Source organism: Lynx canadensis, chromosome A3 (genome assembly GCF_007474595.2).
Source record: "Lynx canadensis isolate LIC74 chromosome A3, mLynCan4.pri.v2, whole genome shotgun sequence".
NCBI lineage: Eukaryota > Metazoa > Chordata > Mammalia > Carnivora > Felidae > Lynx > Lynx canadensis.
Window position 1 is genome coordinate 15,406,362 of NC_044305.1, and position 117,495 is coordinate 15,523,856.

The 117,495-nt window shown below is 46.4% G+C and overlaps 3 protein-coding genes and 1 long non-coding RNA gene across 9 annotated transcripts; 2 read left to right on the plus strand and 2 right to left on the minus strand.

Moving 5' to 3' along the window:
* The first annotated feature begins 7,057 nt into the window (after positions 1-7,057).
* On the plus strand, positions 7,058-30,284 carry TOMM34 (translocase of outer mitochondrial membrane 34). Of its 3 annotated transcripts, none has more exons than XR_004343354.1 (8): positions 7,058-7,282; positions 11,074-11,173; positions 12,330-12,482; positions 15,504-15,673; positions 18,552-18,699; positions 23,651-23,777; positions 23,963-24,168; positions 29,897-30,284. XR_004343354.1 is itself a non-coding variant. In XM_030309527.1 (7 exons), exons 1-7 carry the CDS (start codon positions 7,156-7,158, stop codon positions 24,065-24,067), a joined length of 930 nt encoding a protein of 309 aa, XP_030165387.1. In that variant the 5' UTR covers positions 7,058-7,155; the 3' UTR covers positions 24,068-24,988. The 3 variants fall into 3 exon arrangements, 1 of the variants encoding a protein (XP_030165387.1); XR_003967589.1 differs by having other exon boundaries at positions 29,946-30,284; XM_030309527.1 differs by lacking the exon at positions 29,897-30,284 and having other exon boundaries at positions 23,963-24,988.
* Positions 28,118-49,242, minus strand: PABPC1L (poly(A) binding protein cytoplasmic 1 like). The gene is made up of 14 exons (XM_030309523.1): positions 49,050-49,242; positions 46,832-47,025; positions 45,212-45,327; positions 42,684-42,823; positions 42,427-42,521; positions 39,248-39,385; positions 38,855-38,950; positions 33,745-34,011; positions 32,628-32,712; positions 31,866-31,994; positions 31,213-31,316; positions 30,255-30,348; positions 28,684-28,814; positions 28,118-28,232 (listed from the first exon to the last, which is right to left on the minus strand). The coding sequence occupies exons 1-14, from the start codon at positions 49,240-49,242 to the stop codon at positions 28,164-28,166; spliced, it is 1,851 nt and encodes a 616-aa protein (XP_030165383.1). The 3' UTR covers positions 28,118-28,163.
* Positions 49,243-50,625: 1,383 nt separating this feature from the next.
* On the minus strand, positions 50,626-72,047 carry YWHAB (tyrosine 3-monooxygenase/tryptophan 5-monooxygenase activation protein beta). 2 transcript variants are annotated; one of them, XM_030309528.2, is made up of 6 exons: positions 71,909-72,047; positions 57,177-57,479; positions 54,879-55,002; positions 53,833-53,996; positions 52,932-53,027; positions 50,626-52,633 (listed from the first exon to the last, which is right to left on the minus strand). In XM_030309528.2, the coding sequence occupies exons 2-6, from the start codon at positions 57,468-57,470 to the stop codon at positions 52,577-52,579; spliced, it is 735 nt and encodes a 244-aa protein (XP_030165388.1). In that variant the 5' UTR covers positions 57,471-57,479; positions 71,909-72,047; the 3' UTR covers positions 50,626-52,576. The 2 variants fall into 2 exon arrangements, with proteins under 2 accessions (XP_030165388.1, XP_030165389.1); XM_030309529.1 differs by lacking the exon at positions 71,909-72,047 and adding an exon at positions 68,553-68,582.
* Positions 72,048-72,361: 314 nt separating this feature from the next.
* LOC115510057 lies at positions 72,362-108,264 on the plus strand. 3 transcript variants are annotated; one of them, XR_003967591.1, is made up of 7 exons: positions 72,362-72,538; positions 92,103-92,211; positions 94,793-95,001; positions 99,656-99,732; positions 100,775-101,567; positions 105,507-105,579; positions 107,243-108,264. It is a non-coding gene; the product is annotated as an uncharacterized LOC115510057 (long non-coding RNA). The 3 variants fall into 3 exon arrangements; XR_003967590.1 differs by having other exon boundaries at positions 99,656-101,567; XR_003967593.1 differs by lacking the exon at positions 105,507-105,579 and having other exon boundaries at positions 99,656-101,567.
* The last annotated feature ends 9,231 nt before the right edge of the window (positions 108,265-117,495 follow it).

Sequence of the window (117,495 nt, forward strand, 5' to 3'; positions counted from 1 at the left end):
TTTAAAAAGAGTAGTTAAGGCAGAGGGAACAGTAAGGACAAAGATTTGTGTTAGAAGTTGCCATGTTTGCAGCAGAATGAATAAGGAAAAGTAGGAGATGACGTAGGAGCTGTGGCCAGAATCAGATTGAAAATGGGCCACGTACAGATACAAAAAATTACTAGAAGTTAGTTAGGTGTACCATTAGCTATCACTATGTAACAGACCACCCCAAAGCCCAATGGTTTAAACAGTTTCCGGCTTTTGGTTATTACAAATAAAAGTTATGATCATTTGTATACAAGTGTTTGTATAGGCATACAGATAGGCATACATACATTTCATTTCTCTTGGGTAAATATACAGGTGAGAAATCGCTGTGCCATAGAAGATACATGTTTAATGTGCTAAGAAACTTTTTCAAGGTGATTATACTATTTTTCATTTCTACCATGTATATGAGTTTCAATTGCTCTATATCATGTACACTTGGTATGATCAGTCTTTGCAATTTTGGCCAATCGGATAGGCGTGTAATAGTGTCTCATTTTTAATTTGCACTTCTGTAAGGACTAATGATGTTGAGCATCTTTTCAAGTGCTTGTCATCTGTATATTTACTGAAGTATCTGTTCAAGCCTTTTGTCCTTAAAACTAGATTGTTTTTCTTATTATTGATTTTTTTTGAGTTTTTAATATTCTGGATGCATGTCCTTTATCATATACATGATTTGCAAATATTTTCTGAGGTTTGTATTTTCATTTTCTTAACAGTCTCATTTGAAGAACAGAAATTTTAATTTTTATTAAGTCCAATTAATCAATTTTTTTTTTCATTTGTGAGTCATACTTTTGATGTCACACCTAAGAAATCTTGAGGAGGAGACCAACCCTGCAAGCTCACTTCCCAGGTTCCCATGTCAGCTGACTTCTGGCTGGTTTCAGTGGAGGGCAGAACTGAGAGAGAAGCCAGACTCTTTCTCTGCCTTCTTTGCTTCTGATTAAGTATCCAACAGTAACCTTCTCTTCAGCTCCTCCTAGAGTGGCCTGACATGGCTCCAGCTTCCATTCTGCTGCGGCTTCTGAACTCTGTAAATAACACCATTTCCTTCTTATATCCAAGTCCTAGGCAGAGTAGTTCCTTCCTGCTACTGCTGTCCTTTGGGCTCCCTCACTAATCTCTGTTGGCATCTTGGCTCCTCTGTCATCTATCAAAACAATTCCCTCAATTAAATTCTTTTTTTTATATACAAATCAAAGCCACACTGAGATACCACCTCACACCGGTCAGAGTGGCTACAATGAACAACTCAGGAAACTATAGATGCTGACGAGGATATGGAGAAAAAGGAACCCTCTTGCGCTGTTGGTGGGAATGCAAACTGGTGCAGTCGCTCTGGAAAATGGTGTGGAGTTTCCTCAAAAAATTAGAAACAGACTTACCCTATGGCCCAGCAATAGCACTACTAGGAATTTACCCAAGGGATACAGGAGTGCTGATGCATAGGGTGACATTCACCCCAACGTTTATAGCAGCACTTTCAACAATAGCCAAATTATGGAAAGAGCCTAAATGTCCATAAACTGATGAATGGATAAAGAAGATGTGGTTAATATATACAATGGAATACTACTTGGCAATGAGAAAGAATGAAATCATGCCATTTGCATCAATGTGGATGGAACTGGAGTGTATTATGCTAAGGGAAATAAGTCAGTCAGAGAAAGCCAGATATCATGTGTTTTCACTCATATGTGGATCCTGAGAAACTTAACAGAAGACCATGAGGGAAGAGAAGGGGGAAAAAATAGTTACAAACAGAGGGGCAGGGAAGTGAACCATAAGAGACTCTTAAATACAGAGAACAAACTTAGGGTTGATGGGGGGTGGGGGGGGAGGGGAAAATGGGTGATGGGCATTGAGGAGGGCACTCGTTGGGATGAGCACTGGGTGTTGTATGTAAGCCAATTTGACAATAAATTATATTTAAAAAATAAATTTTTTAAAAAATATTTATTTATTTATTTTGAGAGAGTCAGGAGGGAGGGGCAGAGAGGAAGAGGGAGAGAGAGAATTCCAAGCAGGCTCTGAACTGTCAGCACGGAGCCCAATGTGGGGCTCGATCCCACAAACTGAGAGATCATGATCCAAGCCAAAATCAAGAGTCAGATACTTAACTGACTGAGCCACCCAGGCGCCCCTTAAATTCTTATTTCAAATCCCTTCTGTAACCCATCTTACTCAGAGTGTGTTTTCAGGTTAGATCATGTTGATACACCTGAGTTGAAAAGCATTCAGAACTGTAAACTGACAAATTACGATGCTGTCTGTACTTCTTTCCCCAAGACTAAGTGGTTTATGATTTGAAATCAGCATATAAAAGTATTGGCTGTGCCTGGCTCTGTTAAATGAAATGTAACATTTTCCTGATTATAACACATCTTTACTCGCCAGTGTATCTCAACCAAGGAAGGCAAAGATATTATTTAAAGAAACTATCAATTAACCCTGAAAAGAAGTGTTTAAACAACAATACAAAAACTATGTCCAATAATAATGTCTGTGCATATTATTATCTCATTAGGGAGACCATGGCTTTAATATCTATTCCTTCCCCCATTAAAGCTGAATACGTATTAAATATGGCTTTGATGAGATGGTTAACTCAGAGAGATGAAATCTTAATGTCAAAAAGTTACTTCCAGCCAAAAAATAGATAGAACCCAAATGTCCATCAGCTGATGAATGTATAAACAAAATGGACACCCAAAATGCATACAGCAAAATATTATTCAGCCATAAAAAGGAATGAAGTTCTGAGGCACGCTACACCATAGATGAACCTTGAAAACATTGTGGTATGCAAAAGAAGCCAATCACAAAGGATTCATATGGTTCCATTTACATGAAAAGTCCAAAACAGGCAAATCTATCAGAAAGTAGGTTACTGGTTGCCTTAGACTTGGGGGTGAAGGGGTAGATGAATTGGACATGACGACTAAAGGAAGTGGGGTTTCATTTGGGGGTAATAATATTCTAAAATTGATCATGGTGATGATTGCACAACTCTGAATACAATAAAAGCCACTGAACTGCACTCAACTTTAAATGGGTGAGTTATATGCTAGTGAATTATTTCTCAGTAAAGTTGTTTTTATTTTTATTTTTTTCTCATTAAAATTGTTTTAATAATATTTGAGCCTTCAGAAACACTGAGAATGAAAGTTTTTTTCAGGCTTTCTGATAATGCTAAAATCTACTATGATCTATTTAATACCTGAGAAATACATGTGTTAGAGAGGAGTCAAAGTGTTTTTTAAGAAGTAAAACCTCAGAGGGGCGCCTGGGTGGCGCAGTCGGTTGGGCATCCGACTTCAGCCAGGTCAGATCTTGCGCTCCGTGAGTTCGAGCCCTGCGTCAGGCTCTGGGCTGATGGCTCGGAGCCTGGAGCCTGTTTCCCATTCTGTGTCTCCCTCTCTCTCTGCCCCTCCCCCGTTCATGCTCTGTCTCTCTCTGTCCCAAAAATAAATAAAAAACGTTGAAAAAAAAATTAAAAAAAAAAAAAGAAGTAAAACCTCAGAATAGTACTTTATTTTCACAGGCTGTTGTTACGTACTGTAACTAAATAGTAAAAAACAGTATCACATCTAATTCTCTTTTTAGCCTATCTATATAGAAGCAGTTTTGATAGTGCTTCTCATGCATTTCCACCAAAGTAATCTTAACAGCTAAAAGTTGAAATCTTGGGGCGCCTGGGTGGCTCAGTCGGTTAAGCGTCCGACTTCGGCTCAGGTCATGATCTCGCGGTCTGTGGGTTCGGGCCCTGCGTCGGGCTCTGTGCTGACAGCTCAGAGCCTAGAGCCTGTTTCAGATTCTGTGTCTCCCTCTTTCTCTGACCCTCCCCTGTTCATGCTCTCTCTCTGTCTCAAAAATAAATAAATGTCAAAAAAAATTTTTTTTTTAAAAAGTTGAAATCTTAATTTTGATGGCCCCCTCTTTTCACTATTTGGCAATATTCAAACAGGAATTTGGAGGTAACATATCAGAATCAGAATTCAAGTGACAGAGGATAGCTCAGATTGGAAATGATGGGAATTTGACCCACAGACCCACAGGTGTGTAGAATTTGGGAGTAAAACTAGAGTTGATTTTATGAGGCACAGGTCTGAAACAAACCGGTCTGTGGAGAGAAAAAAACAGATAAACATCAAGTACAAACAAACTCCATGTCGATTTCAAAATATAAAGTCATATCTTGCTTTTGGGTAGAGGGAGTCACCAATACAAAGCTATCCAAGTCCTTAAATTAGTCAGTAGGCTTAATACAATCCAATTTAAACGTCCAAGAGTGTGTGTGTGGTAGTTAAGTTGATTCTAAGGTTTATGCGGGACTAAACATATAGGAGTGTCTGGGAAATTAGTAAAGTTGTTTTTAGAGTCACCTCTGGGGCCCCTCGGTGGCTCGGTAGGTTGAGTGTGTGACTTGATCTCAGCTCAGGTCTTGATCTCAGGGTCATGAGTTCAAGCCACGTGTCAGGCTCTGCACTGGGTGTGAAGCCTACTTTAAAAAAAAAAAAAAGTCACTTTCTCCTAGAAGACTTCCCCTCTGACGCCCCCTCCCCTAAATTTCTTCAACGCTGCTTTTATCAGCCCTGCATTTATAGGCAACATTGTGGGAAGGGATTGCCAGTTATCAATTACAGTGTAAGAAACCACTCCCAGGGGTGCCTGAGTGGCTCAGTAGGTTGAGCATCCACCGCGGTCGTGATCTCACGTTTCCTGAGACAGAGCCCCACATTGGGCTGTGCACTGATGGTGTGAGCCTGCTTGAGATTCTCTCTCTCCCCCCTTCTACCTGTCCCCCACTTGTGTTCGTGCTCTCCCTCTCTCGAAATAAATAAATTAAAAACAAAAAACATTAAAAAAGAAAAAAGAAACCACTCCCAAAACCTAGTGACATAAAACACTATTTGTTCTCTCTCATAAATCTACAATTTGAGCATGGGTTAGCAGGGAAGGCTCATCTCTTTCCCATGGTGTCAGCCAAGATCAGTCACCATTTGGATGGATTACAACCCAAAATGCCTCACCCACATGGCTGACAAGCTGGTGCTGGGGGTAGAGGGGCCTTCTCTGTTTTTGTTTTTGTATCTCCTCATAGATTAAAGGCTGGGTTCTGAACGATATTTGTAAGCATAGCTTTGGAAGGTAGATAGAAATGTTTCTACTGTTGAGGGGGCCCCAATATTTCTACTTCCCCAAAGTCCTGAGCAGTTTCAAAAGAGCCGACATAGACTCCATCTCTTGATGGGGAGTGGTAAAGTTCTGGAAGTGGGTGGGACTGGAAAGTGTTGTTTTCCTCATTTTTGGAAAATATAATTTGCCACAGGCATACTTGTCTGGTGTACCATTTAGAATATACCCACCTCCAAGCAACTAAAAAAAAAAAAAAAAAACAAAACCAACAACACCTAAATAGTGGCTTAAGGCACCACGCATTTGTCGTTTATTAAGGAGTCCAGAAGTCAGTAGTCCCAGGGTTGACTCAGTGGCTCGACAATGTCAATTTCATCTTTCCCCTCCCACCCTACTCAGTACGTTGGCTTTTCATACCTGTGCTGATTGCCTCACAACTGCAAAAATCAGTATATATCCAGGTGTATATCCTTAACCCAACAGTGCCCAAAGCAGAAAGAGAGCAAAAAAGGTTATTTTGAAGTCCTGTACCTCTTACGTGGGAGGAAAAACTTTCTCACTAAACACTCAGCAAACATCCCATATCACTGACCGGATCAGGGTCATGTCCACCCCTGACCAATCACTGGTAAAAGGGAGAGAGAGTATTGATTCCCTTAAAGAAATATGATGCATCCCCTGGGCCAGGAGAATCTCAGGCGAAATTCAAACTTCTAGAAGCAAAGATGGAAGCTGTGGAGTAGATAAGCAGCTGTGTGTGTGCCGCCTCGAGTTTTCCCACCACACTAAGTGTTCGTTCTTTCTTCTTGTGTGGAGTCTGTGCTGGACTGAGGGGATTCATAGGCAACAGTCACTCCGCCCTCAAAGTTTACAGTCTGGTTGAGTTTACATAAATAATTGTAACTAAATTCCTGAGAGACCAGGTGTCTGTCAACAAGCCTTTATAACTGCAGGCTTGGTGCCAGATCCTATTGGGTCTTGTGGAGACAAAAATAAAGACCTAGCTCTTGCCTTTAACGACCTCAGTCTTTGAGAAAAACTGTAAACTTACAATCACAGAGTGTTAAGTGCTAAATAGGGGTAAACCCTGGTTGCAATAGGAGCAGAGGAGAAACAAGGTAAAAGAGGAGAGGAGGCAAGAAAGGCTTTCAGAGACGATGGTTGAGTCGATTATAGGTGGAGTCAGGACTGGGCAAGAGGAAGTGTTTGGAAAAGACTGGGGGGGGGGGCGGCGCATAAGCAAACGTTAGGAAGCAAGAGAAAAAGCTTAATGTCCGCAGGTCGCAACAAGCAATAAAAAACACTGGAGTATGAAGTGGGACATACAGTGAAGTCAGATGAGGCTGAAGATAAATGAGTTTAGGGAAAGATCCTCATCAACCTATCAGTCCATTCATTTATTAAATGATTATCTACACAGCACTAGGTACCAGCCACCCTCCAGCCTCGGTGCCTTGGCAATCTCTGCCTGGAACAGCACTCCCTAAATCTTCTCAGGCTTCAGCTCAATTAGTCCCTCAGAGACGTTTTCCCCACTTCCCTTACCTAAAGCAGCCCCCACGTGGACACTTGGCTTTACATCACTGTTTTGCTTTCCTTCTAGCACTAATCACATTATGAGATTATCATCTTCGTTTGCTCAAGAGTTAACAGCCTGCCAGTTGCCACTGGAATGTAAGCTCCTCGCGAGCAGGGCCCTGGCCCCTTTTCATCTTCTTCATCCACAGACCTTCAGCATCCCCAGGGACCCGGCGCAGCTACGGCGACCCAAGCGCGCTTCACCAGGGGCGTCCGCAGCTGAGCATGCGCAGAGGGCTTCTGGCGCGCGGCGCCCCGGCCCCGCCCCGTCCGTCCCGCCCCCTCACGGGCTGGTTGGCCGGGATCTGAGTCCTCGCCAGCGGGTGCTCCCGCTCGCTCGCAGTTGCGCACGCCTCAGCGCGGTAACTGACGCGCCCCCTGGTTCGCCGGCCCGGCCCCGGGATGGCCCCCAAGCTCTCAGACTCCGTGGAGGGGCTCCGCGCCGCCGGCAACCAAAGCTTCCGCAACGGCCAGTTCGCCGAGGCCGCGGCGCTGTACAGCCGCGCGCTGCGGGCGCTGGAGGCGCAAGGTACGACCCTGGCCCCCGTTTCTCCGCCAGGCCTGCCTCCCCCCCTCCGGTGTTTCCTCCCCCACGGCCCCGCGGCCGCCCAGACCTCGCTCGGCCCCCGACCCCCCCGGGGCCTGCGTTCTCAGCGGTCGTCTGGCTCACCAGGGCCACCCGGCACCCTTCCCGCCCGCTCCCTGCTTTGGCATCCTGCGAGAGACTTCCTTAGCTCTTTCTTCGCCCGCCCCCCACCCCCTTTTTTCCTAATGGTAATATGGTTTTGTTACTGGTTCTTTTTCACTTGCTGACATATCACAAACATATCTCCGTATTAATGGATGTTTGATCTCATGTTTTCTTGCTGTAAAAAAAAAAAAAAAAAACTCACAACCTTAAATTTATTTTCGTAACCATTTTTAAGCGCAGGTAAATTCACATTGTTGTGCAACAGATCGCTAGAACTTTTTCATCTGCGACACTGAAACTCTACGCATTGAACACTGTCATCTTCCTTTCCTCCCCCTCAGCCCTTGGTTTCCACCTTTCTATTTCGTGTATCCTTGGTTTTGATTAGATACTTCAAATGAGTGAAGTCCTGTGGTATTTGTCTTTTGGGACTGGCTTATTTTGCTTAGCAGAATGGCCTCGAGGACGTTGCAATCGGTGTTGTAGCATGTGACAGAATTTCTTACCAACTTTTTAAGGCCATATAATTTCCATTGTGTGGATATTTCACATTTTCTTTATCCAGATGTAAACAAGGCCTGTCTGATCGCGATTAGGACTGCAAAGAAGACAAATAGTGATGTGGTAAGGCAGGAGACTGGGGAGCTCCTTTAGAGTGGAAGGTCAAGGACAGCTTTGAAGCAGTGACATTTGAAGTGACGTCTGAATGATGAGAAGAAGCCAGGTGCACAAACTTTTGGGTGCTGCGTGTTCCAGGTGGAGGAACTATTCATTCCAGGGGCCCCAGATGAATAAGCACGGTGTGTTCCAGGCGCCACAGCGTATAGTGAGCTGTGGAAGAACAGGAAGTGTTGAGGGCAGTTTGAGCAGCAGAGACTTACTGGCCTTATTTTACACAATAGGCTGTGGTAAGGAGTTTGGATTGTATTCCCTGATGGGAGGCTACTGGGAAGTTTTGCTTTAAATAGAGGTGTAGCATGGGCGCCTGGGTGGCTCAGTCGGTTAAGCGTCTGACTTCGGCTCAGGTCATGATCTCGCGGTTCGTGAGTTCGAGCCCCGCATCGGGCCCTGTGCTGACAGCTCAGAGCCTGGAGCCTGCTTTGGAGTCTGTGTCTCCCTCTCTCTCTGCCCCTTCCCTGCTTGTTCTCTCTTTTTCTCTCTCAAAAATAAACATTTAAAAATAACTTTTAATAGAGGTATATAGCATGTCCTTGTCCATTCTCCCGACCTCCAGCTCATGGGTGAGACACTTTGGAGAAGTGATGAACCTCATTCTACCAACCACAGCCCATTGCCCCAAACCTCTTCTCCAAAAGTGTCTTACCCGTGAGCCCTCATTTTCCGTAGGACCAATTTCCCTATGTTTTCCTCCTCTCCCTTTCTTGGCTGGTATTGGTTGAGTGCTTTACTGTGTGCCTGACATTACAGACGTCAATTCTTTGATCTTCATACAAACCTGTGGATAAGATACTTTCTAGATGAGGAGTCCAGAAGAATTACACAATAAAGACATGTCAGAGGCAGGATTTGAATATGGGTCTGATTCGCAAGTCCAAGTTTTGAGTCACTTTGCTAGACTTCTCCCCAAATCTTCTCCAAATTCCAGTCTTTCTTGTTTGAACTTTTGCAGTTGGAAGCCACTCGTTTGCCCACCTCTTATTCTTCTAGAACACTCCTTTTTAGGCCCACCTTCTCATCTCAGTGTCACTTGATGAAGTCACGGATGAATCTGTGAGACTGCTATTTCTGCCTTTTTCTTTCATCCTACTCCAGCCGGCCTGGAAAAAAGCTGGTGCTTTTGTGTGGATTTATTCTGGATCCTTAGAAGGGCCTAGTGTCTGGATTTAGGAGGGGACCAGCGTTCGGTTCTGATCTTGCTGTTGATTGTCCAGATAATTTCTGGGCAAATCCCTGGATTTCTGTGATCAGTTTTTCGTCTCTTGAAAGGACAGCAGGGAGTAACCTAACAAAATGAACCCTTCCAGCAGGTCTGTGAAGTGGTATCTTCACGTGATAGTCACGTGGGCACATTCGATCAGCGGGATTGAGTGGCGGGATTCTAGGTCCCAGTCCCCTTGCCACTGCCCCACTGCTGTTTCTGTGCGCTCCAGTGACTTGACGTGCACTACAAGTTGTGAGCAATTGTACTCTTCCCTTAAAGGCCAGGGTATAGTTTACTTTTTTCTATACTCTGCTGTCTCCCTCAGGGCCTGGCAAAATAAGGGTGGAAAAGTTATTATTTTATCAAGTTTGTCACCGTTGATGTTGAATGAAAGCTGTCATGCCTCAACGTGGAAACATACTTAATGGAAAAAAAGCAAATTGCTGAAGGATAGACAATAGCGTGCCACTTGGGAAAAGCTTAGGAATGCAGCTGTAATGGCAGCAGGCACACAGGCATGCAGGAGGATGTCACATCCCAACCTCAGGACTGTGCTGAGCGCTGGGCGTCTGAGGAGGGAGCAAGAGAGAAGGATGAGGTTGAGTGGAGCTTTGGCCGTATCAAAAATTCAAAAGGCTGGAAACAAATATAACATGTGCTAAGTCCAGTGGTGGATGTCAAGTACCTGTTACACTGTTTTCTTCTAGCTATTTCATAATTTTCAAAAGAGAGTTTGTTTCTAATTCTTTTGTGTATATACCCAGGATGGAATTACTGGGTCAGCACTTGGTAGTTTTCAGGGTTTTTCGTGTGTTTTCCTAGTGGGTATAAAGTAGTTGAAAAATTATTTTAAAAATGGGAGTTGGGGCGCCTGGATGGCTCAGTCGGTTAAGCGTCCGACTTTGGCACAGGGCATGATCTCACGGATTGTGAGTTCGAGCCTCGAGTCAGGCTTTGTGCTGACAGCACGGAGCCTGGAGCCTGCTTTGGATTCTGTGTCTGTCTCTCTCCTTCTCTCTCTCTGTCTTTCTCTCTCTCTCCCCCTCCCCTGCTCCTGTTCTGTGTGTGTGTGTGTGTGTCTCAAAAATAAACATTTAAAAAAATGAAAGTCATTGTGGCCACACAATAAAAGACATAGGCTTCTGAGATTCCTGAGGATAAGGACTGCCTTTAGAGAAGTGCCTGATAATTCTCCCTCTGGGCTTCTTGATCAGGCTTGTTGGTAGCTCGAATCCTTTCTTTGATTAAGTTCTGCTTAATCCTGCCACACCCAGAGGACTTTTCCCTGGCAAAGTCCTGTCTGATTTGATCAGGTGGAATTACTCTTGTCTTTTATGTCCCCACAACCCTTGTTCAGTCTATGTATCACCTTTTTCTTTTCTTTTTTTAGGAACGCTTTTATTGGGTTTACATGATTTTTGTAATAAAATTCTCACACACACACGTGTAGTTACAGCATAGACTTCTCTGAGCAGAAGCCAGCTATTTCGTGTCTTGTCTCTTGGCTGGTCCCAAGTTCAGTGCTGGAGAAGAGGTTTGGGGCAACGAGCTGTGGTTGGTAGAATGAGGCTCACCCTCCCTGTGAGTGGCAGGAAGCCTCCCGTTCTGGCTCCACGTGAGAATGACAAACCCGGCAGCCCATCAGACCAACAAGCCTGATCAGGACTCATATGAAATACATCCCAGAGCCCCAGGGCATCCATTTCCCACCCTGTTAATCTCCTGTTGTCTGCTTTCCCCTGGGCAGGTTCTTCGAACCCTGGAGAAGAAAGTATTCTCTACTCTAACCGTGCAGTGTGCCACTTAAAGGATGGCAACTGCAAGGACTGCATCAAGGATTGCACTTTGTAAGTGGGCAGGGGTGACCTTGGGAGCCTGGGGGTCTCAGGAGAGGAGGCTGGGTTTATCTGGCCTGTGTTACTGTTTGGACCGATCCCACCAGTTACAGCCATGCCAGATAATTCAGAAGCAACCGCTGGGTCACTGAGGATAGGAGGCTCTACTTGGGTCCTCGTGGCCCCTCGTGGCCCCTGACTTGTGTCTTTGGAGTCTGCCAAAAAAGGAGTAGGGTGGGAAGTTAGAGGTGGGCCTTAAAGGCCTTTGAGGTTTGGGACCTGAGGGTGAGATTGAGCTGCAGACTGGTGACTGGCTTGCCCAGGATTTTTCTGCGGTGGATGTGTGTGGGAGCAAGGGAGGGAAAGAAAGAGGGATAGAGGTTAGTGAATGGTCTCAAAAGAAACTAAGAGGTATTCATCGGTGACCAGGGGTAAAGGATGTTAAACATTAAACAGTTTTTCATACTTCTTTCTTCTCTGAGCTAGTCTGACCCTGCCTTCTTTCCTCCTCACTGAACTAGCACATGGGACTTCATGTTCTCAGATCCTGTGTCCTGTGGTATTGCCTTAGATTCATGCCCTGGTGATAGGTGGGAGAGGAGGAGAAGTGAGCAGGCTCATGGAGCCTGTGCTAAGGTCATTTGTACCAGGCCCGTGCTAGGTTTCCTTCTGGGAGTGCTCATGACCACTCTGTGGGGTAAGTTTACCACCCTGCCCAGGCTAGCACTGGGTTGCAGGGGACCGAGATGGTAAAGTGACCTGCCTGGGGTCACGTGGCTGGTGGCAGAGGTAGAATTCCAACACCGCTCCCCATCTGACTCCAGAGCCTGTTTTCCCACCAGGTCAGCCTCTGTAGAAACACATCGAGGAATGAGAACTACAAGGCACTTGTGCTTGACTTGGGGTGGGGTTGCAGGGTGGATTGCAACCATGAAAACTGATGGACGGGCACACAGATTTCACAGTACGAGTGGCCTTCTGTCCATCAGCCCTTCTCCACCTCAGTCCAAGTTCAAAAGTCCCTCCTCTAAGGTTTGACATTTTAGCAGTGTCTCTACCAGATGTGACCTCCTGTATACTGAATGCTGCACATGACCCTGCCTGGAAGGAGCTGCAGGGGAGCCCTGGTGACTCAGCAGCCAGGTGACATTTGTGCCTCCTGCCCTAGAGCACTGGCCCTGGTTCCCTTCAGCCTGAAGCCCCTGCTGCGGCGAGCGTCCGCCTACGAGGCTCTGGAGAAGTACCCCCTGGCTTATGTCGACTACAAGACCGCACTGCAGATTGATGACCGCGTGACATCGGCCTTGGAAGGCATCAACAGGTGAGCCTAAGCCACCGCCCGCAGTCTCTCTGGGACTCCCTGTCCTCCGGATGCACTTGAGGCCACTGCTTTGGGCATCTCCTGGGGGTCCCTTTGGGCTAGGCTTAGAAACTCCTAATGAGCACGTGGGGAAAACGCAGAAGGAGAGTCAGCTGTTGTGTTTAGCAGGTGTGTTCGGGGTCAGACTTAGAGGACTGGTGGATTGATTCCCTAGCTGCTCCGAGTCATTCACGCTGTAACCACTTACTGAGCTCTGTTGGAAGGATTGTGCCAGGTTCGGTGGGGAAGACCGCAGTAACAACCAGGTACAGATCCTACTTGCTCCGCAGACCTACCTAGAGCAGGGAAAGTAAGGCAGGGGCACAGGCAGCCGCAGCACAAGGCGACGGGTGGTGTTCGTGGGGATGGTTCTGTATGTTGTACTGTGACCCCTTCAGGTGGTCCGTCGGGCAGCACTGCTTTCTGGGCTTCTGAGTGGTTGTACCGCACGGATACCCTCATTTGTGTGCCTGAGCATGTTTCCCCTCTTTGCACGGGCTGCTAGAAAGCCGAACATGACACCGTAGCAAACCCTTCACAGGACTTCATGGTATGTATTTAGTGCGTCATTTTTAGCTTCACTCGTTTTCTCTCTGCCTCCTTTTAGTTTCTGTCCTTCAACAGAATCTGCCACTCGTGTGCCCGTCTTTGCCCTAGGGCCTGGGCTGATGCCTGACACATAGCTCTTGCTGCCGTAATGGAGCCCCCAGTCTCATGGGGAACCCCAGTAGTAGCCAAGTGCACCCGTGTATGTCGAGTGCTGTGGTAGGCGGCAGCCCAGGGGGCTGTAGGGGCAGAAAGGGGCACCTGACCAGCCAGGGGGAGGGAGGAGACTGGTCAGGACTTTCCAGAGGAGGCGAGCCGTGGCCGAGAAATGAATAGAAATCCGGGATCGGGGCAGCCACAAGGCCGCCTGCGCAGGGTGAGCGAGGATGATGGATTCCAGGAATTGCGAGAAGTCCCATTTTGCTTGGCGCTGCTGGTGAGGAGCTCAGCTCGGGCGGGTGAGGTGAGACCAGATCACATGGGGCCTGGCACTCAGGGGCCTGGACCTAATCCAGGCATGGTGAGGCTTTGTGAAAGGGGCTTTAGCAGGGGGACAGCGGGAGCAGATTTGAGAGAAAAGCTGACTAGCTTCCATGCCAAGGGATGACACGAAGGAGAGCAGTGTAGGAAGGGCCCAGCAGTAACTCAGAAGAGACGGTAGGGATAGTGGAAGGAGGACAGTGGGACCAGTTCTGGGGACATTTGGGTAGTAGTTCAGTGAGATTTGGTGTTAGGAGGGTGGTGAGAGGGAAGAATAGAAGAGACATCCCGGGGGCGCCTGGGTGGCGCAGTCGGTTAAGCGTCCGACTTCAGCCAGGTCACGATCTCGCAGTCCGTGAGTTCGAGCCCCGCGTCAGGCTCTGGGCTGATGGCTCGGAGCCTGGAGCCTGTTTCCGATTCTGTGTCTCCCTCTCTCTCTGCCCCTCCCCCGTTCATGCTCTGTCTCTCTCTGTCCCAAAAATAAAATAAATGTTAAAAAAAAAAAAAAAAAAAAAAAAAAAAAATTTAAAAGAAGAGACATCCCGGAGGCTGACAGGTTGCATTGGAGGGGACCCGAGACGGGAGATGTAAGGACAGTGGTTGGGGGCAAAGGAGAAGAATACAGGGCAGACATTTGGATTCAGAGGTCATCGGCGTCGAGGTGGATTGAGGTTGTGGGAGAGAAGACCCCCATGGCAAGTGAGCTGGGGGGAGAGGATGGAGCTTTGAAAATCGCAACATTTGAGGGACTTCAGGAGAACAGCAGCTGGAGGGTAGGAGGGAACTTGGAGCATTTCGGGAGAAAGTGTTTCCAGAAGGACGAAGACATCCTTCCTGTCGGGTGTTGCAGGGAGCTTACGCGGACTTCTGGGTTTAAGAATGAAGTCACTGGTGGATGTGACAGCAGCAGTTCAAGAGGTCTGGCTGAGGAGAGGCAGAGGAGTCCAGCTGTGCAGTCAGAGTGGGGCCTCCAGGCGGCCCTCCGGGCACGGAGAAAGGTTGAAGCTGTAGAAGAGGTGCTGGCCATGGTTGCTCCTAGAGGCAGGGAGAGGGGAGACCCGGAGCTTCGGTGGAGAGGTTGGCCTCGTCACTTCTTCATTTGTGATGGGAGAGAAATGGTAAGGGTCAGGTGACCTTGCACATTTTCAGGATGGGGACGTTTGCCCCGAAGAAGGAGGAGGGTGAGGGAGCCGGGCCGAGGAGGGTGGAGGTTTGAAACAGCCGTGCCAATCAGAGTCCAAGGACATGAGTTTGCAGTGATGCCGGCCTGTGACGCTTTCATTCTAGTCACACTGCCTCTAGGAGGCAGTCGTTGGAGCCGAAAAAGCACACAGTTGGCTCTGTTCGCTGGTTGAGCACATACAAGATGGATGAGGTCCCCGAGCAGCATTTGAAGCAAGTTAGCTGGGCCAGAAGGGGGAGATGGGGAACGGGAGGTGGAAGAGATTGTTCCGGGTAGAGGGAAGAGCATGTGCAAAGCCTGGAACATAGGGATCAAGAGGGAACGTGGCACACGGTAAAAGCGGAGAGGCGGGAAGGGACCAGGTGTCAGGCCCCGCCAGCCCAGGGAAACGGGAACCACTGAAGGGTTTTAAAATGAGAGAATGACAGAAGATTTGCACTTTTTAAAAATCCAACGTCAGGTGCTTGCGTGGCCTTGTCATAGATCCATTAGGAAGATATAAAACATTTCCTTTCTTGGGGCATGTGTCGTCCTCTGGGGATAAGGTGGAGTATGCTTCACGAGCAGCAGTCACCACTTTGAAGTTAATGTAGATGAGTAATGTCATGGCAGCAGGGGGTACTGTCGTGTGCAGACTTCTGTCCCTTTCCCGCTGTGTGTTAGAAGGCCAGGAAGAGATGGTGGCTCTCGTACACCCGCTTTGGATTTATGAGAGGAGGAATATCTTCCGGACCCAGCCGGAAACCTCCCTGTAATTCTGTCTGCCTTTCCAGGATGAGCAGAGCTCTCATGGACTCACTTGGGCCCGAGTGGCGCCTGAAGCTGCCCTTGACCCCCTTGGTGCCTGTTTCGGCTCAGAAGAGGTGGGAGTCCTTGCCCTCCGAATGCCGCAGAGAAAGAGCTAAGAGCAAATTCAGAGAAACCACAGCGGCAAAGAGCAGAGGTAAGTTGTGACTTGCTGCCCGGAGTGGCATAGTCTCCCCATAGCCACTTTCTCTAGAGTAATCCTATAAAAATTGGCCTTGGTTAAGCTGCTCTATAAAAAATATCTGAAAGAAAAAATACAAAGTCCTAACCTCTTAGAGACTGAGGTGATGAGAAAGCCCACCCACCGCTGTACAGGTGAAGCGATAGAAGACGCCTGGAACTCCTAGCCTCGTGCGTCAGTGTACGTACGGCATTGGTTCCTCTGGCGGCGCTGGGGATGGATCATCCAGGGTGTTTTGGTAGCAAGAGCAGAAGACTCAACGTGGTGAAAACAACAAAGAGAATGTACTGGCTCATGAAACTGAGAAGTTCAGAGTTCAGGTTCAGGCAGGGTTTGCTCCAGCCGCTCACAACATTCTCAGACTCTGAGTCCATTCCTCCGTGCTCTCTCAGCTCTCTCCTCTAGTGTGTTGGCTTTGTCTTGGGGCAGTCATCCCTCCTAGTAGTGAAGCGGCTGTAGCAGTTCCTGGCCTCATGTGCATATGCCGTGCCTCATGGCTCAGAGGAGGAGAAGAAGGTTGGTTTCTTCTTCCAATAGCCCTCTAAGAAGGAGAGAGTGTCTTTCCTTTAAATCCCTAGGTCACATGTTTTCTCAATGATTCCGGCCCATTTGGTCACAGGCTATTGTCTGAATTAGTCACTGTGACCAGGGGCTGAGATTTTGTGATGAGCTCCACCGTAAGCCATCTGTCCCACCTTCTTAACTAGAGGGTGATGCTTCCCCAAGAACGAACACACACCCACACGCGTGCAAGGAGTCCCTGGAGGATGAATAAGAGAAGGGAGATGAAAATCAGGTAACCCAAAGACAGGAGACTGAGTAAGAGGCCATTTTTGAGGCACAGACAGGCTCACCAGTGCTCCAGGGGCCTCAGGTGGGCCCAGCAAGCTAGGTGGTGAGGGGAGGAGGTGCAGCAGGTGTGCAGGCTGGAGCCCAGCCATGGGTGTCAGGGGAGGGCAGAGTTAACTCCCCTTCCCAGGAGGGAACCTATCTGGCCATGGGTAGCACTCACTCTGGTTTGTGGAAACCTGCTAAGTGTCCCCCGTTCTTCTCCGGAATGAAAATGTGGGGTGCTGATGAACCAGATGGCTTCAGAGCACCTACCATTAATTTCCTTCTTTCAGAGCCACTGAGCCATATGTTTTGCAGGTGCTGTGCTAGGCAGTGTGACATAGAGAAGGCAGGCAGTCTCGGCCCTCAGGCAGCTCTCAGTCTGATGAGACTGGGACACATAAACAGCATTTTAAAATACAGGAGGAAAGGGGTGCCTGGCTGGCTCAGTCTGTGGAGCACATGACTCTTGATCTCAGGGTTGTAGGTTCAAGCCCCACATTGGCGGTAGAGCCTACTTAAAAAAAAGAAAATACAGGAGGAAGAATAAGTGCTTTAGAGTCTTTAGTATCTGGGGAGTTCAAAACGTGAACTAACGTGTGCACTGAGGGGTTTGGGGAATGGCTTCTGGGGGAGGTGCCAGAGAACGTGAGAGAATGCAGCCTGTGGGCATCGCAGGTGAACAGTGGGAATCCGCGTGCCTGCAGCGTGCTGTGTCGCAGAGCCGAGGTCAGGCTGAAGACGTGTGTACGCGGCAGCCCGTTGGCTCTGCTTCTAGAGAACCTCATGCATGTGCGCAGAGGAGACATGTTCAAGAATGTTTGCAGCAGCAAAAAACACAACTGGAAAACAACCCAAATCTGTAAATAGAACAGATAAATCAGTTGTACCACAGCAGTGAGAGTGAATGAACTCCAGGCATCGACATCAACACAGGTGAATCTCAGGATCACGTTGGTGAGGGGAGAAGACAAAACCAGATCAAAGAAGCATAGTTAGAATCGTTTATTCTTTTATACGAAGTTTAAAAACAAAATAAACAGCAAATGGTTTATAGAAACTGTTGTATATAGTTAACCTACCAAGAAAAAAGAGGGGGAAAGGAGCACAGGATTGGCGATAATGGTTTCCTCCAGGAGTGGATTGATTTGGGGAGGGGGCCCCACAGGGCTTTAAAGGTCCTAGTGAATGTTCTGTTTCTTAAGGTGAGGGATAAGTTCAAGGGTGTTAGTTCAGTTCCTAAAACCTTACCTGTGCCATACATATCCAGTATTTTATAAAGGTAGTTTTTAAAAATTACAAAAACAGGTGAAATGGGAGTGAGGTCTGGAACGACGATGTGGGGCTGCTCAGTGAAGGGCCGGAAAGCCAAGTGAGCAGCTTGCATTTCACCTTGTCTCCCTGTCAGGGCGGGGGTGGGGAAGCTGCACGCACTTCGTGAGGGAGGATGCAGGCCTGGGCCAAAGCCATCGTGAAGACTGGCGGGCTCTTCTGCCCTTTTCTGAAGCCTGGGAGCTATACCCTTTTTTTCTCAGATGCTTGCTTATTTAAATCTCATTTACTTACTCTCCTGCTTTAAGTTTGTAGGATGTTCTGCATGCTCAGATTTCGTCCTAAACTAGCCACGTGTGGGGCAGGTAGTGCCCCGGTGGATGGAGAGACTAAGGTCCAGAAGACTTGGGCCCCACGAGATCCCCAGCTCCTAAGTGGCAGCACCCGGACTAGAACCCGAGTTCTGTCTATTCTTATGTGCATGTCTAAGTATGTATGGGAGTCCCCAACCTCCTATGACTGAAAAATTGTTTAATTTCCCAGAAGCCACATGGGGGACTCCTTCATCAGGGAGGCTGCTTTAGGGCAGCGTAGGGATCTTGGCGGCAGGGGGGGGGGGACAGTGGGGGAGGGTGGCAGATGACTTGGAAGAGACGGGGCCGGCGAGGCCTCGTGGGTCTCGCTTGGGCACCCGCTCCATGGCTTTTTCCCCTTCTGAATTTGTATCTAGTGCCTTCTGCTGGGGATGTGGAGAGAGCCAGAGTTCTGAAGGAAGAAGGCAATGAGCTTGTAAAGAAGGGAAACCATAAGAAAGCTATTGAGAAGTACAGTGAAAGCCTCTCATTTAGTGACGTGGAGTCCGCCACATACAGCAACAGGTATCTTCCATGTAGCTGCTGGCCCAGGGGATTTTAGGACGTTGGATACTGTTCCAGAGTCTTCTCTCGGACTAGGGTGGGCTCTTCATTCCTAGCGTTTTGGTCAGCATGTTGTAGCTCCAAACCTACCTTCACACGGGTTTTGGTCACCGTGAGGCAGGTGTTGCCCGTGGCATCTGCTACCTTAGAGGAATAGAAAGAGCGGTGCCAGTGTGGAGCCTGGGCTTTGTCGGGCCTTCTCCCCCTCAGATATTCCTGAACCACCCAAATAAGCATACTCCGAAAGTAAAAGCCTCAATACATGTCTCTCCGCCTTCCCCCTTCCCCCTAGCCCCACGGCTTCTCTAAGCCCCTCCGGTTAGAAGTGTTGGCACTGTCCCAGCCCTAGGGCACGACCCAGGCCGTGGACTAATGGTCACCTGGCCCAGGAGCAAGGTCTTGCCTGAAGGGTTTGACCTGTGGGTGGCGCTGTTGAGCGCTCTGCACCATGAACTGCTGTCTGTGGCTGGTGCTTCTTTCCACACACAGTGAGGACACCATCCCTTTTATTGTGTGGGAGTCACTGCTTTGCAGCACACTTCCGACGTATTGGTAGGTGGTCTTCCCCTGTAAAGTCAAGAAATCGGAGGCTCAGAGCAGAAAGGGCTTTACCTCAGCTCACCCAGCCATTAAATGGTGGAGACAGAATTGGAACCTGGCTCCGGTGAGATCTTTCTATTAGTTTTACTGTCAGAAGTTGAAATATTCAGCAAGGGACCATGTCTGATCCAATCATTTGTCATAAAAGATTTACGATAAAATGTTGTGAATCTGTTTCTCCTCTCCTGCTTACATACGCATGTTACTCTGGTTCAAAAACCTTGGATGGGGGTACCTGGGTGGCTCAACCGGTTGAGCATCTGACTCTTGGTTTTGGCTCAGGTCATGATCTCACGGTTTGTAAGTTTGACCCCCAAATTGGGCTCTGTGCTGACAGTGCAGAGCCTGCTTGAGAATCTTTCTCTCTCCATCTCTCTGCCCCTCCCCTGCTCACCTCTCTCCCTCTCTCAAAAATCAACATTTAAAAAAATAAAAAAAACCTTGGCTCTACTGTAGTGTCTCCATTCCCTATGCAAAATTCTTGGGATAAAAGGCATTCCAGGTTTGAGTCAGGTGACATGGTCCGTATACCGAATCACATAATGCTCGCACAGAGTCTGGGGCAGCTTGCTGAAACTTGCTGTTAACATTTCTGCCGTGAAACATAGCAGAATTCCACTTGTCACAGGGCGGTGTTAAAGAATGACCAAGTAGCCTCACGTCCGTGCAGGTCAGGTTTCGGTGTCAAATGAGGTGAAAAGAGAACTTACAAAGAGTGGATTTGGGGCTTTGGCCCTGTGGTTTTACTGGCTGATTGGACCAAGGGTGCCTGGTGCCTCAGCCTGCCCGGCTCACCTGGAATAAAGGGCTGCTGCCTGCTGTTCTGTGTTGACGCAGTGGCAGCTTGATTCCTGTATCTCTGGGCCTGCCTGACTCGCTGACCTCATCCTGCTAGAGACTCCTGCCAGCCTGTTTTCCTGGAGTTTTACCACTTTTGGGACAATGTTTGTTTGTTAAATACAGTTTTCATGCAAATGTGTCCATTCCACACTGTTTCAATTATTACTGCTTTATAATATCTTGTAGGGCTAGTCTTTTCCTTATTCTTCTTACTCAGAGCATCACTGTTTTCCCAGGTTCGTTCTGGCTAAACCTTAGGATTGTCTTGACAGACTCCAGAAAGTATCTTGGTGCGCTTTTGGTTATGGTTACATTGAATTTATAAATTTATAAATTTATTTATGTTTTTAAATGTTTATTTTTGAAGGAGAGAGAGACAGAGTGTGAGTGGGGGACGGGTAGAGAGTGAGGGAGACACAGAATCCAAAGCAGGCTCCAGGCCCTGAGCTGTCAGCACAGAGCCTGATGTGGGGCTCGAACTCACAAACCGCGAGATCATGACCTGAGCCGAAGTCGGATGCTCAACCGACCAAGCCACCCAGGCGCCCATGAATTTATAAATTTAATTTAGAGGTGCCTGGGTGGCTCAGTTGGTTAAGCGTCTGACTCTTGATTTTGCCTCAGGCCATGATCTCCTGGTTCGTGGGTTCAAGCGCTGCCTTTGGCTCTGCACTGTTAGTGCAGAGCCTGCTTGGGATTCTCTCTCTCTCTCTCTCTCTCTCTCTCTCTCTCTCAAAAATAAACAAACTTAAAGAATTTTTAACTTAGAGGACTGTGGGACACCTGAGTGGCTCAGTTGGTTAAGCGTCCAACTCTTGATTTCAGCTCAGTCATGATCCAATGGTTGTGGGATCGAGCCTCGCGTTGGGCTCCATGCTGACATCGTGAAGCCTGCATGGGATTCTCTCTCTCCCTGTCGGCCCCTCTCCCGCTCACGCTTTCTCTCTCAAATAAAAATTTAGAGGACTGATAACTTTATATTTTATATTGACGAATTTTCCATCCACTGAGACTGAAATTATACCTCATCGCAGATGCCTTTTTTTTTTTTTTTTGAGAGAGAGCACATAAGTGAACAAGAAACAGAAGTGGGGCTCCCCCAAGGCAGGGCTTGAACTCATGAACCGTGAGATCATGACCTGAGCCAAAGTCAGACACTTAACTGACTGAGCCACCCAGCCACCCCCCAGATGCCATTTTAATGCTCTACCATGCCCTTTCCTCTCTACTGGTCAGTCCCCAAACCTACCTGAATTAGAGGGGAGAGAACATAGGACTCCTTCAGTGGGAAGAATGACAAAGAATTTGTGCCTGCTTTTATTAACAACAAAAAAAATTTTTTTAATGTTTATTTTTGAAGAGAGACAGCATGCGAGCTGGGAAGGGGCAGAGAGAGAGAGAGGGAGACACAGAATCTGAAGCAGGCTCCAGGCTCTGAGCTGTCAGCACAGAGACCGACGTGGGGCTCGAACACGCAAACCATGAGATCATGACCTGAACTGAAGTCAGATGCTTAACTGACTGAGCCACCCAAGCACCCCTGTTGTGCCGGCTTTTAAATTGGTATGCTGGGGGGGCAGGGGGGTCTGGCTGTCTCTGCCAGCGGAGCATGGAGCTCTGGCTCTCTATTTCATATGTTCAGGTTCCATTGCTGGGCACAGAGGTTACTTTAAAAAAATTGATACAAGGGGGAGCTTTTTCTAATTTATAAATCCATGCAGTCTCAGTAAAAACATTAGAGTTTTTTAATTCACGATAATGATTCTGAAGTTTGTCAGGAAAAAATGAGAATAGCAGCCTACGAGAATTTAGCAGATGATAAAGTGTAGGGAAAAGACGGATTTTCCAATGAGTAGTGTTGGGTTGCCTGGATAGGAGTTAAAAATAAGCCTGAATCCCTACCTCACTCCTTATTAAAATAAATCCTAAGTGGACCACGGTTTCAAATGTAGAAAGTAAAAATTATGTTCTAGAAGAATGCGTGGGTTAATTATTTTGCAGTGTGGAATGTATTATAGAGCTAGGGAATGGGGAGGTGGGGACCACAGAGGTCATTAAAGGTAAATTTTATTTATTTATTTATTTTTTAATATGGCCACTGTGTCAACTGCTTTTTTTTTTTTTAATTTTTTTTTTCAACGTTTTTATTTATTTTTGGGACAGAGAGAGACAGAGCATGAACAGGGGAGGGGCAGAGAGAGAGAGGGAGACACAGAATCGGAAACAGGCTCCAGGCTCGGAGCCATCAGCCCAGAGCCCGACGCGGGGCTCGAACTCACGGACCGCGAGATCGTGACCTGGCTGAAGTCGGACGCTTAACCGACTGCGCCACCCAGGCGCCCCGTAAATTTTAATAAGGTTAAAAAGTCTTATGTAAAGACACAGAGCTTTGCCCATATTTAAAGCAACTACGTTAAAATAGTGAGACACTGTTTTCTTCCAATATTAATAAGTTAAAGGTTGAGACCCAGGATTAGTTCACTTACAGGAAAATAGGCTCTATCAATAACTGGTTGTACGAGAGCAGCTCTTTTGGAGAACATTTTGGCAGTAAGAGTCAAGATTTTAAATGCGTGTATCTGTTGACCCATCTGTCCCTCGTGATAGGCGCTAAGCTTTATGCACAAGGATGCTCATGGCAGCACCTTGTGTTTACAAACTGGAAGAAATGAAAAAGATCTGTAGTTAAGGAATTGGTAAAATAAGTGATGGTTCATCCAACTAAGCAAATACTCTATTCTCACTGAAAATAGCAAATGAGTTCCAAGACACCTGTTTTTCATGACCGTCCTTGGGGAAAATAATTGAAAATGGATGAAGATATACATACTTCTTTCCCCGTAGGTGTAGAGCGTCTTGTTGTATGATGTATGCAACTGTTTTTTCCCATGATTGTGAAAATTTTCACAATATCAGTTGAAAGAACTGGACACTGGACACCCGCATACCTACCGTCGATTCCTTATTAACGTTTTGTCACATTTGCTTTATCGCTGTTTAGCTATCGATTGTTCTTAGTTTAGGCGCATTTCAGGGTGAGCTGGAGGCATCTTTACTTCTCACTGCTAACACGTCCGCATGCATATCCTTGGAGTCCAGTATTTGTTTAAGGTAGATGACTTTTTAATCCATTGAGGGGGAGGTTTCAGGATCCTTTTCTTGATGTGAAAAGAGCACAGGACGGGAGCGTGAAGTAGACCAAGTGATGACTGGATGTGGTTAGGGGGTGGAGACCTGCACACCGGGCTCCCGTCTGGGCTCTGCCTTACGCTGGCACTGGTGCGTGCACGGGGCCCCTGGCCCCTCTGGGCCGAGCTGGTGGTTTGCTTCGAGGGTGAGGAAGCTAAAAAGTATGCAGCACAGAGCAGGTGTTTGGCGAGTCCGAGTCCGAGGTCAGCCCTCAAACCTCCTTGTGGCTGGTGGGCGGCCTCCAAGCAGTGATTGAAACCTTCAAACGGTCTTTCCCCATCAGAGCGCTCTGCCATTTGGTTCTGAAGCAGTACAAGGAAGCAGTGAAGGATTGCACAGAAGCCCTCAGGCTGGATGGAAGGAACGTGAAGGCATTCTACAGACGAGCTCAAGCCTACAAGGCACTCAAGGTAAGAAGACCCTGACTGAAAGGGACCGTCCGAGACGTCCGTGCTGGTGGCGGTCCTCCCAGAGCAGGGTGAGGTGGTGCCACGTCCCTTCTGGGGCCCCCACGTGGCTCAGGGCAGGCCTGCCGTCTCCACTTCACCTTGCCTCCATCAGGGCCTCATCCTCACCCCCTGCTCTCTTCTCTCAGGACTATAAATCCAGCTTTGAAGACATCAGTTGTCTCCTGCAACTTGAGCCCAGGAACGGCCCTGCCCAGAAGTTGCAGCAGGAAGTTAACCAGAGCTTAAACTAAACACCCAGAAGGGCAGCGGGAAACCTCTGCCTGAGCTCCCTCCTCCGTGCCTGCTCCTGGGACCTCGCCTGCCCCAGAGTGAGCTCTGAAGCAACTCAGAGGTGATGGCTTCCCACCTTGTAAGAGGCTTGGCTCATTCAAATTAAGCCCAGTGTAGTAAAAAACCAAAAACGATGTTTTGCCGGAATGGTCCCCACTAGAGCCCTATTGTCCCCCACCCCACCCCCCCAGACAGCTAGCAGGACGGCAGAAACGGGTCCTCCTCGGCAGAGCACTTGGCTCTGTCCCCGCCCCAAGCATACTACCAACTGCTGCCCTTGTAGCTTCTTCACCAGACCCATCTCACTGTGGTTCATCTGAGCAAACCGAGCTCCGGGGTGGGGGCGGGTGAGGGATAAACCAGAAGACCCCGGCCCACCTACACCCAAAGCAGCCTGTTGAGCTGGTTCTCCAGGGCTGCCGTGCCCACCCCGTCCTTGGCAGAGTCCCCTGTGTTCTGAGCCCCAGTGCCTTTTGGCGGGGCCCTCCTCTGGTGGGGATGCGGAATCCTGACCCGGGGGTGGCTTTGCCCGTGGCTCTGTGCTGCTGCACCTTCACGGAGGTGCCTTAGGTGTTTGAAGAGTCCAGGGGTGAGGGCACTTCCAGAGGTGGGCCTTTCCAAGAGAGAAAGCCCTTCTCGAAGGCAGTGTTCTTCCAGTTTGGGCAGAGACTTCCTTTTGACCTCAACAGTGGCCCCCTCCAAGCTTCTTGGTTCTTTGTAATACGAACTTAATTTGAACTAAACTGACTGATGTCCAACTGTGTATTTGAGCTTTTGCATTAAACATCTTTCTTGTACAAGAAAGGTGTGCTGTGCTTATGTTTGTGCTTTTTCTGCTCTGTGCTTTGAACTTTGCAATAATAAAAGCCACTGCCTGTTCAGCACTCATCCACTCACTGGACACACTTCCTGGAGTATCCGCATGGGCCAGGCTCTGTGTATAGTGCTGGTGAAATCATAGTCAATAGACATGGTCCCTGCTCTCAGAGGGCTGAGGCTCTAGTGGAACAGCAAGAAGGTAATCAGATAATCCCAGGAACAAACGGCAGCCAGATTGAGCGTTTTAGAGAAGCCGCCACACGATGCTTTCCCTGCCTCACTGGGGGGATTGGACCCTGTGGAGGGAAAGGGGTCCCTGAGGAAGTAGAGCTCGAATTGAGTTTTTTTTTTTTTTTTTTTTTAATTTTTTTTTTTTTTAATGTTTATTTATTTTTGAGACAGAGAGAGACACAGCATGAGCAGGGAAGGGGCAGAGAGAGAGGGAGACACGGAATGTGAAGCAGGCTCCAGGCTCTGAGCTGTCAGCACAGAGCCCGACGCGGGGCTCGAACTCACGAACTGTGAGATCGTGACCTGAGCCGAAGTCAGATGCTTAACCGACTGAGCCACCCAGGCGCCCCTCGAATTGAGTTCTAATGTGGGAGTTTAACTGGTAAAGAAGGCGGAAAAACAATCCAAGCAGACAAAACAGACATTTGTCAAGGCCCTAGGTAGGAGGACAGGGTGAGGACCAGGACCAGAAAGTACCCCTCGAGTTCACAAAACGGTGTGGATGAGGCTGGAGGGCGCTTTAGGATTTGTCCAGAACTAAGGGCTGCTACCCTTTCCTGGGCTGTGTCCCAATTAAATTGTTTTCCCCTTAAGCAGAAATTTGAGGACTCTAAAGACAGGGTTTTCATTGTCCCTTTGCTCCCTGTCACATAGCGTGTTGAGCACCACTCAGCACACCGATTCTGACCTTTTGGAAGGATGAGTCTCTCTGCTGTGTGAGCAGCCACAGACCTCTGAGCTAAGCAGATTTCAGGGTCTGGACAGACTCCGTGGGCGTGGCCAAAGGACTAAAGTGGGGAGCTGGACCCCTGTTATTGCTCCCCGCCTTTTTTTTGAGAGAATACGCTTTATTATATTTATCACACTTAACTGTTTTTTAATCATTTATCTGTTGCTGGACATTTTGGTTGTTCCTAATTTTTCACTATTATAAATAACTGCAGGGAACACCTTACATATAAATGTTCCTTCTTTTTTAGTATTTCCTAGGAAAATTTTTTTTTTTTAACATTTATTTTTGAGAGAGCACGAGCAGGGGAGAAGCAGAGAGGGAGACACAGAATCCCAAGCAGGCTCCAGGCTCCGAGCTGTCAGCACAGAGCCCGATGTGGGGCTTGAACTCAGCAAACTGAGATCATGACTTGAACTGAAGTTGGACACTTAACCAACTGAGCCACCCAGGCTCCCCTCCTAGAAGTTTTCAGAAGTATTTGAATAGTTTCATGTGTATTTGTCATATTGTGACGCTGGTCTATTGTCCTCGGTCATACCACTTTATATCCCACGAAGATAATAGCAGCTGTCAGGACCCTTGGTTTCTTCCCTTTGTGGTCATTTCTCCTTTTTATTTCCACATTTCCTATGTTTTAGATCTCTGTGCTACTTTCTGGGTGTTTTCTCTACATTTATCATCTATCATTCTTTTTTTACCCATATGTAATCAACTGTTTGACCCAGACATTGAGTTTATTTCTGTGACTACTTTTTTTGCTTCCTAGAAGTTTTAGTTATTTTTAAATCTGGTTTTTCTTCTTGTGATATCTAGTCTTAACAAATGTTTTTCCTTTATGTGTTTGAATATTATAAATGTCGTTAAGGTATTTTTTAGATCAATTATCTTGAGCTCCTTGGGTATGATTTTTTTTTTTTAATGTTTATTTTTGAGAGAGAGTGTGCGTGCACAAGCAGGGGAGGGGCAGAGAGAGAGGGAGACACAGAATCTGAAGCAGGCTCTAGGCTCCGAGCTGTCAGCACAGAGCCCGACGTGGGGCTCAAACTCACAGACCGCGAGATCGTGACCTGAGCTGAAGTCGGACGCTCAACCGACTGAGCCACCTCTTAGGCAGGCACGTCTCTTACCTGATTTGAGGCAGGTTGAGTGGTGCCATCCATTCACAACTGACTTTTTCTTCTTGAAGTCTAAAAGGCAAGCATCTTGATTTACTAAGGAAAACATAGAAGGTAAAACCAGGACCCGGGAAGGGATCCTAAAACAATTCTACATGGGTTCTTCTCTGATGGTGTTACAGAGCCCTCAGCCAGCCAGCCCAGAGCCTACAAGTAGTTGCTGCTTCTGGGGTGTATACCTGCACTGCAGGGTACTCAAGCCCGGGGTCCAGAAACCTCCGTGTACGTCACATGTGGGCACCTGTAGCTTTAGCTCCTTGTCTCGGTGCCGTGTGAAGACAACCATTCAATCCCACACTGAGCCACTGCCTGGTGGGCTTCTGCTCCTCTGGGGCCATTCCAGACGGTCCTGCTCAGTTCCTGGCGACCTTGGTCTGGCGCACACACGGCTTCTCCCATAACTCTTTGGGCTTCTGTTCCTTCGAGCCACATCCCCAACCCAGTCAAGTCCACCCTTGGCTCTGGCCCACCTCCCTCAGACACAAGAAGGCCTCCTGGGAGACAAGACAGTTTGCAGCACTTTTAATGCACAAAAGGAAAGGGTGACAGGCTGGCGGGGGTGGGGGACCGGCCTTCATTCCACATACAGAGCTCAAGTACAGATACAGCCTGAGTGGGAAATAAGTTACAGCTCCCGGGGACAGAGAGCCAAGAGCAGGAAGCGCTGTTCAGCCGAGGGAGTGAGGATCCCGCCGTCTGGGGATGAAAGGAGAGGAATGAATCCTTCTAACATACAGCAGACACCTGGTCTCAACGGAGAAGGCAGAGCAGACGAAGCAGGCCACATACACAAGATAAATTCACCCAGTGCCCAGGGACAGCCCAGCCTATCCCCAGTGACGCCAGGCAGGGCAGCTGGCGAGAAAACACCCGCACTTCGCACAGTGGTCAACACTCATTCTCATCCCACGGTCTGTCCGCTCCTTTGCGCCTCGCAGCTTCCCCCAGACTCCTCGGTGCTTCAGAGAGCGAGCCGGCGCCAACATGGTTTCTCCGCGGGTTTCTCAAAGTCAGCCCCTGCCCGGCTCTTCCCAGCTTCTCTTGGGCCCACCGCTGCTTCCATCTCCGTCTCTCCCACCCCCAGCCACCCACCTGGTTTCACAGCACATTCACTTTTGTCAGCTCGGCGGCCTGGTGTGCCTGCAGCACCGCCAAAGCCTCTTCCACCTGTGGGTCGTGAGCGGGGGTCAGTGCAGCTGCCCAGCGGGGTCCCCGGTAGAGCCCTGGCCGCCCACTGCCTCCGCGTGCTAGATGCCACAAGTCGCCTCCCTCCACGGCACTGCCGTTTGCGAGCGCCCGTGATGAGCGGGTCGTCGGTTGCCTTCTCCAGACAGACGGACGCCGCCGGACAGCTGGGAGAACCTGAGCCCGGTCCTCAGTCAGAACACCGCTGCCCGTACCGACACCTTGCACGTGGAGCTGCAGAGAATTAACCTGGAGGGGCTGGAGGGGCCAACCCCGAGGCCTCCCGCTCGCAGATGCAGCCCATACAAGCTGGCATCAGCGGGAAGGTAAACTTCGTCCAGGCAGCAGCCTGCTAAGTCCTCTAGGAGAGGTGTTCGTCATGAGCTCTCCTCCTATCCTCGCGAGGCACCCTGCCACCCAGGCCCCAGCCCACCTTGGCATTGAGGGACTCGGGGGACTCCAGCATGAGCAGCAACTCCGAGTTGTCGATCTCCAGCAGCATGCCCGTGATCTTGCCAGCCAGCTGGGTGTGGGCATCGTAGATAAGGGGGTACAGACGCTCACCTGTACAGAACACCTGGCTGATACCCCAGCAGCCCCAGGGAGGCAGGAGGTACTGTGGAAGGGAGCAGTAAGGCATGTGGTGGGGGGTCGTCCCAGAACTGCTCCTTCTGGGCTGTGTCACTTAGCCTCACTGGGAGGCTCTCTCCCAACTGTAAAGTGCGCAGAGCAAACCCTGCTTCGGAGGCTAGCTTGAAGAATCAAATTTGACATTCTACATGAACGAATCTACACAGAGCCTGACACAAACTTGGTTGGTGTTTAAAGACTACTCTTGTTTGGGGCAGCTGGGTGGCTCAGTCGGTTAAGCATCCGACTTCGGCTCAGGTTATGATCTCACAGCTCGTGAGTTCGAGCCCCGCATCGGGCTCTGTGCTGACGGCTTGGAGCCTGGAGCTTGCTTTGGATTCTGTGTCTCCCTCACTCTCTCTGCCCCTCCCCTGCTCACACTCGTGCTCTCTCCCTCCCTCAAAAATAAGTAAACATTAAAAAAAAAAAATTAAAGACTACTCTTGTTCATTTTGCAAGAAATAGTTCCAATACACACGTTGAGATTCTAGACAAGACAGGCTAAGGCTGAACTGGGCTTTTTTAGGGGTAGGAGGAGCCACACACACGAGACAAATTCACCTTCCGCCATCAGGCACTTCTGGTGGCAGAGCCTAGCGTTGGTGGTCAGCCCATCTTGGCCGTGTGTGGAGGGTCTGGCCAGGATTGTGTGCTGGGTGGGAGAGTTTCCCCGTGAGGAAAGTGAAGAGGTTTGCAGAGAACTGCTAACAGAGCCTTCTGCTTCCATTAAGCCCATTTAGAATTTTCCTTTGAAGAGTGGGTAGTAAAGTGGCAAAACCCCAAGTGAGCCGAGAAAACAAGTGGAGGGAATCGGGACGGACTTCAGAGAGGTTCTGGAAATCTTGGTGGCCGTGAAGGCAAGAACCTGGCAAGTTATTCACTCAGCAGTTAGCGGCATCCTTTAGCAGGGCCTGCCATAGACACTGGGCTGGAGGAGAATTGCACAAGGAACTCGCAGTCCAGTGGGGAATGTGTAAATACGAATTTCTGCACATTTATTTCCCACCTCCCTGCAGCGGGCACTGGGAGACAGAGGACATGTGGTGATGGCTTCTTCCCATTCAGGAGATGTAAGAAACAGCAACACCCACCAACAGAAACCCTTAGTCCTGGCCGCAGATCTGCCCACAGCTGGGATCTCTCCAAGCCTGTCACGGCCCTTGAACAGCAGAACTGAAGAAACCTCAGGACCATCTGGTCTGACCAGTGCTTTAAGACGAGAGGGAAGCCGAGGAGAGCAGAGGCCACCCGGACCAAGCCACCCGGCAGGTTGGTCAGCGGCAAAGCTGGACCTTGTCCACGTGTCTGACCTCCACTCAACATGTTTCCTGCCAGGCTGGCCAACTCCCCCTGCTTCCTGCTCCAGCCACTCACCGATCATCTGCTTTTGTTCGTGCAGTGGCGCTGCGGCCAGCATGGACGCCGTCAGGGGCTCCTGTCCCGGGATGCGCACAGCAGGCTCCTGGACCTGCAATGGTGCCGGGGACACATCCCTTAACCACCACAGATGGGCAAGGCCTCAAAACCCTCACCCTGTCAGGTGAGCACAGGCCTCCAGGAAGGCTCTGGAAGAGGGGAGCAGGGGGCAAGGTATGGACAATCGGGTGGGACAGAGTCCCTAACAAGGGCACAGTGGGATAGACAAAGTCACCCTCTAATTCAGACGCCTTCCACGGTGCCAGGAACCTGTCAAGGCCCCACTGGATGTTGCCAAGTGAAAGTCACACATTACTAACCACTTCATGCCAAATAAGGCACTTTTTATCAAGTAGCTTTATGGCCACATCCCCAGCATACTTCTGACCTTTCCCTATTCTGGTAACTTTAAAAGCATGTTGCTGTTTAAAGACTACTCCCTTGTTTCTTTTGCAAGGAAGAGTCTGAAGTATACACATTAAAATTCTAGACAGGATACGATAATGCCGAGTTTGAGACTTGGGCAGGAAGATAAATACATAGCCTTTTAATTTAATCACAGTAGGTATTTTTAGTTCTGTTTTGTAGATTAATCCCATCCCTTCAATATTCAGCATATCGCTAGGATATTTTTCCTTGCTGCTCAACACTGAATACGAAGGAAATACAGATTACTTTTGTTAATAATCCAGGCAGAGCAAATCATAATTAATAAACCAAACATGATCTTGGCTCTTTCCCTCCTTCTGTTAGTAAGGTGGATTGTTTCCCAATTGTACACGTTACTAAACGAAACTTTGCTCATTTATAATTCAAGAAGAGAAACAAACAAACAAACGAGGGCCATTGCCTTAGCCAAGGTTTTGAGCCAAGGCCCCAGGAGCCCAGACTAAGAGGGCAGTCAGGGCAGCCTTACCCCGTGGTTGTATGTTGCTGAGGAATATTTGTGTGTCAGCAGAGGCCCACTTGGTGCAGGATATCCCGCCCCGCTGGCTCCTGTGGTCTGGGTACCAATATTGGCTGTAAGGAGTAAGCAGGGGAGTTAGGGCCTGACAGTGATCTAAAGCCAGGAAGCCTAAAGACAAGCATTCACGTAGAATCCCCAGCACCGACTGTGAGGCCGGCACACAGATGTACAAACATTTGCCAAGTGAAGGAACAGATGTGCTGGCCTTACAGCTCAAACCTACGCCCTTGTTCACAGCTGCCACAGTACTTGCTAAGGTTCTGATGTGATGCTAAGCCCCGCTATGTGTGATCTCATTCACCCACACGACAAAACAGGAGGGCTATTTTCATCCCTATTTTAAAAAGATGAGGTAGGTGATCAGATACAGTAGTTAGCGAGGCCACAGAGCGAGTTGGCCCCAGGAACCGGGTCTGTGGGACTCTGGAGCCCACACGAACTACTGTGCCTCACGGCCTCCAAAGTCACCTCTACCCTCCAAGAGGCAAATGGCAAGGTCACCACAGAGGCCAGTCCTGACTCCCCGCCTGTGCCAACCCAGCACCAAGCCCCTATCCCACCCTCCGCGCACACCCGTTCCTCTTGACCCAGCCCACACTCACCCACTCTCTGGGTGTGGGGCACCGTGGGTGGCACCTGGGTGGAGGCCTGCCTGACACCGCTGACCTGCGCCGGGGGGCGCCGCAACATGGCTGGTGGTCGGATCATTGAGGCAGCTGGAGGGTAGGTGGCTTGTGGCACAAAGAACACGGAGAGAAAGGTCGGTGGGGCAGGGGCAGGACAATCAGAGCGGCGCACTGCGCCCTGAAGGTTCTGGGGTGAGAAAGGCAATGGGTGGGAAAGGGAAGTAGAACATTCGCAGCAAAAAAGATGGGTGAATTCACCTAGTCAGGCAGACCCAGAACTCCAGGGAAGGGGAGTGTGTGGAAGTCTTCAATTACAAAGCCGACTTGTTTTTACACAGAGCCCCAGGACGCACAGACCGCATGATCACACCCGCTGGGTCCCCAAGCAGCTGCAAGGGAGGGCGAGCTCTGCTCCCAGAGAGGGGCCGGAGGGGCAAGACTGCCATGGGAGTGCGTTCTCATGGTCACAGATCAGACAAGTCTTGGGAGCTAACTGAAGAGAATGGCTGCACCGCTAGTCTTTCACAAGGTCGGCACTGCTTGGGGCTTTATGCACACCTCATTCAGAAGGGGAAACTGAGGTTCAGAGAGGTGAAGTTACCCACCCAAATGAACACCCTGGGAAGTAGAGCCAGGCTTGCCCCCAAAGCCTGTGTTCATAGCCCCAGGTTCCACGCTGCCCTGAGGGGTCCACTGTCCGTGGGCCAGGCTGAGGGTACAAGGGGCGGAGTCACTCACACGAGGGTCTCGGAGGCTGGGCCGTCCACCTGGGGGCAGGCTGCATGGGAGAGCTGGACGCATAGTACGCAGTCTGGGCAGGAGGCTGTGCAGGAGAAGACTGGGGGTGAGGGGGTCGCGGGTGAGAAACCGCATCCCCTCATGGACACCTGTGGAAACTCCACCACCCCCCTCCAGGGTTACTGATTAGTAAAGACCCACAAGCTGGGATGAAATCTCCACTACCCCAGTTCAGGCTATTCGTTAGCCCTGAACCTTCCAGGGCAAGGTCTCAGGTTCAATCCTTGCCCCTTATCATTAGAGCCACTGGCCCAAACAGCAGCATAAAATCGTGACAGACCTACTCAAACTTGTGCCAGCTTAAGCTACTGCTAAGAGGAGTGGGGGGTGGGGCGCCTGGGTGGCGTAGTTGGTTAAGCGTTCGCCTCCTGATTTCAGCTCAGGTCATGATCTCACAGTTTGGGAGTTTGAGCCCCACACTGGACTCTGTGCTGACAGCATGGAGCCTGCTTGGGATTCTCTCTCTCCCTCTCTTTGTCCCTCCCCTGTTCATGCTCTCTCTCAAAATAAATAAAACTTCAAAAAATTAAAAATAAAAGGAGCAGGGGAGCAGATACGTCCATCCCCGCAGCTGCAAATGGCCAACGCCTTTCCACTCCCTCTAAGTCCTGGGAGCTCCCTTCCCAAGCGGGGCTGCTCAGAACACTGGCCTCCAGGAGAGAGGTCGGCAGGCAGCCCACAAAACAGGACTATCTAAGTTGGGGAAATGCTACATGCTCTCTGCTGGTTTGGGAAAGTCCTGACGCACACCAGCACGTTAGGGTAGAATAATGTGTGCGGTAAAGCATAGTATAATAAGGAAAGCTAGTTCCCTTTCCTTAATGCATGGTTTCTCAAACTTATTTGACTAGGGAGCATCTTTTTTTAGCACAACACGAACCTCTCCCTGGTTGGGGACACACACTCTTACCCCCCGTTACCAGGTGGGGTTAAAGTGGCCTGCCTGCCAAGTTTCCAGCAGAAACAAGTTGAGAAGCTACATCTACCTGTGAGGCTGTCTTCCTGCTCTACCTGGCTGTCAGGGAAGGGATGCAGCAGGGTTTGGGCAGGCCATCACCTGGGGCACAGCGGGCAGGAAGTAGCTGGCGGGCTGCTGGAAGGAGCCCAAGAGGGGGCCACCCAGGGCCCGCACAGTAGACAGGCGCTGCATGTACTGGTTGGTCAAGATGGCCTTCCGTTCCTCTTTGCGCTGGGCCAGGGCCACATACAGCGGCTTGGTGCCCACGATGCGCCCGTTCATCTCTGTCACGGCCTTTGTCGCCTCTTCTGGAGAGGAAAAACACACAAAGCCAAACCCCTTGCTGTGGCCACCCTCTGTCATCACCTAAAAGCAAGACAAGACAAGGGCTGCTGGGGGTGGGGAAGGAAGACTCCTGGGGCTGTGTCCCCCTCCTCCCCCGGGGCCCAGCCGGGCAGTGAGCAGGCCCAGGAGAAACTGTCACCCTGACATTGACTGAGGCCCACCGCATGCCAGATGCCGGACTGCCTTCTTGCTCCACAGGTGCCACCACCTGATCATGGGGGCACCACGACTCCCGCTTCACAGGTGACGGAAGCGGGGGCTCAGGAGTGACTTGGCTGAGACCAGTCAACTTGCTGAGGGCTGCTCACTGTTTTTTTTAAATTTTTTTTTTTTAATGTTTATTTATTTTTGAGACAGAGAGAGACAGAGCATGAATGGGGGAGGGTCAGAGAGAGAGGGAGACACAGAATCTGAAGCAGGCTCCAGGCTCTGAGCTGTCAGCACAGAGCCCGACGTGGGACTCGAACTCATGGACCGTGAGATCATGACCTGAGCTGAAGTCGGACGCTTAACCGACTGAGCCACCCAGGCGCCTCAGCTGCTCACTGTTTAACAGGACATTCCCTAGAGTCCGTGAGAACAGCAGCATTTCAGAATTTTTTTTTTATATTTAAATTTTCTTTCTGAAATGATTTTCCTAGGCTGTGATGGAAGGCCGGTTTAAATGGTATCTACCCTCATCAGAGGGGCTAGGATGAAGAGGACAGTTTAGGATTGGTTAAAACCAAGAACAGGGCAGGGGTCCTTAGCCAGAGCCACGATCTTAAACACTTCATTTGAGGTCACTGTGATGAAAATCTGCATTTCGACTACCGTCTGGTTATTTTAATTCTTAGGATTCTTTAGTTCATTTGTGAAATTATGGACATAATAAAAATGTTCTTAAGAGTTAGGTATCCTAGACTCCAATAAAAACTTAGATTTGAATGGGGGCACCTGGATGGCTCAGTCGGTTAAGCATCTGACTCTTGATTTCAGCTCCGGTCATGATCTCAGCATCGGGAGGTGGAGCCTTGTGTTGGGTTTTGCACTGGGTGTGGAGCCTGCTTAAGATTCTCTTTCCTTCTACCACTCACACACGCTTGCTCTCTAAAATAAACTTATAAATAAATAAATAATATTTATTTATTTATTCAAAAAATTAATTAAAAAATTAAAGTTAAAAAAAGGTATGGAATATAAAAATTAAAAGGTTTAAATTTATACTTTTTGTGCCTATTCTGTTAATTTTCTTTGTGGTGGAAATAAAAATCCTTATTACAACTGGGGGGGAAAAAAAAGGTGGGTGGGAACTTGTCCAAGGTCACCCAGCCTGTGGACACCCATCAGCCAGAATTTGAACCCAATGCAGCATTCCGGTGACTTCCATTGCCTCTGCAAGGCACTGAGCCAGATTCTTTAGGAGAAATCTGGGGATTTCTCCTTCTGGGGAAGGCATTCTTAGTGTTGCTATTAAAATAACCTTTTTAGGGGCGCCTGGGTGGCGCAGTCGGTTAAGCGTCCGACTTCAGCCAGGTCACGATCTCGCAGTCCGTGAGTTCGAGCCCCGCGTCGGGCTCTGGGCTGATGGCTCGGAGCCTGGAGCCTGTTTCCGATTCTGTGTCTCCCTCTCTCTCTGCCCCTCCCCCGTTCATGCTCTGTCTCTCTCTGTCCCAAAAATAAATAAACGTTGAAAAAAAAATTAAAATAACCTTTTTATTTTGCAATACCTCTAGGTGTACAGAAAAGTTGCAAAAATAGTACAGGGCAGCCGTCTTTCACCCAGGCTTGCCCCAATGTAAATGAGTCAGAGGGACTTGGCCGAGACAAGTCCACATGTGTCAAAACCAGGATGTTAACATCGATACGGTTGTTATTAGCTACAATGCTATTGACTGAACTGCAGATTTCATTGGGATTCCACTAGTTTTTCTAATATTTTTTTTTCTCTTCCAGGATCCAATCCACATTGCATTTATGGTTCTTAATTTTGGGGGTAGGGGGAGGTCTAGACACGGGCCTGGCCCATGCATTTAGATTTGAACTGACATACTTTTTAAATCTGCTCTATTAAAGCCCATTCTCTACACATCATCAATTTTCAAACTGCACCTTGCAACCTATTCATACGGGGGCCTGACCCTGAGGGTTCACAGATCCCCCCCCCCCCCCGAGGGAGGCCAGTGGATAGAATTCAGGGGGTCTGTGAACTTGGATGGGGGGACAAATGGCATCTTAATTTTCACATTAGTGTTTCCTTCTATTTTGAACACAGGCAACAAAAATAGGGGAGTCTTGGCTGTGCTTGTGATTTTGTCAGGAAGAGAAAGAAGATATTTTCATATGTCAACCACTGCGGATCTCAAAATATCATTTGTGCTAATTGGTACCTCTCTAGACCTTCTCGTTTGATGTAATTATGAACCACATACTGCTGTTACCTTAGCATTTTGGTAATTTTCTTTTAGGCATTTAAGAATATTCTCAGAAGGGATCTGTAGGCTATCATCAGCCAAATTTTCTTGACACCAAAGTATTGTCTTAGCAAGGTAATAAAAACTTCTGTTAGGTAGTAAATAATGATAAAATGCACTTATATAGCTTCTATGAATGTGACAGTGTTATCACTTTATATACTTTAACTCGTTTTCATAATCACTGTATTTTATATATAATAGAAATCATATAAATATGTAAGCCTACATAAAATCCCCATTTTATAACCTAATTGGTCAACTAACAAGATAGTGCCACAACTCTAAGTAACCCAGATTTTTAGAATTCCCTCCACTCGAGGAGTCCTCAAGGAGGTGGGTGAATCCCCAGAAATTATACACAATGTGTGAATAATCAGATCACTATTTTACCACTTGTTGTGGGCAGGCGCTCTACATGCTGACTCTTTAGTGCCCTCGAGAGGTAGGGAAGGTTGTTCCCACTTTACAGATGGGTAAACGGGCTCCAAATGGCAAAGTCACTTCCTGCGGATCCTACAGCTAGTTAATGGTAGGACTGGGATTTAGACCACAATACTACCCAAATTTATACCCAAAGTATAAATTTGCTGGGCAAGAGGGCCCACAGCATTTTTATAATGTTTAAGCAAATTTATTGATGCTTAATTTACATGTCCCACAGCTCGGTCACATTTGAGTCCTTAACTCAAAAAACTGTTAGAACCTCTTCCCCAAACACCAGGCATTTAAAATTGGATTCAACAGGGCTGCCTAGGTAGCTCAGTTGGTTAAGCATCAGACTTCGGCTCAGATCATGATCTCACAGTTCAAGCCCCACATCAGCCTCTGTGCTGACAGCCCAGAACCTGGAGCCCACTTCGAGTTCTGTGTCTCTCTCTCTCTGCCTCTCCCCTGCCCCTGCTCACACTGTCACTGTCTCTCTCTCTCTCTCTCTCTCTCAGGAACAAGTAAACATTAAAAAAAAATTTTTTTTAATGTTTATTTTTGAGAGACAGAGCATGAGCAGGGGAAGGGCAGAGAGAGAGAGAGAGGGAGACACAGAATCTGAAGCAGGCTCCAGGCTCTGGGCTGTCAGCACAGAGCCTGACGCAGGGCTCAAACTCACAAACCATGGGATCATGACCTGAGCTGAAGTCAGATGCTTAACTTACTGAGCCACCCAGGCTCCCCAAGCATCTGACTCTTGATTTTGGCTCAGGTCATGATCTCGCGTTTCGCAGGATCAAGCCTCACAGCAGGTTCTGTACTGACAGCATGGAGCCTACTTGGTATTCTCTCTCTCTGCCCCTTCCCTGCTCTCACTCTCAAAATAAATAAAAATAAACTTAAAAAAATTGGATTTAACAGAGAAAGAACTTCCTAAGAACCCAACCATTGCATCACATGTGCTGGTCTCCAGCCCCATTACTCACACTGATCTCTTTGGAAAGTTCCTCATTCCCACCTGCAGCTCCCTACCTCCTCACAGCCAAGCCAAATGTGTCTCACACTTCTTACAGGAAGCCCTCCTTCCTGTTTCCCTGGGCTACCATACCTCTGCCTCCAGTACTCCCACCCTCACTACAAAAACACCTTATAATAGATTTGAGTTAGTGATGTGTGTGACTTCCCCACTTGACTATAAGCTATTCGAGGGCAAGAACCACATCTAACTTGTTACTGTATACTTCCCAGAGGGCCCGGTAAGACAGGAGGTGCTTAAGGATGGAATGAATGAATGCTGGGTCATCTTAAAAATCACCTGGGGAGCTTTTAAAATAAAATGCCCAGGCCCTACTCAGAGAGCTTGAGTCGTCTGACTCAGGTGTCTGTCTTTAAGAGCTCCCCAGGGGAGTTTTAATAAGCCAGGGTTGAGAACCATCCAATGAGCCCAACACTCTCCTTGTGGGGATGAAGGTCAGAAGACATCTGCTAAAAGTCACAGAGCTACTGAGAACAGCCAATCATCACTTATCAGGTGCTAAGGGGGCTGGGCACGTGGTAGGTGCTCAGTAAATGGGGAATGAATGAATGAATGAAGAATATAGCAGCCCAACCTTCTCATTTTCCAGATGGGGGGACGGGGGTCCGAAAGACAACAAAACAAGCAGTGGAAATTCTGAAACATGAATTTCTAGAATCTGGCATACAGTAGGCACTCAATAAATGCTTATTAAATGAACCAAGGTTACAGTGAGCCCCGATAAGTCCAGCTGTGTGATTGGGACTGGACTTCAACCCTCTTCCCTTCCAGAGCAGACAAGGCTGCAGATGGACGTCAAGTTCCAATGGGGGGTCAGACATAATCCCCCCCAAACTCTTAAAAGGAGTAGCTCAGCACCAACTCCCTGGAAGAAGGGGTGTATAGGCAGCAGGAAGATGGAGGAGCAGGCTCTCTATCCCCTGTAGGTGCCCCCCCCAGCCCTCACCTTGGCACTGGTAATCACTCCATAGGGAGAGAACTCTCTTCTCAGCTTCTCATCATCGATGGAGTCATCCAGGTTCTTAACATACAGGTTCACACCCTAGAAAGAGAGGTTACTGTGGATGTGTCCCTTCCCCTCCATGCCCCAGGTTACCTCATGTCGGGGACCAACGTAGGCCATGGGGGCCCTGGAAGCCTTGGCCACCAAGCCTCCTGCTTCCAGTCTGGCATGGCACCCATGCCCCCAGCCGGCGTGCCCATCACTGGAGGCTGCAGCCCCCAAGGCCCCTAAAGCCAGCTTCCTGGGGGTGGGATTGCTGGAGAAAGGCTTCATATTCAGGACCCTCCACACACACACTCACATGGCTGCAGCTGTCACCAGGGGTCTGACCCTCACCTGGTAACGGGTCAGCCGGTCCTGCTTCATCTGCTCGAACCTACGCTTCAGCTCATTCTGCCTTTCCACCCGCTTCTGGGCCCGGCCCACGTACAGTAGCCGCCCTCTCACCTCCTTCCCATTCATGTCCGTCACGGCCTGGGCAGAGAGGGAGCAAGCGTTCTTGGTAACCACCCCCATGAGGCCCTGGCCTCCAGTCCCTGCAAACCAGGCCAGCCTTGTTAGCTGAGAATAATTAGTATCAGGATAAAAGCCACTTAAAGAATCCACTTTTTTAAAAAAATGGGACAAAATTTCAGAGTAAACCATAAATTAAAAAAAAAAAAACTTGATTTGCGCTCTACTTTAAGAAGTGAAATTGAAATTTGCAAAGTTTCCCACAGTTAACCTTTAGGTTCTTAACTTTAGGTACACACTGATGATCTGAACAGAGCAGGGAGAATTCTTTCAAAACGGCATGAGCATAATCAACATCCTTCACTTCATGCTGGATTTCACAGCACAAAGAATCCTTTTTTAACTACGAAGGCTTTCGTTTTTGTTAAGAACACGTCTTAACCCTTTTTTCTTCTTCTTTTCTTCAGATAGCTGGCCTAAGCATGCCACATCCTAAATGGTCAGTGGCTTTGATTGCACGGAATCCTACATCTTCTACAAGATGTGCAACTTCTCTTAATGCATTTATACTGAACTGAATTTACATGGACTTATCTGCAAAAAAAAAAAAAAAAAAAAAAAAAAAAATCAGCAAAAAGGTAGACTCGTGTACTAGCTCGATGGTTAGGATTAGACACTAGTGTTAGTGAGGAGATGTTTGAAAAGGGCCTTTTTTAAACGTAAGCTCTAACACCCAAAGTGGGGCTTGAACAAAAGGGAATTTTTTAAGTGGCCAACTAGTTAGTAAATATTTTTACATCATGAGGATATTTCCTTACCTAAATATGCAAATCTATGTAAACATAGTCGAAGGCCACAGAAACTGCTAGTTGTACATCAGTCTTTAAGGTCATTACCTGGGTTTTCTATTCTGTTCCACTGGTCTACATGTCTATTTTTCTGCCAGTACCACACTGTTTTGATTACTACAGTTTTGTAATATAACAATGGAATATCACTCAGCGATTAGCAAGAAGGAAATATTGCTATTTCAAGGTCATAGATGGAGCTAGAGAGTATAATGCTAAGCAAAATAGAGTAAGGCAAATACCGTATGATTTCACTCATTTGTGGAATTTAAGGAAAAAAATGAGCAAAGGGAAGAGAGAGAGAGAGAGAGAGAGAGAGAGAGAGAGAGAGAGAGAGGCAAACCAAGAAACAGACTCTCCACTATAGAGAGTAAACGGATGGTTACCAGAGGGGAGGGGCGGGTGGGTTAAATAGGTTAGTTAACATATAGCGTAATATTAGTTTCAGGTGTACAATATAGTGATTCAACACTTCATCACCCGGTGCTCATCACAAGTACACTCCTTAATTCCCCACCTATTTAACAAGATTTCATTGTTTTATGGGTAATATTCCATTGTGTGTGTGTATGTGTGTGTGACCCCACATCTTCTTTATCTACTTGTCAACTGATGGACACTTGGGCTGATTCCATAACTTGGCTATTGTAGATAATGCTGCTACAAACATCAGGGTGCATATAGAATTGTTGAATCACTATTGTACACCTGAAGCTAATATAACACTGTACAAAAGAAAGTCATGCTTACAGAAATCATTAACATAAAAGTCATTACCAAGGTCTCTAAGACTGTGGAGTCTATAGACCCCTGAGGCTTCACCCACCTATTCCAACTTGTCGTTTTACAGGTGAGCAAACCAAAGCCTAGAGAGAGAGTGGCATTTGTCCAAGGACACACAAGAAGTCACCTTTCGAAAGGAGCCATTCACTTAAGAACAAGACTTCTGAGTCAGAAAGAGCTGGTTCTAATCCCCACGTTGCCTCTTGCTAGCTACCACCCTGTGGAGCCTGAAAACAGTTTAGCCCACACTGGTGAAGCAGCGAGGAGAGCGTATGCAGCCCTCAGCACAGTGCCCGGCCCATGGCAAGTGCCCAGCAAGAAGTGGCTGCCGTCAAGATGGCACCAGGTAGGGTCTCTAGCCAGAACCCACAATGAGCTGAGATCCCCCTTGTCCAACGGTCTTCATGGGGCAGCATCCAAGGAAAGAGCTTTAGGGTAGGAAGGCAAATGGGACAACATCACTCCAGCTCGGTCACTGTGTGACCTTGTACCATTCACCTGTTCAGCCAATAGGTAGCTAGTACGTACTGGCAGGTGCAATGCTGGAGATTTAAGGGTGAGATGAGATCCGGCCCCCACCCTCAGTCCTATTACATGGAAATCTGTGTTAATGATGGAGAGAGACAGAAAGGGCACCTCACCAGAAGCACGGGATGGAAGAAGAGGCTCCTCGGTGGAGGGAAAGCATAAGCGGAGACCCACAGGATAAGCACTAAGTAGTCTGAAGCCACGCCGTCTGATACGGTGGTCACTAGCCGCATGCAGCTACCTGAGCACTTGAAATATGGCTAGTCTGAGTTGACATGTACTGGAAGTACCAGGTTTCAAAGAATCAGTACCAAAAAAGGGGGAATGTAAATATCTGTTTTTATATTGAATACTCACTGGAGTGATAATTTCAATATGTTAAATTGAATGGTAGACATTATTAAAATCAATTTCTGGTGGTTTTTTTTTTTTTTTTACCCCTTTTAATATGGCTACTGGAAAATTTTAAATCTCGTATGTGGCTCCCATTATATTTCTACTGGATAGCACTAATCCAAAGAGTAAGAGAAGGGAAAGGTTTGAGAAACAGCATGTATCTGCAAAGGCCTGCGAGCAAGAAATAACCTAAGCGCTTCCCCTCCCTGGCCTCAATCCCACCATCAATTCAAGAAGAGGGTGGTGGCTGTCTCAGAGACCCCTCTACTTCCCCTGGGTGACAAGAATCTATGAAAAGCAGTCAGCCTTAGGGTTTAGAAGCACCAGGTGAGGCTGCAACCTTCTGCCTTCGCCACAGGCAGGCAGGGCCCTGACTGTTGTGGGCCCAGGCTGGGGAGGAACTTTCTTCTCCTCTGTGGGCAGCTGGAGCCCCCTCCTCCTGATCTCCTTTCTTCCTAGTACTGGTGTGGTACCTCCTCCAGGAAACGGCCATGGGGAGGCTCCTACCTTCTGGGCTTCCTCATGCTTCTCAAAGTTGACAAAGCCGAAGCCCCGGGAGTGGCCGCTGTCATCCCTCATCACCTTCACACTCAGCATCTTCCCTGGGAAGGGCCAACCTGGCTCAAAGGGGAGTTGGGGAAGCCCCAAGATGCTCCCCTTCCTTCCCCCAGTTCCTCAAGAAGCTCCAGAAAGGCCCCTCCGCCCAACCCAACCTGGGGACAGAAGACAAAGTGATGCCCGATTCCCTTGGGGAACACGCCCACCAAACTGGGAGAAGAGGTCCTGTAGGCCCTGCTCGTCCACGTCCACGTGGAGGTTCTTCACATAAATGTTGGTGAACTCCATGGCCCGAGCTCCCAGCTCTGCTTCCCTCTCCCGTCGAGACTTGAAGTGGCCAACAAAGCTGTGGACACACTGACAGGGTAGGTAGCTGCCAGCCATTAGTCACCCCCATTCCACCCAGCAACCCTGGGTCACTTGGGTCAATTGCCATCAGCCTCCAGGCACCTATATCCCTCATCTAAAGGCTGGGAAGGGCAATACTCTTTAGATGGATTACATCCAAGGCCAGACCACTTCTGACAGCCAAGATTCTATGTTCTAGCATCGGGTTAAGAAGATTTAACTCTATGGGGCACCTGGGTGGCTCATTCCATTAAGTGTCGAACTTCACCTCCGGTCATGAGCTCGCAGTCCGTGAGTTCAAGCCCCACATTGGGCTCTGTGCCGACAGCTCTGAGCCTGGGGCCTGCTTCGGATTCTATGTCTCCCTCTCTCCCCTCACCCCCCACTCATGCTCTGTCTCTCTCTCTCTCTCTCTCTCTCTCTCTCTCTCTCAAAAATAAATAAATGTTAAAAAAAAAAAAAGATTTCATTCTTGGGGCGCCTGGGTGGCTCAGTCAGTTAAGCATCGGACTCTTGTTCTCAGCTCGGGTCATGATCTCACGGTTCTTGAGTTCAAGCCCCACATCAGGCTCTGCACTGACGGCGTGGAGCCTGTTTGGGATTCTCTCTCTCTGCTCCTCTCTGTCTCTCTCAAAATAAACTTTATTTAAAAAAGATTTTATTGGGGCGCCTGGGTGGCGCAGTCGGTTAAGCGTCCGACTTCAGCCAGGTCACGATCTCGCGGTCCGTGAGTTCGAGCCCCGCGTCAGGCCCTGGGCTGATGGCTCAGAGCCTGGAGCCTGTTTCCGATTCTGTGTCTCCCTCTCTCTCTGCCCCTCCCCCGTTCATGCTCTGTCTCTCTCTGTCCCAAAATAAATAAACGTTGAAAAAAAAAATTAAAAAAAAAAATTTAAAAAAGATTTTATTCTTGTGGCAAATGCACAGAGACCTCCTACCATACACCAGGCAGTTGAGTGTACATGAGGGAAGAGCAGGAACTAAAGAGTCCTACAGAGGAGGGCTTGAGTCCCCACTCTGCAGTTGCCTACCAGTGTGACCCTGGGCAAGTTACTTCACCTTTCTGAGCCTCAGTGTTCATTCTTATAAAACTGGGGATGAGGGACACTTGGCTGGCTTGGTCGATAGAGCATGAGGTTCTTGGTCTCAGGGTTGTAAGTTCAAGCCCCATGTTAAATTAAATTTTTTAATTTAAAATTTAAATTTAAAAAATTGTTCTTAAATGTATTTTGAGAGACCGAGTGCGAGCAGGGGAAGGGCAGAGAGAGAGAGAGAGAGAGGGAGACACAGAATCTGAAACGGGCTCCAGACTCTGAACTGTCAGCAGAGAGCCCCACGCGGGGCTCAAACTCACGAACCACGAGATCATGACCTGAGCCGAAGCTGGACGCTTACCCGACTGAGCCACCCAGGTGCCCCTAGAGATTACTTTAAAAGAGAAATAAATAAATAAAATAAAAACTGGGGATGAAACTCAGATCACAGGCATTTGCTTATTCACTTCACAGGCACTGGGTACACTAGAGAAGCAATAGTGACAGAACCAACATGGTCTACACATGGGGAAACACATCTAGGAAAGTATCCTAGATTACGGGGAAAAAAACAGGAGAAAAGTTAATGGTGTCTATGGCACACGTAGCACAAATAAGCTGTAGCTGGCACTACAGATGGAACAGCAAAGGTGAGCTCGGGCAGACGGTGGCTAACGAAGGTCACGTCCTTTGCAGAACTGGGGAAAGCCTGCCGGGCTCAGTTGCATGGACAGGAGCCGCCCCCGAGAAACTGGCCAAGGTAACCATCAGTGCATCTTCCGGCTCAAAGCCACTTTGCCTCCACGGCACCGAGCGTGGGGCCGGCCATCACCGGGGCAGAGTCACAACTGGGGACGGGGAACCCCAGAGCAGGGTCTCTCCAGCATCTGCAGCTCAACTGTCCCGTCCGTGAAGAGGGGCAGCAGGGGGTGGGGGAGGGATGCCGCCCTTAAAGGTATGAAGATGGTGGGCTAAGCCCAGGCCTGCTTCCCTTCCTGTCCCCAAATCCCATGAAACGACACAAAAGGTTTACGAAAAGAATTTTCACAGCCATGCCAAGAAGGCTGGAAAACAGATGAAGTCACTGACTCCAGGGGTGACGTGGCCACTAGCTGTTCCTGCTGGAACTGCAAAATCCCTACTTGGAGCAATGCTCTCACGAGTATTGGCAGCCCCGTTTTGACTTGGGGAAAGGGAGTTCCTGAGACCCCGAACTCTGCCGAGGTCACACTGCCAGGAGCGTACCGGCTGCAGCTTAGTGGCTGGTGCCCATCAGACGGTGACGGACGGCATCAGCCCCCCTCCCCAGGTCGGCCGCGGCCCTGCCCGCCCCCCGTCGCCCGCACACCACTCACACTTTGCGGTCATTCAGCAGCATCCCGTTCATGGTGACGATGGCCTGCTGAGCGGCCTCATGGGTTTCAAAGTGGACGAAGCCGAAGCCTCGGGAACCGTGATTGTCACACACCACCTGGGCCACAGGGGAGAAGGACAGAGGCAGCATGCAACCGAGGATTCGGGTAGTAAAGAATGGCACAGGTAACAACTGCTATTTGAGTGTTTGCTCTGTGCCCCACACACAGTCCCTCCACCTTTAACTCAAGCCCCGGCTCTTCCATTCAGATTTAATCACGGTGACTGGGGCCCCCACTCTGGGCCGAGCACCACTGAGGGTATCACATGCTCATCTTGTTACATTTTACTATAAGAACCCCTCCAGGCAATTCTGAGCCTCTGAGCCCCAGCCTGATTGGGGAAAATAGGAATAAATGAGACCAAGGTCACTAGCCAGCCATGCTTCTGTATTATGGCTACCACTTAGACGGGGAGCAGAGTACCAGGTATCCTTACGTTGTGACGATTACCAGACGTAAAACACAGGCACAACAAGCCTATGAGGTGGCTTCTACAACCGCCCCCTTTTAGAGGAAGCGGAGGTACGGAGAGCTTAGAAAACTGGCCCAAGGGTACATTGCTAGCCAGGAAGTGGAAGTGGCAGGATCTGAACCCCAGGCACCAAAGTCCAAGGTCTGACCGACTCTGTGGCGCTGACTCTGCTCAGCAGCTGGCCGCACTACAGGTCTGGTTCTCTTCCCACTGTGCTACGGAAACCTTTCCTGGGCCTTTGACTGCATGGTCACTATGCTTTTCCCTCAGAGCCCCATTTCCAGCTATTCCTAAAAGTGTCACCATCTCCAACCAGCCTGAGAGATCCCAGGGCGGGGCTGACATTTGTGTGCCTTGCAGCTAACCCGGCCCAATGGCCCACAGCAGGTCCTCAGTAGGCCTCAGACACTCGCCTGAGTCACATACAGCTTTCTGTCCAATCCATAGGGGTCCAGAGGAAGCCTCAAGGCTTGGCTGCCAGGATGGCCTTAGTTAGCAGCCCTCCTATATCCCTTTATAATTTCTGTCCTGTCTCTCTGAATCTGGGCTGGTCTCAGGACTTGCTTTGGCCAAAGAAGGCAGTAGAAGCAGTGGTGTGCCAGTTCCGAGCTTACATCTCAAGAGGCCTGGTGAGCTTCCACTCAGTCCCCTGGGCCACTGCCATGGTCACGAGAATAGCCTGAGCTAGCCCGCTGGAGGAGGAAAGACTGTAGGGAGGGGAGCCGAGGTGCTCCAGCTGACAGCCAACCGCCCTCTAGAAGCAGAGCCAGCCAGCTCTCAGTGGGCATATGAAGGAGCCCAGCCAAGAGCAGAAATGCCCGGCTGAACCCCGTCCAGATTGCCCACTGCAGAATTAGGAGCTGAATAAATGGTTGTTGACAGCCCCTAACCTCTGACGTTGGTTACGCAGCCAGAGCTGACTGATACACAGGCGGCCTCTGATGGATCTGCGAAGAGACCAACTGAACGTGCTCGCTGCGCCTGAGCTGTACCGAAAAGCCATGGGCTGCGGGGCAAGGCGTTGCTCGGTGTCCCTCTACCATACAGGTACGGGACACAGACCCTCCCCCGCAAGGGGGCACACCCACCTTGCAAGAGAGGATGTTCCCAAAGGTGGAGAAGGTGTCATATAAGGCCTTGTTGTCTATGGAGTCCTCCAGGTTCTTGATGAAGATGTTGCCCACACCCGACTTGCGGAGTCCTGGGTCCCGCTGGGACCACATGATGCGGATGGGCTGTCCTCTGATCACTTCGAAGTTCATGGTGTCCAGTGCCCGCTCCGCTGGACAGGAGGAGGAGGAGAAAAGGGAGCAAGTAAGGGTATTTCTTTCCCTGAGCCCGGAGGCGCTTAACTGGAATCAGAACAAAGAAAACAGTGCCACTGTCTGGGTGTCACTTGAGAGAAGAGCCTGGAGCCTCAGAGGAGATGAGCAGAAATAATTAACGTGCATGGCGCTCCTCCCACCCTCGTGTTGGGGTCCCATTCAGCTCCTCACAATAGCCACGTGAGCATGGATTCGTAGCCCCACTTCACGGAGGGAAACTGAGGCTCAGAAAGGGGGAAGGATCAGTGGCAGAGCAGGTCTACTACGGTTTCGAGAGCACATGGGGTAGATAAAAAGGGAAAGGAGGGTCCTTTAGACAAAGAGTGGCAGCAGTTAGGGGAAATGAAAGCTCAGAAGTGTGGAGAGGCAGAGCGGAGATTCAATCCCCAGCAGCAGGACTCTGGGGGATAACACCTCTCTGAGCCTGTTTCTTCACCTGTAAAGTGGGGATGATGAGACTATTACCCACCTTCCCGCATCTAACAAAGGGAGAGAATACCACCCACCCCCGGGTTGAAAATTAAATCAGGTATGCGGGGCACCTGGGTGGCTCAGTCACTTAAGCGTGGGCCTTTGCCTCAGGTCTCACGAACTGTGAGATAGAGCCCCCCCATGGGGTGGGGGGGGGCCTCCTTGCTGACAGCGCAGAGCCTGCTTGGGATTCTCTCCCTCTGCCTCCCCCACTCCCCCACTCTCAAAATAAATAAATAAAGTTAAAAAAAATCAGGTATGTAAGGTGCCTTGCATTTTGTGCCTGGTACAAAATAGGAGTTTGGTAAATGGTAGTGTGTCTGAGAACAGCACCCTAGGCCCATTCTCCGGCCACTGCTACGGCCTGCTCCCTGACAGTAAGAGGTAAACTTTCTCTTCCCTGGAGCTCGATTTATACCATCTGTGAAGTCTGGCAAAAAGGTCAGGGCGTGCAGGGCTTGGAGGAAGATGTTAGAGGCAGTGCGGAGTAAAGCAGAGAGCGAAGGAGAAGGCTCTCTGGGATCCAGCTCAGTCACCTGCTGGGAAGCCAGCAAAACCACCCCCAGCAAACCCCCAGTTTAGGAAACCTCTCTATCCACCCAGGAGACCCAGAGTAAGAGTGGCGGCTTTTGAACTTGGCTGGGGCAGCCCGTTTTTGGTGGTTTCTAGAGTCTCATGCCTGAAGGTTATAGCTACCATTCTTCTCTAAGATTAGCACTTACTGAGCCCTCCTGCTGCACCAGATGATACTGGAGAGACGTCATAGACACAGTTCGTTCCTTCCACGCTACTGGGGGATAAGCCGTAGCCCCATCTCACAGAAGAGGTACTGAGTGTGAGCTCTTGCTCCGGCTCACAGCCCGACCTGGCGCTCTCAGTCTTTATCCTCTCCACTGTCAAAGTGTGGCCGTAACCACCTGGCAAGCTCTAATCAATCCTATCGGCTCTGAAAAACTCTGTTGGGGCCTGGAGTGGAGGGGTTTTCAGGGTTCCCCAAGGAGGAGCCTCTTGGTGCAAGCTCAGGTCTGGCAGCCCCGCAAGGCGGGAGTCCAAGGCCCAGCTCTCCTGGCTTCCCCACTCCACCTGTATCCTCCCCAGGTGCCTTGACTTTCTCACCCTCCCGACCACTCTGCATAAGGTAGGTACGATCCCCATTTTTCAGACATGCGACTGAAACTCAGAACGGTTGATTAATTGCTCAGTCACACAGCTGCCAGCCTTCTGATCCGAGGCCGGCGTGACCCCTTAACCCCTTAGCTGTTTTCACTCAGCCTTTATAGCTCTCCTCTGTACAACGGAGCACCAATAAAACACACGGTGAGCTCACACTAATTGCTCGTAGCGGTCTCAGGGGGCTCTTAGGGACAGGGCCCCTTCCAACCCCTTGTATCTCTGGGCCTCAGTGTCCCTGGTTGCAAAATGAGAGATGCAGGAGCAGCCAGAGATGGCAGCGGGGGCCCGAGATGCCATCTGTCGGTCGGTGCGTCTGTGCCCTCCCCCTGGGGCTCACCGTCGGCAGGCTGCTGAAAGTTGATGTAGGCGTAGCCCAGCGAGCGGCGGGTGGCCACGTCGCGGCACACGCGGATGGACAGGATGGGGCCGGCGGGCGAGAACTTCTCATACAGCATGGCCTCGGTCACGTCGGGGTGCAGGTCGCCCACATAGAGCGAGGCGAGCGGGTAGCCCGGACCGCTGGCGTTCATGGCGGGAACTGAGACGCCGCTCCGGGGCTCTCCCTCTCCGGCGGCAGCCCCTCCCTTTAGCGCCCGCCCCGCCCCGCCCCCCCAGCTGGGACCCCTCAGCGCTCCAGGGGCCCCAGGTGGTGCCCTTGGGACCCCGCCTCCGGAGGCGGGGCGCGCCCTCAACGGGGCCTGCGGGGGCGCGGGTAAGAGCGGGGCCGGATCCCAGTTCCAATCCCGAAGGTCATTGCCTTTCTGGGCCCTTCTCAGTAACAGGGATGGCTCTCTTCTCAAGCGTTCGAGGGAACCGCGCATTTTGTGTTTCACATACGAACAGAATCCCGAGCCAGAAACTCAGCTTCAAAGCTTGCGCACCTCGTCTCCTGGAAGGAGTCTTTTTATCGACACAGCCCGAATCCAGCACCCCCTCCTGGAACTGGCCGTGTGAATTGGGACTGAAGGCTCCACGTGAAAATGAGACCACAGAGGTCGCCCTTGACACTGGGTCTCCCGTTGCTGAAATCTTTTCCGGGACCTTCCCTGTCTGCCTTTCTTTTGAACAAGCCATTCCACCTGCATTCCATCCGGAAGGTTCACCATTACTCTCTAGGGACAGCAGGGACCTAACAGTACAAGGTTGTGAGTGACCCCAAGCTCAGCTTGCAGCCTTAACCTACCTATGGTGTGGGGGCATAAAAAAAAAAAAAAATCCCAACCCACAGTGGACCACTAAGACTTGCCAGTATTTCCCCTCACCTCTCACAGCGACTCTCCCGTCCCCTACTGTAACAAGAGTATAGGCAGGCAGGTTCCCACCGCCCTTTGAGGGTGGTTGCCACAGATGGAAGTTCTGGAACTAGTCTGGTTGGGCAGCACATGGTAGCAAGCCAGCCCCAAACCCATTCTCACCTTGGGCTGAAATACACTCTACCCTGATGTTTTTCCCCCTCTCCTTGTGGGAGTGTGCAAGTTTTTGCAAAGGGGGCAGACGCCATAAGGAAACAGGGTTGCAGGCTACCATGAACCATGAACAGTGACAGGGATTCGTAGAACCCTGGAAATGACCAAGCCTTGTGCAACCATCTCTCACAGGGTTTAAAAAAAAGGGGGCGGGGGGGGGGGACGTGTGTGTCTTGAATGGGATGCAAAATAAATGTAGATAACAAATCCCAGAAGCTAAAAAAGACGGTTTGTTGTGGAAGGTGGAGAGGTGGCACAGAATGGGTGGAAAATGGTTGTTAATGCTAATTTCTTCCCTTTTACAACACCTTGACTTGGGGTTCTAACTGGGATGAAATAAGGATGTTTCCTACTTCTAAAGAAAGAATTGAGCCAAAAATAGCGTGATCAGAATAGGTAGCTAGTTCTGGTAGTGAGAGAGATGGCGCCATAGATCAATTCACAGGCAACTGATAAAATTTTTTATTTCACTTTTGAATTTTTACACTTTTCCTGATTATTCCATGTAAGGTGGAAACTAGAACTGTTGAAAAGACATACACAAATCTAGTACATCGGTAACCGGGGATTTTTCTTTTTTTGCTATACTATTTTCACAACCACAGGTGTGCTTGCTCGGCAATATAACCGTCACAGAAGCAAACGTGAGGCAGAATACTGGTGAGGAAACACAAAGCAAGAAAGAGCTACCAGATATACAGACAGGCTCGTTCCACATTCACTACTGCATTTTCAAGCGCCAAGTATTAACTGCACATTTTTGTTCAGCTAGAAGGGGCGGGGGGTGGGGGGGCAGGGATTTTTTTTGTTTTTTGTTTTTTTTTCCTTTTTTTTTTCCTTTTGGTTTGTTTTAAATCAGTGCATGAATGTTTCTTTTCTCATTTCAGCAGATGGACAAACAGGTGGACACTACGGCTACGTGGAATGTTCAAGGGAGAGGGGGGGAACTGTGAGACTGGTAGGCCTGGCTATTCTGGACTCTCCCCACTGCGGCGTTCATGCAACTTCCCTGCATCATAGGGTCTTGTTCAAACAGGTCTGTGAACTTGGCTGGAGGAGGCACACTTGGGAGATCTGGTGACAGGTACTAACAAGCATTGTCAGGGCTGGCTGCAATACAGGGAGAAATCATGGATATTTAAAAATACTTTTTTCATTCAGGTTTCCGTATGACTGTAGAGCAACAAGCGTGCTGAGAGCTGGAGGAAGCCAGAGCTGTGTGCTGGGAGCTCTTCTCAGAAACTCTTTGAAGCGCCGCCTGCTGACCAAAGTGCTCAACAACTCTGCTCACTCCCTGCAGGCCCCCATCCCTGCCCAGATGGGATTACATACGATGATGAACGGAAGACAACGGCAGAATTCAAAAAGAAAACGGTGTCAGGAAGCAGGACAGAAACTTAAAGAGGGAAAAGAATACCGAAGTCAACAGTCAAAAGGGACAGTGGGAAGAATGTTTCGATTTCAAAATTTAGAAGCCAGGAGCTAGGAAGCACCTGAAGATTGAGTACCTCTCAAGTGAGAGGCAATCTCTGCAGAACATTACTCTTAAAGGTATCACCCAGGAAACAGAGGCGGCCTTTTTGATAGGCTACACACACAGCTTTTTGCTCCTCTAGCTCCTGGTTATAAGGAAAACCGATTCCACCACGGGAGCATAAGACAAATCAGTATGACGGCTGTAGGAAGGGGGTGTTAGCCACACGTCACACAACACGTGTTCCAGGAGCACTGGACCTTTTCCCGGGGTCAAAACCCAATTATCTGCCACAAAGAGTTTCCATTTCAGGCTTCGAGTTTACTCAGAGGAAGACACTGTGGACGTCTCCAGTCACGAACTTTTGACTGGCAACAGCCCGGACTGGCCAAGAGCCTGTAATCCCCAAAACACAGGCAGAACTACTCTGAGTTGCTGTCACAATTGAATGTCACAGGACAGGTGTCTCACTCCGTGCCCCAGCGTCACAATATAATCTCTATAACTTTCTGTACAACTTTACAATGGAACTGTAGTTCAGGGACTAGTTGGATATCAGATTAAACTTTCCAAAAAGTTACACATAATTCAGGTCTATTTTTTTCTACCAGTAAGAGGTCTGCTAAGTTACAAAACCCCATAATCACAGTGTTCAGTTAAAAAAAAAAAAAAAATTCAACACACAGTAATCCTGTCAATGTTAATCAAAATAAAAACTTCAGAATGCCGTGGCATTTATGTGACCAATCGGAGTTTTAGATACAAACGCCAGCTGTTTATCCCATGGACCATTTTGCTAGGCTGAGGCTGTGAAAAATTAAAAGTCGACGTACGACTCCTTTTTTTTTTTCTTTTTATCGCACAAAAGGGATATATGTGGAGGGTACAGAGTGACATTGAACAGATCACGAAGCACAACAGACATTAGTTCTCTCCCTCCCCAGCATCTCCTTCATCTCCCTGGTTTTCCGACGTCCACAGCTGAAAAGAGAAAAACAGAGCTCGAATCAAAATAGGGCTACTCAAATTTACTCAGCGAGGTAGGCCCAGACTGTGTCAGCTTATCTTCCATCTTCACTGCTTAAAATTCTTCCTGTATTATTGAAGACAGGGAGACTGCAAAGGTCAAAACTTCAGCAGTCATTTCTAACCAATTTAACAATTTTAATACTTTTAACTGTACTTACAGGGTACAGATCCCCTTGAGTCTTGGGCAATAGCGAGTAGGAACAAGATTATACACCCTCCAGAAACAGCTGCACAAACCAGCAATACTTACAGTGAGATTGTCCCTAAGCAACTGCATGATCAGGGTGCTGTCTTTGTAAGACTCTTCATTCAGTGTATCCAATTCAGCAATTGCTTCATCAAATGCCTAAAACAAAGAGCCTTTAGCAAAGCTGTCACAGGTTCTCTGGAGCTAGTTTAGCCCCATTTTTTTCTGTTAACAACAAGTGAATACAATTTCTTCTCCAGTACCGTACTTTGGGGGAACTGAGGCTATTACGACCTTGTTTGCTAGCTGTTTCAGCAAACAGATAATGCATGTTCATAAAGCACCAATGAACAATGACAAAAAAGTCCTAGCTGAGAACTTCACTGTATGTGAGAAGATAGCAGGTGTTACCGTCAACCCAGCACAAATTCACATAACTTTTTAACTGCCAAAGATATTTCCAGTAACCCTTTTCTTCTTTCTTTACTAAAACTCCAAAGGTCTGGATACAGGGAATAAAGTGAGAACGGAAGTTCACACCACTAAATCTGATTCAATTAAGTGCCAGACCTTAGAGAATTCATTTCATACAACTTTTCCGGATTAAAAAATTCTTAAATAACAGTGTGCATGTTCAAAGACTAAAAAATATGTAGAAAAGGCAGCTGAGTTACCAACAGAAGATAGGAGGTAACCCAGCACACAAAGAAAACCTGGTCTGATTTCTTTCTTTGGTTTACATAGTAGCAACTTCAAATCTTGGTATGAGAAATATAATACCTAACAGCGCCTACAGAGCCCAGAGCTTGACAAGAAATAACACACTACCTTCCTCCTGAATTTTCTTAAATTCAGGTAATAAAAACAAATTCTTAAAAAACAAGCACAAAACCAAAACCAACCCCCCCCCCCCCCCCCACACACAGTTTTCCTGTGATCAGAAAGCAGAGAAGGTCATTCTCACCGTTTTTGCCAGGCTGCAAGCCTTTTCAGGAGAGTTCAGAATCTCATAGTAGAAGACTGAGAAATTCAGTGCCAGGCCAAGTCGAATTGGGTGTGTAGGCTGCATTTCTTTCTTACTAATTTCAAATGCTTCCTGGTAAGCCTGCTGGGAGTTCGACACAGTGGCTATAAGAAAGATAAGAACATTAAAGGGGAGGTTCTTTCCCAGGTGCATTGCACATTGGACCACCATCCAGTTATTTTACCACACTGGGCGTGGCTGAGGAACCATCAAATGAGGGGTGTCTCCGCCATTTGATTAACAACCATTCGTTAAAGGTATACTCTCAGCCAAGTACTACATGAGATGCTTTGGGAGAAAATGAAAACAATTAGGACAAAGTCTCCTAAAGCAGTTAAGAAATACAGAAATAACCTTTAACAAGACAGAACACGGGAAACAATACGCTCCAGCGGAAGAATCATGGACTTTGGAGTCAACAGACCCAAACTCGAATTCCAACTCCTATTCACTAGATGTGGGGTTTGGAGCACGTGAAAACTTCCATGAGCCCTGGTTTCCTTATCAGAAAAACGAACAGATTCCCACCGCAACTCCTAGAGTTTTGTAAGGAATAAACGAGATTCTAGAACACTTGGCACGTAGCAGGCACTTAAATAAAAGCACAGCTGTAGTTATCACCGTCACGAAAACGCGTATGTGATGAAAGAAATGCATCACTATTTACTATAGCGGTTCTAGGCTACCAGATACTTCAAAGTTTCAATAACGAGCCTTTTTTTTTTTTTTTTCAAGAAAAGGATCTCTTTAAACGCACTACTGCGCCACACTTTTCATGCCCTGTTTTCCCCTTAGATACATTCTGATTTGTCACTCCCCATGACCCTGCTAATCACAGGTCAGCACAGTGCTGTGGTCTTCAAAATTTTCAGTACTGTGACAGTAGTGTCTATGAGGAACAAAGCAAAAACGGTTTTAAAATTCTTATGAAGGAAGACTGGCTCCACTACTGGTCAAATTTCTAAGGAGAAAAAAAAGTTACTTACTTTGTTTATTGTCTCCAGATGCCACCTCAGAAAGATATCTAAAATAATCTCCTTTCATTTTCAAGTAGAACACCTTACTTTCTGGTTGCGTAGCATTGGGAATAAGATATTTGTCCAACAGCTCCTAAAAAATGATTCACATTCTGTTAAGAATCTGGAAATATTAGTCAGAAGATGTTATAACTATGTTTGAGGTTCAAAACACATACTACCACTTCTAAATAATATTTTTGAAGATTTAAAAAAACATAATTTCCATCCAAAGCTTTTAAGTGGTTTTTAGCCCAGGTCGTAACAGCAGATGCCTGTGTCCTTCTGTTAAAAATCACTCTGACCATCCACAAGGGGTTGATTAAAATATAGCCACACAATGGAATGCTACATAAGGCCTTAAAAATGACGATGCAGAACCACACTGATAACATGGTAAGGTTCTCAAACACAGTGGAAAAAAAAAAAGAAAAAAGGATTATAAATACCACATGAATCCTATTTGAATATTAAAATATGCATGTGCACACGCAAATATGGAAGGGAAAACTCTTGAGGGATATTTATCAAGATGTTAATAATGGTTCTCTATGTGACAGGATTAGAAATGATTTTTACTCTCTTATTTATACTCTTCTGCCTGGCTCCCCCCACCCCTTTTAAAAACAATGAACTTGTATTACTTCTGTAATTAAAAAAAAAAAAAATCTTTACCTTTTGGGAGGAAAAAGGCGGTAATAGAGCAAAAGTGCCAAAAACTAAGTTGAAAATCAATCGGACCTGGGTAGAAATCCGTCCTCTGCCACTTACTATCTGTGACCCTGTATTTAAGCACCTGTGCCTTAGTTTTCCCTATACAATGGGGAAGCATAATAGCCATCTTCTAGGATAATTATGAGGATAAATGAGCTAGTGTATATGAAGCGCTTAACACGTTGCCTGGCACGTAGTAAGCACTCAAAAAGTAGCTAATACTATTATTAATAATAAATTCCTTTAAACATTTATGCTTACAACAAAAGCAGTTCTGAAGGAGTCCAAGCTTCGTATACAGAGCAATATTTTCGAAGAGTTTTTTAGAATGTGGCATCCTGAAAAACTGGTTAAGAGGCAGTAAGTACCATGCTTTTCTTCACATTCTTTCAGATGCTCTTAAAAGCTGGTCTACATTTCAGGAATTATGGAACTTTCTTGCCCTTGGAATGCATGCCATACTTCATCTGAATACCAGATGTACCTAACATTCAGGAATTAGTGCACCATTAACAAACCCCCAAATTACGAACAGGCAACAAATTTAGCCATGACACTCTTACACCATGAGTCTCATAAGAAGGGCAGCTCAATGCAAAAGCTTAGTTGTAAGGGAATTTAGTCAATCAGAGTGAGAAGCTGCAAGGGGCAGTCGTCATTTTAATACTCTCTGCAGACAGACAGGGTGTGACTCCTTATGGGTTAGGAAGGAGGAGTACTGCCTGATGGCTGACAAGCTTTGTACTGGTTTTCAAAAGAAAGGTGTCATGGGCAGTAATTCGGAGAGGCAGCCAGCAGGGGAGGAGGTAGATCCACAAGTGTGAATTCCTTTTCCCTTCAAAGCAGCCCTCACCGTTCATTTTTACCTGATTTCACCTGGAAGAAAAAGAAAGTTCCCAGTGGGCTCAGGATGTGAGGGAAAGACAATATGATCATGACTTGCTCTAGGATACGCACCCCTCCCATCCAACCCCAGACTGTGGTCAGAGTGAAATAGTTCAGAATCAATCACTTGACCACGGCTTATCTAAAACCCAGGAGAGGACAATCCCCAACCGCATCTGATCTGGCTTCGGAACGCAGGCCAAACTGACGGGCGCGGCTAACTTTCAGGCCTTTACACTGTGCAGACGCGACTGGGAGAGGGTGAAAGGGAGCTCAGCTTCTTGCTCCCGTCTCCCCTGCTGGAGAGGACATCACCACTCAGCCTGACATACAGAAGAACAGCCTACCTGTGGCTGCACCTACCTGGCATCCTGCCTATCTGGACGCGGTTTCTAAAGAAAAGATGGAGGGATGCTGACTCAGTGTTCCTGTTTATCACAGGTCTTTTTGAGGGGAGGGGAAAACACCCCATTTGTGATGAGCAACCTCTGATCAAATAAGAGGTGAGAGAAATCACATCATACGCTCACAAATTAGTTGCAACTGGTTTGCAGCTTTCCAGTACATTCCAACACCTTTCTCTCAGAAGTCGTTTGAGAGTTTGTATTTGCACATTAAATCGATACTGTCTGGAAATCACTATCTGAAACAGAAGCACTGGCCTCTTACCAGAACGTCATTGCAGATGTCCTGCAGTTCGGCCTCTATCTTCTCCCGGTACTCTTTGCCCATCTGCTGCTTCTTCTCGTTCCTCTCTGTCTTCTGCTCGATGCTGGAGATGACGCGCCAGGAAGAGCGGCGGGCGCCCACCACGTTCTTGTAGGCCACGGAGAGCAGGTTTCTCTCCTCATTGGAGAGTTCGTGCCCCTGCTCCGTGACCGCCTTCATGGCCGCAGCCATATCGTCGTAGCGCTCGGCCTGCTCAGCAAGTTTGGCTTTCTGTACCAGCTCACTCTTATCCATGGTCGTTCCCTAGAACAGGAGCAAGAGAGAAAAAAGAGAGGAAGCAAGTGTCAGGGTTCAGGGCCCAGGAAATGCAATGTAAATCTTCTTCAAACCGTGTGGTGAGAATCATACCTAGATACGAAACGTGTGCTTCCAAAAGCCCTCGGCAATGCTGAACATGAGCACTTACGGGGTTAAGAACTTTGTTAAGTTTTCTAGGGTTTTTTTTTTTTTTTTTTTTTACCAAGAGTAGCTATGTTCACAACAATCCCTTCCCCCTTTTTGAGGTGAAGAAATGGAGGTTCGGAGAAGGCTCCAGGCAACCCTGCTGAGAGACCCCTGGAGACTCATCTCTGTCCCCACGTGTCCTGTCTGCCTTCCCAGCACATGGAGGCTGCTGTACCAACTATTTCTTTAGAGGCTTATGCTAAACACACATCCTTAACTTCTTTCCAGAACTGTCTGGTTTTGACCAGTATGACTTTTTCCCCATAGTATAGAGAAAAACACCTTACGTGTGATGAAGTGTGATGATTGCTTCCATTAATTTTAAAGCAAAGCTAGAGCTTTAAATGTTACACTTGGTAGTGCCCATCAAGAGCGGGCACCTACAAATAGGAGCCATCGTTACTGGATCTTCTGCACTTTGCTAACTTTGTTACAAGGACACATTGTAGACAAGAGCATAAACCAAAGGCAGGCAGATTCAGCTCTCTCCAGCACCGGCTCTGCTACTTACAAGTGGAATATGACCTTGGTCACATCACTTAACCTCTGAGAGCTTCAATTTCCTTACTGGAAAGTAAGAGCATTACCTACTCTCCGTGGCGCTGCCGTGAGGAACAAATGACCTGATCTATGTGAAGGTGCTTTGAGAAGTTTAGAGCATTACAAGCATCAGGCACTAATTTTGTATATGGCATAGGTTGTAAGAGGAACGCATTCAAGATGCACAGCAACAGAACTTCAAACCATAACTGAGTTCATTTAAAAAAAAATTTTGAGGGGCGCCTGGGTGGCTCAGTCGGGTAAGTAAGTGTCTGACTTTGGCCTAGGTCATGATCGCGCTGTTTCCAAGTTCACGCCCCGCATCGGGCTCTGTGCTGACAGCTCAGAGCCTGAAGCCTGCTTCAGATTTTGTGTCTCCCTCTCTCTCTGCCCTTCTCCCGTTCGGCACGCGCTCTCTCTCTAAAGTAAACAAACATTTAAAAAAATTAAAAAAAAAAATTTGGAATAGTCACTTTCAGTGACCTCAGCTTATCAAACCTTTTAGACACCCATCAGTTAATATGCCTCAAATTATTCACCTCACCTTAGTCAATTCCTCACAATAATCACTATTTACAGAGAATTCAGTTTTTGGATAATATGTAGCTAAAAAATTTTGTTAAACAAAACGAACCAAAAGTTTGTTTTACGTACTGTTAGTTTAAATTTTGATATGTCCCTCTGTGCCACGGTGCACAAATATACTATTATCTTAGGTACAAAAAGGGAAAATACTACTTTAAATAATAGTAGGAATATCAGTATCTGTTTAAAGTTTACTTATTTTGAGAGAGCATGGGGGAGGGGCAGAGAGAGAGAGAGAGAGAGAGAGAGAGAGAGAGAGAATGAATGAATCCCAAACAGGCTCCACAAACTGAGATCATGACCTGAGCCAATATCAAGAGTCAGACGCCCAACCAACTGAGCCACTCAGGCACTCCGGAGTTATCAGTATTTTTAAAACAAATTCTTTCAGGGGTGACTGGCTGGCTCAGTCAGACTCTTTCTTGATCTTGGAGTTGTGAGTTCGAGCCCCATGCTGGGTGTAGAGATTACTTAAAAATAAAATCTTTAAAAGATAAAACAGAAAACCCAAATTCTTTCATTACTATATACACAGCATCACAATTTAAGACTCTGAAAATGACTAATAATTTTAAAATAGCAAAGGAAGTACAACCTCTCCTCACAACATGGTTTTGCCTCAAGTATTTCTGCATTTTTAAGCGAGAATTCTACAGAGGGCCCTATCACATGAAAATGTGTTATTAGATGGAGCATAAGATAAGATACGCCCCAAACCTAGACAATTCCGACAGATTTGGTTCTCTAAGTTCAGAACTACTATTTTCCTTCCCACTGCCTATGATCTAAGTCATACTCAGAGCCTCGTCCTACATAAGGCTTGCTAATTCTAAGCTCACACTCAGTGAAGCAAGTCTCACCTGATCTGCCCGACATCTTCACCCACGTCACTAGAGGGAGACTGTAACAGAGATAATAACCCTCATGAAACATTCCATTTGCTCTCCTACATTTTCCGGCAGTCCCCAGGGGCACAGCGTCAGTTCTAATCAAACAGCAGCAACGATGCTATTTCCAGGTGACAACTGAAAGCCTGTATGTCATTGGAGAGGCTCTCTTCTTATACAGCAGCCATCTAGAAGGCCGTGTGCTCTAGACGCTGTGCAATGCCGGAAGCCTGAGTCCCCGAGTGACTGTGTCGTGCAGGGACTCCTACAGGCTGGCCCTGGACTGGAAGTATGGTCATTGGGTGAAGTCACGGAGATGCTGGTGCTGGTGGCTGCCACAACACAGCCTAGTCTACTCTGATCAAAGTCCATCAAAAGGACGCCATCCTTCGTGTTCAAATTACACACTTACTCACTATGTCTAATTTTCTTGACCACAAAGTCGTTCAGACTTTCAGACAGCAAATAATCCTATCTTCGCTGTTCCTCAAAGTGAGAAACATTCTGAGAGAAGCTAACTTTCAATAACTTCAGAAACGTTCCAGTTTGTGGATGAGTTCAAAGTTAGCAATCACTTAGTGGGGCCCACTCTGAAGTTCATCGAACAGCACCTGTGCAACTCCACCAGGAAAGATTCCAATTAATAAAGTACTGGCCCAAAGCCAATTCAGAGCCAAGCCATCACATGCGGGATTATAAAAGAGTAGTAGAGAAACACAAAGGATCAACACTGCCCCAAAGATGCCACGAAACTCTTTGGCCTTGCCAGCCCCCCACTTAAGCTCCCCTCCCAAACAGTAAAAGTTGAATCCTACCTCTCTGAAGAATCCTGACTGCTCCCTGGGAGCTCCCAAAGGTACATGCCCTATTTCTCAAAATCAAATATGGGCTGTTTCGGGGCCAAGTATTTCAAGCTTCTTCAGAAGTTGCAAGAGCTTCTTGGACATTGAGAGCCATCACGATATGTTAAGACTGAATACATGTCTTCAAAAATGTACCCATCTGTTTAAAAAACTTTAATTTCATACACACACAGGCACACGACAACTACAACAAACAAAATCCACAGCCAAGTGTCCTGATGCCTACTGCTTACATAACTTTTGACTTATATAACACGGATTTTGAAGCAGCTAGACCAATTTCAACAGGAAATGGGTTACACAACACCCAGCAGTTTGGAGGAAGGCAGGAGACGAGAGAGATCTGGAACAGTTCCTAGTTCTGCATCTGCATTAAGCCTCCCTTCCAGTCTCCCCAGACCCACGGCCTTTAGTCTCCTGTTACCTTCCGCCCTCTTGGTGTCTTAAAGAACAGACCCATTCTTAAAACTCTGACTGAGTCACTTCCTGCTCAAAATTCTTTAAAGTTCCCTCCTTCCAATAGTAGTCGGATTCACTCCCGTCATTGAAGATTTTCCAGCCTATCTTTCCAGCCTTTTGCCAAAACATGCCCTCCACACAATTTGTGCTTCTGCCAAAATGGTTTTCCTGGGAGTCTGCTTTTCGGTCTCCATGTCTTTGCTCACGAAGCCACTCCCTCTGCCTGGAACGTCCTTTCCCATCTACTGAGCATACAGAATTCTTCAGAGAGTGGCCCGAGTGCCATCCCCCCATGAAGTCTTTCTGAAACCACCAAGCTGGAGATGTCGAACATGATAGCCACCGGCCACATGTAGCTATGTCACATGTGGAAACCATGGTATTTTGGATATGTGGAGTTAAGTTTTTAAAAGAACTATTAAAATAGGCGCACCTGGGTGGCTCAGTCAGTTAAGTGCTGCACTCTTGATTTCAGCTCAGGTCATGATACCAGGGTCACGGGATCAAGTCCCGACACGGGTTCCGCGCTGGGCGTGGTGCCGGCTTAAGAGTCTCTGTCTCCCTCTGCCCCCCTCCTCTGCTCACACTCTTTCTCCAACGAACAAAAAAAAATTAAAAATAACAAAAAAATAAAAAATTATTGAAGTAAATCTCACATGCTTTTTGCTTTTTTAATGTAGCCACCAAAAAATTTTTAACACGTGAGGATTGTATTCTATTTCTACTGGAGAGCGCTGCTCCAAGCTGAAAATATTCTCAACAAAGCATTTCATCTATCTCTCTCTTCATGACTTATCCCATTTCTTCAGTACTAAAATGATACGTATTTATCTCTAAGTCCCTCACCACACCATAAACTCTTCAGGGCAGATCTCCCACAGCACCTTGCACCCGACCCGCATCAACTGGCATCTGCTGCATGAACGGATCCCCAAACGAAGGAATAATAAAACTGCAAATGTGGCAGTTTTCCCTCCGCTCAGATAATTCAAAACACCAAGTACCTATTCTTCACGAGCACATTAAATCCTCATAATGTGTGTACCTCATTCCTTGTACGCCTGCATCCTCCTCCAAAATCACTCTGCCGAAGGCATGGCACAGGGAATATCGTTAGCGGTACTGTAACAGCGTTGGACGGTGACCGGTGGCAGCTACGCTCGGGTGAGCACAGCATTAACGTGTAGACTTGTCGAGTCACTACCTTGTTCACCTGAAACTAGTGTACCACGGCCAGTCAACTGTACTTCAACAGAAAAAGAGAAAAAAACCAAAGGAACTCTTAGTCCCGCCCCCACCCTCACTCAGTCACCCTAACGACCTTCTGGCAGCTCCACCAAGTCTAAACTCTGCCCGGCCTTCGAAGTCCTTTGTCGACGGGGCTCTTCCGTACCGGTCCGGCTTTCTCACTGGCCACTCTCCAACATGGATCTTTCTCTCCGGCTGGAGAAGACCCTCGAATACCCTACACGTGTCAGGCTCAAACACCTCTGAAAGGGCTTTTTTAGTTCCTCGGTCTAGAATGCTCTCCTCTGTACTTCCTGCCTATGCAAACCCTATCCATCCACCTGGCTAGAAAGCCTTCCATGGCTACCCCAGCCCCTGCTGATGGACCAGCCTGTGAATCCAAATGTACCTGTAGCCTATGACACAGTCCAGGGCCTACATTCCATATGTTTGCTGGTACACACGATGAGCAGGGTCCCTTCATCAACAGTGCCACGTGTTATGTCCTCACAGGAAAGCTCCCCATTGGTTTCTCACTTAATGCCTAACGCTGTGCCAAGCACAGAACTAATGCTCAAATAAGTATCTGTCAACTTTTCTCAACAAATCAGTACCAGGAGAGCAGAAAGAGCAGGGTAGCTGTATGTGGTTATGGCAGAAAGGCAACAGGACCAGGTGTAAGAGCGGGATGTGCTACTACAAAGCCCCGTGAGCTTGTTCGATCTCAGCCTTCCAATCTGTGCACTGGAGACATGACATCTAGCTCACAAGAGGTGCTGTGATGAGGTGGTGCAGGGAATTAAAGGAAATCTTTTTCTGAAAAGAAATGCATAGTGTGAAACCAATGGAAGCACTATTATTCCTCTAACAGTACCTACACATCCCCGTGTCGGCCCACAGATGTGAGCTCGGCTTTTTATTTATTTACTTAACATTCAACCCAGGAGAAGGAAAGCAAGTCTAGATTCTTCTTGTATAGGAAGTGAGTATATTACAACGTTAACATTCCTAGATAAGACTCCAGCCTTCAACAGCCTCGAAGTGGACACACATGTTAACCATGACACCTTCGCTCATTAGTTCCTAATTGAATTTTCTTGAATTGAATGCCAAGAAGTGACGGTTTATAATCAGGACCTACTTTTCTTCTGAGACTTTCAACCAATGTCCTACCAAGAGAAACATCAGCAAGAGGTCCTTTATTTGCCTCCCCGAAACCTTAAAAGGCTGTGGTCTCACCATCCAGCCTGGCACTGACCGCTCAAGACGCCAGAGCAAACCTGTTAGAGGCCGCAACACATCAAACCAGGCAGAGTACCAGCAGACTTCCTTGTGCTGGGCACCAATCAGGAATGCCGACACGGAGATGCCTCAGAACGGTTCTCAAGCACAGCCATATGATGATGATAGGTGTCTATCTCTGCTAAGCCACTGGATGAGGTCCTGTAAACACTTTAGAGGACTGGGAAGCATTTGCCGATTAAATCAGCAATGCTTAGTGAAAAACTGGAAACAAGCTAAATCTCCAAGAGCAGAGCGGTTAAGAAGATGGATAGTTGGTACGAGACTACAGGCCTGTTAAAAGAAGGGAATTAATGTCACTTATCTATTAAAGAGATACATATAATCGGAAGAGGAAGAAAAAGAGGCACAAAAGTATTTCATTTTTGTAAAATACCACTAAGTGATATTATGAAGAATAATTCTGAGGGTGCCCATGAAATAACAGGATTTCCTTCAAATACATGAAACATCAAATCTGACAGTAAATGCTGAAATGAAAGTATCTACGAACCAACCAAGGCCCTCTATCTCAAAATTCTTTGCCTAGAGGATTTCTTGTAGCCAGGTTCAGAATACTGACAGGCCATTTCGCAGTAGCCTGAAGCAGATATCCAAGCACAGGAAGGAAAAAAATAAAAATAAAAATGACTACCCAGTGCTAATCCATATTAAAAAAAGAAAAGCAGCCTTGCAAGGAAGAAAAAGAACTGAAAATGACCTTGTGAAACGTGGCCTTCAGCTATATCTAACTTTCAGTTATGTTTTGTCTTCAAGGAAAAGGACATGCTCAATTCTAAAATACTGAGCTTTGGGGCACCTGGGTGGCAAAGTCGGTTGAGCGTCCGACTTTGGCTCAGATCATGACCTCGCAGTCCGTGAGTTCGAGTCCCACATCGCGCTCTGTGCTGACAGCTCAGAGCCTGGAGCCTGTTTCAGATTCTATGTCTCCCTCTCTCTCTCTGCCCCTCCCCTGCTCATGCTCTGTGTGTGTGTCTCTCTCTCTCTGTCAAAAATAAATAAACATTAAAAAAATTTTCTTTTTAAATAATACTGAGCTTTAACAGAGCTTAATAATTTGCTAGAAATTTAAAATAAGGATGCCATGGTCTATCATGTGTCTAATTATGAAACACACGGGAATGGAATCTGTTTCTAGGAAAGCCCCACATACAACAAATCTGGGCTTCAAAAAGAGAAATTTGGCGACGTTTAAAGTAACTTCTCTGAGCCTCAGTTTCCTCAAATGTTAAAAGGAGACATTAGTTGCTATCAAATAAGATGATGTGCAAAAAAAGGGCTAGTAGGTACCCAGTCGGAGTAAAGGAAAGAAAGTAGACACATTCTTACTCTTAAGCTACTTCACAAAAACGTAGTGCATATAATTCAGTGTGTGTTGAAATCACTGCAAATGAAAAAACTCTTTTTGAGTATGAACTCTTTTCTTGGAACTCACTGACAGGAGCACCTTAAAAATCTAGACTCCCAAGTTTCCACAGGGTAGGAAGGGATCGTAAATTCTGACTAGCGTTCAGCCGCACCATTCCGGACAGAGCATCCACAGCACCATAAGGCCAAAGGTACAGTTCTCGAGTCACTCCGCTGAAGGAAAAACAGATGCCAAGCTACAAGCAGGAAGGAGTGAGAAAGTCAATGGGATCTGGTGGTCAGGGGGTGCTACCCAGAAAAAGTGAAGTACTCCTAGCTCTTAAAGAAAACTACTCGCTGAGGGGCGCCTGGGTGGCGCAGTCGGTTAAGCGTCCGACTTCAGCCAGGTCACGATCTCGCGGTCCGGGAGTTCGAGCCCCGCGTCAGGCTCTGGGCTGATGGCTCGGAGCCTGGAGCCTGTTTCCGATTCTGTGTCTCCCTCTCTCTCTGCCCCTCCCCCGTTCATGCTCTGTCTCTCTCTGTCTTAAAAATAAATAAACGTTGGAAAAAAAAAAAAAATTAAAAAAAAAAAAAAAGAAAACTACTCGCTGAAAAACACCCACTCTAAACATGTCTGTGTGCCATTCAACACACAAAATTCACAGTCATGTCACCAACTTAATTCCGTCCGAACATTTGCAGGCTCTCTGTCAGAAAATGAAACAGCATGTCCGAAATACAAAATCATTAGCGCTGATGTCCAGCAAACACAGAATTGTGGAGGAAAACTTCTATTTCAAAATCTCTTCCCTCTTCCGCATCAGTTATTGAATATTGTTGTTAATTATGTCCAATTAGCCAAAACTAAAACAATGGAGGCATTAAGTGATACCCAAGGTCACACAATGTGAACCCAGCAGACAGGACAACAAATTGATATCTTGGCTTTAAAGGATCAATCCCAAAAGACAATATGCTGATTCTGATCCATAAACGCAGCTCAACTGGTCAATCTTGTGAATAGGGTTCAAAAGCTTTGAGCCCACCTACATAATGGAGTGACTCAGCCCAACTACCAGTACCACACCCCAACTCTATAGGTTACCTGACCTCTGTGAGTCTGTTTTCTCATGCATAAAACAGGCAAATCTACACAATATGGTTTTTGTAAGAAGTAACCAGTTCAGATGCAAAATACTAACGTCTCTACGCACTGTAAACACTCAAACAGCAGCCACACAAAAGTCTAACCAACATGGTCAGCCAGGGAAGGGACACTTAACTACACACCTCATTTTTGCTTTTAATGTTTATTAGAGAGAGAAAGAGAGACAGGGTGCGCGCACAAGCAGGGGAGGGGCAGAGACAGAATCCGAAGCAGGCTCTAGGCTCTGAGCTGTCAGCGCAGAGCCTGACTAGGGGCTCAAACTCAGGAGCTGTGAGATCATGACCTGAGAGGAAGTCAAAGTCGGAAGCTCAACTGACTGACCCAAACCCAAATGGATTTATTTAAAGACTTTTAAAAGAAAGACACATGTTAATTTACCTATGCTTATTTCTAAAGTAGCACTTAGCATAGTTTACCCTAAATGTCTTTGTTGACTCCCACACTGGACTGGGAGTTTAAGGCAGGAATCCAGACTTTATCTCTGGGCACCCAACTTGTGGCATAATGCCTGCCATGCTGAGTAGGACTGTTTCATCACTTGATGCACCTTTTTTTTTTTTTTTGAAGTTTATTTATTTACTTTGAGAGAGAGCGGGGGAGAGAGAGAGAGAGAACACACAAGTATGAGTGGGGAAGGGGCAGAGAGAGAGGGAGAGAGGGAATCCCAAGCAGGCTCTGTGCTGTCAGCATGTAGCCTGACACCAGGCTCAATCACACGACTGCGAGATCATGACCGGAGCCAAAAGCAAGAGTGGGCCACTTGACCGAGTGGGCCACCTAGGCGCCACTCAATGCACTTTTTTAAAAGAAGTGCACAAGGCTGTTACTTCCTATGTGGACAGAGATAAGTAGACCACATCTGACCTATAAAATACAGACTATATTTACACTCTGCCTTAGTCTACTTTTTGAATAGAGCCACCTTAGCTCCAATCAGAAGACAACACTATACTTTTTGACTAATGTTTCTCAGCTACTAATTTTTGAATTATTTTTTAATGTTTATTTATTTTTGAGAGAGAGAGAGAGAGAGAGAGAGGGAGGGAGGGAGGGAGGGAAGGAGGGAAGGAGGGAGAGAGACAAAGCATGAGTCGGGGAGGAACAGAGAGGGAGACACAGAATCCAAAGCAGGCTCCAGGCTCTGAGCTGTCAGCACAGAGCCCAATGCCGGGCTCAAACCCACGAACTGCGAGATCATGACCTGAGCTGAAGTCAGACACTTAATGGACTGAGCCATCCAGGCACCCCCCAATTTTTATATTTATAGATTCAAACTGAGTTTCAACAAGCCCTTAGAATATTTTCTGTCCATCTCCTCTTTTCAAAAGTCCATGCCAGTTGATTGTTGATTTAATAAATAACAAAAATACCCATCATTTATGGTTTACCTAAATGTGTAAAGCACTAGGCCTTTATTATCAACTCACTTAATCCTAAGTATTCTATGAGGTAGGTGCCATTGTCCCCTTTCACAGATGCCAGGAGTAACCTGCCCACAGTCACACAGGTATTAGCTGCCACATGGTCTTTCCTCTATGTGACACTACCTCCTAATGCTCAACTAGGATTCCCAATGCTTACTTAAGGAAAAGATAAAATGGACAACTTTTCAAAAAACATACAAAGTCATTACAGTGAGATTTCAGAATCGGCCTTACGTTAATTCATCTAGCTTTAAAAATCAAAATAAAATTAAGGAGTTAAAAATAGCCTATGCCAAAAACTCAAGAGACTGTCAAATAAGCTTTGAGGTCTGTGGGCAAATAGAACAATGGCCAGGATTCATATCTACTTTATTGTTACCTCTGTCCCGGCCAAGGCCATTCAGAAATAACTTTTACTGTTGGGTCTCTCAGGTTAAACAATGAAATAAAACTAACAGGAAAAAAAACTTACATAAGAGAGAACTGGCCAGATTATTTAAAAAAAAAAAAAAAAAAAAAGGCTGTCTCACTAACTTACTGTTGGGAATGACTTGTTCTCTTGAGGCCATCAATCAATCTCATCTCATTATAAGTACATATTAGAAACACAACTATGCCTGTATTAGAAGATCTTTTAGCCCAGAAAGCAGTAAGCTTTTTCCTTGGCTTTTAGCACACATATCCCAAATAAAAGTACTTTAGTCTATTTTTACTCCATCCCTAAGTATATCCCCTTAGAAAAATCCCTTAGAATCCAGCCCAACGTAAAGTTCTTCCCCTATGACAAAGATGACTGACTACAAACCATTCCTGTTATAGACCAAGATGGTTTTAATGCTCGAAAGGTATCTTTTAAAAAACAAATTCTTCCAAAAAAACAATCCACCCTCAGCTGTGTATACTGCCACCCACTCTCCTACAAAAATGCAGGAACCGAGGGGTGTAAAGTCCCTTTACAAGTAAATCTTAGTTAAGTCTGGGGTATCCTTATTTCAAGGACAGCCGCCTAATGTGATGCCACTGAAAGAATAGGTAGCCTAACAGGAAATTATAATTTTCTCTCTACTTACGTAGATTTATTTTCTCATCTCTTCCTCCCCAACAAAATATGGAAAGTATCAAAATCTACAAAAAAAAGTAGTATGATAAGCCAAAATCAGTGATGACAGTCCTGACCACATCCCATTAGGTAAAGAACCTAGGATTAGATAAATCAGTGTGCCACAAAGTAACTGATGAATCCTTTTCCTAATATGAAGCAAATTCACCTAGCTAGAAACACTGGGGTCTTCACAAGCTTGCTTCCTGATGCACACCAGCAGTATCATCCCTACAGGTCAGAATGAATACGGTCCCTCCAATGTATTAGGTGATATTTATCCTCAAAAATAGCTAAAATTCCTGCCCAAACACATTTACTGTAATAGGATATGTGTAAAGAAACGTTATGAACTAAACGGTGCTCACACAAAACATGTTCTACCATTAGCAGACACCTGTTATTATAGCCAAAGTGCCTGGGTTTGATTTCTGGCTGCAGCGCTTACTTACCTTGTGCTGTGTATGGGTCTAAGTATATACACCCCTGGGAAAATTATCTAACTTTTCTATGCCTCAATTTCCTTATCTGTAAAATGGGGCTAATTGTACTTACCTATTTATTGTTAGTTGTTATGAAGACTTGGTTAATATGTGTAAGGTGCTTAGAACAAAGCTTGCCACACAGTAGACAGCGTAAGTGATCACTATTATTATAGACTAATTACCTGATGCTACCTCATCAGCTGATGAATAAATTACAAATGGATGGGTTCTTTTTTAAGTTTATTTGAGAGAGAGCTCACGTGCGAGCAAGCAGGAGAGGGGCAGAGAGAGAGGGAAAGAGAATCTTAGGCAGGCTCCAGGCTGTCAGAGCAGAGCATGAATCAGGGCTCAAACTCACGAACTGGGAGATTGTGACCTGAGTCAAAATCAAGAGTCAGACGTTTAACCAACTGAGCCATCCAAGTGCCCCACAAATGGATGGATTCTTGTGTCTATACTATGTAGCATTTATGCTTTGTCTAGTCTCTATATATGTACATTCACAGATATAGTCAACTAACATTTATTAAACACCTACTATACCCCATATGCTTATTTTAATTATTGAGTTTGTCACAACACAACAAAGACTATATTACCATTCGTATTGTACAGATGCAAATAGGCTCAGAAAGACTGGAGATGCTATACACAAAATAAAGTTCTACAATCATATATTGATTTTTGAAAAGCAACAGGTATATAAAGCAGGGATGGGTCTCATGAGAATGCAGCTGAAGAAAAAAGAAAGCTATTAATAGTGGACTCTGTGATTTAAAAAAAAAAAAACAAAACCAAAAGCTTATATTTAACAGTTTACAGTTTGTAAAAAAGGCCTCAGGACAACTCTGGAGATAGAGAAGCTAAGAACCAGAGATTAAGTAACATGCTAAAGATCCCACAGCTAGAAAATGCTATAGGAAAGACCTGAACCAAATTTATCTGACTCCAAAGTCCAGTGCTCTTTGTTTCTATACCACAGCCAATGGGCAAAAGTCACTTTTGCAGTGGCTCAAGTCTCTGGAGACTGTGCCTCCGGAACTAGCATCATGGGAAATTTGCTCCGCCTGGTTTTATGGAGGCTGCCTTCCTGATCTATAGGGCTCCAATTCTAAAATGGCTTCAACATAACACAAGCACTGCATGATGGGAAATGTACAGAAGATTATAGGGTAGGAGCCATACTCCAGGGGCTGACAGTCCAGAAACATTTGCTCCTGATGAATGAGGATATTCAATCTAAAAACTAGGCGTGTGGTCTAGTCCAAATTGCCTCATTTCCCATAAAGACTTCATCTGTAAGATGGGTGAATGGTTTCTTATCTCACCGAAGAGAGTCTAGGAAAATAATTCAGTAGTTGCTACGAATTATTAGCGTTCCATTTGGAAGACCACACCTAAAATTCTAAGTAGGGTTCAGTAAAAACTGACACGTTTTACCCTCACCATTCTGTATGCTGCTAGGGAAAAAAGATCCAAGAAAAATGAGGGCTCAGACAACTGAGATATTCCTGAGAAATGGGGTACGTTGGGAGCAGTCAAGAAAATCACTAATAATCAAGCACTATTTATACACATAAATTTCCAAAGAGAAAATGCAAAAAGCTGAGTAGCTGTGTGTCCAGTTCTATAAACTGCCTATGTGTGTGGTTTCAGATGAACAATTGAGACACAGTGAGAAATTCAGACAATTTTCATGTTCTTGAAAGTGCTTCATCTTTCTGCTTTGGATCCTGTGGCCGCCTGATTTTGTATGTTCATAACATCATCTGCCAAATTCTTGTCTCCCACACAGGACAAGTAAATCAGAGTCTGATGCTACTAGCCTTACCAAAGAAAAGGGAGTGAAGCCAAGGACAAGAGAACATGCATTTTTACAGAAACGCTGGCAATTACCAATACTGCCACCTTTGAAAACCCCATTACATGCAGTTCTCCATTTGCAACAAAGATGTACTCAATCCTCTAAGATAAGGGCCCAAATCAATCCCCACCCCTTCCCCATCACCAGGGAGGGCACCAGCAAATTTCAGCCCTAAAAACGTGCTAACACACAGTATGGGTAAATGTTGGGTGACGACACAAAGACTTTGGCATTAATGACGGTAAATACCGTGGGAAAACACTCCCGATTTTCAGTCTCTGATATTTTTTTCCCGGGCATCAGGCCTGACTCAGTAACCGGTTCCAACAAATGCATTTTCTTGGTTCAAACCTCAACCCTGTGCTTCTTAGGGAATCTCGGGTTCTGCTAGGCTCCCAAGCCAGCGAACGATGAAGAAATGGCTTTACTGCAAAGTGGGAGGGGGTTTCCCCTTTGCTCTCTCCCAAGGTTAAACCCCTTACCCATCCAGGGGAGTCAATACAGGCCCTGGGCCTCGGAAAACTCGCCCGTATTGGGTTAAATTTAATTTTTGGAAACCAGAAAGCAAGGAACAGGGTTAATAGGGCTTAAAGAGTCGGTTTTTCGCCAAGGAGCAGGGAGGAGTCGCGCAGGGATCGAAGCTGGGGAGGGGGGTGGAATGGAGGGTCGGGGGTCCGCGGGTCGACGTCCCTCCGGGTCCCGTTCGGAGCCGCACCCCGCCCGCAAGGCAGGGCCGCAGGCAGCGAGAGCTGCCCAGGCCTTTCCGAGAGCGATGGGGCTCGGCCCCGGAAACAGGGAGGGGCCGCGGCCAGGCCGGGCCTGCGCCGCAGGCGGCCTCGCGGGGCCGGGGAAGCCGCGCGCCAACACCTCCCGGGGTCCACCCGCGAGTTCGCCCGCGTCGCCACGGCAGCCGGCGCCTGGGAAAAGCTTCGCGCTTGGGCCCCCAGGGGCCCCGGGCGGACCCCGCACCGCACTCACCGGGGGAGGACAACAGGGAGCAAAGGTGATTGCGGGCGAAGCTCCGAGCGCGGGTCACCGCTTCCTTCCCAAGCCCACTCCTCAGGCAGCAGCGGCGGCGGCTGCAAAGGCGGCGGCGGCGGGCGGCGGCAGGAGGCGGCAGTCGGTGGCGGCGGCGGCGGCAAGCAGCTACCCCCGGCTCCGGAATCGGCGGCGGCGGTGGCGGCAGCTCCACTTCCGCTCCGGTCACCACTTCCGCTCCGGCCCGAGCCCCGCCCCGCCCCTGCGCCGGCTCCTCATTGGGCGAGCGGGCCACGGGGTTGCCCCGGCCGCCCGAGAGGGGCGCTGACGGAGGGAGGAGAAGGGGAGAGGAGACCCGGACGCCGCGGACGCGGAGCGAGGAGGAGGCGGGCGGAGGGGGACGGAAATGGGGGCGGAAAGAGGCGGTGGGAGAAGAGGGGGTGGAGCCGGGGGAGGAGGGAACGTGTGGGAACTTGGGGACTGGGCGAGGTGAGGGCTTGGGCGGGCGTGAGCCCCAGGTGCTGCGATCTCTGTTTGGGCTCGGAACCCGGCAGGACCAGGACCACAGTCTCCGGGGTCATCCGTTCCCTCCCCACCCAAAAAGGAATCGCCACCGGGTCGGAGGCTGAGGTCAGTCCCCTTTCGCCATGTGTTTTGGGAATACTGGACCTAGGGAAGGACAGAAATTGCTTTTCCCTCAATTTTCGCTTAATCTTCCCTTTAGCCCTTTAACGGTACTTACCATTTTGCTCTTTTGTGGCCCGGACCAGGACTGGAACCGGCCAAGTCTTTGGTTCTTTTTTTGAAGCGGGTCTCTGTGATCTCTTCGTTGAGACACGCCCTTCCCAAGCCTCCTAGGGAAAGCTTAAGGGAAGGAAACAGGCGTCTACAGCCCCCACTCCCATTGAACTCAGTTCTCCAGAATGTCTTTCACCTCTTCTCCCTCCCTTTCATTCATTCTTTTAACAAATATTTACTGAGCAGGCTTTGTGCTCTGTGCTGGAGACAGAGCAAGCATGAGACAGACGTGCCTTGCTGTCTTGGAGTTTACAGTCTGGTACGAGAAAGAACAAAGTAAATAGGCCTTTGTCATCTCTCCTTTACCCTTACTTAGCTGAATGCTACAGACTTCTAACTCACCACCCTACCCTCAGCCCTGCCCCCATCAACTGCCAAAGTGATCTTTAAGAAATGCCATTCTTATCTTCCCTTTCTTGCTTAAATCCTTTGGTGGTTACTCAGACCTGGAAGACTGTTGATAAGCGCCTTGAGTATGACAGGTGACAGTCAAGGTTCTCCCTTTCCCTGCTCTTTCCCCTCCATGATAAAACCCCATTTCAGCGGGATAATGCCCTATCCTCCCAATATGCCAGCTCCAGTATTTGTAAACCATTTGTGTTAGTTGCCAACATTTTTTAAAGGCAGACATTTCCGTGTGAACAGAAATCTGCATCAGTACTCCATCTGGCAGGACTGCGTTCACATTCCTGTGTGGCAACAATGGGCTGAAGCCAAGGAGTGGCTGTCCATTCTAGGTCAGAGACTTTTCAAAGTGCCAGGGTCCCCTCCGGACCTGAGTCTGCTTTTCTCATTTATGTATCTGCATGTAGGCATTTGTGCCAGTGACCCCTACACTTTTAATATGAGCAAGATTGAAAGAGAGTGTTGTGTAATGTAAACAGCACGGATTTGATGTTAAAACCGCAGGATTTGAACCCCAGAAGAGTTTCCAGTGCAAAAACTTCTCCATGGGGATCCATCTTTGGCAAACCAAAAAAAGATCAGTAATCTAGAGATTGGCTCAGGTTGAAATAATGCAATGTAATGTGACTGTGGCTTCTGCCCCCAGCCAGAAAATGCCTTAGTGGGGCAGAGGGCTCATGATAATTATACCCAAATGACGTCATCAGTGCGTTGAGGGAACCGAAGTGCCTTTTGCCAGGCACCCCTGAGTGTCTGCTAACAGGTTGCATGGATTCCCTGCTTTCATCATCTCTGCATTCTAGGCCAGAGGTCAACAAACCACAGCTATTGACAGACACAAACAGATACTGAAATACAATGTGGCAGATGAAGCCCAGGATATTTTGGGAGCCTGAGAGAAAGGCACAATCCATCTTGGGTTGGTGGGAGAGCAGGAAAGACTTTTTGAAAGGGAAGATACTTGAGCCTCAGATTCTGTAAAAGATTTTTTTTTTAATTAATAGGCTATTGGTGTAGAGCAGTTTCAGGTTCACAGAAAGATTAAAAAGGACAGTGTTCCCATACACCCAATCTCTGCCCCTCCCCATTTCCCCTAACATTAACAAGCTAGTGTTGCACATTAGTTACAATCAATGTACCAATATTGATATGTTATTAATGCAATAGTTTACATTAGGGCTCATTTATTTTGTACAGTTGAATTAATTTTGACAAATGCAGATATCTGTATCTACCATTGCTATCTCCTACAGAACAGTTTCACTGCCTTAAACCCCCCTGTGCCGGGGCACCCGTGTGGCTCAGGCGATCAAGAGTCCTTCTGACTTGATTTTGGCTCGGGTCATGATCTCACAGTTTGTGACTTCAACCCCAGTGTCAGGCGTTTGCACTAATGACATAGAGCCTGCTTGGGATTCTGTGTTTCCCTCTCTCTCTGCCTCTCCCCTGTGTGCTCTCTCTTTTCTGTCTCTCAAAAACCAACCAACAAACAAACAAACATTAAAAAAACAAAAAACTCCCCTGTGCCTTATGCCCAGTGGGCCAGCCAGAGAAGATGCTGAACAGGAGGCAGAATTGCACCTTGTTTTGTTCCTTCCTGTCCCTAGAGGGCCTGTACTCTCTCTGCTCTTTCCAGTAAATAACATTTAGGCTAAAACAAAAAAAATTTTAAAAGACAAAAGAAACCCTACAAAAACCCAACTATTCACTTACTTGACCCTCATCCCCCGCCCTCACCCCAATTCCTTGGCAATCACTTCTCTTTTATGCTTTGTTTTAATTTTGCCTTTTCCAGATGTCATATCATTAGAATCCTAAGAGTGTCACCTTTCCTGACTGGACTCTTGCACTAAGCAATATGATTTAAGGTCCCTCTATGTCGTTTTATGGCTTGATGGTTCATTTCTTTTTATCACGGAGTAATACGCCATTGTATGAACATACCACATTTTTTCCATTCACCTGCTTATGGATTGACTTGTGTCTTTTATTTTATTTTTAATTTTTTTTAATGTTTATTTATTTTTCAGAGGGAGAGAGAGACAGTGTGTGAGCAGGGGAGGGGCAGAAAGAGAGGGAGACACAGAATGTGAGGCAGGCTCCAGGCTCTGAGCTGTCATCACAGAGCCTGACACGGGGCTTAAAGTCAAGAGCTGTGACATCATGGCCTGAGCCAAAGTCGGACACCCAACGAACCAAGCTGCCTAGGTGCCCCCTTTTTTAAAAAAAAAAACAACTTTTTTTAATGTTTATTTTTTGAGAGAGATAGCAGGAGTGGGGGAGGGAGAGAAAGAGAAGGGGACAGAGGATCTGAAGCAGGCTCTGCACTGACAACAGAAAGCCCAATGCAGGGCTGGAAACCACAAACTATGAGATCATGACCTGAGCCAAAGGCAGATGCTTAACCCACTGAGCCACCCAGGTACCCCTCAACTCCTATCTTCCAAAAAGAAATACAGAAGTCCTAGTCCCTGGTACCTATGAACTGTGGCCTTATCTGGACAAGCCTTTGCAGGTGTAATCTAGTTAAGATGAAGTCATCAGGGTGGACTTTAATCCAATATGACGGATGTCCTTCTAAAAAGAGGAACAGGCCATGTGATGACAGCGATTGGGGTGAGGCAGCCACAAGCCAAGGAACACCAAGGACTTGTAACCACTGCCTGACACTAGGAAGAGGCAGGAAGGGATTTACCCAGAGTCCCAGGTAAGCATGGCCCTGCTGACACCAGGTTTTCAGACTTCTAACCTGTAGAACTGTGAGAGAATAAATTTGGTTGTTTGAAGCCATCCACTTTGTGGGGCTTTGTTACAGCAGCCTTAGCAAACAGATACACCTACTGAGGGACAGAGATCTTGATTCAGTTTCCAACAGTTGAGAATAAAACTGCTATAAACCAGGGCCCCTGGGTGGCTCAGTCAGTCAAGCATCTGACTCTTGGTTTTGGCTCAGGGCATGATCTGAGGTCGAGTCCCGCACTGAGAGAGTGGGGAGCCTGCTTGGGATTCTCTCTCTCTCTCTCTCTCTCTCTCTCTCTCTCTCTCTCTCTCTCTGCTCCTCTCCTTCTCTCAAAATAAATAAGCTTAAAAAAAAAAGAGAGAGAAGAAAAAATGCTATAAACCTCCTTGTGCGGGTGTTTGTGTGGACGTAAGTTTTCAGCTCATTTGGGTGAATACCGGGAGCACGATTGCTAAATCACATGTTAAACCTATGTTTAGCTTTGTAAAATATTATCAACCATCTTCCAAAGTGGCTGTACCATTTTCAATTTCCACCAGTAGTGAAAGAGAGTGCCTGATGCTTCATATCCATGTCAGCATTTGGTATTGTTAGGTCTTGTTGTTTTTGTTTTGTTTTGTTTTTTATTTCAGCCATTCTTACATGGATGTACAAAGTAAGAACCTAGTTTGTTTCTCCAAAGTTTCTTTTTGTTCCTATTACTCTGAAATTTCATGGTTAACAGCCTTGAGACACCCAGTGGCTTGCCTGCCTGCCTTCCTTCCTTCCTTCCTTCCTTCCTTCCTTCCTTCCTTCCTTCTTCCCTTCCTTCCTTCCTCCTCTTCCCTTCCCCACCCTTCCTTTTCTTTCCTTTTTCCCTCCATCCATCCTCTCTTCCTTTCTTTCACTTTTTATTATGACAATTTTCAAGCAAACACAAAAGTTGAGAGAGTAGTATAATAATCTCCATATACCCATCACCCAGCTTTATTTTACTCTTCAGTCTATCCTTCTTACTATTAGCAGGATTTTACAGCAAGTCCCAGATACTACACCCTTGCCTTTGTAGATACCTTAGTATGTAGTTCTAACAGATGAGAATTTATTTATTTATTTTTTTTAAATTATTTTTTTTTCAATGTTTATTTATTTTTGGGACAGAGAGAGACAGAGCATGAACGGGGGAGGGGCAGAGAGAGAGGGAGACACAGAATCGGAAACAGGCTCCAGGCTCTGAGCCATCAGCCCAGAGCCTGACGCGGGGCTCGAACTCCCGGACCGCGAGATCGTGACCTGGCTGAAGTCGGACGCTTAACCGACTGCGCCACCCAGGCGCCCCTAGATGAGAATTTAAAAATGAATAATGAAATAACAATTCCATGATCACACTTCAGGAAATTAACACACACACAGTCCATGTTTGATATTCCCTCATTGTCTCAAAAATGACTTCTTTTACACTGGCCTACTTAAGTCCAGATTCAAGGTCTACCCATTGCATTTAGTTGCTAATTCTCATTGAATCTGTAACAATTACTCCTCCTCCTTTTTTTTCTTTCTTTCTTTTTTCTTTTTTTTCTTTTTACAATTGATTTGTTGAAGAAACTGGGTAAATTATCTTGTAGAATGTCTCACAGTCTGAATTTGTCTGATTGGACCTTTGTGGTGTTTTTAAAATGTGATACAATACCTTGAATGTCCTGTATTAGATTCCAGTTCAATTTTTGACAGAATATTTTACAGGTGGGGTTATGTATTTCCTATTGCATCATATGAAGAGGTACATAATGTCTAATTATTTCTCAATGATCTCTTTCCATTTGAAACCCCATTTCCTTCAGCTCTGGGATTTTTTTTTTAATGTTTATTTATTTTGAAAGAGAGAGAGAGTGTGAGCAGGAGAGGGACAGAAAGAATCCTAAGCAAGCTCTGCACTGTCAGCACAGGGTCCGATGAGGGGCTTGATCTCACAACCAGTGAGGTCATGACCTGAGCCAAAACCAATGGTTGGTCACTCAGCTGACTAAGCCAGCCAGATGCCCCCAGCTCTGGGATATTTTTGTGAATTCTTTCTTTGGTGATGTCTTTCCTCCATCTCCCTATTTTCTGTGTCTTCACTTTCTGGAACTCCTAATGATTCAGATAGCTGAACTCTTGGAATGATTTTCTAATATTGTTTTTTTTCCCTCTCTTATTTTTCTTTAGTGTTTATGTATTTGGGTCTACTTTCTGAATATCATCTTCCAACCTGTATTTAGTCAGAATTTTTTGTAGGAGACAGGCAGAAACCACTCTAAATATTTTAAGCAGAAAGGAATTTAATATCGGAAATTAGGTGCTTGTAGACTCATTGAGAGATCTGGCATTTCCAACTTGGGGAGGGCAGGGATGGGATGACAGGGAGGGAAGGGACAACTCTTGTTTCAAAGTCATCACAGCTGTGATTGAGAGGTCAGGGTTGTTACAGCTACTCCTGCTGCCACCGTAACTTCCTGACCATGTGAAGCTGGGGACTGGGCACTGGATGGTAGAGGCTGGCCATTGACATTTGTTTCAAAAGTAGAGCTCAAGGATCAGAGAGCTGTTGTCTGGCTTGAATAAGAAATTGAAATTGTGGGGTAGTCTACGACATGTCAACTCACATGAGGTCTTTGATATCCATCCACCCCGTTTTGGCTTTTGTTTTAATGGAACCAAGGCTGAATTCCGGACTTAGATCTATAGGTGTAATCAGAAACAGAGCTCCCATGGCTCTCACGAAGAGCCACATAAGAGTTGACTGTGCCAGGAGACTAGAGTTCTGAATTGAATTTTGGTCATATAATCACCTTTGCTCTCATATAAATAAGGTCACTGGAAAGGCAGGCATCATTAACCTAAAAAAAAAAAAATTATGAGTCTATTTCAATTTCACGATAACTGAACCAGAAATAAGTTTCACAGCGTGTGTAGGTTTTGCAGATTTCTACCTGCAGGGAAAGTGGCAAGGCATGTCATGCTGCAGTACTTTCTCTAGCCTTGGGAAGTTCACAGAGCTATCCGCCTTCAGTCTGTTTCTTCAGAGTGCCAGCTGGGCAACAAGAACCATTAATTTGTTGGGTGTTTGTGCGTGTATTTTAAGAATGATATTTTTTTTAGCCCTGAATTTTAAGAAAACACCTGCTGTATTCATTTTCAATCATGTATTTTTATTACGTGGTGATGCATGGATATGCTTCCATTGTAAGAAAATTAAAATATTAAAGATTAAAAGTGAAAGTCCCCTGTGATCACCACCCTCAGTGCCATTTCGCCTCCCCAGAAAGTAACCGAGTAGCAATTATATAGCAGCTTGCATTAGTCACGGTAGGTCAGGTTATGCTGCAGTAATAAACATCCTTAAAATCTTAGTGCCTTACAACAACAAAGGTTTATTTCTCGATCCTTACATGTTTGTCATGGGTTGGCTTCAGCCGTTTTCTCTGGACATAAGTGAAGAAGCAGCCAGGATGTGCCTATCTCATGGCAGAGGGAGAAGAAAGAATGGTAGAAGCTTTTAAAGCTTCTGCTTGGAAGTATCCTGTCATGTTCACTCACATTTCCATGGTCAAAGCAAATCCTATGGCCAAACCTGACTTCAGTAGGGTGGGGATGTGTAGTCCTGCTACAGGGCGGGGCAGTGACAATTTTCCTGTAGTTTTATAGGGTTCATAAAACTATACGAATAGGTATCATTTTAATATAATTTATTATGGTACTGAGCCTTACTTTCTGCGTGCAAAAATATGTCTTAGAAGTCTTCCTGTGTTAGGCAAATAGATCCATCTCCTTTTTATTTTATTTTATTTTTTTTTAAATTTTTTTTTTTAATTTTTTTTTCAACGTTTATTTATTTTTGGGACAGAGAGAGACAGAGCATGAACGGGGGAGGGGCAGAGAGAGAGGGAGACACAGAATCAGAAACAGGCTCCAGGCTCTGAGCCATCAGCCCAGAGCCTGACGCGGGGCTCGAACTCACGGACCGCGAGATCGTGACCTGGCTGAAGTCGGACGCTTAACCGACTGCGCCACCCAGGCGCCCCGATCCATCTCCTTTTTAAACAGTTGTATGATATGTCATAATATGGATGTACTATAGTTATTTAGCAGCTTCCTTGTTTGAAAATGTTTAAATTGTCTCTAATTTTTTATATATGTGCAAGTTTTTGTCTAGAGCGGGTACAGAGAAGTGGATGTTCTATGCCAGTTTTCTCTCTGTATCCTAATATGGCACACTCATAGGAGAATTCCAAAGAGAGTTTAATAAAGAAGGACTGTTTACAAAGAACAGCACAGTACCCCCGGGGCTGGTAACAATTGGGCTATCACCACTCCTGGGCCAGCAGGAGCAAAGTGAGAGAGCGGGGAGGAGAACAGGGAGGAGAGTCGTGTGAAGGGATGGGTGAAGCCAGCCCAATATGGACCCACAAAGAAGGGGTGAAGGGAATAAATGCCTCAAATCACTCTTTTCCCTCTGATCTTCTACTGGGCTGACCTGAACCAGATGACAGAGGGCCAGGTAATCTGTTGTTGTAGCCGATGCACGCCTGTCCCCTAGGACACAGAAGAGGAAGAGAGGACAGAGAGCCAATCTGGAGGACCAAATAGAAGATACCCACACCATTCTCCTACCCACAGTACAGGAATGACTTAATTGTTTGCCAGTATCATAAGCAAAAAATAGTACTTAAAAGTGCATTTTGGGGGCACCTGTCTGGCTCAGTTGGTAGAGCATGTGACTCGTGATCTCAGAGTTGTGAGTTTAAGTCCCACGTTGGATGCAGATTAATTTTTTTTAAAGTGCATTTTTTAATATATATATTTTTTTATTTTAAAAAGTGGTGTAGCCACCTGGAAAACATTATGGAGATTCCTCAAAAAATTAAAAATAGAACTGCCCTACGACCCAATAATTGTGCTACTAGGTATTTATCCAAGGGATACAGATGTGCTGTTTCGAAGGGACACATGTACCCCAATGTTTATAGCAGCACTATCAACAATAGCCAAAGTATAGAAAGAGCCCAAATGTCCATAGTTGAATGAATAGATAAAGAAGATGTGGTATACACACACACACAATGGAGTACTACTCAGCAATCAAAAAGAATGAAATCTTGCCATTTGCAACTATTTGGGTGGAACTAGAGGGTATTATGTTAAGCAAAATTAGTCAGAGAAAGACAAATATCATGTGACTTCACTCATATGAGGACTTTAAGATACAAAACAGATGAACATAAGGGAAGCAAAAAGAATATAAAAACAGGGAGGGGGACAAAACAGAAGAGACTCATAAATATGGAGAACAAACAGAGGGTTACTGGAGGGGTTGTGGGAGGGGGTATGGGCTAAAGGGGTAAGGGGCACTAAGGAATCTACTCCTGAAATCATTGTTGCACTATATCCTAACTAACTTGGATGTAAATTTAAAAAATAAATGGAATAAAAAAATAGAATAAAAAAAAGTGCATTTTTTAAATGTTTATTTATTTTTGAGATAGAGGGAGACAGCGAGAGGGGGAGGGGCAGAGAGAGAGAGGGAGACACAGAATCTGAAGCAGGCTCCAGGCTCTGAGCTGTCAGCACAGAGCCCAATGCAGGGCTCAAACTCACGAACAGTGAGATCATGACCTGAGCCAGAGTCGGACCCTTCACTGATTGAGCCACCAGGCCCCCCGATTTTAAAAAGTGCATTTTTAGTTTGCATTGCCCTAATTATTAGCAAGGACTCGTGCTGATAATTCAGGGACACAGATGATCTCTTCTTCCCTGGACTCTGTGATGGGTACATGTAAAGCCAGAGACTGCTTCAGCCGTTGTGTAATCGTTTCTGGGCCAGTGGGGAGGAAAAGCCGAGAAATGGATGTGGTGGCATCTTTTGAGTCCTGGATCAAGCCTTACCTGAGGCTACACATGAGTATTTGGTAACATGAGCCTTTTGCTTCAGACAGTTTTGTTGTTGGTGTGATGTGTGTGTATGTATTGGTCACTCATAACTGAAAGACCTCCAACTGATGTATTCTTTGTATATTGTACCATGCTTCGTATGTGTTTTGTGCATATAAATTTAGGGCTGAATGAGACCTTAGGTATCATTTCATTCAGATTCTTTCATTTTCATTTATAACTTCAAAAGTTTAGACACAAAATCCTAAGACAGTAATGTGACAAATCTTGTCAGTTTTGCTTCTAATTTTATTTTATTTTATTTTATTTTATTTATTTATTTATTTATTTATTTATTTTCAAAAATTTTTTAAATATTATTTATTTTTGAGAGACAGAGAGAGACAGAGCATGAGCAAGGGCGGGGCAGAGAGAAAGGGAGACACAGAATCTGGAAGCAGGCTCCAGGCTCCGAGCCATCAGCACCGAGCCCGACGCGGGTTCAAACTCACGAATCACGAGATCACGACCTAGGCTGAAGTCGGACGCTTAACCGACCGAGCCACCCAGGCGCCCCGTATTTATTTATTTGTTTAATGTTTATTTTTGAAAGGAGGGGAGGGAGAGAGAGAGAGAGGGAGACAGAGAATCCAAAGCAGGCTCCTCGTTATTAGCACAAAGCCCAACTTGGGGCTCGAACTCAAACTCATGACCTGAGCCGAAGTTGGACTTTCAATCGACTGAGCCACCCAGGTACCCTGCTTCTAATTTTATAGTAAAGAAATGGAACATTGTTTTGTGTTTTTTTAAAGATTTTTTTTAATGTTTATTTTGAGAGAGGGAGAGAGAGAGTGGGGGAGGGGCAGAGAGAGAGAGAGAGAGGGAGAGAGAGAATCCCAAGCAGGCTCCACACTGTCAGCATGGAGCCTGATGTGGGACTCAAACTCTTGAAACCGTGAGACCGTGAACTGAGCCGAAATCAAGAGTCAGATGCTGAATAGACTAAGCTACCCAGGCACCCAAGATATGGAACATTGCACATAAAGTTGAAATTCCTTTTGTATCCTTCCCCATTTTATTTCCCTGGGGGACCCACTGTCAGGAATTGGTCACATATCTTTTCCCACCATGTTTTAATAGTTTTATCACACATGTGTATACCCAGGAACAATATGTAGAATTGTTTTGTGGGTTTAAACTTTCTTATATCAATGCCATCTTGTCATATGTATCACTGTGTACTTTGCTTTTACCACTCAGCATTAGGGGTTCAAGACCTGAACAAAGATATGGTTCATTTTCACTGTTGTGATAGTATTCCATTGCCTGAATATATCACAACGTACTTACCTAACTTATCTCTGTAACACACGTTGAGATTATGGGCTGTTTCCTCAATGCTGCAGCAAACATACTAGAGCATCTCCTGGGACACACTTGGGAGAGTGTCTCCAGGGTATATGTTTAGAAGTCGAGCTGCTGCATCACAAGATAGGCACGTTTTTCAGCTTTACCACAAATGATTAATTTTCATTGATGGTACCAAGTTACAGTTCCCCCAGCATTGTATGAAAATCCCTGTTTTCCCATATCTACATCAGCACCTGGAATTATTAGGCTTTTTGATTTTGCCAGTCTGATTGGTGTGAAATTGTATCTACTTGTCTTAATTTGCATTTCTCTTTTACTAGTGAAGGTAAGCATCTTTTCCTATGTTTATTGATGATTCTGCTTCCTATTCCAAACTCCTCGGTTTCCCAGTGGAAAGAAAATGGCAGATCACACAGTTCATCAGCAACAGTGCTGGGTTTAGAACTTGGGTGTTCCAACTCCAGTCTGCTCTTTTCTTCCAGCATGTTGAACCACTTCCAGATATACATTTTTAATTTTTTTTTTTACATGTGTTTACTTTTGCAAGACAGAGACAGAGCACAAGCGGGGGAGGGGCAAAGAGAGAATGAGACACAGAACCCGAAGCAGGCTCTGGGCTCTAAGCTGTCAGCACAGAGCCTGATGCAGGGCTCAAACTCACAGACCACGAGATCACGACCTGAACCAAAGTCAGACGCTTAACTGACTGAGCCACCCAGGTGCCCCCAGATATACATTTTTAGAGTGCTATTGTTTCTACTAACAGTTACAACAGAGAAAAGATCTTTTTCCTTCTAATTAAATGTTGGGACTATGAATTGTCAATAGTTGGATGCTGTATCAGTTAGGGTTAGGTTTGTCTGAATAAAAGAGATGCCAGGCTCAGGTCACGATCTTGCAATTCATGAGTTCGAGCCCTGCGTCAGGCTCTGTGCTGACAGCTCAGCCTGGAGCCTGCTTCGGATTCTGTGTCTCCCTTTCTCTCTGCCCCTCCCCCACTCAAGCTTTGTCTCTCTCTCAAAAATAAACATTAAAAAAAAAGTTGGAGACAAGAAGTTTGGCATTGTTTGTGCCATGAAGTCTTCTAGGACTTAGGCACCTTTACTCTTGTTGCTTCATTGCACATAGCTGCTATTTCCAAGCTCACCTCATGTTCCAAAATAGCTGCTCCAACTCCTGACATTATGTCTGCATCCAAGCCAAAAGGAAAAGAGTCAGAGACCCCAGGGGGATGGTGGAGGTATTGGGTGCAACACAGCTGTCTCTTGATAAAGGTTCTAGAATCTGCAACGTGATTATCTGATCTATATCTATTGGTCAAAAGTCAGCTACATGGCCCTACTTGGCTCTAAGGGAAGCTGGGAAGATTAGCATTCATTTGGGGGACCATGTACCTAGGTACAAGGGAGATGATCTCTAAATACTACTCAGATCCCAGGAATTATAAAATCATCTTTTTGTGGCAGGTGAGTTGGTCCTGCTAATCTGGGAGGAATGTCCCTGTCCTGTGACCTCTGTGACCCCTGGCTCTTCTCTCAGGAAAACTCTGCCTTGTCCAATATCCTCATGGCCATATCTAGTAGACATTAGTGTCACCCTTTGGAGGACCTACACAGATTTTGGATAGAACTTCTCATTGCTTTGTAGAAGAAAGAGAGACATTTATTAGGGGACATCTAATGGTCTCTGCCACAGATGCTAAGAAAAATGTGTGGCCCAATTTGTTCCATGTTTAAGTACCTGAGTCTCATCCTACATGGAGATTAAGTGTAAAGACAGTTCTTTGTTTTTTAATTAAAAAAAATATTTATTTATTTTTGAGAGACAGAGAAACAGAGCACACGTGGGGAGGGGCAGGGAGAGAAGGAGACAGAATCCAAAGCAAGTTCCAGGCTCTGAGCTGTCAGCGCAGAGCCCGATGTGGGGCTCAAACTCACAGACCGTGAGATCATGACCTGAGCTGAAGTCGGACACTTAACCGACTGAGCCACCCAGGCGCCCCTAAAGACAGTTCTTGAAGAAAGATCATGTACAGTTGAAATTATTCTTGAGATATCCATGTGTGTTATCCTCTACAACTCTTGAACATGTATCAATCAGCTATTGCTTCATAACGAGCCATCTCCAATCTCAGTAGTATAAAACAACCATCATTTATTTTCATGTATACTTCTGTAGGTTGACTGATCTAGGTTGGGCTCAGTGGGGCTTGCCTGGGCGTGGCTCCAAGCTGTAGACTAGGTCAAGATCTGCTCTAGGTGTCTCTCATCTTTAGATTAGCAGCCTAGCCAGGCCATGTTCTCTGGGATTGCAGAAGCACAAGAGGGCAAGATTAACCATGCAAGGTCAACATTGCAAGCCTCTGCTTGTGTCAAAACTGCTAACATCCCACTGGGAAAAGCAAATCACATACGTGGTCAAGTCTATTGTCAGTGGGTGGGGGAAACCATGCACTGCTCTCCACCAAGCTAAAGAAGTAGAATGAACAAGCCCACCAGTCTCCAACATAAAAAACCCACTCCTTCTATGGAGGTGGCATGGGGGAAAGACTGAAATGTTTTTACACAATTTGATTTACCACAAAGTGATTTTTTTGTAAAAAATCAGTTACATTTATGCATTAGTCAGTTTGTGGCACCCAGTCCTTCTGTTTCTTATTTAAGGATGTCAAGAAATCCATCACCAACCACTTCACTTGTCCAGCTAGTTGCACATTGCATTTTACTTCTTTATTAATGGTTTGGAACCCATGAAATAATCTATATAGTATTTCCGTATGAATTGGTCAAAGTACATTGGCTATTGCAGCTGGATGGCAGGCATGGCCTGAGTCACAGGTGCATTGAGCGATTGGTGGGCAGAACCACTTTCACGCTTTAAATCCCCCTCCCACTATCTATGACACTGACGTTGTCTGCCTACCAGCTGTTCCCCTTATTTGAGCAGTGATGCAGGTAAGATAGGTGCCCAGCCTCTGTAGTGGACACTGTGGCATGCTGCCCAGATCCTCCGCTCTAATACTGAGGCACCCATTCCCCCATCTGCTGGGAGCATTGGCCGCTGACAGTACTCAACTGAGTCCCTCTTGGGGACTTGCCCTTGGCTGAAGAGCGCAACCCCAGCCCGAGTACTGCATCCAATGACTGTATGAAGTGGGAGCCCCAAGGTCCAGCCTCCCTGCCATCCCGCCTCTTTACTCCTCCCCACTCCCCGCAGGGTGGGCGTCAGCTGAGACCTCTGATGAGGCTGCATTGCAGTTTGACTTTTCCCTTCCACCTGTCACCTTGAGAGCACACTGCAGGAAACTTGCAGCATGCACGTCTCCCCGTTGGGGTCTTAATTCCTGAGGAACCAAAACCACAAGGCTCCTAAGTCACACAGAGCTGGGTTCGAGTGTTATCTCAAATACCCACTAGCTATGTGGCTTTAGACTTCGTGAATCTGCTGTAAACCTCTGAAAGTCTCAGGTTTTTCATCTCTAAAGATGCAATAATAATAGTATCTGCCTCTTCTAATGATAGTAGAGGATGAAGAGAAATAATGCATGGAAAGCAGTGTGAAACCCTTAGCACGCTACCTGGCCCATACTAGGTTTTGCCGAAATGTATTCTTCCCTTTTTACTCAGCCCTTTGTGGGCGTTTCCAGAAGCCGGCGTCCCCATACCTGAGTAAAGCGGAAACGGACCTGTTGTGCTATCTTGTTTCCAGCAGATGGCGCCAGCGGATAAGGCTGCAGTCTCGTCCAGCTTGGTTACAAGGTCCACCATTGACAGATTATATACATCAGTTTTCCATGCATTATCTCATTTGATTCTCCTTCATCAACCATTTACCAAGTGCTGACTGTTCTATCATTTATTCTTTCATCTCTTTGTCTTAAATGCTTCCTGAGCACTTACTCCAGCCAAAGAGTGGCTTTAAATCTCTTCTAAAACATCATGATGACTAAGAAGCAAACAAGACAGAGAGGGAGAGAGAGAGAGAGAGAGAGAGAGAGAGAGAGAGAGAGTGGGACAGAGAGAGAGGCAGGCAGGAAGGAAGAAAAATATGATTCTGGATTTTGAAATTAAAAGTTTTAGGCACTACTATTGGGCTTGTGCCAACTCGTTCGGAAAGGAGGCAGCTTTAATAAAGCGGAAGAAGTACATAATACGACTGAACAGAATCAGGAGGCAGTCCCTCTGCAGGAGCAGCTGAGGTGCTTCTAGAGGCCGTCTGCAGGCCTTCCCCAGGGCTATCGATCTGAGGGCAGAACAACTGGTCCCTGGGCTGGTTAAAATTGCCGTGTAGGAGAAAGAAGAAAGAATCCATAAAGGAGGTGTCAAAGTGCTTGGGAGGAGACAGTTAGCTGGCCTGGAGTCAGGAGCCCCAGACCGGAGTCATTTCGCAGGTCTTCTGGTCATGCCAGGAGGCACGCCTGGAAGCCACCAGCCCAGGACCCGGGAGAAGTCCGATTCTGTGGTTGGGACAGAGGCTGCCCACCTCAAGTCTTCTTGCACCTGCTCCAGAACCGTGAGTGAATGAATGTGCTTTCCTGAAGGTCACCACACAGGGTTGTTGTTTGAGGAAATGTATATACAGTGCCTGGTACGTGGGAAGCTCTCAATAAACGATAACTATTTATTACTGATAAAAATACTACCACTACCGATCAATGGTTCTTACGATCTTCTCTGATGTAATTGCTAAGAGCAAGGTTTTGTGAGAAATACCCAATGAACCTACAGAGAAGTTTTAATTATTTGGGGATTCCGAGAGGATCCAGGACTCTGAAGGTAAAGAGAGAGAACACCAAGTTAGGGAAAGGGACACACAGATGGACTCAGTAAAATTTGTTGAATGGGTGGCTCAGGGGGATTCTCTTCTAACAGCAAGAGTTTCATTCATGGTTCCCTACTCTGAGCCAGGCACTGTGCTTGCTGTTGGAGCGACAGAGATGAACAAACATCTTGTTTGTTTTCTTTTTTTTTATTTAAAAAAAATATTTATTTTTGAGAGGGAGAAAGCAGGAGAGCAACAGAGAGAGAAGGAGACACAGGATCCGAAGCAGGCTCTAGGCTCCGAGCCGTCAGCGCAGAGCCCGATGCGGGGTTCGAACTCACAATCAGTGAGTTCATGACCTGAGCTGAAGTCGGACGCTCAACCGACTGAGCCATCCAGGCACCCCCCCCCCCATCTTGTTTGTTTTCAAGGAGCTCCTGGTACAAGGGTGGAAAGCCAAGGTACCTACAGGGTCTAGTCTGGTGACATAAATGAGGGAAGTGGACCAGGTGTGAATAAGGAACATGGGTAAGAGAAATATTTTATTTTCTTCTTCCACTGTAAAACAACAACAACAACAAAAAAACAACCCACAATATTGCAAGAGTTATGACAAATGGCTCTGAGATGAGGCTTAAATGCAGAGACAATAGAGCATGGTGGGGACTGTGGAGAAATAAACAGTGCTCTATCCGAAGGGGGCCACTACCACAAAGGTGGAGAACTGCACCCGTCTTACTGGATTTCCAGTTTGTTCAAGAGAAGCCAGAAACTGGAAAAGAAAAATTTTTTTTGCGCAATCTCTTAATTTTTAATTTTTGGCAATGAATGCAAAAAAAATTTTTAAAAACACCATGTGGGCCCAAAAAAGTACAGGCCAAGCAAGTAAAACATAATTCTCTCTGAATGCCAGATCTGAGTCTGAGGGTCCAGTGTGTGATCTCCAGTCCAATTGGAAAGACAGATGGGAGTTTGGGCGATTTCGACACAGCTTGATAAGTGTTAAGATGCCAAGATGTGATGTGATGGGTACACAGAAGAAGAGCTGGCAGGGTGGTCTTTGAGGAGGAGAGGACGCCTGACCTGAGTCCTAGAGGAAGGGCCCAACTAGCCAGGGAACTGGGGTTGGGCGAGCCAGTCAGAGGGAATGGCATAGGGGAGTGCAGCGGTCAGGAGCCCAGCAGAGCGGCAAAGCTCAGGGCTCAGGTGTCACATGTGGGTAGGGAGCAGGAAGAGATAATCGGGAGGTGGGCAGGACTAGATGGGAGAGTGGCTTTGACCGCATCGTCTGTATTTAATGATTTCTTAATTTTCTCTCATTGTAATTTCTGCTGTTTTTAATAGAAAACCAGGAGTTGTGTCTGTGCCCCCAAAACAGCCATTGCCTCTGATAAGAAGCTTTTTCAGCTCTCAAAGTTGACACCCCCCCCCCTTCTCCTTTCCCCACTTTGGCTCATCCTTGTCTGTACTCACTCTGACCCCTCCAGTATTAAAGAAAATAAATACTTTTGACCTTTGTCAGAACACCTTGGACTTGCCAGCACAAAAAGAAACAATTTGCACTGGAGGAAATGATCCCTTTCCTCCCAAAGGGCTCTTTCTCTATGTCCAGGGCCAAATGCAGTTCTGATTCAGAGACCACAGGGGTGGCCAGCAGGGCCTGGGGTTGGAAGACAGGAGGCCGTTCTAGTCCTGGTCCTGGGGACTGACTCCTCGTGTAGCTGCAGATAAGACCAGGCCACCCGTGCCCAACCTGCAGAAGCAGGTGGTTTGGATGGTCTCCCAGAACCTTCTTCATCAAGGCTCAGGGCTCAAATCTCTTGCACACAGAGTCAGTCTGGACCTGATGTCCGTGATGTGTCGCCATGTAACCAGCATGTGCTACGTGTCAGGCACTATGCCCGCCTCTTGCCATACGTGATTTCATGTAGTCCTCATAAAAGCTTACCCCACTTTATAGAAAAGGGACCTGAAGTCTAGGAGAGTTGCCCAATGGTGAACTGGGATGTACAACCTCCAAAACTATGTTATTTGAAACAAAATGTAGTTCATTCTGATGGTGAGTTCTATGTGTCAACCTGGCTGGGCTAAGGGATGCCCAGAGAGCTGGTAAATGTTATTTCTGGGTATGTCTGCGAGGGTGTATTTGGAAATGATTAGCATCTGAATCAGTAGACTGAGTAAAGATCACCAATGTTGGGAGGGAGGGGCAGGGATCGCTCAATCTGTTGATGGCGAATTTGCTCTTTCTGCCTGAGCTGGGACATCCATGTTCTCCTGCCCTTGGACACTGGCACTTCTGGTTCTCAGGTCTTTACACTCAGACTGTCTGCTCCCTGGGTTCTCGGGCCTTTGGACTGGACTGGAATGTTCCAGCACTGGCTTTCCTGGTTCTCCAGCCTACAGACATGAGATGGTGTGTGAGCCAATTCCTGCGATAAATCTCTCTCTTTGTCTTGTATACACACATGTACATATACACATATCCATATCTATCTGTAAACATCTATCACCCATTGGTTCAGTTTCTCTGGAGAGCCCTGCTAATACGTTCATATACATAGTAACATACCAAACAGCACAGGAGAGTTTCTCATGAAAAGCAAACTCTCATGCCCATTGCCCAACTCCGTTGGGGCAATCTCTTTTAATCACTTTGATTTTCAGGTGATTATGTCCCTAAATATAAACAATAGCTAGACAATATTTATTGTCTGTAAAGTTCACTTCTACTCTGTGCTTTCTCCAACTGTTGATTATTTATATATTTATTGGTATTTCTCATTTCTCCTCATAAATTCAATAAACAGCACCCCTATTTTCTTATTCTATCACATGGACAATCCCTTTTGACAACTCACTTTCTCTCTCTCTCTCTCTCTCTTTGATTCAGATTCAAGTTAACGTACAGTGTAGTATTGGTTTCAGGGGTAGAATTTAGTGATTCATCACTTACATACAACACCCAGTGTTCATCCCAGCAAGTGCCCTCCTTAATGCCCATCACCCATTTAGTCTGTCCCCCCACCCACCACCCTTCCAGCAACCCTAAGTTTGTTCTCTATATTTAAGAGTCTCTTAGGGGTGGCTCGGTGGCTCAGTCGGTTAAGCGTCTGACTCGTGGTTTCAGTTCAGGACATGATCCCACGATTTCTTGGATTCGAACCCTGCATCAGGCTCCACACTGACAGTGCAGAGCCTATTTGGGATTCTCTCTCTCTCTCTCTCTCTCTCTCTCTCCCCCTCTGCCCCTCCTCTACTCGTGCTCTCTGTCTCTCTCAAAATAAATAAATAAAATAAAGTCTCTTGCGGCGCCTGGGTGGCTCAGTCAGTTGAGCCTCCCAACTTTGGCTCGGTTCATGATCTCGCGGTTTGTGGGTTCAAGTCCCACGTTGGGCTCTGTGCTGACAGCTCAGAGCCTGGAGCCTGCTTTGAATTCTGTGTCTTCCTCTCTCTCTGTTATTTCCCTGCTCACACACACTCCCTCTGTCTCTGTCTCTGTCTCTCTCAAAAATAAATAAACATTAAATTTTTTTTTTAAGTCTCATGGTTTGCCTCCCTCTCTGTTTTTATCTTATTTTTCCTTCTCTTCCCCTATGTTCATAAGTTTTGTTTCTTAAATTCCACATACGAGTGAAATCATATATTTGTCTTTCTCTGATTGACTTATTGTGCTTAGCATAATACATTCTAGTTCCATCCACATTGTTGCAAATGGCAAGATTTCATTCTTTTTGATTGCTGAGTATTATTCCCATGTGTGTGTGTGTGTGTACATATATATACCACATCATCTTTATCCATTCATTCGTCGAGGGACATTTGGGCTCTTTCCATACTTTGGCTATTGTTGATAGTGCCGCCATAAACACCGGGGTGCATGTGCCCCTTCGAATCAGTGTTTTTGTATCTTTTGGATAAATACCTAGTAGTGCAATTGCTGGGTCATAGGGTAGTTCTATTTGTAACTTTTTGAGGAACCTCCATACTGTTTTCCAGAGTTGACATTTCACTTTCTAAGATGAAGGCATGAGCAGTATTTTTCCCGCCATCTTTCCTCCCTGCTTCTGTTTTCCATCTTTTGTCAGCCTGGCTGATTTCAAAAGTCCCCCACCGCGTTTAGTTGTGTGTAGCCATGTGACTGGTGCTGGCCAATGGGTTGTGGGAGGGAGTGACCTTTGTTAGCCTAGGCTGGAGCATTTAATGACTGTGAGTTTCTCACCCCGTACACAGACACGCATGCTCTCCTGCCCACTGCCACACCTGTCATGTGGAAGAGTCTCCGTTAGCCTGAGTCCTGGGAGAGCAGAGCACCCCCACCAGGATACAGTCAACGTGTAGTGTGAGTGAGATGGGAGTCTTCATTGTCCTAAGCCTCTGAGAGTTTGGTGGTTATTTGCTTTGTCAGCAGAGGCAGGCATATCCTAACTTATGCCCAAATATAACACAATATAACGTTATTATATTCTTTCCTGCAAATATAGCCATGATGCTAATGTATTCTCCATACTTTAACAAAGATTTTTTTTTTAAAAAAAGACAAACTTTCTCTGTCCTCACAAGTCTGAAAATGTCTTTATTTACTCTCCTACTTGATTCCATTTGGCTGGGAATAGAATTGTAGGTTAAAAGTCTCTTTCAGGGGCGCCTGGGTGGCGCAGTCGGTTAAGCGTCCGACTTCAGCCAGGTCACGATCTCGCGGTCCGTGAGTTCGAGCCCCGCGTCGGGCTCTGGGCTGATGGCTCGGAGCCTGGAGCCTGTTTCCGATTCTGTGTTTCCCTCTCTCTCTGCCCCTCCCCCGTTTATGCTCTGTCTCTCTCTGTCCCAAAAATAAATAAACGTTGAAAAAAAAAAAATTAAAAAAAAAAAAAAAGTCTCTTTCAGAACTTTCAAATACTGCATTATGGGCATCTGGCTTTTGACTTCTTTAAAAAAAATTTTTTTTAATGTTTTTATTTTATTTTTGAGAGAGACAGAGCATGAGCAGGGAAGGGGCAGAGAGAGAGAGGGAGACACAGAACCCGAAGCAGGCTCCAAGCTCTGAGCTGCCAGCACAGATCCCAACGTGGGGTTCGAACTTATGAACCATGAGATCGTGACCTGAGCCAAAGTCGGATGCTTAATCAACTGAGCTACCCAGGCGCCCCCATAATTCCTTTGTTTTTGAAACCCTGTATAAATGGAGCAACTCATCTGTCCTCTTGTTCCGGTTCAGTTTCCTCTGCTATAAATCGGGAGTGATGACACAAGCGAAAGAGCGTGCTAGATTACAGGCACCTAGGACGTGTTTGTTAAGTCTGCACGGCCCATTGTGGCCCAAATCACTCTCACGTATTTATCTTACCTCTTGTAGGATAGGGCACAAAAATAGGTAATATAGTCAATTAAGCGGACAACTCATGGTCATGGGATCTGATGTCAGGCAGACTGGGAGGTGAAAAGCCACTACATAGGAAGAGGGACGTTTTTTCCAGACACCGTATTTGACAACGAATGAGAATTCCTGTCGTTACACGTCCTCACCAACATCTGGTGTTGTCAATATTCTGGAGTTTGGCCCTTCTCAGGATTAAGTGGTGGTGTCTCATTGCATTTATTTTGCATTTCCCTAGTGATGTATGATGTGGAACATATTTTCACATGCTTATTTGCCATGTATATATCATCTTTATCTTTTTAAGAGAGAGAGAGAGTGCAAGCAGAAGAGAGAGGCAGAAAGAGAGAATCTCCAGCAGGTCCCATGCTCAGCACAGAGCCCGACACAAGGCTCAATCCCACAACCCTGGGATCATGACCTGAGCCAAAATCAAGAGTCAGATGCTCAGCTGACTGAACCACCCAGACGCCCCCTATATATCATCTTTGGTGAGGTGTCTGGTAGGGTCTTTGATTTCTTTCTTAATCGGATTGGTTTTCTTATTGCTCAGTTTTAAGAGTTCTTTGCGTATCTTGGCTCCTGGTCTTTATCAAGTATGTCTTTTGCAAATATTTTCTCCTAACCTGTTACTTGCCTTCTCACACTCTTCGCATTGTCTTTTGCAGAGCAGAAGTTTTAAATTTTAATGACGTCCAGCTAATCAATGATTTACTTCATGAATTGTGCCATTGGTGTTCTATCTAAAAGGCATCATCCCTCTCTCCCTCAAAATAAAGAAATAAACATTAAAAAATAATGCCTGGGTGGCTTAGTGGGTTAAGCATCTGACTTTTTATTTCGGATCAGGTCATAATCTCATGGTTGGTGGGATTGAGCCCTGTGTCAGGCTCTGAACTGACAGCTCAGAGCCTGCTTGGGATTTTCTCTCTCTCTCTCTCTCGCTTTCTGCTCCTCCCCCTCTTATGCACAGACTCTCTCTCTCTCTCTCAAAATAAATAAATAAACAGTTAAAAAGCCATCACCAGGGGTGCCTGGGTGACTCAGTCAGTTGAGCAACTGATTTCAGCTCAGGTCGTGATCTCACGGTTTGTGAGTTTGAGCCCCACATCAGGCTCACGATTGTCAGAGCAAAGCCCGCTTCAGATCCTCTGTCCCCCCCCCCCCGTCTGCCCGTCTCCCGCACGTGCTCTCTCTCTATCAAAAATAAATAAATGTTTTTTAAAAAGCCATCACCAGACCCAAGGTTTTCTCCTGTTATCTTCCAGGAGTTTGGGATACATATACTTTTAATTTAACCTGTGCCTGTTGCCCCATCCACTTGGTTTCTGACAATGCCCTTGGCACATTGTCCTCTTATGGTCTGGGAAATGTTAGCATTCGGCAACCTTCTCTCCTTTATCTTGCTGGGAAGGCAATTTCAGCCCTGCATTTAAAACCTCCCACTACTTATGTCTACCAGATTACCTCCCCTCTCCTTACAAGTCTTCTTATCAAATTCAATTGAGACTTCCACTTCTGTAACCAAGATTTGTTTGATTCTACACAGGCTTAGAAGCTGATGTCTTCTCTCCGAGGTGGAATTACATTTACCAAGCTCATGGGACTGATGTGGAAAATCGGAACGTCAGTGTATTCACTGATAACAAAAAATATAATTGCTGAGAAGACTGGAATACTCTCATCAGTGTGACCAGCACATTCTTTCCCGGAGGCAGATCTAAGTGAAAAGCCAAATTATACAAAGAAGGTGGCTTGGTGAGCATTTGATCATTGAGTTCTATTGATGAAGAGCCTAATGCAGGTCTCCATTGAATGTCAATGTCAAACATTGTACTGGACACTAGGTGGAGAATGGTGAATAAGAGAGATGGGTCTCCGTGCTCACAGGTTCTAAGGCACTGGGGGAAGACAGGCCCTGAACAGGTAATGAGACTTCTAGGTTAGAAAAACTACACCCCTTACCCTCTGCTTCCTCCCCGAACCTACGAAAATAACAGTACAGGAATTGTTCTGAAAAGGCAAAACGCAAAGACAGAGGTCTGCAAACCATGGTCCACAGGCCAAATCTAGCCCGCTGCCTGTTTCGGGACAGCCTGTCCTAAGAATAGTCCTATATTTGCAAATGGCTGGAAAAAAATCAAAACCAGAATAACATTCTGTGACACGTGAAAATGATATGAAAGTCAGATTTCAGAGTGCATAAATAAAGTTTGGTGGGAACGCGGCCATGCATTCCAATGCAGGTCCCATGTATTGTCTACGGCTGCTCTCGCGCTACCATGACATAGTTAAGTAGGTGCGAAGGAGGCCATATGGCGTGCAGAGCCAAAAATATTTACTATCCGGCCCTTTACAGGAAAAAAAAAAATCCCAACCCCTGCTCTAGAACGGCACCGTCCAATGGAACTTTCTGCAGTGACGGACGGGTCGTGTACCGCCATCCGATATGGTAGCTGGCCACTAGCTACATGTGGCTACTGAGCCCTTGATATGTGGCTGGTGCAACTAAGGACCTGAACGTTTATTTTATTTATTTTAATGAATTTAAATGTGAGTAGCTGGCAGAAGCTGCTGTGTTGGATGGCACAGCGGTCGACTATGACAAGAGGGCATCTGGGCTGGGAAACACCACGTGTCGTGGAAGATGGGACATCTGCCCGAAAGCAGGGGGATTAAGTGAAAGTTTACATATGGAAGCCTGGCATGCCCCACCCAATCTTCTTACAGGCTGCTTTCCTGACCTAGATTCTAGAATGCTGGCAGGGAGAATTACACTCTCCTAAAAAGAAGCTGGGGGAACCATCTCTGGGGACTTTGACCAGCTCGGGAGGAAGGACCTAAACATGCGTCGGGAGCTTCCTAATCGTCATACCAAATTGGCAGTGAAGAGACCCCCTGCCAATCACATAGCATTCAGTAACCTTTAGCCTAGGTCCCACCCTCCCCCATGAGCAGGCGGCCACGGGCCCTCGTACATTCGAGGAACAATGTAAACGCGAAAGAGACCAAACAAACAGAGGGACAGATCTAAGCGAAGATCTCTGGGCGCACATATTTTGTTAAATTTGGAGGTCTATAATGCTGGGAGAGAAAAATGGCCTTTCTTTTCACTAAGTTCAAGGCAGCATTTTCTTCGCCTACAAACATAAGCAACAAACTGTAGTAGTGTTAGCAGTTTCTGTGACTTCATCATCAATAGAAACCGGGTATTTTCCTGCCATGATGGTATTGTTGGAGTCATTTCATAACATCATTTATGCTCATCATGACTTTGAAATGATGGTAGTCATTAGACACCCTGCTAAATCTTCTAATATAGAAGCACATATGTCACTATATGACAGATTTGTTTTTTAAATATTTTGATAACTGTATGTTGATATAAATGATTTCCTTTGTAATCCTGTGCATAGAAGTTGATTCATTTAAAGATATTATGCTGAGAAAAGGTCCACTCTCCACCTGACTGCAGAGGGGTCCAGGGCACAAGAAGGGTTCTCTTTAGGATGGCTAGGGAATGGAGATCATAATCGGTAAGCACTTTGTGCCAGATTTTAAACCTCAGAATTCTAAGAGTAATTATTATTATTACTTTGATAGCTTTCCTTAGTACTTAAAATGTTCATTTTGTCATTGCAATGGGATATTTGGAGGGGGAGAGAATCATAGGACTTAATCAGCCCCCTGGACCCAAAAGTTCAGTTTTCTTTTCTAAAAATAGTACGTGCACATCATAAATAAGCTAGAAAAGTACAAAGAGGACAACAAAAAATCATCTCCAATCCCACTACCTATTTGGCGAACATTGTTCTAGGCAGCATTGTGTGCATAAACACATAACATACACATATATCCACACAAACATATAAAGATCAGTATATGTATAAAGATATATACGTAATTATAGGGGCACCTGGGTGGCTCAGTCCGCTGAGCGCCCACTTTTGGCTTGGCCCAGGTCATAATCTCACAGTTTGTGGGATCCAGCCCCCGAGTCAGCTCCAAGCTGACAACACAGAGTCTGCTCGTGATTCTCTCTCCCCCTCTTTCTGCTCCTCCCCTACGCACAATCACTTGTTCTCTAAATAAATAAATGTGAACAAAATAAAGTTAAAGACATAGACATAATTTTTGACAAAAACAGAATCAAAGTACACATTTATTATTATTTTATTTTTTACTACACATTTATTATTATCATTGTATTTTTTACCCTGCGTTTATCTTCTATAGTAATAACAAGAATTGAGGTGTGTAATTATTTTCACCAGTCAGTTAAGGAAACTGAGACTCAGATAATTAAAGCCTGGTGCATGGTCACAGGTGGTGAGAGAGAAAGAAATCTCTTGGTCATCCCAGAATGACTTACTGTTCAAGGACCCCATGTCTGTGAGGGGGGAAGCCTGGAGTTCAACTGGACTGAGAGAGCTTCACCCTCCCAGCTGCACTTACCCAAAAGCTTGTGACCCGAAATCTTTGTGATTTGGGGGGATTCTAGCTCGGGTGCAGGTGACGCATATGCCAAGTCCCAAAACAGATCCGCTGAGAAGCTTCAACTGAATGATCATACTTGGAGGCAGGAATCTGGCACATCCTGGGCTCCTTTCTATATTTCCATTCTGATTCCTTTGGGAAGCAAATGGGAGCAATTCTCATTCACTCCAAATGCAGCCCTTCGTGGGCACCACGTGCTGTGGTGGACAGATGGAAAGCCATCCACACAAAGGCTGACCTGTCCATCCCGTCTGGCTCCCTGGAACTGGAGGAAGATGAGACAAAGTGGACTTTCTGAGGTCCGTCCCAGAATTTATTTAATCTGCAGGATCCCAAAGCTCGGCGGGGCTGCATCAGAATCACCTGAGGAGCCTGTTGAAAGCAGTGATGCAAGGTTCTGAATCTAGAGTAGTGGATGTCAACCTTGGCTACCCATTAGAATCACCAGGGAAGCCTTTAAAAAACAAAATGGCGGAGTAGGCATGTTATGGACTGAATGTCATCCCCAAATTCCTGTGTTGAAACCTCACCCATCTTGGGGCGCCCGGGTGGCTCAGTCGGTTGGGCATCCGACTTTGGCCCAGGTCATGATCTCACAGTGTGTGAGTTCGAGCCCCGCATCAGGCTCTGTGCTGACAGCTCAGAGCCTGGAGCCTGCTTCAGATTCTGTGTCTCCCTCTCTCTCTGCCCCATCCCCACTCATGCTCTGTCTCTCTCTGTCTTAAAAATAAATAAAACATTAAAAAAATTTAAAAAAAAAAAAAAAAAAAGAAACCTCACCCATCTCCTATCAATGTAATGGCATTAAGAGGTGGAGCCTTCGGGAGGCCTGACCTTAGATGAGGCCAGGAGGGAGGAGCCCTTTAATGGGATTAGTGCCCTTACAAGACTCACCCGAGAGCTGTGCTTCCTGTATCTGCTCTCTGCCTTGTGAGGGTACAATAAGAAGCTGGCAGTCTGCAACCTAGAAGGGGGGTCCTCACCAGAACCTGGCCATGCCAGCACCCTGATCTTGGACTTCCAGCCTCCAGGAAGGTAAGAAAGAAATTCCTGTTGTTTATTATAAGCCACCCAGACTGTAATGTTTCTGTTAGAGCAATCCAAACTACTGCTCAGACAAGGCGCTCTGAGCTCCCCCAGAGAAACATTGAGAAAGCAAGCAGACACTATCAGAACTAACTTTGTCAGAACTCTGGAAAACCGTCAAGGTTTATAGCAACCGAGTGAATGCTGAACGAAGGAAAAAGCAACTTGAAAACGGCTCAGTGCAAACAGGGGTGCCGTCTGAGGCAGAGTTGTGAACAGCCTGGCTGAGTGTTGAAGGAACACCCCAGCACAGAGGCAGTCTGCAAATACTGGGTGGTGTGTGTGTGTGTGTGTGTGTGTGTGTGTGTGTGCGTGTGTGCGTGTGATTGATGTATAGTTGGTACATCATGTTATATTAGCTTCAGGTGTGCAACATAGTGATTCGCCGTCTCTAATACGTTATTCTGTGCTCACAAGTGTAGCTACCCTCTGTCACCAGACATCACTCTTAAGATACTTTTGACTCTATTCCCTATGCTGTGCCTTTCATCCCTGTGACTTATTCATCCCATGACTGGAAGCCTGTACCCTCCAGTCCCCTTCACCCGTTGTGCCCATCTCCTTCCTCTCTGGCAATGACCACTTCTGAGAGGTGTGTTTTGTTTTGTTTTTAAAGTTTATTTATTTGAGAGAGCGAGAGAGCACCAGCAGGGGAGGGGCAGAGAGAGAGGGAGATAGAGGATTCCAAGCCGGTTCCATGTTGTCAGCACGGAGCCCAACACAGGGCTCGAACCCATTAACTGTGAGATCATGACCTGAGCCGAAATCAAGAGTCGGACACTTAACTGACTGAGCCACCCAAGGCACCCCTTGTTTGTTTTGTTTTTAGTTCCTGGTGTTCAAGGAAATCTCTGTCAAAACTCCGTGGAGCATGAGCTAAAGGAACAGAGACATCAGTGACTTCATGTGAGTTTATGTTCATTTGCTACAGCAGCGGTAGGAAGCTAACGCAGTGCTCATTGAACGTTAGCTCTGGCCATTGGGGAGGAACTTCAGCTCCATGTTACCTGTGGTCAGTGTGTTCAGTAAATACTGATCACAATAAACATAATGGATACGAGAACTCGCCAGAAGCGGTATAGCAGGAGGTCTGTTCCTTTTCTGCTTAACTGTTGGTATCGGAAGCATCTGAAAGTACTTTGTTCAGTTTTTTTTAAAAATCTGTAATTCTGAACCAGTTACTTTATTCCGCGGTGCAGGCCTGATTCCACACTTTGGCGAAAGTTAGTAATTTTTTAACAGGTAGAGGCGGCGGTGAAATGGAACACACCTCAGGTCGGAAGTCCGAAAGTTGGGCCCTGGTCTCAGCTCCACCTCTATCTGGCGGTGTGACTTAGGTCATCTTGCCTCCTCTCTTTGGGTTTTGTTTTCCCCATTCAGAAAATGAAGGAATTAGATCAATAATAACTCCCATGTGTCAAATGCCTGCAATGCACAATTTATACATATGGTCTCATCTGAGCCCCATAAAAACTGTGCAAGGTATCATCCCCATTTTATAGTTGAGAAAACTGAGAGGCCCAGAGAGGTTAAGTGACTTTCCCAAGGTCACAGAGTATCAGGCAGAGCTGTGATTTAAAACCAGGACTGTTTGACTCGTTTTGATAAGCCCCTCTACCTTTCCACGTTTTGGAGGTCGACACTGTCTTCACAGAACATGCTTATGAGGCACCTGCTTTTCTCCGTACATCATAGTGAGGATGATGGGTCTCTCTAGCTTCCCACTTGAGGGGTCTGGAACCTGGTCCATCTCTTGTGTTTCTGAGAACCTCTGATTCAGCCCCTCAGAGACTTCCCTCACAACCATGTATCCCTCCTCTCACCTCTAACAGACACTACGAGGTGCTGAACCAATGTCTGGCCTCTCCTTTTTACTTAGTAACAGAATCCTAATTTTGTTCGAATAAAATGTACCCACTTAAAAATACCTGCCCGCATTCCCTTGCAGGTGCACCCTTACAGGTGGTCCCCTGACCCAGCTCTGACCAATGAGATGTAAGTGGACGTTTGGGTGGGGATTCTTGGGAATCTATCTTCTTCATACTAAAAGGTGGGAGAAGTCAGCAAGCCCAAGGCACAAATTGCCTTTGTTTTCATCCTCGCCTGGAACGTAGGTGAGGTTTCTGGAAGTGGAGCAGCCATCTTGTGACTATGAGGGTGAGTGCCACCTGCTAAGGATAGCAGAGCCGGAAGACCGAAGAAACTTCTTTGTCATCGGTCCTCTGTACCAGCCTGGATTGCCTAGACTTCTTGTCACATGAGAAAACTAAAGCTTTATTTGGTCAGATTTCTGTTCTGTCAACTTCATACCATCCTAACTGACAGGTTCTCTGAGAAAAGTCTCTCCTCTGCCCTGTAGGCCTGACATGTGGCCTTAATAAGCACCTGTGGTGACTCAGAAATAGACCAGGGGGAAGAGAAATTGGCCATGGCTGTGATTCTGAACTTGCTGAGCCATCACCTGTTCAATCCATGCTCTGAAGAAGAGTCTGTTAATTACACTCTCCTTGGCCAGCCAGAGCACAGGAGGCTGCGTCCGTGTGTTCTCAGGGAAGCTCAAATATAGCTCAGACTCCTTCACCGCTTTTGCTGAGTGTGCAGCTTCTGCGTGTCTGGCAGCCCCAGCGAAGAATGGAGAAGCTTTTCCCGGGAGGTTAGAGTCTGAAGAAGGTGCTAGGAAACAGGGATGCTGGCAAGGTCTGGCTCAAGGAAACAAGGTCTTCCCTCCCGCCTTCTGCAAGGTGAGTATTACACCTCCTAGTTAGCAGGTGACAAAACTTGCTTGAAGTCCAAACTGAGGCTCAGAGACCGAAGTGGCCGTGTGTCAGTCTGAGCATTTGGTTGTATGCAAAGAAGCGGACTCTGCGTAGCTGGAGGAAAAAAATAGTTTGGGGGAAGAATATGGGATGGATCTCAGAATTTCAGGCGAAGCTGAGAAACCAACTTGAACAAAGGGAACCATAGTTCCAGGTGGTCTGGATAGCAGAATTCCAGCATTGGGATGACGTAGCTTCGATCATGGGCCCACGCCACAATTAAAGAGGGCAGGATGCCTTACCTGACCATCTTTCTAGATGGTGCTGGAAAAGGTGGTTTTCCTGGGGCTCCTGCCTGGCTCATTCGGTGGAGTGTGCAGCTCTTGACCTTGAGGTCGTGAGTTCCAGCCCCACATCAGGTGTAGAGATTGCTTAAATAAATAAATTTTCTAAAAATCTAGAAAAGAAAAAGAAAAGTCGTTTTCCTGAAGCTACCACAGGGTTCAAGTACCAGAATAATGCAAGAGGATGTTGGGCGGCAACACAAAACAAAAAAATGTCCAAGGCAGGTAGTATAGAATTGGTCAAGGGGATGGGTTTGGGGAGCTGGCTGACTTTAGTTAAAATCTTAGCTCTGCTCTTTGGCCAAACCCATTAACCTCTTAAGCCTCAATTTCCTCCTCTGTGTGTAATGAGGATGAGTCATATTCAGATCTACTAGAACATACGATTTTGTCCCCCACCCCCTCCAAATGTTCTATCCCCAGCACCTAGCCAAGTGCATGCTTGCAGCTGATGCTAAGTACATATTTATGGAAGGAGTGAATGAACTCTACATTTGTCCCAGAATACCTCTTATGTAGGAAGCTATTTGGTTGAAAATATAACGTGATAGGTGCTTGAAGTGGAAAGTGAGCACCCCTGCTGCCTCACTGCCTCCCTCCGGGGAGGGAGGGGAAGGAGGAGAAATCTAGGCAGACGCCCCGAGGTAGATAAAAGGACATCCACTCTGCAGACTCTTCCCCCGACACTCCCCACCAGCACGCTGACCTGCTTACTCACTTCAGTCACTCTGCCCTCGTCCTCACAAGCGAGGCTCTTTCGCTGAAAACAACAATCCCACGTTGAGCGCAGGATAGATTCATTCTAGCAATCTCCAGGACTTCCTGGCATAATGTTGGCGTGTTAAACACTACTGATAGGTTTGATGGGTTAAGAAGGCTAAAGTCACCACGCCCCTGCGTTTCCCAGTGAACCATGACGTAGAGTGGCAAACAGAACAAAATCACAGCCCTGGAGAATGTGTGCATTGTTAAAACAAAACACACACCCAGCAGGACATCGCTGGTGAAATGAATGCATTGCGACTTTCTCAGTCATGTTTTCATTCACTAGTCTCAACGAGATCAAATTCTGAGTAGTTTTGTTCCCCAGGGCTACTGTAGAAATACAAAGCAGAAAAGAAAGAGACCAACTTTGAAGAAGTAAGGATATTGGTATCCTTGGTCCCTCTAATAACCAGCACCTTTGCTATACTCATTGTCACCCTCAGAAGCTCCGCCGTCACCATGCTCCCCAATTACCACCACCGCCACCACCATTTTCTTCCCCATAAAAATTCTCATCAGCATTGTTATCACTACCTAGTAAATGACACTGGGGCCCCACCCAGATGCCCTTCACTAGGCCGGTGTACTCATCCCCCAGCTGCTGTGAGAGTTGGTTGCTCACAGCTCACGGCCACTCCCTTCTGACAATTCACCTCAGCCAGTGGAACTGCCTTGACAGGAAATCCCTGGGCATCTGTGCCCCTGAAGACCTGTGCCCCTGTGTACCCAATGACCAACTAACTGGATGTACAGTCCCCCACCGCCTTGCCTCAGGCTGGGACAACTCTCTTTGGAATTAGGCAGTGGCTAGACTAGAGCTGCACCCATATTTTTTTTGCCTACCTTTCTCCCGTCGTATTCTCCTTCCCTCACCCCCTCAAAGGCTTCACCCGAGAGATCCCTCAATAAGTCACTTGTACTTGTACCGGCCAGCTCTAGCTCATGAGGGTCAACTGCACACTTTCTTCCCAACTCTGTGCTGAGTGACATTGCGTTGATAGCTTGGAATCAGACATGGTGGGAGTACTTACACCATGGAAGCTGGCAAAAACACTTTTGCTATTGTTCATTTTGAAGTGCTAGTTGTTAAATATTTACTGCATACCACCAGGCACAGGTCGGCCATACAATTCCAAACGTTTGTTGGAATGCCAGCCCTAAGTTGTCACTTGAGGGGCTGAGGTAGATTCCTACCCCTGGGGGGACTTATCCATAGGCTACCAGTGGTGTATGAATTATGTGGTGAGAAAAAAATGGCTTAGGTCAGCAGGTGTCTCGTGGAATTGGGTAATCAATAAGTTGTGACCAGTTGGCAAGGAGAATTGAATAATGCTAATAATCATAGCTGTCGTTTATTGAGTACTAAGTTAAATTTGTGTTGTGCTAAGCACTTTGCATGAATTATTCTTGTGTAAGTCTTATAATACCCCTTGCAGGAATATCATCACCCCATTTGATCAGATTGAACAAGCTCTAGAGGTAAAGTCCTTGCCTAAGGCCACATAGCTTATTGGTGCAAGCATTGGGATTTGACCCCCAGTCTTTCTGACTCCAGAGCCTGTATTCATAGCCCCTCGTGAAACAGATCTGGGGGCCCAGATAGGCAAAAGCCACAGGCACAGTGATGATAAGAATGAGTAGAAACTAGATTAAGGTGAATGTGCTCATCAGGACACCTTGGTTTCAAGTTGAAAAAACTAAACTTGAATCAGCTTCAAGAAAAAAGGATTCTTCACTGGCTCAATCTATCCTTAGGAAGAACAAAACTAAGGCGGGCCTTAGGGCTGACGGGAAGAAGAGTCTAGAATCCAAAACCATGCAATTCTCTCTCTCTCTCTCTCTCTCTCTCTCTCTCTCTCCCTCCCTCCTTTCCCTCCCCCCCCCCCTTTGTTTCTCTTTGCATCCTGGCTGGACACATCCTAGGGAAAGGCTTTCCCAGCTACCCTGGGCCTTTGTTACTATTCAATTGCAGAGGGTAGTTGTCCAAGGCATCCAAAGGGTGGTGGGATCCTGAACCCGGAATTCGTGCCAGGTGACTCTCTGATCAGTGAGGAGACACAGAGCTTATGACGATGAAAAACCTTATGGAGAGTGGGTAGTCGCCACAGCTTCCCCCATGATTAGAATTCCCATACTTGACCACGGTTCTTCCCAAGCAGCAGATAGCGTGAAGTGGAAGAGAGAGAGCATAGGTTTGGTGTCACAGAGATCTAATTTCACACGGTGGCTTTCCCGTGCCACCCCGTACTTTGCCTGAGAGATAGCTGATGGTTAGCCGGCAGTGTGGCTTCGGGCAAGTCCCTTCACTTCTCTGAATCTGAATTTGCCCACGTGGGATGTGGAGATGATCATCACGCTTAGTTGGCAGCATTGTGAATGTTACACGAGTGAGGTGTAAGCAGAGACGGTGCTTGGTTAGTGTTCGTTCCCACATCCACTCGCTTTCCCAACAGAACCAATCCTCCTTTGTTAGGTCGTTTCTGACTAGGCTGGTGGGGTGGCCTCTACTCTTACCCAGGGGTACAGGGGAAAGGGAAATGTATTCTATGAAAACTATCCGGACAAGGCCCTAATTCTTTGCTCTGCCAGCAGTTACATAAATCCCAAAGTCATCTCTATCTTTCCCCGCCGCCCTGGCTAGCCTCCAGACCAATTAAACATTGATGGTGTAGCTATACTTATCTCCATCTCCCTCTCCCAATCAAGGCTTGGACATCAATTCTCTCTTTCAAATAAAAAATTTAACCCTCACATTTTTGGATTCTTCGGTTTATGAAGCACTTCCAGATTCGCTGACTTCACATACTTATTATAGGAGTTAAAGCAATATGGAAAAGTACAAAGAAGGAAGTGAGAAAGTCAAGTGATCAAGGTCAACAGCACGAAGGGTAAGTCATGTTGATATTATGTGCCCCTGCTATGATGTGATAGGAAGAGCACATCACTCCCCCCAAACCTATAATCTCAGTCTAATCATGAGGAAGTGGGAGACTAGCGAAAATGGAAGATATTCTACAAAATGAAGTGACCGCTACTCTTTGAAAATGTCAAGACTATGAAAGACAAGGAAAGAGTGAGAACCTGTCATAGGCCAGAGGAGATGTGACATCTGAATGCAAGATGGTATCCTGGTTTGGAAACTGGGACAGAAAAAAGGACATCAGTGGAAAAATTGGACAATCCGAATGAAGTCTGCAGTGTAGTTAATCATATTATGCATATCACCCAGTTAATTTCATTTTGATAAATGTACTGTGCTTATGTAAGGATGTTAACATTAGAGCAAGTTAGGTGAAGAATAAGTGAGATGGTACTTTTTGCTCTATCTTTGCAACTCTTCTGTAAATCTACAATTATTTCAAATTTAAAAGTCGAAAAACAAAACCAAAAACACCTGAGATTTGCATAATTCAAATGAGATGAATGTCATGCCCAACATCTTTCAATGCCTGTACACAGATAATCAGAAATAGTTTTATCAAAATTGTTTCATATTATAAAACTCTAATTTTGAGAGATCTTTCATATATTTGACTGGGATTTCATAGAATTTTTGTAGATGAAAGAATATCTGAACTTTAGATAGCTCTTTTTCCACCAAAAAACAATATTAGCTCATCAAAGATCCCTCCGGAAAACATCAAGAGGTTGCAGCCATCATCATTTTTAACTAAATATTTCAATTTCAGATAGCAACTACCTGCAGTGAAACATTGGCAGTTTTTAAAAAGTTTTTAATGTTTATTTATTTTTGAGAGAAAGAGAGAGACAGAGTGAGAGTGGGGGAGGGGCAGAGAGAGAGGGAGACACAGAATCCGAAGCAGGCTCCAGGCTCTGAGCTGTCAGCAAAGAGCCCAATGCGGGGCTTGGACTCACAAATCAAGAGATCATGACCTGAGCCAAAGCTGGACGCCCAACCAACTGAGCCACCCAGGTGCCCCGAAACATTGGCACTGTTATGCTTTTCCCCATCCCTTCTCCCCAAACTTCCCATTTTGCATTAGTTATTATGTTTACATTGTTGAGTGAAACAGTTAGAGGTTGCTTTTAGTCATGAGTTACAGAAAACAGTAGCTTAAATAAACAAGTAGTGAAGAGTTAGACAGTCACTGCCTCAGGTTCAGGGCCTCAAGAATGTCAGGATTGGGGTCTCTGCAAGTCTCTTGGGGTTTTCCTCATAATTACAAAACAGCTGCTGCAGCTCCAGCCACCATGTCTCTATTTCACTAAAAGAAGGAGAAAATGACTCTATCAAGAAAGCTTTCCACAAATTCTTAGTCTATATCTCATTGGCCGTAACTGTGTTACATGCCACCCCTGGCAGTAACAGGCTAGGAAATGTGGGATTTTTTTTTTTTTTTTTTTACTAGGTACATGTGATGGACCCAATCTAAATTGGTATTTCTTAGTAAGGAAGGAAGAGCTGCTAATTCTCACAGTTATTTTTTTCTTATTCTATATTTAGGCATATTTAATACTTACAGGTAATCTCATATACCAAAGCTTCTTTGTACCTAAATTCTTTATTTTGATCCACTTCTTGGTTGGCAGGGTTTCATTGTCAGGGGTGAGCTGAGGCTCAGGAAGCAGCCACGAAAACCTGCCTCGCACCCCCTCTCATTTCTCCACTGCGCTGGAATCGGACTCTAAATGGAAAGAGGGAGTCAAGAGGGCCCCAGCCTGGCTCCTCATCCGGGCAGAAGCTGTCCCTTTAAAAGAGAGAGGAGGCAGAGTTGGCTTACTGCTGCCTGAAGGGGCTGACTGACAGCCAGTGTGCTCCCGGGAGGCCTGATGTCATCACCAGTGAGCAACAAGGCATCTGACTGGCAGCAGAATGAGGAGTCCAGGAGCCTTGGCTGTGACTGCGGGGGGGGGGGGGGGGTTCTGCACAGCACCCACCGAGCAGGCATTTAAAGTTGCAGGAATTGGGTCCATCCCAGGCTCTTCAGGGCCCCTCTCTCAGCCTTACCTATCAAGCAGGGCTTCTCTCCTCCATTCTCTCCATCCTTGGAACGGGGGCGTCCTGCCTGCAAGACCAGACTCCCGTTCCAGCACTGGAACCACCCCCCGAGTGCCAGGTCCGGACCATACCTGGCTCTCAAGTGCATGCTCTCCTTCCCTCCTCCCCTCTGATGATGAACTTGACACTATTTTTTTTTCTAATTATAAAGGTAATACAGGCATTGTAAAAAAAAAAAAAAAAAAAAAGGAAGGAAGGAAAGTACCAGTTGACTCTTGTACATTGCTGATGCCCACGCAGTTGTAAATCACATATAACTTTTGACTCCCCCAAAACTTAACTGCTAATAGCCTACTGTTGACTGGAAGCCTTATTGATAACATAAATGGTTAATTAACAGTTATTTTGCATGTCGTCTGTATTATATACTGGATTCTTACAATAAAGTGAGCTGGAGAAAAAGTGTTATTAAGAAAATCATAAAAAAAGAGGAAATGTACAGTATGAGACTGTATATACGGGGAAAAATCTGCATCTAAGTGCACCCGTGCAGTTCACAGTCAACTGTACAGAACACTGTAAAGAATAAAGTGAAAATTATGCTTAGCCACAATCACTGCTAACATTCTTCTGTTCTTTTTCTTTAGGGCTTTTTCTATACATTTATGTATTTTTTTTTCTTTTTTAGAGAAACCTAACTTATGTAAAGCGCTTATATTAACGTTTTAATTATACAGCTGGATTAATATTTAGGTATGCATCCACCAGCGTCAGCCAACCCAGATCAAGATCTAGCATATTTCCTGTACCCTAGCAGGCTTCCCAATTGACAACCCCTTCCCTTGATCTTGATCACCGCTCTGGTCTTTCCTCCTTTGGAACTTCATAAAAATGGTATAGATGCATTTTTAAAATTAAAACGGGACATAGCTGTTTTACATTTTTTTTTCAGTGAGTATATCATGAATATTTCCCTGTCATAATTTTTTCCAGATTTCTTTTTAATGACTGTATTTTGTCATACTATTCTACAGGATGTATTTAATTATCCTTCACTTCTTACACAATTAAGTTTATTTCTGAATTTTTGCTATTTCAAACGGTACTATGTAGAACATCACTTTCATACTTTTCCAGAACACCAGTTCTTATGCCCTTCTACTTTTCACTATAGGATAGTGAGTTCAGAGCACGGGTTTTGGAGTGAGAGAGATGAGGGTTTCAGCCCCCGCCTGTCACTCGATAGGCTTGAATTTGTGCAATTTTCGACAAATTTTGTTGAGCCTCAGTTTCCCCGCCTGAAAATGGACGTGGCAATCCCCATCTCACCGTATGTGGCTGCAAGGCCTGATTGAGGTTTAAGTGTAAAGAGCTTAGCATATTGCCTGGCACAGACTGAACACCCAGTAAATGTTAAGCGGCTATTATTCATCTTTGTGTTCACTTCTAATTATTTCCTTAGGAAAGTTTCCTAGAAGTAGAATTGCTGATCCAAGAGTGCTTGTCTTTGGGGTTTTTAATGCAGCCTTGCCAAATTGCCCTCCAGATAAGCTGTGCCAACACACAGAACTACCAGCTGGGCGTGAGATTGCCCCTCCACCACCCTCTCTCTCAGTAATGAGTATCGCCATAAAAAAGAGAGTGAGAAAGAAGGAAAGAACAAAGAGAAGGAAAAAGAAAAAAGAAACCTTGCCAATCAGATAAGGGGGGGAAATCTCTTATTGTTTTGCTTCTAGTGAGATTGATCATTTCCTTTCCTTGTATTGGCCACCTGTTTTTCTTCATTTGGAGATTTGCCTGGTCAGGTCTTTTGCTGGTTTTTTTCTGTTGGGACATGTGCTGGTGTTTCAATAATGGGACTATTATCTGGTTTAAGAAGTCCTGTTCCATCCGGCCTGGGCTACAGTTCCTGTAATAGGGCTTTGGCCTTGGTCCCCATTCCCACGTTCATACCTTGGCGGTCTACCTGATTTCCTGGTTCCTGGAGGCTTGGGCTTCTCTAGGGCCTTGCCAGGACCTCTTGCTCTCTCACCATCCCATACCTTGCCAGCCTGAGATGCGTAGTGCCCAGAACAGCTAATAATCCAGTGTCTCTTTTTCCCTTTAAATGCATGTTTGCTCAACATTTGTTTAGAAGAGAGGCTGGGTGATGCACAGAAAAAGAGCTGGGAAGGAAGAATCCTTGTGGCAACAAGTAATTCAGCTCTAGCCCTGAACTTGTATAACCAGCTCAATGAGACTAGCACCCTGCAGTTAAGAAGACTCATCTCCCTTAGAAGGCAGTTTAACGGGCAAATCATCTTCTCCCTCCCCCAACACCCAAGCAGTTTAGGTAACTCTTTCAAACAGGGGTGGTGGTACCCTTGAAAGGAACCCAGGTCAGTATTATTCTCTCCATCTCATTTCATGAAAAGTTGTTTTAGAGCCCCAGATATACACAGCACCTTCAATAGATTGGAACCCTTGGCAACTACCCATCTGATTATTGCTTTCCTGGTTCTGCCTGGTCCTTATAGGGGCCTGGGTTTCTGAGATCTTCGGGGTCATTTCTTGCCAAAGAGGGTGATCCAGGAGACAGGGTCACGAAGAGAAGAGTATAAAAAACCGGGCTGGGGGTGCCTGGGTGGCTCAGTCGGTTGAGAGTCTGAGTCTTGATTTCGGCTCAGGTCATGATCTCACAGTCGTGGGTTCGAGCCCTGTGTTGGGCTCTTCACTAAGCGTGGAGCCTGCATAAGATTCTCTCTCTCCCTCTCCCTCTGCCCTTTTACATGCACAAACTCTCTCTCTCCCTCAAAAACAAACAAACAAACAAACAAACAAACCCCAAACCCTGGCTGTCCTGAAAGAAGATACCATTCCCACATATTAAGTTGGAGAATATTTTAAAAAGAAGGAAAGAAAATGAATTATCTAGACATTAGCTTAGCTAAGCATGTCAGAGAAAGCTCACTAAAGGAGGCGTTTATTTCTTGTATAAATGGAGATATGTTTGTGAAAGGGAAGTCACAACATTGTAATGGCATCAGTTTATATAATTCTAGTCGATATTTGGGGGAGAGGAATTGGATAAACCAATTCTAAAATTTGCATGGCAGATAAGCTTTCCGTGAATAGCTAAAGTAAGTAGCCTCAAAAATAAAAGCAAAGGTGGGCATCTCACCCTACCAGATATTAAGACATATTATAAAGTCTAATGTTTCCAAGTGTGCTATTAATTCAAGCACTGTAGACCAATGGAACAGAAGAGAAGAATTCAGAAAGGACAGATTATTCTAACAGTGTTGGAGAAAGTGAGTCTGCTGTATGGAAAAAATAAAATAACATCCTATCTCATATCATGTAAAGACAAACTTCAGATGGTTTAAGAAGCTATAAAAAATCGAAAGGCAAATCTTTATGATGTTGAGTTAGGGAAGCATTTCTTAAATAAGATACAAAACGTCCAAACCATAAAGGAAAGAAATGATGGATTTCTGCTCAATAAATGACATCGCAGACAAAGTTAATGAATGATTAATAGACCAAGAAAAGGTATTTGCAGCATATTTACGACAACAGACGGTTAAAAATTAAAATCCAAACTATATAAGAAACTTAGTAGTAAATCAGCAAGAAAAAAAATCTGGCAACCCAATAGAAAAATAGGCAAACTCACTTTCTGAGGAACTCAGGGAGTGAATAAACATATGAGGAGAAACAACTTCTTAGAAATCAGAGAAAGAAAAATCAAAACAACAGCATTCTGCTTTAGATTCATCAGACTGGCCAAAAAAAAAAAAAAAAAAAAAAAATCAAGTGCTGGCGAGGACATAGGGAAATGAGAACCTAATTCCTCGTAAGTTAGCGTAGCCACTCTGAAGAGTAATTTCAAAGTCATATTCGTGAAACTGAATTTATTTTATCTTATTTTACTAAGATTAAAACATTTTATTTTAATTTTTAATTTTTTTTAAATTTTTTTTCAATGTTTATTTATTTTTGGGACAGAGAGAGACAGAGCATGAACGGGGGAGGGGCAGAGAGAGAGGGAGACACAGAATCGGAAACAGGCTCCAGGCTCTGAGCCATCAGCCCAGAGCCCGACGCGGGGCTCGAACTCACGGACCGCGAGATCGTGACCTGGCTGAAGTCGGACGCTTAACCGACTGCGCCACCCAGGCGCCCCTAATTTTTAATTTTTTAATGTTTGTTTATTTTTGAGAGAGAGAGAGAGAGTGCATGCAAGTTGGGGAGGGGCAGAGAAAGAGGGAGGCAGAGGATCCAAAGTGGGCTCTGTGCCCACCGCAGAGAGCCCGAATGCGGGGCTCGAACTCACAAACTGTGAGATCATGACCTAAACCGAAATCAGACACTTAACCAACTGAGCCACCCAGACACCCCAAAATTCAAAATACCTTAACCCATTACTTTTCAAATTGTGGGTCATGGACCATTAACAAGTTATAAAATTAGTTCAATAGGTTGTGATCAACATTCTAAAAAGGAAGTTGAGTTAAGTAGAATAAAACACATCAGAATGTTTTTCTTATGATAAGGATAAGCACTATTTCACAAAACTTTGTTTTACCTGTGTATGTGGAGGGAGCCTTAACAGACTATGATGGAAAAAACGTCTTTCTTATGATGGGTCACAGTCAAAAGGGTTTGAAAGACACTGCTATCCCTGCTACCCAGCAATCCCACGTCTGCTTGGAAACTCTAGCTGAGATAAAGAGAGGGGGGGGAACGAAGATATTCATCACAGTGTCGTTTATAACTGCAACATGATGGCAACCAGTTACATCAGCCTGAAAATGAATCTAAACAATGGAGACAAAAATTGAATGGTCGTTAAAACAAATGAATTTGAGGGGCACCTGCATGGCTCAGTCGGTTCAGTGTCTGACTCTTGATTTCAGCACAGGTCATGATCTCATGGTTCTTGGGATTTAGCCCCTCATTGGGCTCCGTGCTGACAGTGAGGAGCTGGCTTGGGATTCTCTCTCTCTCTCTGCCCCCCTCCCACTTGCACACGCACATGTGCACTCTCTCTCACTCTCTCAAAATAAATAAACATTTGAAAAAAAACCCAATGGGGCACCTGGGTGTCTCAGTGGGTTAAGCGTCTGACTTTGGCTCGGGTCATGATCTTGCAGTTCGTGAGCTCGAGCCCTGCATCAGGCTCTCTGCTGTCAGCACAGAGCCTGCTTTGAAATCTTTTTTAAAATACTTATTTATTTTTGAGAGAGAGAGAGTGAGTGGGGAGGCAGAGAGAGATGGAGACACAGAATCTGAAGCACGCTCCAGGGTCTGAACTGCTAGCACAGAGCCCGACGCGGGGCTCAAACTCATGAACTGTGAGATCATGACCTGAGCCTAAGTCAGTCGCTTAACCGACTGAGCCACTCAGGCATCCCTGTGCAGAGTCTGCTTTGGATCCTCTCCCTCTCTCTCTGCTCCTCCCTGCTCGCGCTGTCTCTCTCTCAAAAATAGATAAACATTAAAAAAAAAAAACAAATGAATTTAAGTTACATAAATTAGGATAGATCTCAGTTTAAGAAAACCAACAGTATTGGTTGAACAAAAAGGGGTAATAGGATGTAATATATAGCACAATAGGACTTACCGTGAGGTTTTATAAATGCCCTCCCAAAGCAGTATTATATATTGTTTGAGGATACACATACACAGAGGTTTTGAGGGTGGATTGCCGATGCTTGTACATCTGACACGTCAGAGTGGATGTCTGGAGGTGGGGGGGAGTAGGAGCGACGTAGTAATAGGACTGTGATGGCAAACAAAAGGAATCACAAAGAGAATAGCTAATTTGAGAGAATGGGGAATGATGTCATATGCTTCTGGAGAGTGAAGAGTGGTCCAGTATTGTTCGGGGAGATTTGTCAATACTTCTTAAAATCTTCGATATCGTGCATCTTTTTGACCGTTGATTCCTCGTCTAGAGAAGTCTTTATGCATGTGTCCAGCAACTGAACTACAAGAGTATTTTCTTTACATTTTAACATGAGAGCAAAAACATTAAATCATATGAAATGTTACTCGGTAATTTAAAAGACTGACATAGAGGTACATTTATTGCTGTGGGAAAATGTTCATGATAGGAAGCTAAGTGGAAAAAAACAAATCACAGGCCATGAAACTACTTACAGTACGAGACCATTAAAAAAGTACTTAAACGAAACACGGTCAAGGGGAGGGGAGAGGAAGAAAAGACATCAGGGTAAAAAGTGGCTGTCTCTGGGTAGTGCGATGAGATGATTGTCAATTTTTCCTTTCTGTTTCTTTTCTCCCCAGAATTTCCTAAAATGTGCAAACATTATTTTTGTGATAAAATACATTTATTTTGATTTGAAAATTGAGCAGGCTACCTAGATGGTTTGTCAAATGGAAGGAAGTAGGTTGAGAAGAGAGAAGGAGGCACAAAACTACGGGGATGGGAAAACAGGAGATGGGCAAGGAGGTCAAGAAGCAGGGAGGGCAAGAAGAAAGTCTAGACAATGGAGGGCCTGGCGGTCTCTTATACTCTGCAGCCTAGGGGCTTGGCCAGGAGGAGCAGTCAAGGTGCTGAGTCTTGGCCCTGACCCAGCCCTACAGGCAGCTTGCCAGTCTTCAGATGCCCAGTGGCCCGGACTCCACCATGTCCTGGCAACTGTCCTGTTTATCAGGCTGGGAGTAAAAATTCCCCAAGTGTGGAGCTCCGTCCACCACTTAAAATACTTAAGGCTTAAGCCACTGTCAGCCTCAGCTTGGTGCAGCCAGAAGGAGACAGTGGAGAGTTCCCTGAGGGTCACATGTAATGGCCTCAGGTCTAAAGAGTGCATAAATGAGCCATCCAAATGGGCAGGACCCGGAGAAGCCCTGAGACAGAAAGAATGTCTCAGTCAGGTGTTGCTGAGTATCAAATTACCATAAACGTAAGGGCTTAAACAACACACACACACATACATGTATTATCTCGCAGTTTCTGTGGGTCAGGATCTAGGCAAGGCTCTGCTGGGTTTTCTGCTTCAGGGTCACTTGGGAGGTTGCAGTCAAGGTGTGGGCCTGGGTCATGGTCTCATCTGCGGGCTCAATGAGAGAAGAATCTGCCTCCAAGCTCAGCGGGTTGTTGGCAACGTTCGTTTTCTCTGGACTTTTGGACCAAGAAAAGAACCGTCTTGGTTCCCAGTGGGCTGCTGGTCAGAGGCTGCCCTTGGGCCTGCCTGACGTGACCATTTGCCCCATCAAGCACGCAAACTGGGAAGGGCAAGAGAGAGGGTATGTTAGCAATGTAGATGCCACTCTCAAATGTGATGTGATCACGGGACTGACATCCCATCACTTTGGTCACACATTACTGGCTAGAAGCAAGTCACAGGTCACCCCCACATTCAAGGGTACTTCATGAGTGCCCAGGGCATGGGCACAGATCCTGGGGGTGCGGATCATCTTGGAGTCAGCCCACCCAAGGGGCAACCTGGAGAACAACAAGCAGAAACAAGAGGGTGTGAGGCCAAGGTGTGGGATGGGGCCCCCTGGTGACGGGATGTCCAAAACTGTTTCAGTTGTAGCTCTGGAAGCACATCCTGGGAAACCCTTACGTCCCAGGGAAACCAGAGCAGTTGGCCACCCTGCCTGGCAGGACACAGATGGTTTTAGGTGGTGTCACATGACCTAAGCCAGACAGTCTCCATTTCATGGACAACGTCTTCACTTGGTGCTGCTGTGTCTCGTCGCTTCTCTACGACCGTCAATGAGCCTTTTCTCAAGGAGATCGCTGGCTTCAGACTCAGGCCTTCTGCAGGCCACGGTATTGCCCTACAACTTAATGCTGTTTCTGTTTTGTCCTATTTACCTCTTTGGTTACCTTCTATTTAGGGCAAGTGATACTGGCTCTTCATTTATAGAAGTGATGTAAAGATTTGGTCCCCAATAAATACATCTAAACAAAAAGCAAGCCAGCTTAAGGAATAGCAGCAAAAACAATACCTGTGGCTGACGACCATTGCACACATCCAGGAGGCCCGTCGATTCCACCTGCTACTCCCACCGCAGTGGCCTCTCTTCCTCTTCCCCAGCCCGGCAGGCACACTCCCACCTCAGGGCTTTTGCACTAGCTGCTCCCTCTGCCTGGAACATTCTTTCTCCAGTTGTCTACATGAGTCACCCCTTCGGGTTTTGCCTCAGATGTCACCTTCTCATGATGCCTTCCCCAGCCATCCTGCATGACATTATCGGTCCCTCTCTGGACACCCCTAGTGATCCTTCTCTACTTCCTATACTTCATTCAACAGCACTTACCACCAACCAAACAACGTAGTTTGGTTGCTTGTTTGTTTGTTTGACTTATTTCTCTTCTTCATTGTCTGTTTCTCCCCAGTAGAGTATCAGTTTCATGAGGACCGTCACTTTTGTCTGTTTGAGTATTGTTTTCTGCCCTCTCTGGGACCTAGAACAACGTCTGGCTCAAAGGAGGTGCTCAGTAAATATTTACTCTTCAGGTGCTCTGTGATGTGTGCATGAGTCAGCGTGGTTCGCAGGTACAAGGCTGGGGAGAGGGCTGTCATTACTTATTCCCCTCCCACACGTTTCTCCAGGGGTCCAGGACCTGCACTCACATTTCTCCTTCCTGTCTACCCCTTTGCCCCCCAAAATCAACATTTAGAGATGGCTTGGAGAAGCTCCGGCTGAGTCTGGGGTTACTTGGTATTCAATAAAACATATTGGAGAGATGCAGGGGAATGTCAAAGAGTCACTGGCAGGAAATATAGTCAGGTGAGTATATCCATGGGATGCTTTTGGTGACAAAACAAACAAACAAACAAACAAAACCAAACCAAAAGCCCAAGGCAAAATGTATTTAAAAATAATGAAATGTATATGCTAACAATTACACCAACCCACTAAGTAGGGCAGCTCCAAGGTTGGTTAATTCAGTGGCTCAATGACATCATTAAGGATCTGGGTTCTTTTACCTGTTCCGCCATCCACTGTCTCAGCTCTGTCCTAATTTAGCTTCCCTCCTGGTTGCAATAAGAATATGTCTAGCCATGGAAAAGGTAATGTTTCTCTCTAGTGAATATTTTTCAAGAGTGAGGGCACATTTCCAAGTAGCTGCTTGCCCCCCAAATCTCACTCCCTTCACATGGGTCAGAAGTGAGTCCTGGGCATACATCAAACACTGGTAAGAGGAATGTGACGCTCATAGTGGAGGGTGAATTACCCAAATAAAAAGAGAGGAAGGGGCAGGAAGATGGGTTTGGGTAGGCAACCCACCATGTAGGTTTCAGATGCCCTCATGAAGGAATAGAACCGGGAACTTTCATACCAGACACAAAGGTTGCCTGTTCCCCATTCCCCCAGCTTGATTTGCTCTGTTCATCTCCACAGACTTCTTTTTCAATTTCCTGCTTCTCTGGGCAGTCGGGCTTTCTTTACTCGCGTGGTCCATGGCCCAGACAAGGCTCCATTAGCTTCAACTTCTTCATTTCTTCTCCCAGTTGAAGTACAAATACCCAGCAGTGAACATATTCGCTAGGGAAGGCTAACAGCCACAAATGTGATTGAAATCTCAGCGACTTCAGACGATACAGTTTTATTTCTTGCTTACAACACAGCCTGGTTTGGGTGAGCGTGTGTGTGTGTGTGTGTGTGTGTGGGTGTGTGCGTGCACACTGGTCAAGGTGACCCAAGAAAAGCAGCAAAATCTTGATCCTGGGGTTGCAGTCGGTGAAGCCTTGCTTCAGGGCAGCCCAAACCAGGTCTGCTCTAAAGCTTGACTTCATTCCTTCTGTCTTCCTGTCTCCAAAGATTTCCCTCCCTCTCTCTTGTTTCTGCCTCTGCCTCTTTTGTTCTTGGGTCTCTCTGT

Coding starts and splice junctions, on each gene's coding strand:
- YWHAB (XM_030309528.2), bottom strand. CDS start 57,470: ATGGATAAGAGTGAGCTGGTACAGAAAGCCAAACTTGCTGAGCAGGCC. Junction 53,028..53,832: donor CTTGCAGCCTGGCAAAAACG/GTGAGAATGACC, acceptor TCTTTGTTTTAG/GCATTTGATGAAGCAATTGC. Junction 52,634..52,931: donor TGCTTAGGGACAATCTCACT/GTAAGTATTGCT, acceptor TTCTCTTTTCAG/CTGTGGACGTCGGAAAACCA.
- PABPC1L (XM_030309523.1), bottom strand. CDS start 49,242: ATGAACGCCAGCGGTCCGGGCTACCCGCTCGCCTCGCTCTATGTGGGC. Junction 39,386..42,426: donor AGCATGAGGAAGCCCAGAAG/GTAGGAGCCTCC, acceptor CTCTCTGCCCAG/GCCGTGACGGACATGAATGG. Junction 32,713..33,744: donor TCCTGCCCGCTGTGCCCCAG/GTGATGGCCTGC, acceptor TCTCCTGCACAG/CCTCCTGCCCAGACTGCGTA.
- TOMM34 (XM_030309527.1), top strand. CDS start 7,156: ATGGCCCCCAAGCTCTCAGACTCCGTGGAGGGGCTCCGCGCCGCCGGC. Junction 15,674..18,551: donor CACAGCGGCAAAGAGCAGAG/GTAAGTTGTGAC, acceptor ATTTGTATCTAG/TGCCTTCTGCTGGGGATGTG. Junction 23,778..23,962: donor AAGCCTACAAGGCACTCAAG/GTAAGAAGACCC, acceptor CTCTTCTCTCAG/GACTATAAATCCAGCTTTGA.